This window comes from Plectropomus leopardus, chromosome 15, assembly GCF_008729295.1.
Source record: "Plectropomus leopardus isolate mb chromosome 15, YSFRI_Pleo_2.0, whole genome shotgun sequence".
Classification (NCBI taxonomy): domain Eukaryota; kingdom Metazoa; phylum Chordata; class Actinopteri; order Perciformes; family Serranidae; genus Plectropomus; species Plectropomus leopardus.
In genome coordinates this window covers 21,721,435-21,841,943 of record NC_056477.1, presented here as the reverse complement: position 1 = coordinate 21,841,943, position 120,509 = coordinate 21,721,435, and the positions used below count along the sequence as shown (strand labels likewise).

General features: G+C 40.8%; 4 protein-coding genes and 2 non-coding genes across 8 annotated transcripts; 5 read left to right on the top strand and 1 right to left on the bottom strand.

Annotated features, from left to right (window-relative positions):
• Window positions 1-871: 871 nt before the first annotated feature.
• b3galnt2 (beta-1,3-N-acetylgalactosaminyltransferase 2) lies at window positions 872-13,212 on the top strand. Its single transcript, XM_042502373.1, has 12 exons — window positions 872-1,109; window positions 2,584-2,710; window positions 3,085-3,185; window positions 5,917-6,116; window positions 6,363-6,458; window positions 7,921-8,031; window positions 8,128-8,206; window positions 8,752-8,935; window positions 9,273-9,398; window positions 9,589-9,748; window positions 9,841-9,897; window positions 12,169-13,212. Exons 1-12 carry the CDS (start codon window positions 1,001-1,003, stop codon window positions 12,304-12,306), a joined length of 1,488 nt encoding a protein of 495 aa, XP_042358307.1. The 5' UTR covers window positions 872-1,000; the 3' UTR covers window positions 12,307-13,212.
• Window positions 13,213-29,644: 16,432 nt separating this feature from the next.
• On the bottom strand, window positions 29,645-44,537 carry ggps1 (geranylgeranyl diphosphate synthase 1). Its single transcript, XM_042502080.1, has 4 exons — window positions 44,232-44,537; window positions 42,478-42,570; window positions 39,818-39,888; window positions 29,645-31,943 (listed from the first exon to the last, which is right to left on the bottom strand). The coding sequence occupies exons 2-4, from the start codon at window positions 42,548-42,550 to the stop codon at window positions 31,140-31,142; spliced, it is 948 nt and encodes a 315-aa protein (XP_042358014.1). The 5' UTR covers window positions 42,551-42,570; window positions 44,232-44,537; the 3' UTR covers window positions 29,645-31,139.
• A 489-nt stretch (window positions 44,538-45,026) lies between these two features.
• arid4b (AT-rich interaction domain 4B) lies at window positions 45,027-95,902 on the top strand. 3 transcript variants are annotated; one of them, XM_042501781.1, is made up of 24 exons: window positions 45,027-45,177; window positions 47,301-47,349; window positions 60,026-60,136; window positions 65,661-65,726; window positions 66,033-66,123; window positions 68,552-68,631; window positions 69,598-69,689; window positions 72,627-72,768; window positions 74,055-74,134; window positions 78,639-78,715; window positions 80,720-80,868; window positions 80,957-81,029; window positions 81,726-81,820; window positions 81,937-82,034; window positions 82,276-82,474; window positions 82,578-82,777; window positions 87,477-87,659; window positions 89,964-90,048; window positions 90,145-90,280; window positions 90,474-91,706; window positions 91,852-91,962; window positions 92,161-92,385; window positions 92,599-92,745; window positions 93,724-95,902. In XM_042501781.1, exons 2-24 carry the CDS (start codon window positions 47,344-47,346, stop codon window positions 93,873-93,875), a joined length of 3,831 nt encoding a protein of 1,276 aa, XP_042357715.1. In that variant the 5' UTR covers window positions 45,027-45,177; window positions 47,301-47,343; the 3' UTR covers window positions 93,876-95,902. The 3 variants fall into 3 exon arrangements, with proteins under 3 accessions (XP_042357715.1, XP_042357714.1, XP_042357716.1); XM_042501780.1 differs by having other exon boundaries at window positions 90,145-90,352; XM_042501782.1 differs by lacking the exon at window positions 87,477-87,659 and having other exon boundaries at window positions 90,145-90,352.
• Window positions 95,903-96,869: 967 nt separating this feature from the next.
• Window positions 96,870-99,659, top strand: tomm20a (translocase of outer mitochondrial membrane 20). The gene is made up of 6 exons (XM_042502277.1): window positions 96,870-97,053; window positions 97,383-97,429; window positions 97,524-97,605; window positions 98,242-98,384; window positions 98,710-98,780; window positions 99,083-99,659. The coding sequence occupies exons 1-5, from the start codon at window positions 96,930-96,932 to the stop codon at window positions 98,752-98,754; spliced, it is 441 nt and encodes a 146-aa protein (XP_042358211.1). The 5' UTR covers window positions 96,870-96,929; the 3' UTR covers window positions 98,755-98,780; window positions 99,083-99,659.
• On the top strand, window positions 98,437-98,571 carry LOC121955059. Its single transcript, XR_006106588.1, has one exon. It is a non-coding gene; the product is annotated as a small nucleolar RNA SNORA14 (small nucleolar RNA).
• LOC121955061 lies at window positions 98,834-98,968 on the top strand. The gene has a single exon (XR_006106589.1). It is a non-coding gene; the product is annotated as a small nucleolar RNA SNORA14 (small nucleolar RNA).
• Window positions 99,660-120,509: the final 20,850 nt, after the last annotated feature.

The following is a 120,509-nucleotide window of genomic DNA, read 5'->3' as shown; positions in this document are numbered from 1 at the left end:
AATTATAAATATTGCAAATACAAATAAAACTTTTTGTAGCCTACTAGAAGAATAAAATGAATTGGTTATTCCATTTATTAGATTTATTTTGCTGCAATAAAAACAATTGAAGTGAGATGAGCAGACTGAACATTTTATTTGCAGTTGAAAAATGGTAATAAATTGCTATACTTAGCAAGTCACTCCAATAATAATCATATCACAGCTTATGCTACCTTGTCATTCTCTAAAACAACAATAAGGTGATGATCTTTTTAATCAGTCATATGCTGGATTCAGACTCAGATAAAACAGAATTTTAGTAGTTTTAATTTTTCTAATTTTATCTTGATATTTTTGGATTTTTTCTTACCTGATGTGATACCCCAAAAAGTTAGTTCTGTCTTTCTTTCTTTGTTTTTTTTTCTTTTTTGAAGACTTTTTTGGGGGCTTTTAGCCTTTAATAGATAAGACAGTTTAAGCATGAGAGGGGGAGAGAGGGAACAACAGCAACAATGACAACAACAACAACAACAACAACAACAACAACAACAACAACAACAACAACCAACAACAATAACAACAATAATAATAATAATAATAATAATAATAATAATAATAATAATAATAATAATAATAATAATAATAATAATAATAATAAATAATAATAATAATAATAGTAACATGACAACAAATGACATCTAGGGTTCAATAACATATTAAATTATATTACATTATATTATTATATTATACAATAGGCTCTGCTGTTTTGATTGGCCAGAGAGCATCGAACTCCACCTCCCAGAGCGCACCGCGGCAGGACTCCTCGCCTCTCATTGGTCCGTCTCTCCCAGCAGCGGAGGCAGACATGAGGCAGTGGTGAGAGCCCGGCGGAGAGCTGCGGAGCTGAAATGAAGCGCGCACACGGAGCAGCTCACACCGTGCAGTGCCGTGCGGCTCAGGAAGAGGCTCCACGCCGCTAAAGCTGAAGGCTGCTCCGGCTGAATGAAGGGCTCCGTCCATGCGGAGGCTAGCGCTCATTCTGCTGCCCTGTGCTGTCGCCGTCCTGGTGCACTTGTGGTTGGCACAACGACCCTCCTCCACCCCGCTGGACAACAACACACACTCGGGTACTTTTTAAGCCACAACCCCGGGCTTCACCTCCTGGAAGCCTCGGAACTTTTCACATACGAGCGGCTGGCTAACTTTGCTTTCACCGCCCCGGTGTGTTTGTTGTTAGTTTGTGTGGGAACAGGTAGTTTATGCTTCGCTCGTGAGACTGTGCTCGCGCTACAGCGTGTGTGTTTTTTAGTATAAAATAATGTGAACGTAACAGTTCAGTAGTGCTGGGCGTTGCTGGGATAGTCTAACGTCTGGAAACAGATTGAAGCGAGCTGAGCATCTCTGTCTTTTTACAACTAATGATCTCTGTGCTGCTTTCATATGATCACCAGGACTATACTGCAGGGTGAAGTCGCTTTTTTAAATCAGGAGTGTAGTTTAACCACCTTTTGATGCATGAAGACAATTTTCGTGGTGTCAATTATGGGATGCCTCATTGTAAGTCAGTGCAAACTAAATATTAGAAGAACCAGCTGTCAGGATCAGGAATGGAGAGCATTAATCAAGCAGTGTGCTTTTTATTTTTAATCTCGAGTTGTTTTATTATTGTCACCGGGTCATATTATATCACTATACTCACTTTAAAGGGGCAGTTGAGATTTATTTGAAGTTGGGTTGTTTGGTGTACTTGTCCATAGATATTACATACAGTGCTACCAAGATGCACGCCCCCAGTTTGGATAAACAGGGTCTGAAGGGGGGGGGGAAAAGCAAAAATTTTGTTTTGGGAGCCTAGAAAAGGGTCAACCCAAAAGTAGTATCAATTTAAGAGAAATAATATTTTAACTGCTTTACCTTAATGTCAGATATGTATAATGTGAAAATCGAGCCCTTATGTCGCTCTCTTTAAAACCACACAGGAAAACCGTGATTGGTGAAGACAGGAGCTGCTGGTCTTCCGCTGCCTCAATCAGTTACTTTATTTGTGTTATTGTGTGACTTTGGCATCTAAAAGGATTCACCAAAGTCACACAAAAACACAAATGAAATAACTGATCAAAGTAGTGGTGGACCAGCATCTCCTGGGTTCAGCGAGCCAAAATACTGTTTTTGTCAACAGAGTCTGGTGGCTTTGACGAGGGTGTAGATGGGGAACTGAAGCAGTTAATGGCTTTACTGTCGGAACAGGCTGTCTGACTGAAAGGTAAAGCAGTGAAAATACTCTCTATATAGTGTACACTTGAACTGATATTGATTTTTTTCTTAGGTTTGACTTTCTTTAGGTGGCTAAAATACATGTGGTTGTTGACCCCCATCCTCAGCAGTAGATTGCTGCTGTGTTGGATTCCAACCTATTTCTCCAAAGTGGGGGACTGACATTTACTGTATATTACTCACTGACTATGGATAAGTACCCCCTACAACCCAATTTCAAAACAGTCTGCACTATCTCTTTAAGCACCTCATCACTGGATAAGAAATAATATCTTGTTGTTTTTTCATGTAAATATTTTAGCATAGCTTTATCTTTTTATGATACAGATGAATCATTACCTTTCCATGAAGTTTTGGTGGGAGTGTTGTCAGCGAGACACCATTATGAACTGCGACAAGCGATAAGGAACACCTGGCTGGGCTACCTCCGTGATCACCCTCACTTCCAGCACAGGTTTGTAGCAAGGTGGAGCTCCAACTTAACCACTTGTTTTTCCTTTTTTTTCTTTTCTGGTTTGTGCCAAGGCCTGATTCATACAGTGGAAATAAAGCCTGCAGCTGTCAGCAAATAACTGACTGCCCCACCAACCCTTTTATCTTTACCTTACCAGCGGCCAATATTGTTCTCCCTTTCATTCTTCCTTTTTGTCCATTTCCTTCTCATTCAGCGATGTGAGCGCAGATAAGGTGTGATGGCCTTTAAGCAACCCTCAGTAACCATGGCAACGGAGGGGTGGATAGATGGACATCTTTGGAAATCTTACAGCCTAATATTGCACGAAAAACCCAAAAAATGGAGGATGCAATAGTGTTTGTGCTTATTTTCAGAGTGGGGGTGAAGTTTATCGTGGGTGAACATGGGTGCCCCATTCCAGAGGAGGACAGAGAGGATCCGTACTCCTGCACCCTCCTGAACTTCACCGATCCAGGTAAGGAAGATAATAATCAGCTTCACACGCTAATGAGGGGGTATCTACAGCTGTGTGCAATCTGTTGCTTGCATACCCAGTCGTCAATAGTGGAGCCGAGGCAGAATAACAGGAGATGAGCTGAAAGAATGCATGTTCAGAAAAGAAGTAAAACACCTTTATTCGTGTACACCTACAGCTCAAGGACATTGTTCTTTTCTTTTCTTTACCCAAGGCCAAAGCAGAAGTCTCTCTTAGCTGCTGCAGACGTAACCAGAACTGCGTAGTAACACTGGAAAAGTAAAGCTATACGAAGTACTGGCACGCCATATAGGAAATAATTGAACAGACTCACAGTCAGATGGAACGTCTGCAGTAATTGTTATGTCTCTCACCTCCACAGAGTCGGTCCAATTCACTACTTTTCCCGGTCGGTTCAGTGTTTGCTGCCTTCATGAAAACATAATTACTGCTCATCAGAATAGGCTTTTTCAGACGGCGGCCTTTAGGGTCATGGTGATGTTTTATTTTTCCAGCCCATTCTCCGCTCTCCGCTGTGTTAATGGTTGTAAGTGTTGACGTGATTTGCTTCAGAATCGGAGACAGGCGGGCAGCTTTGGAGCGAGATGCCGGTTGTGATTGGAAGAGAAAGAGACAACGGCTGTTTTTAAACACAGTTGGGTACCTGACTCTGGATTCAGGTCAAAGCACACGTTAAGCGGACAATTAATTGTTGTTGAAATATGTTTTTGCTGCATTCATCACAGGGTATTTTCATAGGGAGTACAATAAGGTGAATGCTAATTAGCTGCCCAGTCTCTGTTTTAATAATTCTGCTGCCACACAAGTGTGTGTGTGTGTGTGTGAGTTTGGAAAAAAAGTCAAAATCTTAATGATACTGAGACTTTTTAAGAAGTAAAGGCTGATCTGCCGACCTTTTTTTTTAGGCGTTTAATTAATGGTTTCAGCTTGAGTCACAACATTTAAACAAATCAATTAGCTGATTAACAAGTAATTGAGATTTTTAACTATTTAAAGGTCCAGTGTGTAGAATTTGGGGGCATCTATTTGCAGAAATGGTGTATAATATTCATAACTATTAGCGTCTCCTACAGAATTGTCCCCTCTTTTAATTCTTATTTTTTTTGGGTCTGTGAATGCAGCACTGGCGGACCTCTTTGAGATCTGTCTTTTCCCACAGCAGCAGCTTGTGGAGTTTGAGTTGCGGGTGGATAATTGATCAGTTAATTCAATCACAGTAGGTTGATGGAGGCAAGGAGAGGTAGAGGCGAGGCGAGGGATTGCAAACTTTTAGATCCATCACAACCAGTAGTTAAGTTTCGATTTCACTGCGCCTGCTGCTCTACTGCTCCGTCTGTGCCCAGAGTCAGCTCTATCTGCTCCAAGAGAGTAGTGCAACATGTAACCGAACAGTATATATATATATCCTAATAGCACTGCTAATGATGGCCCAGCTCCAAAAATAGAAACTCAAAATGTGGCAGCAGATGATTTAATCATGGCGGGTCGCCACAAATAAATAATAAGTAAATGAATAAATAAATAAATGTGGTGGTTAACCCTGAGTATGTTTTCACCCAAAAGTAATCTGCAGCTTAAAGGTACATTTTACAAGATACTTTTTGTAAACACTCTGATCAGTGAAAATGAAAGTGAAAGTAAAAGCCAACCCCAGACTCACTCTTTTTCATGTTTGTCCTTGGTATATTTGCATTTTTCTGGCCCTGTGTTGATCTGGTACCTGGTTGCTACTTCTTTATAAAGCTCCAACCTCACCTGAGCACTGCGGGAGTACACACCCATCACGCCCCAAACACAGAAAAACAAACATGAGCTGAGTGCAGTGTCTGCAGAAATACACCACCACACACTTCTAGTGGGTCATAAGTAATGATTGAAAGGCATTACGTCTGTATGAGGCTATACATTGCTGTTGAAAATTCTGTACAGTATATCTTCAACCAATGATATAAATATTTGTGAGATGCAACCCTTGTTATGATGTGATTTGTACATTTCATAAATTACTGTTGAACTGTAAACAACCTAGAATATTATAGATCTTTACTTGTTGCCTGATATTGGAAAAATCCCCAATAAATAGTAAATAACTGAAAATTTGCTGTCTATTATTTATGATTTCTGCCAAGTTTTATTCATTTTTCCCCAGAATGAACTAGCAGTCTCATGCAGGCTTGTGCCAAGAGAAGCACTGCTATGATTTGTTTTGATAAGTGAGCACAAACTAATAATTTATATTTAGTGAGCATACGAATATTAAATATGTCCTTGCTCACTGGTAAAAATCCTGCAGCTCTGTTCCACTCTGTCAATGTGAGAAACATTTGGTTTGATAAAGTGCTGCTCTTTCTTTGACTTTGATTGCTGGCATCTAATTGTCTTTGTTTTTTGGAGTGAGCAGCAGAACTTGTGTAGAATGCATATAAAGTAAAAAGCCTGCTTCCCTTTAACAGCCTTGATCTTTTCATTGATCTCATGGGTAATAAACTGCTCTTTTGTAATTAAGAAACCACACTCACGAGCAGAGGTTCGCTTTGAAGACAGCAGTCCCAAGAACGGGCTCCTCAAAGTGCTGATGATGAAGCTTTACCAGAGTCTTCTCTGAGCGTTCTCCCTCACTCTGTCTTCATCAGTGAAAAGAGACGGTCAGCATGTTGGGGTTGTAATAAATTTCACGTGTACAGTAATCTCTGCCTTCCCTCTGTGCCAGTGGCAGGCCAGGATGCGGAGATCGAGATCGTGACGGTGTCTGACCCCTCGATGCTCACCCCCTCCGATGTGTCGGCCATCGCCCTGGATTTCAAGGTCCTCCACCCGGTGGTGATCACTAGACTGGGGGTGTTTCCCAGCGGCACGCAGCCTGAGCTGCAGAGCAATGTGACGGTGAAGCTTCACCAGCTGGATCAGGAGGTAACAGAGCCCTGACCTCTGAGCATAATGTATCCCGTATGCTGCGTTTCTGTGGAGGCTGATAGATACACAGCCCGGGGGCAGCTAGAGGACTCAGTACTGGTACCTCACTTTAAAAACACAAACTTTAATTTTTGTGGGGTTTCTTTAAGATAACAGTCTGTGGTGTAGTGTTTAGTTTAGATTTAGGTAAATTTTCATTTTTCATAAATTCTTGATGGATAAAAACTTGTGATTTTTTTTCAGGAGGCTGTGGTCACTGCTCGCTTCAGTGCCATCAGCACAGGAACCATGGAGAACGGCGTGTGGTACAAACCAGTGGAGCAGTTCATCTTGCCTAAGGTTAGGTTTTCACATACAGTGTACTCAGTATTTCTAAAGCCTTGGGTTATGCTCTGAGGTCATGAGCGAAAGTCCCCCAACTGACACCCACCCACCAAAGAAAGAAAAGTGTGGACATGTTTATATTATTTTGGGTTTTTTTCACAGTTTGTTGTTTTAATTTATTTTCTGCTGGTTCTGTTTAAATGGAGCAGTTCTTTCAAACAAAAATCCTCTGAAAATCCAAAACTGAGCACAACTAACCAAACTGTAACTGAAGCCTATTTCCCATTGACAAAAAAACCCCACTGTACCTGCTAACATCTGTCTTTTTTATTTACTGAAAAATTGTAAAGTCAGCACTCACTTCTGGGCCAAATGACTCTGCAGAAGTCACAGGTCCAGCTCAGTCCGGCAGTGATAGAAGTAAGACATTTGGGTGAAAGTTCTATATTTAGCCCCTATGCTGATGCAATCCAGTGACAGGGTGGCACAAAAAAATTGTCTGTCTCATTCAAGCAGCACTCGAACATCAACAAATCAAAAAATAAGTAACCACTGTAACATTTTCACTGGTCTCCATGCTGTTTCTGCTGTTTACTAACCTGTTTTCTGGCCAAACATCTAAAGTAATACACCAGAAAGGTGCTTGCGCTGATTTTGGTGGGAAAAGCTCAGAATGTGTCCCTTAATTTTTCCTGTTATGAATACCAGATTAACGTACATAGTTCTTTAAAGGAAGTGTCTCGAGAAATGATTTAAATATTTCCCAACAAAGAATAAATTGTTTAATGCGATTTCAAAGCCACCTTCAAGTGACATTAAAAAGTAAGTAAACACTAGGTTAAAAAGTAGTGATTTGCTGCCCTCTCTGGTTGAAATTTTTTAGCTTATTTAACCTCATGGCACACAGCATCAGAAATTTGCTTTTTTACACCCGAAACCGCACCCAGCGGTAACATCACAGTGTCCTGGAGTCAGGCTGTTCTCAGGCACTGTTTGTAAGTTTTCCTACAAAAAGTAATACGGCAAAATGTGTACAAATCCCACATAATGATGAGCCAGTGCTCATGCATGACCTGTTTTTTTTTGGAAGGCCATGATCAGGTGACGGATGCACCATCAGGAGTAAATAAGGAAGCAGTGTATGAGGTGTTTCATGAGGTTACGTTGCTTGAGTACATCTGTTTATCACTGCTGCAAAGTGAGACTTTACATCACAGCTAAAACAAACTATTTAAGTTAAGTTATTATTTGGTACAATTTTGGTGAAGAAATACTAGAATCAGCCTAAATAAAGTAAAAGTTTTTAACTGTAGAACATAAACTATTCCAAGGTTACTGAAATCAACACATTTTTAGAGACAATACAGAGGACATTATGTCAGTGTCCTTTAGCTGCTGCCCTGCATACAGTATAATGTTGCTCAGTTTAAATAGTTTTGGACAGGACAACACCATTTAATATCTGTTTCTTATCCAGGGTTTTGAGGGGACACTGGTTTGGGAGAATTTGGACTCTGCTGGATTGACCACAGTCAACTCCTCCTCTGTGCAGCTCAGCGATGGAGGAGGTGTCCTTAAGATCTCCTCTGTACGTACTGACAGGGTTTATAAAATAAATGCAAGAATATTCTCTCTCAAGTCATAAAGTGAAGGAAAGAAATTAAAAACTTTTCCTGAATTGCAGATCGCAGAGGGCATATTGCCTCATCGAAGTGCACTTGGATTTCCCGGTTTGGCTGGAGGCTTCACATTTACTATCTATGGTTGGTCCAGCGCCTGAATTAATTTTGAGCTTTTTATGAAAACAGTTGGATCAAAATCAATTGAGCGAACTGTTATAAAAGGAGTACCTATGTAAAAATTCAAAAAAACATTGTTCACTCTGGCAGGTTATGAGATTAGCTCCTTTTTTCGCCTCAGGGCTCTTGCATACGTGCCAAATGGAAACTGCATTTCTTTTTCCCCCCTCTGCCCTGTTGTGTTACATTATTGATCACACCTGCATGTTTTTGCATTTGAGTGTATCTGGAAATCGATTTGTAGTCATTTAAGGGAAAACAAAATTGAATTCACTATCCAATATCTCTGAAAACAGAGCTAATGCTCCATCCTGTAAAATGTTACAATTTTATTAGAGTGTTTTGCCAGCCAGTGATTTAAGTTATTATTCCTCAAAAGAGCCTTAATGTATTCATTCAAAAGTTAATTTGACTTTTTAAAATCTCATTCTGAACAAAACTCTTTCACCATTTCCCCCCAGTTTATCCGGTTTTGTCTCCCTATGCTCACCCCCTACCACCTGTTTCAGATGCTGATGGCCTGTCGGGGCTCCTGCGGGGACGCCCAGGCAGGATGGAGCACCATGCCTCCAGGCTGAGGCGGGAGGACGCCACTTTGCAGCAGGAGAGCCTCAGGCACGGCGACATGGTGTTCGTAGACGTGGTTGACACCTACAGGAACGTGCCTTCCAAACTGCTTCAGTTCTATAAATGGTATGGCAAGTGCTAATGACTCGATTCTCTGTCTCCAAATTGCCTGGGCCCTCTGAGGAAATCAGCAACCTGAAATGAAACTGTGTCGTCGCCTCAAAATGTCTCGGTGTTTGAATCAAGATTGCAATCACTCAGTCAGGGAAAAAGTACAGTTGTGAGTCACCAGGTAGCAAAATACAGTATCCAGAGTGGTCTTAAGCTTTAGGAAGTTTATTATTTCTTTGATAGACCTCCTGCCCTTGAATCTCAGTAGTGTTTGAGAATAAATCCACTCTGGGATATTGCCAAAAATCAGAAGGTGGACTTTAATTAAGGTTGCAAATTCCCTTTCTGGCAGGTCTGTGGGAAACGCTGACTTTAATCTGCTGCTGAAGACGGATGATGATTGTTACATCGACGTGGACTCAGTATTAATGAAGATTGACCATAAGGGTCTTAAGCGCAGCAATTTCTGGTGGGGAAAGTAAGTACAGTTTGGTGTTAACAGTCTATATTCTGCTGGTGATTGTAGTCCACTTGTGTTTGCAAGTTAACTTCAGTGCACAGTCAGCTGAACTCCAGATGAAAGAAGCAGGAATGCTCTGTCAAAATGATGATGGGTCAAGTGAAAAGAGACAGGAAATGATGAAAATGTATCTGCCGTCCTGACCCAGTTTCAGGCAGAGCTGGGCAGTGGACCGCATTGGGAAGTGGCAGGAGCTCGAGTACGCTAGTCCAGCCTACCCAGCGTTTGCCTGCGGCTCTGGCTATGTCGTCTCTCGTGACCTGGTCCAGTGGCTCGCCAGTAATGCAGATAAACTGAAGGCCTACCAGGTAGAGTACCCAAGAGCAAGTGATTGCAGGGGTATTGAGGCAGATAGTCATGAATTTAATGTGAGGAATCTGTTCTGGGTGTCTTGTTGCAGGGAGAAGATGTGAGCATGGGGATATGGATGGCAGCTGTTGGACCACAGAAATATCAGGTAAAACATATAATGAGATCCAGATTAAAGTACCACAAACGGAAATGATTTGATTAGGTATACATTTATATTTATAAAATACAATTTACTAGACTTTGTCAGGGGTAGAACGATGAAGTCTTACAATTACAGTCGTTGTCCCTGTTGTTTTTCACACGCCTACTAACATCTATCAAGATAAGATAGTCATTTAATGTCTGACATGAAAAAACAGAGGAATAAAAAGTAAAAATTGTAGAAAGTCAATGTATTTTATTTTTTTCCCAGGAAACAGACAAGATAAAAAAAATCATAGGCAAAAGAGTAACATATAAAAGAGCAGTTGTATGACATTGTTCAGGCTGCAAATATCAATTGAAAAACTCAGGATACCATGTTACTAAGAATTACAATATTATCCTCTTAACACAATTATTCAAGCAGCGTGGTTTTGGATTGTTTGATCTCAGCTTGAAAAAGCTGCTGAAGCTCGTACTGTGAGCAATGAAGATGAGCTGACTGGCTCAGTTTATTGTGGGTTATCAGTCTGTTTGTATTTCATCTTTTAAACAAGTTGGTGCTTTTCAAAGTGCTCTACAAGTAACTGACGCTAACAAGATTAGCAGCACAGAAGAAAGATGAACTGAAATGTAACAATGGCACACAAAAAAATATCTAAAATATTCACACAGTCGATCATGTGTTGAGACTTTGTTAACACTGTTTCTGTCCTTAGAGCTTTATTAAGTAAAACTCAACAGTACTTAACAACCGTGATACTCCGCTCAAGGCCCACAAGCCGAATCTGGCTCTTAATAGGGTGCCAGGTGGCCTGCTAATCATTTATAAATTTACGATGATACTAAACTGATTCACGCTGGGATTTTGTTGTCCTTTGAATCTAATGAGGTGTCAAAAAGCATCAAAATGGAGCTTGTTTAAAAAAAATAAATAAATAAAGTGACCTAAATGTCCTCAAATTCTATAAACAAAGCTATATTCGGTTGCTACAGGTGATTTGCTTGTTTTTAATTTTATCTGATAAATATTATTGTTTGTTTATTAACTTGCCCCTGACCTCTGGTCATTTTGCAAAAGTGTCCCCAAAGCAAAGCCAGTTGAGTATCCCTGCACTGCAATATTTGTAAGTTACTAACAGGCTGCCCCACTTAGCAGTTCTGGGGCATCGAAGCTTTGTTGTGAAATTTTCACAATTAGTCGATGCTTCAGGTTGTAGAAGTGATTTGCCAGAAGCTGGTTGTAGATTTGTGATGCCAGTTTCCTTTTGCATATCTGGCACTTGACTTTTTTGGGGTTCATCTTTGATGATATTGCACCTATCTTTGTTAATTTTATACCTATTCCAGGCGCTTGACTTTTTCAAAATGCTTCTGGCGTATCTGTAAGCCTGTTACAGGTGGTCAAACTGTCAGGGTCACAAAACTAGGCCTATCATTAAGTTCGATGTCCTTTTCTGAGAAAAGCTAATAATTAATGTTGATGCATAATAAACTGTGTTGAATAACTTTTTTGGTGCAGTGGTATAGGAGAAAGGAGCATTTAAATTCTGATTTGGACCTAAATCACCATGGCAGTGATCCAAGCTTCGAAGCATTCAGGTCAGCCCAAGTGACAGATATATAAAATAATACAGAATACAAATGTAGATTGCAGAATAATATTGGGGCGTCAGGTGGCTCAGTGGATAAAGCAGATGCCCCATATATGATTGCAGTGTCCTTGCCGCAGCAGCTATGTGTTTGATTCTGGCTTGTGGCCCTTTGCTGCATGTCACCCCCCTCCCCCATGCTAGCAATCTCCTGTCCTATCTAATAAAGGCAAAAATGCAAAAAAAAAAAAAAAAAATCTCAGAAAATTATACAGAATACAGAATACAAATGAAAACAATTGATGTAAGTGACTTACTCTTCTCACTCCTAAATCTTGCTGTTGGATGAAATGTGTACATTGAAATGTGTACATTTTGATCTGTGAAAAACCTGACGACAAGCAAGACCGAACATTAGGATTATTTTCTTTTTCTTGTTAGTTAACTATTAGACTTGATAATTATTGTGCTTTTTATTTTTTAGTTTAGCTCCCTCACAACAACAAATGTGTCAGCATGTGCTGTGTGAGTTTGTGGAAACCCTGCTGCAGATAATCATAGTTGTTTTGTTAACTGATTTAATTTAATTGGCAACGTGGAGTTCATTTACATTGAATCAGAGGTGCATATTTTAAAAAAAGAGAAAGAATTTGACCAGTGTCCTGTCCCTTTGGTATCACCAGGACCCCGGCTGGCTGTGTGAGAAGGAGTGCTACCTGGACATGCTGTCGTCTCCCCAACACACAGCCGAGGAGCTGCGCATCCTGTGGGAAAGAAAGAGGGCCTGTGGAGACCCCTGCGGTTGTCCCTGGGGCCATTAAATCTGGCTCACACCACACTCACCACGCGGCGCTGTGGGTAAAATGCACTCAGCACTGGTTGTCAGCTCAGTTTGTGTGGTTTGCTTAATACCCCCAACTGAGTCACTTCAGAGTTTTATCATTTAGTTCTTCTTATATGATAAAAACACTTGGAGTTTTGAAATATGGGGACTTCTGGTTGGAAAGTTATCTTGAAAACTTTGAGATTTCATTGCAGGTTCTTAATATTAACAAAATATTGTACCAACACGAACCATTAGCAGCTTCAGAATACGTTAAAAACTCACATGTAGCTGTAGCATACTGTCAGCATTTGTATCATAAACTCAGTTATTAAATTTGCGATTAAAGACGCACAAAACGTGGAAAAAGACTGGATTAAAAGATGTTTCAGTAATGTAATAACTGACAGGGATGGACCAGGAACCATGTGCAATACCAGCATGTGAGGGTCATCAGGTACAGAATCACTGCTGTAAGATTTGAGTACTTTTTAATATTAGAATTATTGGTACTCTGATACTTGGCAGACTTAAACTTTTAGGTTTTAAAAGGGATAGCTGATTGAATTTAAAGATGATTGCTTTACATTGCTATATTTTGTAAATTATTGTCTTAAGCTTTTCATCCTCTTCACTATTTGTAGATTTCTGACAAGCTTTCTCACAAACACACACAGTTTGTACTGTAACTGTCATTGTGCAAATAGTGATGTGGCCTTACTGTATTTGTTAGGCGTCATACTGTATGTACGTTAACACTTGTGATATCAGCACAGATTTGAATTAGTGTGTTTGCACCACAGTTTTTTGGAACTTGAACAAAAAGTGAATGAAATAGACTCACTAGTTTAACACTGGTTTTATGAAACCCTCCTCACGTGAAATAAAGAACACTTAAGAGAGATGAATGACCTCCTCGTTGTTTGTTTTGGGGGCCATGCACACGGTAAACTCATTGCTGCTACTGATTCTGTGTTGGATCCATATCAAGCCTGAGACTTCTTTCAAGGCATTAGTGCTTCTCAGTCTGCACCACAAGTGCAGTTACAGAAGTCTGTTTCTTTAACTTAAACATCCTGTGTGTAAGATTTACTGGGGTTCAGAGCCATCTAGTGGCGAAGATTGCATATTGCAGCCAGCTGAAACTTTCGGTGGGTAGAGTTCCTTCATAACCCTTCTTCACCAAATTATTGTTGGTTCTGGAACGGATTCCATTCAGGATTCTCGAAATGTTGGTGCTATCTTACACTGCACAACGGTATTGCACAATGCACAGAAGTAAACAGTCGTACACTGTGACAAATTGCTGTAAAAATATGGCCAAATTCTAACAGTTATTTACAGTTTCTCAAAACTACAGTAAAACACTGTAAATCTGCTTTTTGAGCCAAAAACAACCCTCGTCATAAACAGTAGTGTGCTGTATGATTTACAGTATATTGCAGTATTTTTCCTTTTACTAGAAGTTGGCCTAATGGAGGGAAAGAAGCCACATGTAACCATCATCCATCATCATATTACCTGCAGGTTAGTCACAGTATTATACTGTAAATGTCATAATTCACTGTATAATACTTTGATGGTAATATTCTGTTGAAGTAAATTATGGTAGTGGTACTGCAAAAAAAAAATGGTAGGATGTTGGCAACTACAGCTGCCAGGAGTTTACTGTAATTTTCTGGGAAAATATGTTAAAGTCAAAATCACAGATTATATTAATGTGCAAACTTTGTATTATTAGTTACTTATTTTATTAGAAATTAAAACACGAGCACGAATTAACTACTAATGAGACCAATTCATGCTCTTTTTTTGTGATTGTTCACTTTATTTATCCATCCTCTCTTTCCAGCCTGTAGAATATGAGAAGCCCGCTGATGTCAACACGGTTCGCACCTAAGGTCAAGTAAAATCTTTTGTTTTTTTGGTTCCATCTGAGAACAAGCTTTTCAGGTTCTGAACCAGTTTATTTTAGTTAAAATCTGAATGGTCTAAAATTAGGTGCGCAAATCAGAAAGGGGTATCAGTGTCCTTTGTTTAAGAGTTCTCCTCCACTCCAAAACAAGTGATCGAATCCAGTTTAAAAACACAGATTAAAAATTAACGTTACAATTTTTTTTTTCAACTCCTCTGGCCGACATAAAAAATGTGACAGGCTCTCTACAGAGCCACTTCTAGGTTTGTCCAATCTGCACTATTGTAAAAACATGGTGTTTCAAAATTGCGATCTTCGTAGATGAGGACCGGCTCTTTATGTAGATTTAAACAGCCCATTCCAAGGTAATAAAACTAGAGATTATAGACTAAACTAAACTAAACATACATATCATATTATATTCCATTTCTGCCAATATATATCCCCCTAAATCCCACACACTGGACCTTTAAAAGGAATATGAAATGACTTTGATCTCTGTTGTTCTCCTGAGACAGTGAGCCGCACACAGCTTGAATGATGAACAGGGAAACCTGTGGATTGTGTTGGCCCCAAATTGATCAGCGGCTTCATGTTGATCAATAGGACTGAACACATCCAGCCATCAGCTCGAACGCACTCAACCTTTTAAAATGTTGACATGGAGCAAATGGAGTTTTTATTTTTTATTTCTTATGATCCTTCTCTGAGCGTATGCTTTTAGTTGCTGCAGTGATTTGTTTGTTTAAGTATAGCCATGTGATTGATGCTGAGTCACTAGGATTAGATTGCCTTGCTGTATATTTTTGTAAATAATGAAAGATGATGCAGAATATTTTCCTAATGGGGGATAATAAAAGTCGTTTGTTTTGTTTAGGCCTGTCCTACCTGCCAAAAAATCTATTCCCGCAATTAACCTGACATTGGAGCACACATTCCTCTTCCTCCACTGACCCCCCCCCCCACTCTCCTCTCTATCCCCATCTTATCCTTTCACCTCCTCTCTTTCAGTGAGCTGCATGATAACAAAGCCATATCCGCATCTGTTCCACTCTCTCTACGTAGATAAGGAGGGCAGTTTTCACCCCATCAGCCTCTCTCACTGATTTGGCTCGAAGCCCTTCATTGTGAAGTCAGAGAGAAAGAGAGAGAGAGAGAAGCGTGGAAATAACACGCAGATGGAGAAAAAAGGAAGCTCACTCTCATCTCTGCTCTAGTGCTTCTGTAGAGGATGAAGTTATTGAATTTGTCTGCACTTCGATGAGTGCTGTGGGGATATTGTCACTCACCGATGTAAAATGTTTATATTATTAGCTTTTTTTTTTTAATTTTCAGAGATATGCCCCGAATCTTCTTTTGTTCTCAGTGTGTGTGTGAGCGCTGTTCTCTCATACATACCCATCCAAGCAGGCAATCAAATCAACCACATCATAATAACTTGAGACAATTTGTATAATGTTTACCTAAAAATTGCAGTTGTGTATTCTATCAGGAGGCTTGTAATTTAGCTGTTCACCAGTTTTTAATATTTATCTCACTTGTCTCCCTGAAAATACACATTGTTGGGGATTTACATACTGTGGAGAATGCTATTTTGTTGAAAACTGCCTCATGTCTTGAGGAATAGAGGTGCTTATAAGCAAGAATTAGATGGTGTGAAATAATATGTCAAACACTACTCAGGAATTCCTTTGTTCTCTGAGAGATCAATATTTGTGAACATGAAGTTGCTCCCAGAGCTGGGTGTTTAAAGAGTGAAGCAGAACTAGAGAACAAAAAAGTATGACAACAAAACATTGCGTAATGAAAAGATCTCAGCTCGTCTTAGTGAGCCAGAACATCTGATTCATCCATATGTTTGATATAAATAAACCTTCCTCGTTTTGAGTCGTCTCTGCCCTTAAGCGAGTGTGTAATCTTTTCTAAGCGACGACAAGAGTACAATTCCCTGAACCACTGACTTATTTTCACTCTATTAATATTTTGCCATGAAAGTGCAATCATCCGTTTAGCCTGTGACAACCACTGCTCTGAGAAAAGAGAAGAAACACAGGTGCTCAAGTTTAATTGTATTTATAAAATCCTTTTCATCTCGAGTCTCACCTCTTCTCAAAACTCATCTTCCTGCGCTGCAGAGCTAATACAAGAATATGTTGACATTACAAATTTGAGTCTTATTTTCTTCATGTCTGGCTTTGGCAGACACTTCATTTTACTTAAGTGGTTTTTATTTTTTCCTTGATGTTCCCCCGCAGCCCAGCAGATGAGTACTGCTTTATCAGGACCAATTGCTATGATCCAAATATGTTCTGATGTTTTTTTTCAACGATATACACTTTATACGAAAGTCTGTATATTGTTACAGTATTTTGGCAAACTATATAAACTTTATTAATTTAATTAGCTATTTTATTTATCCATTTATCCATTACCTCTAGCTTAGTTTCTTACTGTGGTCCATTACTTTTGAATATTTCAATATTACTTTCAGTCAAAGATTAAACCCTTTTAGATTAAGTCCATTATTTTTAACCATTTCAGCTATTTTACCAATACCTTTAGCTCACTATTTCAGCTCTTCATCCATTACTTTTAACTGTTCCAACTGCTTATCCATTACTTTTAGTTAACATTTTCAAATATCTATCCAATTTTGCTATTAAAACTGCTGATCCACTACTTTTAGCTAACTATAGGTGACCACCCCAAACAATTTCAGCAGTTTTTCTATTACTTTAACTATTTCAAGTGTTAAAACATTTCCTTAAACTCATAATTTCAACTGTTTTCCAATGACCTTTAGCTTACTATAACTGCTTAAATAGTACCCAATTATTTCTATAGTTTATCCATTAGTTTCAACAATTTCAATTGTAATTCATTCATTACACTCATTCATTACAAACTGTTTATCCATTACAATTTCAATTCTTTATACACTACGTTAAATTAACTATTGAAAATGTTTATCCATTATTTTCAGTTAACTGTTCATCCATTTTGTCACACGTATGACTGAGGAAAAAGAAGTGTACCGATAAAACAGTGGATAAGAACTCTCAAAACAAATGGGAAGGATGGTGAGGACACACACCTACCAGGTTAGGGTGATTTATTTTCTCAAAACCAAAAAGTGGCAATTTACAGCGGCAGTCGTTTGCCTTTAAAGCAGGCTTTAACTTGCTCCTCACAGCATTTCAGTGCATCAGCAGAGCAGAGTGGATCTGAGACAGACCTCACATTTATAACTTTAGCCCCTCCTATACTCCACCTACTTAGAATAAACCATAACAGTTGTTTTTTTTTTTTTTTTTAAACTTCATTTTATAACTTAAATTGGGGTTATTCCCCTTGTTTCAACATTTAACTTTGATATTTAACATTTGACATTCTTTTGGATTGGTAACAAAAACTCAGTGGTGATCATTACTGCCAGTTTTACCACAGTAGAAGTGAGTTTTCACTTGGTTTCGCCCACCTGAGTCTCTTTAGCGTAGGTGTGAGCAGCCAGTCTGTGATGGGAGTATTTAGCTAGGCTAAATCACAGCCTCTTTGGAAAACAGAGGGTGAGTATTGAATTGAACAAAGAAATGAAAATGAATGAGATGAGAGTGTGGACACTGAGTGTGCAACCCCAGTGAAGCCACACTAACATTAGTATTTGTTTGATCCTTTGTTCAGTTTTCCATGACCATGTGATCCCTCATGGTCACACATGCACCACCTTGCAGCTGCAAGGTAAAGTACCCCCTGGGTTAATCCTGGTAGAGATTTCAGACCATTCAGAATAACATAGTAACTACATAAATACACTTTATTGATTTCATGCCACCAGTGAGGGGGTTTGTGGTATCGATATTCCTAATACAGCACTGTGGAAACATACAGTTCATTATGGATTCGATTAAAATTTACCTGTGGTGTCAAAGTGAAGACGCCCCTGGTTCAGATCAGTCACAGCTGTCCCATATCTTTGAAAGAGGAGCTTTACAGTGTGCTGAGTGGCGTGCATCTGCATACTCATTCAAACAACTCCAGATTTTTAGACTCTCCTCACAGAGCATTACACATTGCTGTCAATCAGCCTCTTCTCCCGACACCCCCTCCTCTTCTGTTTGCACTAAAACGAGGAGGAAATCATTTATTCATGAAACCCGGCATCTTAAATCAGTATTTCTGACTGATTCTGATTCACAGGAATGAGGGGATATTATTAGACACATAACTATGCCCTAATGGGGCAACATTTTCATTCCAAATTTGAGATTGCACCCTCAGCTCTCGCTCTCATTTCCATAGCAGCTACAGTGCCTCAGCCTACTAAGGTTATAGCTGTCACTTTTTGCAAACATTTGCAGAACACAGCTGTGTGACATTGTGGATCGGGTAGATGGTACATTCGGTAGAAGGTTGGCTATTAGACAGTACACAAAATTACACGTCTCTGACAAAGTGATGGAAATACTGAGTGAATCATCGAGTTTCATAAACCCTCTTGAGCCCGGCTGCAGTAACATGGCAGATTTACTATGGCAGTGTTTGTGAGAGATAATTAGTCATTCAGTTATTACTGAACCATTACTGACACTCACTCTGTCTTAAGAGGATCATGAATTAGCTTGTCGGTCTGATGATGAGATTCCTGGAAACCACTAAATCATTTGATGTAACCTGATGCAACACCATATACAGAAGAAATATCATGATGTCAGCTAAGTGAATCCACTTGCCCGCAATTCAGCATTTTACTTCAGCCATTTAGTATTGCACAAGTTTGGGAGACAAATTTTTAAAAAGACTTGGTGCAATTGACGCAGCAGAGGTCAAGTTTTTCAAACGTATTCTCTCGTGTGGGTCACGCGCTGGATTTTCTGTCTCCCCTAATGCAATGCAATATCATCTTTCCTTAGACTTTCACCTGGTAAACGGCTGCATTTTTCAAACTCCATGCCCTATTTTTCAACCAAGGATTTGTTATTAATTTGTAATCTCCAAATCCAAGCAGAGATAACCCTGATGACATCATCAGGTTTTTGTTCTCAGTCTTCAGAAATAGTTCTCCCCATGATGGCTTAACTGAACTTAATGGGTAAAATCGCTAGAGTGCCCCTTTAATCAGTCATTTTTAAACTCAAAGCAGACTGTTTCATGCCAGCTACAATGATTGCAGGTGGAAACAAGTGAGTACTTTGTTATTCCTCTTTATCCCCAATAGGACATGAGGGCGCACTGAGGTTTTTACAAACAAGAGAGTGCTGGCAGAATTATGTATGAGAACGTGTTGTGCTGGGAGCAGTGACATGAATAAGATAACCACACTGGCATGAATATTGTGAACTGAAAAGAGCTTTTTTAAGCCCATGGATGGAATGATATTAAAGGACAATATTCTTCAGTCTGTATTTTTCTCATTGTTAACAAATGCCATGAACAGACCAAACCAACAATTAATTGAAGACTGGTTAGGGCCCGAGCACCTAGTGTTGAGAGGACCCTCTTGGAATACAAGGATTTAGGGCCCGAGCACTGACCGCAGTTCGTCGAGGACCCTCCCGGATTGCAAGGAATTATTATTTTTCTGCCAAATGAATCGCATTTTTGGTGGTCTAAATATGCTCAAAAACTCTGAAACTTGGTATACATGTCCAGCCTGCAGAAAAAAATTGTATTTTGGTGGTCAACAAAACAGGCACGGCAAAATGATTTCACAGCGCCCCCTAACGTGTAGTCCCAATGGCCAGTTTCACCTACAGTTTCGAAATTCGGCACACTTATGAATCATGCCCAGATGCACAAAAAGCCTCTTGGACCCACCCCACAAACCCTACAGGAAGTCAGCCATTTTCAATTTTGTGCCCACTTTTCACCTTCAAATTTGATGTGTCAAATCTTAACCCCTTGGTGATGACAAGTTATCAAAGGTCTGCGAAAAACTGTTAAGGTTTTCCCGTCGCGCTGTGTAGAATTTTAAGGTTTCACCATAAATCAGGAAATTGTTGTAACTTTAGGGTACATTGTCCGGTTTGCCTGAAACCTCATAGTTTTGATAAAGGCCCCGCCCTGAACACATCTGGATGATAATATTCACTATCCGTTGAGGAGAAAACATTGAAACATGCAAAGTGTCTGGAGGTTTGGCTCAGTGGGTAAATCAGGTGGTTAGTGTGTCTGAGATTGCTGGTTCAAGTCTAATGTGGAACAGGTGAAATTTGACTTTTATGGCATAAATAAAATGAAATATAGGTTAATATATTTGTCTGCTTTGCTGATATAAGTCATTGATGATGTACATTGCAACAAATGCTTAAAACAGTTAAAAAACACAATTGTCACCTTGTCTCCTGAATTTTCATATACCGAATACTGAATTTTCCCTGCCAAAAACTTAAGTTGATCATGGGCCTGAGTTTTCGATAGACATCACTTCCAATACTGAGCTAAAGGGAACGTTGAAAACATGTCATGTCAGGAAGTTTGGCTCAATGGGTAAGTCAGGTGGATTGTGTGCCTGAAGTTGCTGGTTCAAGTCTTATCTGAGACAGGTGACATTTGACTTATATGGCATTAAAAAAAATAAAATATGGACTGATATACCCGTATGCTCTGCTTATATGAGTCATCGATGACTTTCCTTGAAACAAACAATTAAAAAAAACACAATTGTTTCCTTGCCTCTTGTTTTCGATAGACGTCACTGCCAACACAGGGCTAAAGGGAATGTCGAAAGCATGTGAAGTATCAGGAGGTTTGGCTCAGTGGGTAAATCAGGTGGACCGTGTGCCTAAGGTTGCTGGTTCAACTCTTATCTGGGACAGGTGAATTTTGAAGACTGAGCTAAACCCAAAGCAAGCACAGAGCTAAAGGGTACGGGGTTATGAGACAGGATGGTTAGTGAAGTTACAACAAGTTAAGTAGAGACACAGGAAGTTTAGAGTATAGAATATAAATAAATATTGGCTGATATCTGTCTGCTCTGCTGATATAAGGGTCATATGTTGTTGAAACGCAAAATTCAGTATCAGCAGTGACGCATCTATTGATACCGGTTTTACTTGTTTCGGGACCACTTCGTCTGATTTATCAGCCAAAACAATATATTACTCAACTTTATGTTTCTTAATTTGTTCTGCAATATCACAATCAGTGTCTAAACTGTATGAATCTACAGCCAAATGATATATATATATCATTTTGGCTGATAAATCAGACAAAGTGGTCCTGAAACAGGTAAAACCAGTATCGGTAGATGTGTCTGTCGAAATCAGAAATATTGGCCTAACTCATGTATAAGTTGAGTTTCCGACAGACGTCACTGCCGATACAGAATTTTGCATCTCAACCCCATATGACCCTTATATGAACGAAGCAGACAGATAGATCAGCCGATATTTTATTTTGTTTATTCCATAAAATATCATTTGGCTGTAGATTCATAAAGTTTAGACACTGAGTGTGAAATTGCAGAACAAATTAAGGCACATACAGTTGAGTGATGTATCGTTTTGGCTGATAAATCAGATGAATTCGTCCCGAAACAGGTAAAACCAGTATCGGTAGATGCGTCACTGCCGATACTGAAATTATAACCCTTATATGAGCAGAGCAGACAGATATATCAGCCGATTTTTATTTATATTCTATACTCTAAATTTCCTCTGTCTCAACTTAACTTGTAACTTCACTAACCTTCCTGTTTCTTAACCTAACTCCTTGTCTTTCCCCCAACTTCCTGTCTCTTAACAGTCCTTCCTGTCTCACAACCCAACTGCATGTAACTTGACTGATTTTCTTGTCTCTTAACCTGACTTGTCTTTCCCCCAACTTCCTGTCTCTTAACCTAACTTCTTGTCTTTCCACCAACTTCCTGTCTATCCCAACTTCCTGTATTTGACGTTCCCTTTAGCTCTGTGCTTGCTTTGGGTTTAGCTCAGTCTTCAAAATTCACCTGTCCCAGATAAGACTTGAACCAGCAACCTCAGGCACTCTAACCACCTGATTTACCCACTGAGCCAAACCTCCTGATACTTCACATGCTTTCGACATTCCCTTTAGCTGAGTATTGGCAGTGACGTCTATCGAAAACAAGAGACAAGGAGACCATTGTGTTTTTTAAACTGTTTTGTTTGTTTCAAGGAACATCATCAATAACTTATAGAGCATACGGGTATATCAGCCCATATTTTATTTTTTTTATGCCACATAAGTCAAATGTCACCTGTCTTAGATAAGACTTGAACCAGCAATTTCAGGCACACAATCCACCTGACTTACCCACTGAGCCAAAGCTCCTGACATTTCATGTGTTTTCGACGTTCCCTTTAGCTGAGTATTGGCGGTGATGTCTATCAAAAATTCGGCTGACATGAGTCAGGCCCATGATCAACTTAAGTTTTTGGCAGGGAAAATTCAGTATTCAGTATATCAAAATTCAGGAGACAAGGTGACAATTGTGTTTTTTTGTTAACTGTTTTAAGTGTTTGTTGCAATGTACATCATCAATGACTTATATCAGCAGAGCAGACAAATATATTAACCTATATTTCATTTTATTTATGCCATAAAAGTCAAATGTCACCTGTCCCACATTAGACTTGAATTAGCAATCTCAGACACACTAACCACCTGATTTACCCACTGAGCCAAACCTCCAGACACTTTGCATGTTTTTGATGTTCCCTTTAGCTTTGTGCTAACACAGCACCTTTCCAAGATAAGATTTGAACCAGCAACCTCAGGCACACTTACCACCAGAATTAGCCACTGAACCAAACTCCCAGACATTTTTCATGTTTTCAATGTTCTGTTGAACTTAAACTTGCAATGTCATGGTTTATGTGTAAGTTTTTTAACAGATTGAGCCAATGCATCTGACACTTCACCTGTGTTTTACCTTGACTATAGCTCTTTGCTTTGAACAACTGAATTCACCTGTCCTGGGTAAGGTACGAACTGATCTCATAGTCTCATAGTGCAGGCAAGCCCTCTAACCACCTGAGCTAAACCTTTAGACATTGCAATTGTGTTTTAAGTTGCACTTCAGACTATTCTCTATAAAGTGGCCTGTAAAACTTACCTGCCCTGGATACTCAAACTAAATATTCCAAATATATATAAATATATGTATTTATATATATACATGTGTGTATATATATGTGTGTGTGTGTGTGTGTGTATGTGTGTGTGTGTGTGTGTGTGTATATATATGTATATATTTATACACACACAGAATTAAATAATCAGACAATAGAAAGAAGAAAATATAAACATGATGGGTATACACACCTACATACATATTCTGTATACTTATTCACATGTGTGCTACATGGTGCAGTATGGTGGGTGCAAAAAGAATGATGTGTTATGTACAATACAGCAGCAGAGACAGAGTTAATTGTGCAATAGTTTTAAGTGCAATTTTATGAGACAAAAAGTAACAGCATTACTTAAAGGTAATTGTTCTTTTGTGTTTTTGGCAAGGGCTGGGAGGGAGTTCAGACTCCAGAGTTTTTGGGGGAGGTGGAAGACAGGGGGGAGAGTTCAGCTTCCTGACAGCCTGATGGATGAAGCTGTTCATGAGTCTGGTGGAGCAGGCACGGAGGCTCCGGTACCTTCTCACAGGAGGCTGAAGAGGCTGTGTGAAGGGTGGCTGATGTTATAAGATGTCAAGGAGAGAGGGGAGTGAGGATGAGACACCAATTATCTTTCCAGCTGTGTTCACTATGCGCTACAGGGTTTTTCAATTGTGCTCAGTGCAGCTCTTGTACCAGACAGTGATGCAGCTGGTCAGGATGCTCTTAGTGGTGCTGCGATAGAAGGTGCACATGATGGGTGGGGGGCCTCTCACTCTCTTCAGTTAATGGAGGAAGTCGAGGCGCCGCTGTGTTTTCTTCGTCAGTGATGCAGTGTTGGTTATCCAGGAGAGATCCTCACTGATGTGCACCCCCAGGAATTTGGTGCTGCTCACTCTGCACCATATGACGTCGCATTTTGACATTTTTTGACATACTTTACTCGTTTTCCTTATTTTTTTTGTCATGCTATACTATCACGTCTCGACATGCTATACTATGTGGTTTTCAGCTGGTTTTTTTTTTCATCTTGACATTTTTTGACATACTATGTCATGTCGTTTTCTGTAGTTTTTTTTAACATGCTATATTTTAATATTTTTGGCTGATTTTTTGAAATGCTATACTATGATGCGTCTCAACATGCTATACTATGCGATTTTCAGCCTTTTTTTTGGACATGTAATATTTTGACAATTTTTGACATACAATGGTATACTATGACATTTTCCATAGATTTTCGACGTGCTTTATCATTACGTAGGCTGTTTTTTCATCATTCTATACTATGATGTGTATCGACATGTTATATTAAGTGTTTTGCAGCTATTTTTTAGACATGTCATATATTGACATTGTTTATAGTGATGATTTTGGTGGTTTCTTTCAACATGACACGTTTGAACAAGCTATCATATGTTGTTTTCAGCCATTTTGTTGACATGTCAAAATTGTAAATTTTTGCTGTAGGATACTATGCGATTTTTTGCCATTTTTTCAACATGCTGGCCTTTGATTCCACTTTGTACATTATGACACGTCTGAACAAGCTATTATATGTTGTTTTTAGCCATTTTTGGGACATATCAAAATTTAACATTTTGCGATATTTCGCCATTTTTTCAACATGCTAGATCCTGACATTTCTGGCCTTTTTTGGCCTATGTTTCCACTACGAAGCATCTCTACATGCTATAATATACTGTTTTTAGCCATTTTTATGACATATCAAATTTTGACATTTTTGCCATACTATAGTATGCGATTTTTCACCATTTTTTCAACATGCTAAATTTTGACGTTTCTGGCCTTTTTTGACCTTTGTTTCCACGTTGTACACTATGGCACGTCTAAACAAGCTATTATACGTTGTTTTTAACCATTTTTGGGACATGTCAAATTTTGACATTATTGCCATACTATAGCATGCAATTTTTCGCCATTTTTTCAACATGCTAATTTACAAAGTTTTGGGGCTTTTTTGACCTTGATTTCCACTTTGTATCCTATGAGGTGTCTTTATAAGCTATTAAATATTGGTTTTAGCTATTTTTGGGACATGCCCAAATTTGACATTTTTGCCATACTATAGCATGCGATTTTTAGCCATTTTTTTGACATGCTAAATTTTGAAGTTTCTGGCCTTTTTTGACCTTGCTTTCCACTTTGTACACTATGACGTGATTGAACAAGCTAATATATGTTGTTTTTAGCCATTTTTGGGACATGTCAAATTTTGACATTTTTGCCATACTATAGCATGCGATTTTTCGCCATTTTGTCATCATGCTAAATTTTGACATTTCTGGCCTTTTTTGACCTTTGTTTCCATTTGGTACACTATGACACAATTGAACAAGCTAATATATGTTGTTTTTAGCCATTTTTGGGAAATGTCACATTTGGACATTTTTGCCATACTATAGTATGCGATTTTTCGACATTTTATCAACATGCAAAATTATGACGTTTTTGGCCTCTTCAGACCTTAGTTTCCACTTTATATACTAAGAGGCATCTCTACAAGCTAATATATGTTGTTTTTAGCCATTTTTGGGACATGTCAAATTTTGACATTTTTGCCATACTATAGCATGTGACTTTTCGCCATTTTTTCATCATGCTAAATTTTGACGTTTCTGACCTTTTTTGATCTTTGTTTCCACTTTGTACACTATGGCACATCTGAACAAGCTATTATATGTTGTTTTTAGCCATTTTTGGGACATGTCAAATTTTGACATTTTTGCCATACTATAGCATGCAATTTTTCGCCATTTTTTCATCATCTGAACAAGCTATTATATGTTGTTTTTAGCCATTTTTGGGAAATGTCACATTTGGACATTTTTGCCATACTATAGTATGCGATTTTTCGCCATCTTTGTTTCCACTTTGTACACTATGGCACGTCTGAACAAGCTATTATGTGTTGTTTTTGGCAATTTTTTAATCATGCTAATTTACAAAGTTTTTGGCATTTGTTGACCTTGGTTTCCACTTTGTATCCTATGAGGCGTCTCTACAAGCTATTAAATGTTGTTTTTAACCACTTTTGCCATACTATAGCATGTGATTTTTGACCTTTTTTTGCAAGGCTCCTAATGGTCTTGGTCCTAGTTATTCTTCAGATCTGCCTTTATCATATGAGCCCTCTCCTATTCTTAGGTATTCTGGCAGTGGCCTTTTAAAAGTCCCAAAAGTTTGAACCAAAACTCAAGGTGAGGCATCTTTTCATAACTATGGACCATGTTTGTTAAACAGCCTGCCTGGGGACCTGAGGCAGCAGAGGGGGCTGATATTTTTGAGAGGAAATTCAAAATCTATTTTTTCAGTCCCTAAATATTAATTATTAAAAAAATAAAACATTTTTATTTATTAGTATTTGTTTTGTTATTTTTTCACTTACTACTTAAGAGTATTTTATTTAGTAATGTATTTATTTTACTTAATATTTATTTTTATCTTTCATCAATATGTTTTTCTCAAGCCTCTGGTGGTTCCTCAGTTATGGTAACTCTTTCCTCAAAAGAAGGAACAAACAAGTTGGGGGAGTACTAAGTGTTAATATTTGGTTGCAGTCAAATTATGAGAAAAGTATAGAATATCTCTGGCCTTGACCTTAAATGTAGCTGGGAGCAAATGAATGATTCAGTCATTTAAAAATATCCATCGTGGGTACCATCACATATTATCATTGGTTCAATATGTGAACCAGTTTAAGTCACTTTGAAAGCTCTCAGAGGTCATGTTCATGGTTTTCTCGAGAGGCTCTTGTAGTGGAATAAAATGTCAGTTCCTCCAGTGGAGCAGTTCAGCAGCCTCACAGAGAAAAACTGCAGTTGTTCTAGCATCCCCAGAGTAAAAAATTTGTGTGACTGTCAAGCAATTTGCAGCAATCTCAGAAAACTTTACCTTTGTAAGATTTTTTTAAAATGTGTAATTTAATAAAATATAAATGAAAACCAAATAAAAAATACGAATTCCAAAAGTAAGATTTCAATTCAGCTGAATCATCACAAAGACTGAAATCAATAAAGGCGCACAAACACAGCAGCATCTATTTTCAGTGAGGAGTAGGGCTGGGTGATATGGCCTAAAAATAAAATCTCCAATTTTTTTTACACCAAACCTGATTTATGATTTTAATCTTTTTTTTTTCTTTTCCTTCTTTAAAACAAACTACAAATGACAAAGAAATGACTCAAAACAAATGTTGCTTTTGATTTTAGCAGTAAAAATTAAAGGCAAACTGAATTTCCCATTTTGGGTTAAAGTAAACAAACTTGTCTTTAACACTAAAGGCTGCAGTAAATTCACAAAACATATTTACATGAATTCATTCGTATCATATCTTTGGAAATATGCAGCACAGCTGTATCAGTAACTGCTTTCGGTGTTTCTACATCACCTGCACTCGTCTATATTAGTTACGCTGAGGGTTTAGAGAACAGCAGAACTTCTTCTACAGCTGCCAACAGCCCGCCATCACTCCAACTTAGAGAATGAGTGAAATCAAAGCATGGAGTTGGGCTGAGGGCACCAGGCCCCCAAATCACTAAATCAGCCCCTGATAACAAGGAGGAGAGCAGCAGAGAGCAGCTGGGTGAGAGGTCTGTCAATGCGCTGCTGTCAGTCTGCTCTGATAGATTTATCGATCAGCTGTGTCATCAGCCAGGTGTGATTGATTTTATTAGGCACAAATAGTAAAATTAATCACTTGGGCTCAGTTACTTTGGTTCAGGCAGTAATGTGCGGCACGAGCTGCGCTCTAGTATCCAAATACGCGCACACGCACGGGGGGTCTCTAGTCTCGTTAACGCTGTTAGGAAACACTGCAGATTTTTAGCGGTGTCCTGTCATACGGGACACAGCGGGAAAACGCTTCCACTAATGTCGGCTGCTTTTTACCAGCTGTCTGTGGGCTGACGCGGTCTCGTGCATCTCAGAGTGAGACACATTGTCCCCCTGGACTGCTGCCTCTGTTTGAGATGTTGAAACAAAGTGTTTAGTTGCAACAGCCTTTAAATAAACTTTGCAGCGGACTGTGGTGTGTTCGAGATCTGACACCGCAAAACCGAAACCAGTTCCGAATGAATGACCAGACTGTCTTTTTTTGGGGAACGTATGGCGGAGGCGAAAATCGAGATTTTCATTCTTAAAAATCGCCCTGAACCCACAAATTCGAATTAATCGATAAAATCGATTTATCGCCCAGTCCAAGGGGAGGTTTTAAAAAAAATATAGCAATAAATAACATTAATGAAATATCTATTGGAGTGCTCACCCAGTGATAAATAATCCAAAGCTTGCAGAGGATGAGGGAGACAGTGAGTGAGCCATGTCGCTCCTCACACAAAAGCTATTCTGTTTAGCTCTCAAACAGAACTCAAATGCTGTGGGTGGAGACAATCAATCTCGTCAACCTAGAGAGAGAAAAAACCGTTAGAAGCTTTCATTATTGTGATGGACTTAAATCGGCTCTAGGAAAGCCACTTCATAGGTCTGTGCTGTTTATCAAATCAGAAAAGCATTTGCATCGCATTTTCCCTACACTTGTAGCTGTTTGGAAGGAAAATTAGTTGAGGCACCGGCTCGCCCTGGATTATCAAGAATTTGACATTTTTTGACGAATAGATGTATTTTCAGAAAAGCCCGCGATTCAATCCGAAAGTCACGTAATTAATTGAACTGCAGCTGTCAAGAGCAAGAGCTTCGGTAAGTCAAAAGAGCTGTCTGGGACAGATAGCCTCTGTCCACCACAGCAGCTGAGGAGAGACTCAACAGTATTAACACAAGCAGCAGATAATACAGGATTTAGGCTGGTGCCCTGTATTTCAAACCTAACTCACAATCAAACGCCAGCCACGTCCATAGCAACCAGCTAGCGTGAGTGCTCAGTCAAGGTTCCTTAAAAGAAACCACGTGGCAGCAATTGTGTAATACCTTGCATCAGCCGGTGCGCTTCACAGGCAGCACTATTCAGCACGGAGTTGCAAAAGTATCGCTTGCCTTGAAGAATAAACACATGGATCTGATGCAACAGGAGAAGGCTTAAGATAATATATACCGAGGATAATGATGGCTCAGTGTGTTGTAATGGTGTGTTAGGTGTGTGTGTGTGCATAGAGTAAATGTTTGGGATCCTAGATAAGACATTCAGTCCAGTGCAGAGCTTTTGTCATTCACATCTTGATTTTCAGTTACACTCATGTGCTCAATAGATGGTGCTGCTTATCTCTAGAGAAAAGTCCCTCTCTTCCCCCTTACATCAAACATGTTCAGTTAAAAAAAAAAAAAGATGCCACAGGGAGATGTCAATTTTTGTTTTAGAAGACAGACAAGTCTACAGGTTATCTTTTTTGTATTTAATAGATGCAAAGAAGTTCGCAACTGCAGCACAGTGTCTATGTATAAATATCATAACTGAATCACCCTAACACAATATAGATTTGAAGAGCTGTACTGAATCTGAACCAGATGGAAACGCAGTCTGGGATAAACCAAAACATCAACAGAGTATTCATATACAGCCGAGCATAAACAAGCATGAGCACTACTTTGCATATAATGCCGGCGTGTTACATAACAAGTAGACAATTGAGTTGCAGAGGTCTTTTCTACAGGATTGGCACTCTTGGCGGCTTAATGATCAAGGATCCCAAAATCACACATCATACACTCGAGAGAGATGTCTTATTTTAAACAGGGACTTTAGAAAAAAAGAAAACGCACAGGATTCAAGCGGCTTTAGATAAACAATTTTCATCTGGTGACAGAACATAAAAAAATACATTTATATGCAGTGTAGTACACATCAAAAGGAAGGCTTTTAAGCTTTGTTGCCGTCTTGCCATTTTTCATTTTCAAAAAGCAAACGAATGCAAGAAGTTTCTTTCTTAATGTATTTCTTCCACTGACTGCACTGCTACAGTTGGATACAAAAATTGGTGGTGTGTGTTTTGTCGAGCAACACTTGAAGGATGCCGTCAAGCACACAAAAGAGAAAGGCAACATTTGGGGGCTCCTTCTCTGTCTCATAGCTGCTGAATGCAGTTAACGCTGTCTACCAGAATTCAACAGTTGAGTTTGATTATTAATTGTGACTCATTAAATAGTTTGTGGATGTAACATATCAGAGTGTGTTGAGCTTTTTGGGAATATGTCTATCTGAATTAGTGAAGAGTCATTTCGTGGGCTGGTTTTGTGATTGTTGTGGCCTAAAATGCCTGATTACACAGCAGCTTATCTTAAAAAAATTGATACAATGTGTAATGTTCTTAGGCTTTTTTTCTATCATGACATAGGATGTCAGTCAGTCAGTCATTTTCTGCAACCGCTTGTCCACGTAAGAGTCGCGGGGGGGCTGGAGCCAATCCCAGCTGTCATTGGGCAGAAGGCGGGGTACACCCTGGACAGATCGCCAGACTATGACATAGGATGCACATCCTGAAATAATGCATTTTCAGAGCCAATTTTGACATAAAATAAGGGTACATGAGTTTGCGTTATGGTACTGTTCGCTCCCAACGCCCCAAATGGCTCGACGCAGTCATTAAGCCCGTTACTAAACATTATGTCAGCCATCTGATGACAACAGTTATCCCTGTCACTGTGTGTGACTGGTGTAACAGTAGTCTTCAGATAAACAGAGAGAGATCAGGCAAAGAGGGGGCTCAGTGATCAAATCACTGGAAATCAATGGATAAAATTGCAAGGTTGCAAAGAATTCACAAGAACGAGCTGAATTTGTGCTAATTGTTGCTACGCCACATTGCAAAATCCTGGAGGGACTGAGTGAATTAGCAAAGCTTCTGTGAGTTGTGTAGCATTGAAAAGTGGACGAGGTCAGTGGTTCTGGCTGGAGTGTGGCTCAGTGCTGGACTCTGCCGCAGCTTCAGCCTCACGATGCATGTGGCTGAGCTGTTTGATGAGGCTCTCTAGTTGAGGGTTTCCCCCAAGCTCCCTGATGAGGCGGTAGGCCTCTGCCTCCAGGTCCCGCAGAGTCTGACGGGTGTAGGCGAACGATCCTACCTTCTCCAGGTAGTCCACACAGTATCGTTTGACGTCCACGTTCTCTGTGCGCTGCCTCAGGATGTTCTGCACCTGCGTGCTTTCTGGATGCGACCATATAGCATGAATGGCAGGAAAGGAGAACTTGCCTTCGGTAAGGTCTTCACAGAAGCTCTTGTTCTCACTGTACTCACAAGAGCTCAGGTTGCCGTAGTCATCGCGGATCTGAAAGAAGAGGCCCAGTGTGTCCAGGAGAGGTTTCAGGTCCTGTTTCCAATCTGAGAAGAGCTGCATGAGGCCCACAGCCAGACCAAACAGTCCTCCAGTTTTCTGCAGCACCATGTTGCGGTACTCCTGCTCAGTGGGACAGGTGTAGGTGTCCCTCCAGTGGATGTCCAGGCCCTGACCTCTGTGCAGCTCCAGCAGCTGCCGAGTAAACACTCGGACAGCCTCAGGATGCTCCAAGGTCAGCACCTTCTCCAACCCCAGGAAGTAGACGTAGTTGGCTGAGTTGATGACGGAGGGGATGCCATAGATGCTATGAGCCACAGGGAATCCTCGCCGCAGCTTGGAGCTGTCCTCAATGTCATCTATGAGCAAACTGGCATTGTGCAGCATCTCAGTCACCTCGATGATCACCTGAACATGAAGCAAGCAAATTTCATTATACACAATAACATTATGCAGAAATTAACAATACATATCTTATCAATTTTTCCATTTCATATTAATTCATGTTTTTATGTTTAGTCACACTAACTTTCAGTAACTATTTTAATGATGCTTGTGCTGAGAAAACCTCCTTTCCCTACTCCTGACTGTCAACACAGATGGTAACAAGTTGTCAAGGGATCTGTGTAAATTATGTATTACAACTTGTATACAGCAGAGGGTGCCATGGTTACACTCTTGCCTGCACTGCTTTAGTAAGAGTCTTTGTCAGCAGACAAAATTGTTGTTGCTCAAACAAACCAGGCAGTCAGTCAGAGAGAATGAAGAGTTCAGCAAAGATAAACTCCAGACTGGAGTAGTTTCAGATCCACAAGGTTAAGAAATAACAGGTAACACTGCAGGGCTTAGAGCACTTTAACCTCCTCTAGAGAGAGAATAAAGTAGACAGAGAACTTATCCTTTGCCATAAACGACAAGTGTGACATGTTCCAAATAGAGTATGACCCCCAAGGGCTATGTAGACAATGGACAAATTAGCAAACAGCAATGTTTAACATCTTCTATCCATCAAGAGGATGTCATTTTTGATAACCTAAACTGTCTTTCTTTCATGTCCTTGTTTGACACAAAACAGCCTCGGTTGCCATCAGGTGTCTGCTGTCTTGAACTGGCCATGCAGCCTGCTGGAGTGCTCTGCTGATTTAAAAGACAAGTGGTGTGGCCTGGTAATGAAAGCTGTTTGTATGGGGCTGGGGAGCACAAAGAGAGGCTCAGTGGGTCAGGCAGATGGCCAAGGCTGGGCCAGTTGAGCAGTTTATCCGGCAAACACAACCTTTCCCTCGGCAGGGTCCCGACACTCGCTCACCCTGCAACCTCAGTGAGCCACTCACAAGAGAAGGGGGGAGTGTGGGTAAAGCTACAATGAATGCACACATGAAGGAGAAAATGGAATATTACGGAGCCAAAAACATACTCAAGGATTCAAAAGGTTTACTGCGAACAGACTGCCGTCTCTGTGAATTACAATTCCCTGTCAGGATAAAGGAACAAGGGCACAATCAAGAAGACACGATTTGAAGACGCAGATAACAACAGCAGTTATCAAAGCCAGACATAAGCACCAACAATTCAAGTTTTGGACTTTGAGTGTCTGCAAGGAAACAAATTAGTCAGACTGTCGCTGTGTAATTCTGCCGTTTAAGTGCCAAGTGCCTTCAGTGCTCCGCAAGACTTCATTGATTATCACCAGAGGTTACTGATGCAGGAACTCGCTCTGTTTGCCAAAGCAACAATCAGTGATCCATTAAGAATGCAGGGACTCCTTCACTACAAACACATGCACTCCAGTCCATATATTGTAGGGAAATAACTCTGAAACATACAAGTCAATGCACACATAAGCCTGGTGGTGGTTAGCACCTAAAGTAATCCCTCTGAGTCATCCTGCAGGACTGATGAAGTCTGGCCAAGGTTTTAACATGATCATCCCACATGATCACACACCACGCCTACTGCATTGTGTCATTCAAAAATGCTTCCTCATTCATCTGGAAAAGCAGTCTCAATGTGCAAATATGACTTGAATTGTTTTACCTTTGTAATGTGTCCTTGAGTGCTGAGAAAAGCGCTTATAAATAAAATGTATTATTATTAGTAAATATGGCAGATGTCCTTACAAATTTGTGTAAAATGCTCAGGAAGCCTCTGTATAATCTTAATCTGGGATTTATGCTTTGTGTGGTTTTTAAATATTGTTTGCTGATGCTGTGTCCCCACAGTTTGTCTTCATCAATTGTCTTGCATTTTGTTTGATGCAGTGTGGTGAAGTCAGAGACAATTTTAAACAATGTAGATAATGGAGTCTGTAAATTTTAAACTAACATTCAATGCAGGGTTTTTCTGCATTTTTTTTTTTTACATTATGTGGAGAGTCACTGCACCAGAGACAAACAGCACCTTCACAGTCATCATAAAACAACAACAATACAACAATAAAACACTATGCAGCCAGGTATACCTCAAACAACATATAGACTCATACAAAAGTAATCATAACTTATTACCCACTAGAAACGTGTAGCAGTGTATTTTTCAGCAGAGAATGTGCCATCTTTATTTTCTTCATATTATCTGTGTTTGGGATGTTTATGGTTGTGTACACCTACAGCTCTCAGGTGAGGTCGGGGCTTTTAAGAAGGTAGCAACCAGGTTCCAGACAATAAGCAGCTAGCATCAAAGAGAAACAAATGAAGTGAAACACAAAACTAGAGTGAAGCGACTGCCCCGAGAATGAGTTCTAAAACCTGGAAGTGAGTTGGCATTTAAGCACAGCCAATGGGATTTTTCCAATGGAAAATTCCCATTGGCTTTTTGATGAGTGAAGTAGGGCGATGCTAATTTCCATGGAAGCAACTACATTGTAGTCACTCTGCCTCACTCATGTTAACTACAGGAAGCTCTACACCGGAGGCATTTACAGAAAAACTTCATCCCTCGAGCACTCTCTCTGGGGTTGGCTTTTACTTTCACTTTCACTGGCGACCATGTTTACAAACAGTAATGACAATCCTGCATAGTATACCTTTAAATAAAACTAACATACAGGGAAAAGAGCAGAGGAGCCATTTTAGCAATGTCATATATTTAATGAGTGTGGCTATTGTTAAAGTTGTCATGAACTAATTAAATTTATCATGAGCTGAGTTATGTCTGGCAAATGACTGCAGTGAAACTAGTTCCTTGGAAAAACCCTACAAAAGTAAAACAAATATACTGTCTAACCTGATCCTGGCTTTACTGTTGTACAATCTGCTGCTGTCACAACTTATCTGCTCCATGTAACGATAACCCTCTAACACACTACAGGCTGTATCCAGACATCTGACCTGTCTATAACTTGTATTATCATCCAGAAGTTCTGAGTTGCTCCATATATCATGTTTGATATGCTAACCTGCAACCCACTGCCTTGTTATTTTCTCATGGAGGCAGCTACATTATAGTCACTTTGCATCACTCATATTAAAAACTACAAGAAGCTCTATGCCTGAGGCATTCCCCTGAATGACACATTTTCAAAGTAGAAGACAGAAGACAATATATAAAAGTTAACCTCTCTACACTGTCGCAGAGAGCAGAGCACAGTCAGCTAAAGGTCGTGAAGCAACTGATGTGTACAGAGGGAATTTCCCAAACCTCCACAACCTGTTATGTACTACAGCGTAGAGAAGCACATATGGGGGTTTGATAAAAAATTCATTGCGAAAATGAATGAGACAGTGTGCCACTGTCACTGCCTCCATCTATCTGAAGGCACGGTTGTTTCCATGGCGGCGACTTCTTGGCAGCAGTGTGCTAATGATGACGAGAGGAGTGCTCTCAGTCTGCATGATGGGTTCAGCAGGAGTTTACAGAGCTGCTACATGGAGCGAGCAAAGGGGAGACCAAGGGAGTCACAGGGGGAGAGAGTTCTTTGATATGCCAAACATGGAAATCCTGTCTAAAGTGGAATTATCAGGAGAACAAAAGGCGATTTGAGTACAATCTACATATGAATGTCGGCCATATGATCTGCCAGCCTGCCACACATCAAAATCAGATCAAACATAAAAACTCTACAGTAACGTGTCACTGTAGCCTCGAGGAGAGGATGTGCTTCTGAATTGGAAATGTCAGCAATTCAGTCAAGAAACGTAGCGAGATGTGATGTGAAAATATTAAAAAATGAATATTGAGTCGCTCCTTTGCAAATTGAATTAATTCATCTGAAGACATGCAACCCACTGTAATAGCAGCAGTGTGAAGGGTATGATTAAATAAATCTCTACTGATGCAAAATGTGAGATGGATGCTGTAGCAGGAGGAGGGCTGACATGACAGGATTGATTTATAATATTCAATAATTCCTCAGAAGATACTGACAACTTTATTACTCACAACATACACCTAGTTTTTTATACAGATGCCTAAAACCAGTCAGCACATCACATTGGGGGAGGACTTTAATTGTGCACTGGAAGATAAAAATGACCACAGGAGACATCAGCGCGACCTCTGAGCTTCGCAGCAGAACTAGGATTCCTCTGCTTGGGGAGGGGGTTATAAAACATTCAGGACAAAGGGAAACCTGTTGAACGGCAAACTTAATGAGACCTGACAGGCACAGCACTTAGCATTCTGCACTGCAAAAGGCATGTAGATTCAGAAAAGTACAGTCTCCACATTTTTATTACCTGACAAAGGGCCAGTATTCAGCCACTACAATGTTAATGCTGTCAGTATAATAAGGTCAACGGCCTGTTCTCTTCAAGTGAACAGTAGCGAGGGCCCTGCTCAATAAAACTAATAAATCCTAAATGGCTAATTAGAAAGTAATCTGACTGAAGAAAAGCAGGAATGCCAATCAGCCCGCGATCTGTGCACGCTCTTCAATATGTCTGTAGCAATCTAATCAGGCAGCATCCAAGAATGTGTTACAACAACACTGAAATGGATGAGTGGGGGCGTAGGTTTGTGACTTGAATCATGCTAATCCTTTGCTCACAGTGGTGATCGGGAACACATGAAGCTGAAAAAGCAGTCGTCTCACACAGTGGGTAGAGCCATATACACATATACAAATATTCCCATCTCACTACTATTTACTGCACCATCTGGAGTATACTGTAAAGTTAAACAATGACCTACACATTTTCATTCAAAAAGCAGAAACTACTATCATCATCCCACTTCCAAAATAATGTGTTAAAAGCATTTTATCATGCAATATTAGCACACAGTGAACTAAAAATTGTGGTGACTAGCCCCATTATGTTCCCTGAATACCCATGAATTACAAACAGCAGCTATTGCAACTGATGATCTTTCAAGATTATTTTTAACCAAATTTGAGACTGACTTTTGGACAAGCCACCTTCCAAGCTCTGCAGGTTAAGTATTAAATTAAGTAGTGTATATGTTGTCCCTTGCAGAGCTAGGCTTTATATACATATATGGGTATTACAGTGAGTTCGGTCAATCCACATTTTTCCAACACGTAGGTGCAAGTTTTAAGTTAAAAGACAGCATTAGGTTCAACAGCAGGTTTAACAATTTGTTACATTATGTGGATCTTTAACACACAAGAGCTTGCATCACTTGGACAAAAACAAAGTAAAGAAAGTATGGAAAATGATGAAAATGATGGAAAAAGTTTATGGCAATTAAGACCTCACAAATTCAAGTTTAAGACTGTTTAATGAGTTTTAAGGTCTCATATTTATAAAATTGAATTGAAGATTTTAAAACCTTTAATGGACCGGATAGACATCCTACAAAAAAATACACAGTATAATTTTGTTTGTAGTCATTACTATCAATTAGAGCTGCAACTAATGATTATTTTGATAATCGATTAATCGGTCGATTATTTTTTTGATTAAGCGGTGAATCGTATTTAAAACAATTAAAATAGAAATAATAATAAAATAAGCATTTTTTTCTCCCATCCCTTTGTTCAAAAACAGATTATCATTGACAACTGTACAAAAAGTGCAGTGAATAAACAGGCGGTTGCTTGAACATCCCTGAGCTGTCAAAATAATATTAAATTAGAAATAATAAATAACTACAATATCAAACATGAAACAAATCAAAAACTAAATGTTGACAGCTTTTACAACATACCGTTACGTTTTCTTACCTGCCATTGAGCTCTCCTCCTCCTCACTTTCGCTTTCGTTTTAGATGCTGCGTCATAATCGTCGTGCTTGCATGCCGTGTCGTGTAACTTTTGCATATTTTGCAGCTAACGCACTTCATTGTTTTGCATAACGTGAAGTGCTCCCAAACTTTTGTTTTCATATAAAACGTTGTCTCTGCCGCTGCCATGCCTCTTCAAAACACCGGTTTCTCCCATCGGTATTTGTGTAAACAGTCCCGCGACACAGCCAGTGACGTATTTTAGCGATTCGTTGTTGAAGCCCTATTATCAATATAGTGTTTTCCTTTTTAAGTCAACCTTAAAAGTGCAAATCTACTGTAACTCAAGGACACTGAACGCAAGTACCCGAACAGCAGATAGCAGCTGATATGAATGAAAATACTGTGATGTGAATTCAGTAAATTAGGCCGTACTCATTTTGGCAAAAGAACTTTTGCTAAATCTAAACTGATTAATTTTAAAACCATTTTACACATTATTTGCACTTGTCGCTTGGCACCTTCCCAACCCAAAACATAAAATTCTTTTAGGTATTGACATGTTAAACTGTCAAAAAACACCAATATTATAAAACACTCAAAACACAACAATCAGCATATTTTGAAAGCCTTTGATGACTGTGTTATGTTTCTGCTAAATTGTTACCAACAATGGCATTGTAAGCTTGCATTGTTTAACTTTTCTTTTAACTTCCTTTTAAACATAATTGTGAGAAGTGCTCTTTATGATATTGTTAAATAAAGGTGTTATTAATATGCCACCACTGAGCTACTTGAAAGGTCTGAGTCATGAGACACCTTGAAATGAAACAGTAGATGTAACAGCGACCCTGTCAGTGAGCACCTTTTCAGAAATGAAGAATAGAGAGCAAACAGTATTATGAATACATTCACAGAGGGAAAGACGTCATCAGTGTCAAAGCCTGAATGATACGTCATGATTTAGAAAAGAAAATACATCAATCGCCCAATCAGTGATTCTCTTTAAACAATACTAACTACAGGTATTTCCACATATTTCATTGGTTAAAGCCTGTATTTTTATGCAAATTGTACCTTCATCATTAAGTGCTGTTCTTGAAATGGGGTCTGAGTCATAAAAATGGTCTGGTGTAGAAATATGAACACAACAAAAGATATTGTTAGTCTCATCAGCTTAAGTATAAACCCACAAAGCCTGCGATGTGAGATGTGGGCGGCAATTCAGAGGTTTGAAAATGGGTAAATCTTCTGAGCCTTAAAGCAGTCAAACCTCACAATCAATCGCCTCTTAAAAACAGTTAATTGCCTGACAAAATGCAACACAAACAGGGTCACTGGTAAAAAGAAATCCACAACAAATAACTGTATGAAGAAGTCTGCAGGTCTACAGAACTTTTTTCCATATTTTAGCTTATTGTATTAATTTTGGACCCCACATCTTAACTGTGTGGTTCAGTCTTAAATGTGTTTGCAACAGCGAGTAACAATTTTCAGAAAAGAAAGAAATCAGACCACACTGTGCACAACCTGCTCTGCACCAAACCACAGACAAACTTGTCTACCAGGTAATGAGACATCAAGCAAACTTTAAATTCAGATATTTGTCTCAGCAGTTGATAAAGACCAAACCTAATCTAATGATAATTATGGTCCATGTCTGCTGGATGTTTAAATGAACATGTTAGCTGATCAACTTGTTTTAGAGTTCTTCTGTCCCCTTGGTTGAATGCAGCGTTAGTATTTGGCTATAATTATGGTGAGTTTCCACACCATTTATATGTGCAAACAAAATGCATCCACCTTCAACAATTCATGAAATTAGCAGTAAGAAAAAGCCTCAGATCATCAAACAAATATAGACAGGGGTAATTGTCCTGTTTTTGAAAGCATTGCCCACATTTTCCATTTTATTCCATTTGATCTTCAGCTGCATTAACGACCTCCTGTAATAAATCATGGATGCTCTAAGCTCCACATCCAAGCATTACATTTACATTCAGTTAGGAGCAACTCAGCTGACAGAACACTCTGGTTGCATTACAAAATAAATTGCCTACTCAGAATGAGCGCGGCATGATTTCACCTTCCTGGACCTGTCTACGACAATAAACATCAGATGACTCTGAATGTTAAGAGGCTTGAAATGGCCGATTACTCACCTGCAGTTTGTCCTCTGGGACATTGAGCCAGTGGTTAAAGGCTTGGGATAGTTTTGTCCTCACCTGTTTTCCTGAGAAAAGAGCAGACAAGAAAAGTTCAGGTTGTAATAGGCAAAGACATGCCGGCTGTAGTATGCAAAGGAAAAGACAGGATTTAAGCAAATCCTTCACAATGACTTCTGTTGCAAATCATTTGCTCATTCTACTTTACTTATATAGCATTTTTTCTTTGGGTCATTATGTCACTGATATTTGAGAATGGACAATAGGTTTACATTAACACAGCTGGTGGGTGGTAACCACATACATTAAACCAAGGTTTAAAGGAAAACTACATTGTTTCTCTGGAATTGTATTTTATAGGATTCCTTGTGAAAAATAAATTGTTTGAATAACTGATTTATTTTAGAGCCTTTGTTTTATTGTAATAATTCCAGCCAATATAGCAGGCAGAGGTGGGACGAGTCATTGTTCTGCAAGTCACAGGTAAGTCTCAAGTCTATGCAACTACAGCAAGTCCCAAGTCAAGACTGACAATTCCCAAGTCCTAAACTTTGAGTTTCAAGTCCCAAACAAGCCATAAGGCACTCTTCACTAAATCTAATGCCATTTTAACAACAAATGTATAATGTATTAAATTTACAGATATCCGGAATACATTTTCATTTGTATTAATTTGTTAAAACAAGTTTGCTGACTAATTTTTAACCTGCAAACTTTACATACCACAATTCATTTTTCTTTCACCGTAGTTTTTGTCAGTGAGTAAAATTATCTTTGGTATTTATTTATTTTATTTTTTTTACAACTGGCTCTCAGTAACATGATATCAGTTCTTCAAGGTTCTCTCTTGCTACTTGACTGGATGCTCTCAGACTGGATCTGGGTAAAAAGTGTCAACTTGTTGGGAACGATTATAAGTATTGTTAGTTGATTCTGGAAGTTTCTGGAAATAATTTTAAAAAACGGGGTATCAACTCTCAAGTCAAAAGGCTCAAGTCCAGGTGAAGTCACGAGTCATTGGTGCTAAAATCCAAGTCGAGCCTTTTTTGATTTTGTCAAATCAATAGTAAAATCAAAAACTTTGTGCCTGAAGTCTGACTTGATTCAAAGTCATATGACTGGAGTCCACACCTCTGATAACTAGAAAGCACAACACTGATATCACCCTCACTGTTGTGGACAGAGTTCTGCAAGAAACAATGAGAGTAAAAGAGCCTCGCACAAATTAAAATATTTCAATCCCACCTATCACAAGCAGCTATCTAAAGGTCTAAATAAAGATAAACTCTCTTTTTTTATACTTGCAGAGCCAATTCTCAGGTAAACTTGCAGGTCAGCCTTAGCACACAACTCTGTTTAGGCAACAGCAAAGGCAGGATGTGACTCAAGTAACTTTGAAATGGAAAGAAAAAGATGAGAAGAAATGTCCTTTGGCTGGTCTAAATTGAAGCACAGGAAGTTTTCTATTTGTTCAGCAGCAAGGTTTAAGGCTTGTTTTTCTTTGACCCCATTGGATTCTGTTGTAAAGCCGTTTCCAGCTGAGTGCTCACATCCACAATAGTAACAGGAGAGAGTACAATTTCAGGAGAGGGTACAATTTTATATAAACTTATATTCATGTCCACCAAATCTATGAGAAAACATCACATACTTCAAACACAGAAATTTTCCTTTAATGAGAATGTTTGCTGTAAGACCTTATAATGATCTCAACTTGAGGGCCTGAATGACAGTGACACTGCAAAAGAGGAAACATCCCGACTAACTGAGGCCCATAGGACTTGTCCTATTTACCAAAAATGAAATTCTGGTGTCAGGACAGTCCCTTCTCCACTGACAGAGAGTGACCAATCAAAGTTGAAGGAACAAAGTCTGTCGCCTCAAGAGCAGCTAAGGAAGTGCTTGGTCAAATTAGCCAAAAAAAAAAATTAAAAAAAAAAATACATGAACAGAACTATGCAAAGCTTGCTGATTTTTGGGTATTGAAATTCTATTTTCTTTTACCATTTTATTACCATTTGGAGTCATCAATGTGTGAATCACAGCCCCACATATAACCAATGTGACAAATTCTGCAGTGAAACATTAAAATGAAAAAAGAAAAAGGAAAAAAAAAGAAAAATGTAATTCAGGTCTGAATAACAGAACATTTTTAACATAGTGAGGCCATATGCTGCTGCCAAAATACAGATTTGTAGCTTGAATATTATATAAGTCAGTCATTTTGTTTCAAATGCACCATGTCAAACAAATAGTTTGCTTAAAAACTAACTGTATATGTCACAGTGGATGAATTTAAAGCCATTTCAGTTTAAGTCTACTTTGCCACTGCAGTAACATACCCATACACAAATGAATTAAGGAGCAACTCCTAATAATACAAAGCTAGGTGTTAACGTTGACCGACAAGATGAACTCTCATCCAATGCCACATGCAGTTTATGTCTGCTGTGTGTACACTACAGCCTTTCATCATGTTCATCATTTTAGGCATTTTGCTGATGCTATGATCCAGTGTGACGAACAGAAAATGAACAGGTCAGGGCTCAGTGTCGCTCTACAATGCATCAGCAGTCTATGCTTTAGCTGCATGTCCGCATGCATCCATACATGTCTCTTCCACCACTCTGCAGTCACTGACATGTAGAAACACTCACCTGGTAGCTGCAACAAGTACTTGTATGGTTCAAGCAGAATTCTCTCAGAAGGGGCTTCTGAGTCACCATCCATTGCTCCAAGTTTACACAAATCTATGATGGAGGACAAGAAACAAAATAAGTAAAATAATAATGGTGATATTATTGAGCTCTAAAAGTTAAATAGCTAAGTGCAAGTCCACAATTACACACGATTAAACATAAATATTGAAGTGGTGTCTGTGCTGTGTTCATGATGGGCTACTTGTTATTTTTCAGTACCAAACATAAAGTTGGCTCTAAACTGACAGAGCAGGAAGTGTTGAGTAGACAGAAATGTAGTTTACGAAATTGCAGAAAGAAGTGTGTTGACGTGACAGGAACAACATCAGACTTGAAGGACATCTTAGTGTAACTGACATAAGAAACATGACTGCAACATGCTGCAACACATTTAACAGCAGAATACACAGAAACTGTGGGTATGAGCAACAATTTTACTCTTTAGCAGTACTTTTTATTAAATAAGCACATAACTGAGACACAAATGCAATAAGAAAACAATGCAGAGCTGTTGTTTGAATCACTTTACTCATCTAAACCAAAGAAGAAAATTAGAACAGAGCCTGTCAGAACCTTTACAGCCAAAAAAGGCTCAGAGAAATCAAAATAAAGATTTTCATGATGTGTCAGACGCATGTACAGAGCCAGTAAATCCCCTGGTGTATGGTGACACACTGATCACATGACTGGGTTTAAGTTAAAACAATTACAGTACTGTTGAATCACACAAACTAGTGATGTAGCAATAAAAATAGAAAAGGTTGGGTTGTCTGTGACAGCTAGGAATCATCATCAGAAAAATCCCTTACAATTCACAAAAGATGACAGTTTAGACTTAATTTCCCAAAAGGCCCAAGCTAGATCATTTACATCTGGTCACATCATTAACACTAAAATAATCTCAACCTAAAATAAAAAAGTGTGAAAACAATTTAAGGGCACTAAAAAAATGACTTAAAAAATGACAATTCACTGCAAGTCAGCTTGTGATTGCATACTGATGGCAAGGTTCACATTATAACCAAATTATCAGACTGCCAAAACATTTTCTTAAAGTGACTCATTGCTGGATTTCAGTTCCACCAAGTGACAATGCAACATCACATTAAGAAGAGCGGATCTCTCCCCACGTAATATCATTTACTGAGTCATCATTGCTTTTAAAAAGCTGACATCCTAAGATGTAGAGAATTGCTAGTGTAATAGGAACTGTACTATCTTACATATCCCTGCAACTGGTAATGGAGTATACAACACTTTGCGTTATTGATGTAAAGTCTTAAACAAATATGACATAAAAAGACATTTTTATCCCCATGTTGTCTACAATAAGTGCCTAAATGGAATTAACATAAGTTTCATTTCAGAGTAAAGTTTCATTTCAGAGTAAAACCATTACTCCGTTCAATTATTCAATACTTGTTCTTTGAAATGTTATCATATTGGGTTAGAAGCAAAAAACCAATGTAAAATATTGAAACTTATGTTGTTGTTTTTTTTAGGAATAAGTTTGTGAAAAGTTACGTTTTAGCAACAACTTTCCCTTCATATTGACAATGCCCTTCCCTTACGATGGCACTTAAACAACATTAATTAATGTTTAATTAAACAGTGACAAATTACTCATACACTGGGGAGCTTTAAAACTAAAATGCTGCTGTTACATTTATAAAATCTCCTTTTTTTTTTACAGTGTTCTCGACTCCACCCACCTTGGCTGCCTCCTGTCAGTCTGCTGACTTGCCTCCTGTATTCCCGTTAGCCACACTGCTAGATAGCTAGCATTAGCATGCTAACATAAACGCGCCAGTAAACCACCGTTGGGCATTTCTTTCTTTCTTTTTCGAAAGAAAGGCGTCCACTCAAACGCTGGTCGACTAAGGCACACGATATGACAGTTACATCCACACTCTCATTTCATTTTTGGTCCGCGTGTTACTGGCTAACACACCACATGCTATGCTAGGCTAGTGCCGCTTTTGCTACGCATTGTACAGACAGTTTTCGAGACAGGCTGGTGATGATGAGCTACATATATATGCTTCGGAGTCGTTACAGAGCACGCGCAGAGTAGGTGGGGAATGTAACATGGGTGCCTCGCGCATTGTGTGTTGCAGTTACATTTCTACATTGCCCGGTGAAAGCTTCCGGCGTGTGAAGAAATGAGAATAACATACATACGCTAATATCGGGATAGTCTGTGGTGCATATCGAACACACTCGCGCTGTAAAATTGGGAGTTGTAGTTCTTAGCAGATTTTTTTCCATCCCTGTATTGTGAGAACAACCCAGTAGGATTACCTCGTATACTTCACCATGGATATTTTTCTCCCTGATCAGCCAATTGTGTGCTACTAAGGCGGGTCCCTTCGCTGTGCCATCCAATGGGCTAGCGTATTTTTGAGGGAGGCGGGACTAATATGCTTGTCAATCATTCTCAGAAGGCGGGGCGAGGGATCACAGAAAGAGCTAGGCTAGAGGAGCTACTCAACAAACAGCAGCGCTCTGCGAAAACGACTTTTACCCATCCGCATCCAACATCAACCAGGGGCCAACGGACGACGTTAAAACCTGTCAGATTTCTCACATAAATGTTCCTATGGATTACTAATACACTTTCGTCGAAAAACAGAGGTGTTTCTCAACTTGACAGCATAGGTAAGCCTGCTTTTGTTCCGCAAAGCCATCGCTATTTTGAACATATTCACTAGCTCGCTTCCCTGCTGCTACCAAGCCAACCTTGACGCTAGCTAACTTGTTAACTAATGATGTGTTTAGGGGGGATTTTAGGGAATGAATGAATTAAGCGATCGGACAGCAAACGGCCAAGATTCGAGAAAAAAAAAACTTGGTTAGCTCGATAACAAAGTTATGCTGTAGCCAGCCAAATTAAGCTGATGAGCACAGTGAAAGGTTATGCTACGTTACTCCGGGGTTGAATAGTTTCGAGGCTGCTGGACAAGCACCCGAGTGTTGTGTTGTTGAGCGGAGGAATCCTCCGAGAGGTTGTCGTCGAGCAGCGCCTGTCATGGTGTTCCCTAATAGCCATCAAAAGTGATATTAAATGAAATTCATCGGCGTACCGTGAAAGCTTGACATCGCTGCAGGATGTGATTTGTCGAGTCGCGGTTAAACGGTGTACTTTAACAGGTAAAATGCATAGTCAGGCTTTTCTTTTGTGCCGCCAGTCTCATTAGCTTCTCGCGATTGACTTGTCCAGTGTAGGCTGGTCCAGATATATTGTATCAACCAACTCGTTTGATCAGTTATGTGACCAGATGCGATGTGGACTATTTTCCCTCTGCCAGAGAGGACTTATTCTCAATGCTGTGTGTGCGTGACCAGTATTCTGCACATTTCCGTAACTGGCAACATCACTGCTGACAAACTGTCTGGGCAGGAGAGGTTTAAATGGGCTTTAGTTAACCAGGTTTTAGGACGAGGGGAGGCTCGAGACTGTGTATTATTTTCGGTGATGGTCAATCACTCACTCGCAGCGGCTGGTCTAGCAGATTGTCTGGGGCGGATGACATTGTATCCTCCGCGATCATTCACCGCGACCGAGAGCCACAAATGAGGGCTGCGACCTTGGCTCCTGTTATAACAATAAAATGTTGTAGGTATTAATGCGGTGTCGCTGCGTTACAAGTCTTCCTCGAGCTTGACCTTGTTGCGAACCGTTTCGTCGACTTGTTTCTTTGTCAGAGGCAACCTCACTCAACAGTGAACAGTCAGCGAAAAGCCAGACCAGTCGATAAAGAGAACATTTTGTGAAGAAAGAAAGTGACTTTTAATAGGGCTGCACGGCTCACGCTCACTTTGTTTAACTTAACGCCGCTGTTAGGACACAGCTTTTAATGTGACATTTCTATCAAGGTTTGGTGCCTGCCCGTGAGCAGTGTTATTATTGCTCTATTTTTGCTGTCGAGTGTACTCTCCGCAGAGAGCAGCAGCGCACCGAGACAAGGGAGAGAAGCGAAAATGAAAAAGAAACGGTCTCGGGGAGGTTTTTCTGTTAAAAGCAAGAGCTTCGTCTCCGACAGAGAAATGGCTCCGACAGGAGCAGGTGAATGGCGACCACCGTCCCCGCAATTTCCACTGTTTGTGCGCTGAAGTGTTCTCCTTTTTAGCCGACTGTCAGCTACAGAAATGGCGTCATCCTCTGCTGTAGTGTTGGTAGAGTCAGTGCAGTGCAGACACCACGCTGCCGTACTCAAAGAACCGAGCACCGAGCGGCGTTTGCTGTATCACTTTATCCTAAACTACTTCATAAACCGTGCATTTGTGCAGACGGAAAGGAACCCGGCGACTAGTTACTAGTTGTGTTTGCTCGCCCTTCGTTGCCACAAGCCAAGTCTGGCTGCTGACTGGCTGACTACGGCACACTAGGCATTACATAAACGGCTTTAAGGGCTCTGCGAATGAGAGTGATCAGCCTGCCACGGTTTACTTTGCAACACAGATATTTTTGGGAATGTGGCTCGAAAGCCCGAGCGCACATACCATTAGCCTAAGTCAGGATTATTTAAGCAAACGATCTTTAAACTTCTTCTTAAATCAATTACTGAATTCAGAGCGAAAACAGCAATCCCTAAAATGAGATTTAGTGTGCAGATGATGTGTTTTTCTAAGCAATGTAAAGTCTGCCGCCCAGCTTTTTTCATGGCATCCAGCAGTGTAGCAGAAGTGATGTCATCATAACATAACCCTGTCTTGTTGTGGCAGAATGAAGTTGGCACTGTCTGTAATGTGTAACAGCTTCTTCAACCTCTGTTTTCCAGCCTCAGATTCGTTACACTGGTCACCTAGAGGACTCATAGAGAGATGAAGGTATGTTCATTCATTTTCTTTGCATGTGTGTAATGCCACTGGGAACTCAATTAGAGCACTGCTTCTGCATTTCCAGCCTTAGCTCAATTTCATTTAACTCCCGTATAAACACGCCATATGCAGGCAAATCAAACACTGAATGTTAAATGTAATATCAATATTTTATATGCATGGCCTCAGCCTTTTATTCTCATGAATAAGGCCAGTGTGAACTTTTACTAAATGTCACTTTTGGTCTTGTTCAAACACAGTGAGGCAAGTGTCTTGGATACATGCCAAAGTAATACATTTGTTTTATAAGCATGATATTGGGTTTCCAGTGGCTCCAGCTGTATTTGCAAACACAAATTTGAAATTGTAATTTTGATGTTATGCTTTGTTCTGCAATGTTTGTGAATTACATGCTGAGATAGGGTGTGGTAGTGATATATTTGAATTTGATTTTAAAGGCTGAGTCTCTGGAAAAAAAAATCAAGCTAAATGTATAATGTGTAATAATATATAAATGTAGGAATAACTAAGCTGTGAAATTCTTAAAATATTCCAAAGCCATGGCATTGTTTTCTCCAGCCCTATTCAATTTGGAAAAGTCCCAGCTGTCATTGTTTGGGAAATAGGCTGTGATGCAAGCTATTTAATCTTTTCTTATAGTTTCAGTGGATCATAGTTGTGGCTGCTGTTATGACTGCAGGCTGTTTTGTCTTAACTTGTCATTTGTTGGCATGTGAGCCATATGTAGAGTCATAACCCGCAGGGCTGTTTTACTTTTAAAATAAAATGTATGCCATGCATAGTCAAGGGCGGCTGCACTATGGCAACCAGCTGTGCAATACATAGGGATGTGCAATATATGTTTATGTATTTATTGACTTCAGTTGTTGTCTCATTGTTCTGTTTTAACAGTGTTTACATTATGTTTATTGTTTTCTGTGCTGTACCACAAATTACCTCTTTCCAGATAGTAAACTCTTAAAAGTGTAAGAAACTTTGACAAGTCTGTATTTGTAGTTTATGTTTTCTTGGCACACAGGAGGATCATGGGCAAAGAATAAAGCAGAAAAGACAATGTGAGCACTTTGTGATTAGAGAGTAAGTGCTGGGCAAATTAAAAGGTCTAGTAATGATTTGTAGTCTGTCTCTTTGGTTCTAATGATGTTCTGCTTATTGTGGTTAATCAAACTATACCACCACCCCGTACTAGCAGACAAAAGTGGTATTCAATTAAAATTCTTTCAAAAGCACCATGGGATGTGAACATGGCTGCCAATACATTCTTTTGTTGCATTATACATTAAATTTAGATATAACTCTATTGGAGAAACGTGGAAAACAGTTTTGATCTGGTGCCTTTTCTCTACTTCACAACCATTTCTATTGTCTGCATTCATACTCGTCCTAGTAGTGCTGACTTGAACTGCATGATGATTTGTGGTTATGTAATAAATTGTTTGTGTCACAGGAAGACAACGGAGTTGTGATTGTCATGACCAGGAATGCATTCCAGTGAAGAGAGAGCATCCAGGCACAGATTATATAGAAACCAGTGGGCTTAGCAGAGCCTCACTCACCCTTTAGGCTAACTTTGCTGCTTTATCTCCTACAAGCCACTTAATTTAAGTTAGAATGTGAAAAAAATCATTAAACTGTTGCTGTTAGTGCCCATGACCATTCTGCAGTTATTATTCTCTCCAGCTGGATAGCACTAGGCTGTTATTAGATGATTATTATGCTCAGACTACGCGCTTATTTTCCTCACTGCTGACAGGAGCGATGTCTTCACATTGACATTTCTGGTTTAATGTTGTCGCATTTGTTGTTTTCATAGTGCTCTGAGTCATCTGGATGGCTCTATTGATGCTTGCTTACTTCTTTTACTGCTCTGTATATTAGCAGCATCTGCTCAGTGCCTAAACTGTAAATTGCTCTGTAACTATGACAACTTTTCATTATGTTCACTTTGCATTTTGTGTCACTCTGGCTTATGGTCCACAGCCTATCTCAATCAATTGCACACACTGCTTAAAAATGTGTGCCGCTCAATGACACACTTTAAAAGATCAGACATCCTTAAAGTGGACTAATGTGTTGGATAATTGTTTGAAATCTTAATTATCTTATTATTATTATTATTATTATTATTATTATTATTATTATTATTATTATTATTATTATTCCAAAATAATTGTTTGAGTTCTTAATAAACTTAATCTGCAATATCAAATAAATACTTTTGCTTTAACGGGAATAAAGCTAGTTCTTGCTCAAGCACAAGTAATCTGGTACTCAGTACTTTGCACTTTGTCCATGACCCTTGTAACACAGACAAGATTTAATAAAAATGTTGGCAACATCAATTGCAGCAGTCCAAGCCCATACTAAATATTTTACCATGTCATATTTAAGCTCTGTCTGAAATGTCTGTGTCATCCATCCACTCCATCAGTTATCTATTAATAACATAATAGAGTCTACATGCATGTAACAGTTAGCTTAGACATCTAAAACTTATCTGCCTGTCTGTGCAGTATAAAGATACAAATACTTTTGAAATTGGTGCTACATGACCAGAGAAAACAGAGAAAAAAGACCGTCATGTTTGCTTTTGCTCAAGAGGTTGAAAACCTACAACTACCAGAATGCACAGCACTGCAGTGGACCAATAAATGCTCCTGCTGGTAGATGACATAATGTGAACTCAACTGTCTGACACATGGTGACCAGCTGGTAATAAACAATCTGGTACAAGCTAAAACACTTTTCTAAAAAAAAAAAAACACCATTTGAGGCAAGAAATATGCACCGCAGTAACAGAATCTTGGTTTATATTTGATCAGTATTGGGTGTTTGTCTCTTGATCCACTTCTATACTATTTGTGTCTGTAGTGGCGGGTAATACAAAATGTGGATGTGCAGCCTGAAGTTAGCGCAACAGCCTGAGAGCAAGCAGAGTTTTGCAGGGAGAGTAACAGGGAGATCTAGGTGCTTTTGCTATGAAACAAACCTGGTTGAAAATTGGAAAAATATCCCTTTAATCGCAACAACCAAATTGTTTATTTACCGCATATATGTATATGGCTGTCTACTAGAGTGCTTGAGTGAAAGGGCCACTCTACCTTTTTTTTTGACAGAAAGTTTAGTGTTATGGTCACGAGGAGAACTACTCAGTCTGTAAAAACAGTTGTGTAATGTCCTCTGTGGCTCTGGGGGAAAAATAATCCTCATTATGTCATCAGCTTGCTCTTCTTGAGATATAAAACATAACACAAAGTGTGCGTTCCAAATTAGATGGGTGTTGTCTGCAAGAAGTGGGCATTTTGGAGGCATGGGACATCTGCTGAAAGCTATTGAGTTGCATTATAAGAAATGTTGGATTCAGCCTTAATGACTGTATGTCATGTCATATCTGCCTCCTAAATGCATCTCTTCTGAGCCTCCTAACTTTATGGAAGCACAGTACAAAATTGCTGGATTTTCTCTGTTGTGTCAAAGCAGTAACTGTTCAGACAGCTTTTGATCAAAGCTGTTTGTAAGAAATATGCTGTGTTGTGGGAGTGAAATGTGTTCAGTCAAGTTATTACTGCATTCAGAGGAGTTAACAGCATGTGGTGCTGTGGTGATGTAGTGCATACTTAAGCATTCGGAGAGAGACCCCACCAGGTCAGGTGCAGCAGGCTGCATGTAGTTGGTGTCCCCGCCTGAGGAACTTAAGTTACTGAACTTAAGTTAAATAACTTAAGTTCAGTAAACTGTTGATATGATCTGATTTGTAAGTATTTAAGCGTAATAATATGATTGTAGGGTTGTAAAATTATTTCTTGTTGAGGACTCACATCTGAACTGTATGTATTGCATAGGTGATTAGGCTACATTGCAAATAAAAGACTGCTACAAATCATGCAGAGGGCATATGCAAAATCTGCATTTTGGAGTTTTCCAAAATATAATTCCACTTGTTGGTAACTTGTCAGGTAAAGGATTTGTGTTGAGATTACAGGCATCTGTGATTTACTAGCAGAATTTAATTGAATTTTTTTTAAAGTTCTGTGCTTGGTTTGAATTATTTGTGATGCTGCAGGAGGAGGGAATTTGTTGGATAGAGCTAATATTCGAAAAAAAAAGTGCAAAAACAAAAGGTATCGAGATTGTTATTTTTTTCCAGTATAAAGCTGCCATGGCATTGCCAAGGCAACTCCTACTGAAGCACCAGTCACTGGAATTGTGGTGACTCTGGTTTGGACAAAGAGGTGATTCACAGCCGGATTATTGTACGTGTGAGCCAGGCCGGGAGGGAGCTTAATTCTTTCCTGCATGCCTCTTGCATGTTCCTTTGTTTGGCCTACAAGCCTATTCATTATAGCACAATATAATGGGTCACAAACTATTGTTTATAATATTTCAGTAACACTGATTAGTGCCTGAATTGTATATTTAAAAAGGTGCAGCTTTGTATGCTTATGCAGACATCAATACATTGTATTTCTCAGAATGAGTGTAATTGAAATCTAGTCCACTAGATTTGATTTAGACATTTAACTGCTATGTCATCCTGTTTCCACCACCCTAACCTGCTACAACAGCTGAATATAAACCACTTCATGTTCCTAACATCATCTTGTGCAACTGAAACTCTGCTCTAAATTACACATGGTAATTAAATTGGATCTCCAATTCCTTAAAAGGAGATTCACTAGAAACATTTTAATGATGTATTCATACAAACTGTTACTGTTTTGGTGTATGAGTGATGATGGGAAATGGGCAGAAAATGTTAGCAGCAAAGTGTAGATAGTTGAAATATATATATATAATCTGAGCGGAGTACTAGTTGACATCCCCACAACATTTCCAAAAGGCTTGTATTGAAAATAAGAGTCCACCAAACAGTTTCAGTCTAGCAAAATGTAACCAGTAACTACAGAAAAAGGAAGTGTAAGGATTGGACCAGTCTCAGAAAACTCCGGGAATGATGGGAGCCAAGAGGATGGATGGCCATAGAGAACAGAAACACAGCACTTAAATATAAATATTGTTTGCATATATTGAATGCTATTCACAGATTCACTTGGAAAATAACAAACAAAAAAATACATAAATAAATAAACTATGCGTGCACATAACAGAATGTGTATATATATATATATATATATATATACATATATAGACCTGGTTATATGGTTAAATGTTTCTGTAAGAATCACAGTTCTTGATCCAACTCAAAGGGAGGTATGTATGTTCTCTTTCCTCTGAGCTGCATATGTGTGTACAGTTCAATCCTACGTTGCTTGATATAGGTGTCCAATTTTACTCATATCCAAACTAAAGGACTAGTTTGGAGAGCTATTTTTTGTAGTAAATACTCTAATGCAGTTGAGGTGCATAATATAAAACACAAACAGCTTACATTTTGTAATTTCAACTTCATTCACATTTAAAATATTCATATTAGGTAGTAAACAAAAATACACATGCTAATGGTAAAATTCACTAGCAAAGTACATCTTAACCAGCAGCCTGGTTAACCTGCAGCAATTAACTGAGAGTACATAAAAATGTGCATGAAAACAAAATAAATAGCAGTATTCTTTATACACAACAAAACAGTACATACCGCTCATTGGCAGTGTGTTTTTACATCTCTGTATTAAATGTCAAGCTTTCCAGTCGCCAACAGCTCTGGCATGATCAACTGTGATTTTAGTCAGCACTACTTTAGCAGTGAAGCTAGCAGACATTAGATGCTAAGGTTCTTAGCTCATGTAAACGGAGTTTAACATAGAAAAAAATTAGCATTGCAGCTAGCAGTTGATCCAACTCACCTGTGAGCAAATTCGCTTTGGACAAGGCGTCAGGTCTCGTGCATGCGCTGCGACAGGCGGCTTACTCTCTTTTTTTATCCACACTGTGCTTTGTAATTCATAAATAAAACACAAATTATTACATGGAAACACAACATTGACTTTAACAAAATTTCTATTGTTTTTTGGCTTTATTTCTTTCCACTTTAATGACCAGGTTTTTCTCTCTGATTCAACCAAGACTGATTCTCTGCCCTTTCCCCTCAGCAACGTAATCTAACCTGATATGTGGGGGGCGGGATAAACAATCTCATTGGACAAAGAGAACGATACCAGATAACAATTAGTTGCTCATCAAAATCAGTGTTTTTTATCTATTACACTTTAAGTATTTAATCAAATATTATCATTACTATGGTTAAATTATGAAGGCTTCATTTATTGATCTATTAACTTTTTAATCCCCTTTTCTACTTTGGGGTAAAAAAACATCCCACACTTCACAGCAAAAGGGATATTTATGCAACAGGTCCGGTGGAGATTTTCTGGAAATGATGATCTTAGCAATTATTGGCCGAAATAATCTATGCTAGTTGTCTATGATAGTGGAGAAAACCGGGAAGACTCCTCCACTAATACACTCCCAAAACACAGGACTTATTACAATATTGTTTTTAGTGGGTGACAATGCAAAAAGGTAGATAAAGGTTTAGAAAAGTTGAACTTTGACTTGTGAATGTGTACCATATCTAAATCAGAAACACAGTTTTGAATCTGACATTTACATTGGCTTTAATGGCAGTGATTGAGAGGCATGAGGAGTATTTGTGGAGAGTGGTGCAAGTGTGTTTCAGTGCATTATTAGCAATGGGTATTTACTTGGGACAGCCTCTTGGAAATAGCCTGTGGTCTGTTGAGCAAATGACCAGGGATTCCTTGAGCCTCTCCCTGATGGCTGATATAAAATGAGGCTGTACACCAAAGTGAATTACAATCCACAGTTTTTTCTGAAGCTTTTACCTTCTGAGTGTCTTTTTACTGAGTTGTAGAATGAAAATGCTATAGTCACTAAGGCTCTCCAAGAAATGCACTATAAGCAGCAGCAGCAGCTTATTTTCAACTAGCGCTCTGTGGAGTTGGCTGTTAAATTTTTCATGACCTAAGAGTCTTTATTGAGCAGAAACTGATCTCATTCTGCTGTTGTCGGTGTCACCTCAGTATATTTTGTTTTGAATTATTTCAAAACTGTGACTTCATCTAGCAGCGTTGCCTGTTTAGTTTTTTGGACTGCAAAGACAAAAATGTAAATTAACATTTTGAAACATCCTGTTGTAAACGTGTTTGAGGACGTGATTCGTTGTCTCGTGCCGTTTCCCATTCAGGAGCTCAAACATGCAAGGTTGGATGGTTGCATTTACTGATGGGTTTTAACAGTATACAGTAGGCTACAATCTGTTACTGGTTGGCTAAAAAATAAATGTGTGGGGAATCCTTTAACTGTTTTGGGAGTATTTCAAATGTATATCTATGTATTTGTTTGTAACATTACATTTTACAGAGTTTGGAAAGCTATGTGAAAGTCAAGCCTGATGTTGCCTTACACCTAAAAGAATGATCCCAGTCACTCTGATAGCTTGTTAATGAACGCTGGTACTGGTTAGGTTCCTGGTGTCAGCTCATACCTAAATCCCAGGTATCAGGACTGTAAAAAATTGAATGGGCACATCCCCACTTTAACTACTGAGTAAGCTTTGAATCAGTAATCAGTGAGGTGCAAGTACTCTTTTTAAACTGCCTGTGTGTTCAACAGCCAGGACAGAAGTACTCTGCGGCCAACAACACTGGTGAACCATCAGCTCTGGGATTTGTTTGAGATTTGTCCTTTGTGGAGGGGAAAAAAGAATTTATGGCATGAGTAAATTTAAGCTGTTATCTAATGTGGTATCTGTGCATGACTTACTGATATCCAAGTAGATCATCCTTCAGTCGCGCTGCAGCTTTTCAAACAATTTAGGTTTGTTTCTTTCCCTGCCAGCCGCAGGTGCGTTTTGGCACCTCACTCCAAGTCACATTTGTGTGTGTTTAATCAAGCACGTGTGCCTGGAGAGTGTTTTCCACATCAGTGGCACTAGGTGAATAGCCACAGAGCGGGTTTTGATTGTGCCACTGTTTTCACCATTACATTTACTTTTGCATGCAGAAGCTGAAGTAGTTGCTTGAGGCTTATGGTTTTTTTGTGGCAGAATCGTACATGAGAGCAGCTCTCAGTGAGGTGCGTGGCGTTTTGGTGAGAGACCGTTACACCTCCCAGAGGCACACAGGAATTCTGCCTCTGAGCGGGGTGGATGTTGTCTGTCGTCTTGTACTGTCAGGAGTTATGAAAAAAGGATTCACTGTTTTTCTGCAGACAGCTGTAGGCTAAATGGCAATCTAATCCAAGGAATAGAATTTGTTTCTTTCATACTTTTAGTGTAACGAAGGGAACATGTGCAAACGACAAACTGCTCTCTATTTATGTTTTCATGTGAGCATGACAAATGTAAATCTGGCCTCGGTAGTGTGTTATCACCCCTGCCTTGTTAAGTTGGGGAGGTTTGGCAGCCACAGCTGTCAACATAACCCAAGCTGCCCTCTCTGACTCAGGACTATGACTCCTCCCCAGAGGAGGAAAGGCAGCATGGGAAGCAAAAGGAGGCAAGTATTCGTATGAAAGAGGAGGATCAGCGGTGTATACAGTAGCATACCAGCTCTGTGTTGAGAGAGTTGGTTAGCCCGTGGAAACGGCGTCTGCGTCATGTAAGCCCGGTGTTGGCTAGGGCAGCTGGTGCTGAGGCCAGACTGCACTAAAGACTAATGAGGTGTTTATCTGAGAGGTGGGAAGGCTGAAGTGCACTGGACTCTGCCCCTGAATCCCATCTGTCAGAATCCAAGAGGCACCGGAGAAGAGCAGAGCTGTCCTGGTTTGACTGAGACTTAACACAGAAGATACAATTTGTCCGTCTGTTAACAAACTAAGGTTGTCAATACCACGTGTTTAAAAATTTTATGATCTCTGTTAATTATACATACCATTGCATCAAAGTACTGAAGCTACGAAAAGGAAAAAATAGACCCACAATCAGAATTGCAACCTAAGGCTGCAGAGATGAAAATTAACTGGTCCTCAACCTGTGGCTGTTGTCTCAAGCAACGAACCCAACACGTAACTAGAGACACAAGCAGGGAGCACTAAACGAGTGCATGTCAGAGCAGCTAAATGACCTGTCACTGACTACGTTTACACGACAAAATATTAGACATTTGTCCTACTAAGCTGTTGAAAATGAATTTCACACTCATACTCCTGTTTACATGCATTTATGCATACTCTGATTAATGTTCCCCAACATGTCCTTTATCACATCAAAATTCATTTCATTCTGTCAACCACCTTTTTGGAAAGGTCAGCATCCCAATATTAGCCCTTATCAAAAAATCTGTTGATATCAAAGTCTGTTCTAATTTTTGAAAGGAAGTGTGTTTTTCCTTTCAACCAGAAATGTTGACTTTTCTATTGAGCATGCATCTCTACTCCAGCCTTCATACTGCTGACTGATACATTTGTGTACAAAGCAGAGATCGCATGTCACACACTGCAGTAGAAACTCCAACTGAGACGCATATTCCAAATGTGCTTTATACATGTCCAAAGTATCCTGCTAAAACCCAAATAAGACAGGCATATCCCACATTGGAAAATGCTTCATTTGGAAAAAGGCCTAATAACATCCAAATCCAAAATCTAAATGGTATATGTTGTTTACACGAACCATATCAAATTCAGAATATTGTTGTAATTTAAAATAAAATGGGAATATTAGTGTTATTCTGTGACTTTTTTTGTACCTTCACCATGTGCGGGTTATTGATTTTTTAAAAATCAAAACAAATTAAGCTGTTTTGTGTGGAGGACCTTTTTACTTGTTGTTGTGGTATTGAAAGAGGTATCAAGTATCATTTTTTAAATATTGTATCAATGTTCATAATTCTAATATTTGTGGCACCATTATAACAAACGCTTTTCTGTTTTGTTTTGTTTTTTTTGTATTTGCAGCCAGTTTGAGTGTTGTGTGTTTGATTTATTATAATAGTTCTTTTCCACGTTACATCTCAAAATTATTTGTCTATTTGTTGTGCTTTTGTATCTTACACAAAGGGCCGCATCAGTAGGAGTTTCGTGTCTCCTCGTAGTACAAGATTTTTTTTTAAAAGTGAAACACTACTTTTAAATAGACAATTATTTTTAACAAAGCTGGGATGGATTGTTGCAGTTGGCAAGCAACCATGCTTATCCTTAGTATGCAGAACTGTATCCACTTCTGCCCTTTTGATATCAATCTGAGCATCATATTTGCAAGCCAGCCAAACTGTGGTTGCTCTGCATGATAACTTGGCTGAGAGTTAAATGTAACACCTGTTTGATTAATGGGAAGTGTGTCTATCCAGAGATTATCTTCACCTCTGTTGGTGTCTCATAAATCAGATTATTTTTGGGTGTTGTGGTTTGAGTGTGTGGCCCTACATTGCTACATGTTTTAGTTGTCTGTCAGTTAAGATAATGTAGAATTTAGCCTCAGGTAACAAATAAATTAAAGAGGGATATGAAACCCTTATGTGCATTTGGATAATTGGATGGTGGATATTTTTAACCATATTTCTGTTTCACCTGTTATTCTCTTATCAGAAGGGCATCATTTTGCTCATGCATATTCAGTTTCACTTAGCATTGTTAACAGTTCGGCGATGACACAGATTAGGGGTGTACTGATCATGTGTATGTGACCCTGATACCGATCTGAGTCACTTAATACTGAATATCTGCCAATCCTGATTGAATTCTTAAATTTTCTAAAATAATACAGCCTTGCCTTATGTAGAGCTACATAAATAAATGCATTTATTGTCCTTAATGTTTCAGTCTCCATGCAGAGATGAGTGTCTTTGTGTAATGCTTGTAGTGGGGAGGTATGAGCAGCGTTTAGATTGCCTCTATCCCCAGCTTTAACAAAATCTACAAGTTCAAAAGCAGTATCCAATCAATGCGAGCACTTAAAAGGCGGTGGTGCACCTGCAAAACATTGCTGAAATAAAGGCAAAGCAGCTGTTTTTTCTTTGTTGTTTCCCAAAGCTGCTGTGCTCACTTCTGCTGATGTACTCGCTCAATGTGGAGCTCCTCTGTAACACTGTTGGCTGCTGTTTTTTTTTTTTCATGCCACTCAAGGGTTTGCTCGCGTGCCACACGTTAGGAACACGTTGGGAGTTCTTACACGAAAGCAGCACTGCTGGTCTTTTTTTTTTTTACTGCTGGTGTACCCAGAAAGCCCAGAGGGTTTACAATAGACAAAGGATCAGGCTTTATACAGAGTTTTTGTTAAAAAATTACAAAATACTTGATAGGTGCAGATCAGTTTGGGAAAAAATGTTTACCTGCACATAGTTAAAACATGTCACTAGTCTCAAATTCACAGATGTGGCCATTTACACTTTCAGTCCTAAAAGTGGTTCAGTCATGACAAAAGCATGAGCCACGGAGGCTTGCAGCGCCTGGTGTCAGTGAGTAGTTCCTACATCGCCGGTGTACTTTTTAGTTTGTAATTTCAGTTTCAGTTTCTTTGTCATTTCAGTCTCACCTTGCAGTGTAGTAATGCAGGATAAAAACAGCAGCAAGAATGTAGTGCAGATAAAAACAGCAAGTGTTTACATAAAATGCAAACATAAATAGGTGACACAAGAAACCATAGCAATTAACAGCTGTTATGAACTTAAAAATAGGTAAGATGTAGGTCTTTTATTTTTATCTCAAAGTGTGGTTATAAGGAAAGTAACTAAGTTGTTTGTTTTTTTTAGTCATTGGGGGGAAAAAAACAAATAACCCATTAGTATATTGTAATTTAATCGATCTGAGAGAACACAAGACTCTTTTTGCCCTTTCCTGAGAACTTTCTAACCCAGCTTTAATATGCATAACCTGTTTGGAGACATTGTTTCCTTTTTACAGAGTACTAAAAGAAAGGAACTGTCTTTTAGTAGTGGGTTTTGTAGCTAACTTGATGTTAATTTGTTAGGGAGCTTGCTCATTCCACTGGGCATTTGTAAACTTAATTCATCCATTTAGAAAATAAGATGTGTTTTGTGCTACATGCTGCTTTACAAAAAGGTGCATCAGTAGTTTTGCACATCAGAGGAGGAGCTGATGTTTTCCTCAAGTAACACACAGAAGTATTTGCCAAGTGCTCATACTGTATAACATGCTGCTGTTGGTCTTGATGCCTCCTGACAGCCGGATGTGTGCTGCACTTAAGGTCTTCTTCCACGAAGATGTCCATATATATATATATAAATATGTATATGTATGTGAGGTTAGGTGTTTTTTGGAGTGTCAGTGAAACATCCTCAGTAAATCCATCTTTACACTACATGAACCACAAACATCAGCTGCCCTCATCCACACACAGAAAAGTCTGTTCTCCCTGTGTACCCGACCCTCTGCAAATCTGTTCTTGAAGGGGGGAAAAAGGTTTGACAAACATCCAATGATGACACAAGATGGTGCTATGTGTTTCGGATAGCTTCTTCTTTGTAGTCATCAAAGCAGTAGTGAAGTGGCCTTTTTGTTTGCTCCCTCGGAGGCTTGTTTTCCAATACCCAGAGCAGATGGTATGTGTTTTCCATGGATGAATCACTGAGCCGGGTGGGTTTTGCATAGCTGGCCTACACTATGTGAAGCTTGTATGTGTGTCCTCCTGCCTTAGCTGTGAGAATACACCTGTGTCAGGGAGCTAAATATAGAAAAAGAACACTTTGAAATTTACTGCTTTCTTGTTTTATTTTTATTTCCTCAGACTCTGGAGGAGCCCCCCTACTTGACAGTAGGGACAGATGTGAGTGCCAAGTACCGAGGGGCTTTCTGTGAGGCCAAGATTAAGACTGCCAAGAGGCTAGTCAAGGCCAAGGTAAGTCACATTTCAAAGCGCTCATGATCCAAAATTAAAGATTTATTGTCTGTGTGTGTTGTGTGTGAAGTGGATTGCAGCGGGGCGAGGGGGCTCTTGTCTTTGTGCGAAGGGGCTACAGTCATGATCACACAGCTTACCTTAAACGCACATCCAGCGGTTAGATAGAAGATTCCAAAATTCCTTTGTAGACCGGGTTGCTGTTCGATTTTTAGACTGTGCATTTAAATTATTTTCTTGTCTCCAGTGTTGCCAAAAATCCAGCTGCGTTGCTTACATGCTGGAGCTCTACCACCTGGTTTAGATTGTTAGTACTGCTCATAGAGCTGAAACACTGATCAGGGCCCCAGCTGCGACAGACGCTGGGTCTGGCTTAGCCCACCAGGTAGCCATCACGTCCTCAGGCGTCCCTCTCGCCCACTGCTTTCACGTTTTGTCACGGGGGCGATGTGACTGCTGTCTCCCCATTGGTTTTCTGCCTCGCTGATGAAGGCATTGCATGATGCGCGTAGTACAGTATCTCATTTCCCCAGTGGGGCTGGAGCATCTGGATAATACAATAGAGACAGATCGCTTGTCTCTGGTTCTGCTGCGAGTGTGTGGGAGAAACAAAGATTGGATGCTGGCTTTTTCACTGTGTCAATGCACTGTAGTTCTCCCTGTTGAGACAAAAGAGCAGCGATGTTCTGTCATTCTGGCGCACCAGCTGAAATCATCAGATGACGTGCCTTTTTGTCTCACAGACAGAGACAAATAACACGACAAAGTAGACCATGTGATGCTCTTAGTTTAAATATTTTTGGGCTAAAGTGAAGCTAATAAGACAGTCTCAGCTCATAAATTAATTACCATACTAATTGGCCGAGTGTGGGGTTTGTTTTTGGGTAGCTGTAATAATGTGAATGTGAGCTCTGTTACACAAACGCAGAACATGGCAATTATTCAGTGGTTGTTGTGATTCTGAATATTCCACCGTAATGAATTCCTCTTTAGCTCTTTGGTTCATTAATCTCTGTCTGCTTGTTTAACAAAGTCGATGGTGGCAGCATATGGCGCCGGCGTCTTTTGAGTGATTTTAAAACCCAGCGAAAGATATGTGTGACATTCATATTTATGATGATGATCAGTACTAGAGGACCTGTAAAAGTTCAATTAACACCATGTCACTATCACTCACTGTGACACGTTCAGCGCATGTGTGATCAGTCAGGACGAACCCTATGGCACAGTAACAAGCGCTGTGTTAACAAAGCGAGTGCTGCATGACAGATTCACTCTTCACAGTGCATTTTTTAGTAGATTATTTTTTAATAAATTTGACTGCAGAGTACAAATAAAAGAATCTCTTAAATGAAAAAAAACACATCACTTTTCACTCTCAGAGCATTTGCAGATCAATCAAGGCAGTTATACACTGAATTTTGAATTTTAATATTTAAGATTTTTGCCCATGTACTGTGGTTCCACACTTTGAATAAAAAATAATGGCCTTCCACTGTTTGCTTTAAATAAATTAAGTGAATTTTTCCCATAGAGCCCTCTGATTTGCGGCAGTTTTAGTGCAGTCACAGTCAGTTGAAAGACATGTTGGAGATAAAGTGATGCAGATTTACAATATTGAAGTTTGTATTTATTTTATTTACAAGAACAAGGCACAGGGAGTGTGAGAAGACATCATTACATCTGAGTATGGTGATATTATGATTTGTAATGCTGTATGGAATCTCAAACACTGATTTTTGATTAAGTTTTTTTTGCATATTAATCATGGCAGTGATTCATTCTGTGTTGTGTTCAAACTCCTGGCCGCTAGATCCTTTAATGCTGTAATCTAACTTCAGCCATTTGATTTTTCCATTCCGATGTAAAAACATATCACTTGCGTCATTGCACTGTATATAAAGCTGAATGATGCATCTTCATTTCCTTCCACTGTGCAAAAACGAAAGTAAAATATCCTTGATATGGCCACAGTCATCTTGCCCTGTTGACATCACACGGAGACAAAGTAGTGATCTCTGTGGTATCGAGTTCTTACCCATATACACCCATCCAACCAGCAAATAACAAATTAAAAACAAACTTAAAGGAACATCACGTGCAAGAGCTACCAAAAATGACAAACGTGTCCTCTGATCTTTTAGCTTTGCTCATGTCCCATTCACTAACATGGAGGGGGCGGAGTTAATGACATGTACTGCAAGCAGCCACCAGGGGGTGTTAGAGGTGTTGGGAGTTGTCATGTCGTCCATCTTTATCACACAGTCCATGGCTAGTGTAAACAGAAAGTACACAGTACACAGTAATTAGATTTTTTTTTTGAAATCGCAACATATCGCTTTGCTTACAGTATTGCAATATATTGAATCATAACCCCTTTATCATGGGTGTAAATCACAAGTTTCTTCACAAAACAATATCATATCGATTCTGTGGACAATGAAACAATATTTGCTGATATCACAAAGTCTGTGTACAATTTTGATTCAATTTAATTCAATTTGATCGATGATATTAGTAAACATAAAGTATCGTCATTGTCTCTTTTCTGGGCTGCTAGCATCATTTAAGTGTTAACAAAGGTGTTAGCTTAGATGTAGATGACTTTGCATCTCTTTTAACCGGTGCCCCCTGAGCCAAGTGTTAAATTATCCATTTTGGTAACAATGAAGTTATCAACATGTAAAATCAGAACAGGAAAGGTTGACGAGAAAAGAGCAGAAAGGCTCCTCTTGGAGTGATGGTGACGGTGTGGAGGAAAAAACAAGTGAAACAACTTCAGCTGCTGTCATGTTTTATTTGAGCTTTCAGCAGCAGTCGGGGCCTGTTGTGAGCAGGGGATCATGTCCTTTTGCTGTTTGCATTTTCAAATTGTAAAAATGCTCTTTCCTAACCATTTTGATTTTAGTTCAGAGAAACATCCCGCAGCTCAGTAATATTTTCATGCTCATTGGAAAAAAAAGAAATACAGCCTTTGAGCTCCCCACAAAAACTATTCACATAAATTTGCCAGTGGCCCTTTTTTTTTTTTTTATCAGAAATATGGTTTCATATCTTATTCCAATATTTGTTGTTGAGTCTAAGTGGTTGTACAGTTTGTGTGTACAGTTACAAACTTCTGCTGAACAGTGCTGCAGGAAGCAAGCTCACACTTAGGAGGCTGCCGGGATGGCCAGATGTTATTAACGCTCTCTGGCTGAAGTTTTGGACAGCGAGAGTCATCCTCCCTCTGTCTGTGGCGAGCACAGCCTCCTGCTCATTCCTGTAAAGAAAGGGAGTCCTTTATTCCAGCGGGCAGGAATGTTATTATCTCCATAACTGGTGAAATGCTGCCTCGGGAAGCCTTTTATTCCTTTCTCTTCCATCCCTATTTTATGACCTGACAATTTAACAGCATCTTACAGTATGTATTCCTGTCATTCATTGTCTTGACGCAGCCTTCACAGCGAGGCTTTGATTGCTGTTTCTGCTGTTGTTATGTTTGAAAACCGACTCAAGAGAGCATTGTCTGAATTTGCTACCTGCAGGCTTGTTTTTAAGAGGCCGGGTGCTTAACATCTTTCTCTGCCCTCGTGTGGCGGCTGATTCGAAACTAAATCACAGTCAATAAAAGTGAGGCCAGTTTTCCATGATAATTATGTTACTATTTTACAAGCCTGTGCTCTCAAAAATTACTTTAATTTCCCTTAGGAAACGGAGACGAAGCACATAAGAGTATTGATATATCAACTAGGGAGGGGCATTTGTAATACTAAACAGATTCTGTGCCTCTGGCTGCTTCGACACTTTTCACACATGCTCTTTGGAAAATATGACAGTAAATGGCTCTGTGTGTGTGTGTGTGTGTGTGTGTGTGTGTGTGCACGCGCCCTGTGGTTGTTTCTGTCACTCAGTGTTGCCAGGTCGCCATGCAGATGCAAGATTACCACAGCATGATCAGATTATGATCTACCGTGGCTCACTTACGGGTGGCTGCAGTGGCAGACAAGTGGGGGATGGTCGGTTAATGGAGCCCTAACTATCGTAACAAAAATGCAGGCGCCAACAGATGCAGTGCTTTTGCCAACTGGGGGGTCAGTCACTCAACGATGCCAGCAATGAGCCATAAGCCCTTTTTACACACTGCTATGCAGTCCCTTCTGTGTGCCGCCTTTGCATGTTTACACAGAACCAAACAACAGTTGCATTGTGATACTCCAGTGTGTGTTTATAGATAGCACGCTGGCATCGTGGAAGCAAAAAAGGCGTGACATTTAACACAACAGCATCAACCTCTAGCCTGACATATAACATATGCATCGGCAGCACTTTATAAACAATAACAATTGCACAACATGGTAACAACAATCATTTGCAATCTGTTATACGGTGGCTGATCTCGTCCTCTGCTCAGAGGGAAAGGAGCTTCCTCACCCTTATTATTTTATTTTCAATGTGTTTACAACAGCATGAGAATCTGTGTGTTGCAGTAACTGTTGCTGGGGATTCGTCAGCTAATTCCTGTTTTTTAAAAAAAAATCTTGTACATTTGTGTGTGTGTCCCTTTTGTATCATTCTGTGCCCCTTTTAAAAATGTGGACGTTTTTGCTGGGGGTCCATGAATGCAGCGCAGTTGGAACTCTTTATGAGTCTTTTCCTCAGCAGCAGTTTGAGGAGTTCCAGCAGCCGGGTGGTTAACTGGTCTGTCGACCTGATCGGAGCTGTTAAAGTCAATGGATGAGAGGAGCAGCTGCTGCAGAAAGACAAGTGAAAGCAAACTTTTAGACCCAGCACAGTGAAGGGTTAAATTTCGCTTTCAAGGCACTCTGCTGCTCCTCCTGTGTCCCATGTGAGGTGTGCTCTGTAATAAATAAGAGAATGGTATACCGTGCCCCTAATGAACAGTCTAGCTGACGGCAGATGTTTTGATCGTGGCAGGCCGCCACAAATACAGGAATTCATTTGAAACCCTGTCTTCCCAATGTGCAGAAATTTTCGGCTGCATTTAAACCCCCTGCGTTGGGTTGCACACATAACAAGTTGTCAATATATCACACCAGTCCCCCCTGTAGTCCTGTCCTGCCAGCTGTTTTACATAGACATCATTTTGGTAATGTTATTACCTCCGCTCCTAAGATGAGACAACTCTGTCCCCCCATTCTGCTATTGTACCTTTATCACAGAACGGCTAGGCAGCATAATGGCACATGTTACACATCACATTCACTGAGCCAGTTTGTGACAGCAAAATATTTCCCGGCTTGAGCAGGCAGTGTAGAAGGGGCTATGGCTTCCCTAATGTCACCAGGAAGTTTCCACTTATCTCAAACCACAGTGATTCAAAGCAACAAACCTGCCTCACTGCCAAGTACTGTGTGAAAGTCTATCATTGTAATCAGTGCACCGCAGTTATAAAGTCCAGCAGCGTTAGCAGGGACGTGCTGGCTCTGAAGTGGAGGATTGATGTGGCCTGGTCAGGCCTCTGGGGAATTGTTTGTTTATCACTGTTACTGATTCTCCCCCCCTGTTGCCCCTCCTCCCACAGGTGACCTTTAAACCAGATCTGTCCACAGCGGAGGTTCATGATGAAAACATCAAAGGACCTCTAAAGGTAAGGCAGGAAAGATGGAGAAGCCCCACAGTCAGCTGGAACATCGTGGTAACACACATATTGTCGTTAATTACCCTTAAGCACTTCAGTTTTGCCTCTTTGGCTCAGACTGTGAAACCACAGTGAATGCAGAAAGAAAAGCACAAGAGAATCGGTCAATGAAGCATTCACTTTGCAATTTAATGTCAGTCGAATTTGATTCTTGTACCAGCGTCACAGTTCTCTCATTACTTCAGAGCGCATCATTAGATTTATCATTAGAAGCACATTAAAACGCCAAATAACAGCTGTGTGTCCGTCCCACAGGTGGGTGCTGTTGTAGAGGTGAAGAATCAGGATGGAGTTTACCAGGAGGCCACAATCAATAAGCTGACTGATGCTAGTATATATACTGTTGGTAAGTCAATAACAAACTGTTCACCTCTTCTTTTTCTCTCCCTACAGCTTCCTTTCAAAAAACATGTTCGTGTACAATCAGATTCCAAAGGGTTTCCTTAGTTTGTATTTACCTTTGCCCGAGTACTGTAATGAAAGTTGTTGCAAGACGCATCTTCAATCGATTCCTCGGCAAAGGCAATGAACCGAGTGTTTTAACACACAGTGCAGCAGGAGAAGATGCTATAGCTTACATAAAATAACTCAAATCTCCATTACAATCTCAAGCATTACTGTTTGTGAGATTCTGAAAATGTCTAGTGAAACTAAAACAAACTGGGGAGCCAAACTGCACATATTATTTATTGCATTAAGATAATATTCCAAAATATTGGCCAGTCTGAAGCAATTAATGTAGCAAAAAAAATCATGGAGAAGATAAACTTGTGAAATTTGTAAAGAAAAAGAACAAATGATGAGGTGGACAAATAACAAATTTTTTTGAGAAGTTTTCTTTTTCTTTGATAGCTTTCGAGGCAGATTGAGCCAAACTGTACTATGATGACTCAACATTGAGATATTTTAAAGAGTTATTGGCCGCACATCAGTATCAGCTGATATTTGCCTCGTTGACTACAATCGGCCTATCGGTAAATAAGATGCCATTTATTGGTGGCAGTTGCAGATGTTTTTCCAGTGTGACGCATCGATTCTTGATGGCTTAAAAGCAAAGCTAGATAATAACAATGTCTCATAGTCCCGCGTACAATGGAAAACTTGTTAGGGAAAAACAAAGATCTTTCTTAGGATGCTTTCGGGATAAAAGTAACAGTAAACTCACTGTTGTCGTGTTAACGAATGAACCGCATTTTTTCCCTGATGATGCTACGTTGTGATCAGCAAACTGACAGGAGGAGAGTGAGTTAACATTAGCTGTCAGCAGCGGCAATCTGGACCAAACAGCTCACAGAGGTTGCATTGAGTTACATTATGATGCGTTCAAGCTCTGTTCGGTAAAAGTGAGTATTGCGCGAAGGTAAATTACATTATCACCGTTTATTCAAGTTAGTTTATGGTGAGAATCTTAAATTAATACAGTTGTTTGAGGAAGACATTTTGGATTTCACAGCACTATAAAATACATATTCGCGAGGGGATTATAATAAAATTGCTTTTCTAGCAGCAGATTTTCATGTGAAAAGGCGTTATTTTAAAAGTTGATTCATAAATGTGTGTGATTGAATTTGCGCTAATTCAAAGGTAGTGTAACAGAGGGCTTTTTACTTTAAAAAGGTTTAGGTATTTCTTTTCTTAAATTAAGATTTCTTTGTTTCCTTGGCATAAGACGGGAAAAAATACCAACACAGAAGAAATAAACAACAAGAAAAAAGCATCTGAATCAATATCTGCCCAGAGTTCACAACTGGTGCATCCCTGTTCAACAACATAATGTAACAAGTAAGAAGTTCTGGTGAATGCTGCATGTAGGGCTGCAATTACAGTTAACTTTTTTATTTATTAATATGCCAGCTTTATTTTTCAAATAATCAATCATTTGGTCTATAAAATACAAAATATGGTGTCACAATTTTGCAGAGCCCAACATGACATCCTCAATTTTTGTTTTATTTTAAGCAGTAGTCCAAAACCAAATTTAATAATGAATAAAACAGAGCAGATTGTCATATTTGAGAGACTGGACCCAGAAAATCTTTTGGAATTTTTTTTACAATGTGTAATTGCGTGTCTGCGAAGAGTACACAGCGACAGTGTTGGATAATCCAAAATATACAGAGTATAGACTGCTGCTCAGATCTGGAGTCTCTCGGCAGCTGCTCGTCACTTGAGAGTGCCCGTGGGGGTTTTCCCTATCTCGAAACACTCGCCTTGGCACATTTTTATTCTTTTCATTCATCAACAAAAACATGAGTCACTGTTGAAGTTACCTCGAGTGTTTTTCCCTCATTGTTGTCGCCAAGTACATTTCAAAGAGCGATGAATAATGGAATTTGATGATTTACACATCTGGGTTTATCTTTGGGAGCGACGGGGCTGAAAGGAAGGTTCCTTGAGTTCTTTAATAAGATATATATTATGCATGCTTATTGTAAAAGTCAGTCCGTGGAGATTTGGTATCAGTTAATGCATAAATAAAATCAATAAATCCTCAGACACTTCCCCACGTCTCTTTTATTTCAGTATTTACTCCACTCAGTCTAGCAGAGGGTCCTTGAAGCTGTAATAAAGCTGCGAGCTGAAAGCGACCGACTGCTGCAGGAATCTATACAAGCCTGAAAACACAAGCATCATTTGTTTTTAACATATCATAAATCAAGCAGACATTTTGTAACCGACACAGGGGTTTATTTGTGTTTAAGTGTGTGTTTGTGCGGGTTTTGGACTCTCTGCCCACATGCAGCAGCCTAATAGTTTGTGTCTCATCCTTGCAGTGTTTGACGACGGCGACGAGAAGACCCTGAGGCGTTCCTCTCTCTGCCTGAAAGGAGCGCGTCACTTTGCAGAGAGCGAGGCAAGTATTGTGCTGTCCTGCAGCTCTGAAACCAGCCGCATTTCTCAAGTTTTCTAGGGAAGCAAAGATTATTTTATAGTTTTCTTTTAGTGTTATTTACACTATAAAATCTGACAAGTTGGTCTTACTTAAAAAAGAAGTCTAGGAAATCGATTGCCTTGGAAAATTTGAGTAAATATAACTATGGATCTTAATTTATATTTACTTTATATCTGTTTGTTACTTTTAGTTAAAATTAGCTTACATTTAATTAATTTTGTGAAGTTCGTGCAACTTAAAAATGACAAATTTCAATAAATCAGTGTTTTTAAGTTTTAGCAACTTCAGTGAATCAAGTAGACTTTGCTATATATCTCTATTATGCTGGATGCAAGCTAGTCAATTACATTTGTATTTTCATGAACTTGTTAACAAAACAGAACTGGCAGATCTCCAAACTTCAGCATTGGCAAAATCCTCTTTGTGATTATCAAGTTAAATCAGACTGTTTTGGTTTACTGACATTGTTGTCACTTAGAAAGAGCACATTCATTTCACTTGTCATTTTTAGGTTGTAACAACTTGACAAAATTAAGTAAAAACAGCTAAATTTGAAGTAGAAGTAGATATCAATAGTTATATATACTTCCCTTTTTATAAGGCAATCAGTTTTCAGAATGATTTGAAGTAAAATCAGCTTGTCAGATTTTATAGTGCAGTCACCAGCAGTCCCAAATCTATACTCATTCAAATTAAAGCGCTGCTTATGAATGATTCCCACACTGGCATTTAGAAGTTTAGCTGCAAGATATTTCCAGGAAACTGATATCACAGCAGAGCTGCCATATGTAAATCCCTCCGTTTCTAGCTGATGAAATCCCATGAAGAGAATTTCTTCCAGGTATACAAGATGAATCTTTTGTCTCCCAATTGAATGCCTGACAAGGTGGCGCTGAGACTCTTTTCTGTTGTTTGTCTCCCCTGCAGACACTCGACAGACTCCCTCTCACCAACCCTGAGCACTTCGGCACACCTGTCATCGGCAAGAAGGGCAACCGCGGCAGACGATCGAACCCGATGTGAGTATCGCCCTCCGTCTCTGTACATCCTGGAGGGCTCATATCAAACTTCATATATCAGAGTTGTGTGATGCTGCTGGGGAGGGATGCTCTGTAGCAATCCACCGTCATCATTAACAGGCTCCCTCGTTCTTAATACTCTGACAGCAGTTGAAATGAAAGATTTACTCTCATCTCCATCCCCTCATAAACAGTGCCTAGGGCCTTGGAGTAAGAGAGCCTACTCGCCTTCTCCAGCTCCTTAATCACGCCGGGCTCCTGTGTGCACGTGCATGCGGGACAGGCAGAGTTATAACGGCAAGGTCCTGCTGTATTTTACTGTTTTCCCTCCTCCTTTGACTCAAACGTTCCAGTGGGTGTTTTATGCTCTGATGTGCCTACTCCTGTGAGACTGCAGAGTTTTCATCTGGGAGTAGGAACTGCTGAGGGCTTTTTGGCACTGGGTATAATTGTGGCTCCTCTCTGTTATGAAGAGGACACTCTGCTACATAATCTCATTCTCTGACACCCCTCGCTAATGGCACTCAGAGAAAGTCAATATTGCTCTAAACATTGATGCAATATTGACTTGGAACTGTCCCAGCTGCACATTAGCACCTTGGACCTGTTGTCTTCCTGTGCAGTAAAAGTGTCTTAATTCTTGAATTACAAGGCTTGACATTGTGGTAGAGAGTGAGATTAAAAAGAGGATTTCTACATTGCGTGTTTTATGAGATAATTTCTTCCTCTGTTAATGGATGAGTTCAACAGAAAAAAAAGAGCTAGCTTGGCTCAAAAGTAGAAGAATCCGCAGGCTATCACGTCTAAATGTCACCAGTTAGCGCGTTATATCTTGTTTGTTTAACTGAGGTTTCCAGGGAAGCAGCAGAAAGTTACTCCAGGAAGTAACTGCTCCCAGCCAGGAAATAGTCTGGTGGATAACCCCCAGTAGAACCACAATATGCTGTTCTGACACTGCAGCACATGAGATTTAATGTGCTGGTGAGCTCTAGAGGCACTGGTTGTATCATTTAGCTGCTGTTGGACAGAGCTAGGCTAGATGTTTGCTCTGTTTCTGTTGTCTGTGTTAAGCTAAGTGGCTGCTGGCTCTAGCTTCATGTTTAGCGTATACATGGGCATGGTTTCTAGCTAGTCTGCACCAGAAATAATAATTGTTTAAACTTATTGTTTGGATAGAAGAGGAAAATGGAAGAAGTTTGGATCGGCATGCTAGACTAAAGTGCAGTTCTGAAAATCTCTCTCTCTCTCTCTCTCTCTCTCGAGATGAGCTGTGATGTTAAATTTCTCATTTATTAAGTGAGATGTAGAGTTGTAGAGATGCCCAATAATAATCATCGATGTCGGCAGATATCGGTAATAAAATGAAATATTGGAGTTGGCCAACATGCTGATTTCTGCTGATGTCTCGAGCTGATAATTTTTTTTAATTGACAAAGTGAACTTGTAAATAACATCAACCCTAAGTTGAAGTATTTTTCTTATTTTGCACAGTGAATGAATATTACATACACTAAAAAGCATTGTATTTTATGTCTCCATCTGCCGGGTGGCCATAACGATAATAGTCTGCAGAATATGATGTTGATTCCACTACAGAGGAGATCTGATGATCACTAAAATTAGGCGAGGAAAAAAGTGTATATATTAATATCAATCGTCGGCTAAATTAGTTGTTATATATCAGCATATCAGATATCATCAAAAAATCCAATATCGTGAATCCCTAGTGAGTTGTTGTCAGATACAATTATGTGCAGTGTTCATAATGCACGGTGCAGCCACACGTTACAGCAGCATTTAAAATGCAACTTGATTGTAAAAAAATGTAGTTAATGATTTCCAATGGCTGTTATATGGCAAAAAAAAACTGGACAAATCATGCTTAATTTTGACAGTTTTCTGAGACTTTTCTTACTTTTAGACTAGTCCAAGTTTAAACTTAGATGCAACATCGGGGAAATTAGTCTTTAAGAACATCACTAGGCTACAAAGTGGTAAGAGTGGTTTTGATCTCATCTAACTTCCAGCAAGAATGCAAATGATTGCATTTTCAAAAAATGTTGCACTATCCCTTTAAATTACAGTCTCAGCAGTAAGGGGAACTGGCAGACATTCCCCACAACATTAGTCGTTATATGTGGATCAAAATCTTCCCCACATGAATGGTCTTTCCTTCATTGAGCAGCTAAAGTGCTTTGTTTATGACTTTGATTCACAGCTTAGTTGTTGTTGTAGTAGTAGTAGCAGACCGGCTGATTTACTGCTCTTGAGTCGTGCCAAACAGTGTGCGTGTGTGCGTTTGTTTGTGTGTGTGTGTATATGTACATAGAGTTGTGCTCAGAGCAGACCCAGTGAGGCATAAAAAGAGGACGAAGGATCTGTTTGCCTGCTGGTGCTGCTTGCACAATCACTCAGAGACACTGCTGCCTGTCTGCCGGCCACAGCCGGAGCGTCAGGATGACTGTCAGACAGCAGAGAATGAGCCGGCTCGTCAATACACTGATCCTAATGAGTGGGCTCATCAGTGGAGCTGGCCTTATGTTGCGCCGTACTACATAATGATAAGACCGGACAGGTTTTGTTGTGCTGTTGGGAGACTTTTTAATGTTAAATGAGAAGATGGTTAGCAGAACTCCTGTGCCTGCCTGTACTGACAGAGACCAGTGCACGCAATGTTATTTTCCCTAATATGTTTATACATATAGCATGGATTTAATATGAAATGCCAATATCTTTGCAGCTTTATGAACTGCCATAATATGTTTTACACAGTCGTGCTACACTTGTTGATAGAAGCAGAGATAAGGTGATAGCTTTTATCTAGATCAAATTTACCAGATGACATGAATGTCAAATAATGTATTTATGAACATCCACATGCTCACTTTACCTTTCTAAATCACAGTCCTCCGAGTAAACCATCCCTTTCTCCCACAGTCAAGAAGAAGAATTGTCTTCGTCCTCCAGCGAAGAAGAGGAGAGCGACCAGCGGCAGAATGAGGATCTGTTCGGCAAAGTGGTCTGTGTGGAGGGGGTTATCACCGGGGACAAAAAGAAGACCACGTGGTATCCTGCTCTGGTGAGCTCATGGTCTCCCTTACTTCTCTGTTCTCTGCTTCATCTCTGTGAGGAAACAGGGACCGCTGCTGTTGCTGCTGCTGCTGCTGCTGCTGGTCCTCCATCACACTCACAGCATTGTGCCAGTTCATCTGCTTATGTAACCTCAGCCCTCAGCAGGATGACTTTATTGCATTATAACTCACCCACTATGATATTACGGATGCGTCTTATTAGCATATTTTTAATAAGACTAACTTTTTTCTGTCCGTCTTCTGTAGTATCAAGAAATTTCAGAAAGCAAGACTCTTATTTTGAAGGAAAAAGACTTGTTCTCGCTGCAGCGTGAAACATAAACACTAGTTTGATGTCTTCACTCTTTTACAATCCATTTGTTCCCACCCACCCTTCATTCTCAGCCACAGTTAGCGTGCTATGAAATGGTGACAGGCGTTGTTTGTTTATGTAAGTGTTACAAGTAGAGCTGGGAGAATGGGTGAGGGTGGGGAAAGCTATCCCTTTAACTCTGTAGTCAGCAGGGCCCCGCCTCCAGGGTTTGTTGTTCTTGGCTTGCTGTTGACTGAGCTCCACGCCGCCTCCCTGTGACAGCCCAGAGAAGTGCAACACACAGTGGCTTATCATTGTTTACGCTGGGACGGTACAGCAGAGGGGTGGAGTAGTACACTGGTAGATATCTCATGCAACAGATGATAAATGGTATTACAAACAGTGAGCTCTCATGTGGCCCGGTTAAATAAAATTTAAAAGAAATGGGTCTCCGTGCTTCTGGGGACTTTCATTTTTGCAGCATAAGTGCCTCTGAGGGAAATGGCATCACAGGGCGAACGTGAGTCATTCAAGTAAAAGCATCCACCCTGGAGGAGTGTGTGTGTGCTGTACATACAGAGCGAGCAGCAGCAAGCAGGCAGAGTCCTGCCGGAAATCAAATCTCCATAATGGCACTGCTGCCTCCTGTGGGTTAGACCCTGGCACTGGAACAACTCCCACTGTTGTGCTCCTCAACTCCAGCAAACAACGGTGGGCAACAGGCTACGAGTGGGCGCGCACGCCTTACACATCGCTCTTCATCCCACTCGCTTGTTTGTCTTTGTTTCGTAGACAGCATATTTTGTAATCCATCAGCGTGGCCTTTTACTGAAACGACTTTAGTCATTGACTCATATGCTGACACCCCCCCCCTTGTTTCCTCCACTCTACTCTACACACACACACACACACACACACAAACTCAAACTCGGTACCACCTCATCTGACCTTGTGACTGTCTCTTGTCTCTTGTGCAACAAGGTCATCTCCCCAGACTGCCATGAAGACGTGACTGTGAAGAAGGACAACATCTTCGTCCGCTCTTTCAAGGATGGAAAATTGTGAGTCATCAGTAATGAAAATTCAAAACCATATTTGCACCATGTGTGGAGGAGAGCTACAGCAGTGATTACCAGCAGGTTATTTGACAGCATCATCATCAATTAAATGTCCAGTGTATAGGATTTAGGGGGACATTTTGGCAAAAATGTATATATTTAGTATATATATTAAGTGTTTTCTTCAGTGTGTAATCACTTAAAAAATAGAATGAGCCCTTCAAATAGATAAAGGGAGCAGGCGCTCATCCACAAAGTCTGCCCTGTTGCACTGCGATGTTTCTTCAGTGTCCCAGAAGACGGACCAAACTCTAGCTCTAGATAGGGCCAATCATGTTTTTTGCACCACTGTAGTTAACATTTCCTTTCACAATGAGGAACACAGGAAAAACACAGATTTTCCAAGTGAAACTACTTTATTCAGTGTTTTTCCCAGTTGATATCATTGGGTCCTGGAGAGGAAAATACCTCTGAGGATAATTCGGCTCCTGGTAAAAACATCATCAGAACAGCCTTGGAGAAACTCTCTTTTGTAATGTGAAGCAACTTTATTTGTTGTTTCAACTGGTTTAAAAAAACCTCCTGAACAATGAACACTGAGGGAATCCTAACCGGGCGTTCACACTTGGCACATGGGAAAAGTTTCACTTGGTTGCAATCTGCAATTATCATCACTAGATGCCACCAAATCCTTTCAATCGTACACACTGCTCTTTTAATATGCTTTGATCTACTTATGCAGTCAATAAAAAGTCAACATTGCACAAAGTAAGGCCTTAGTATTGTGGAGTAATTGTTAACCAAAATACTATTAAATTCATGTTGAACAAAATAGTTTTATTGAGAAGCTGCGACAAGTAAATGTTTGTCACTTGATAAATGATCTAAGTAGCTCTTGATTCATTTTCTGTAAGTCATTTAACCAACTATTTATCCAGAACTAGTGTAAAACATCCCCAACAGGAGTCTGAGTGTTTTAATTGGAAATCTGTGCAGTGAACCCTTACAAAAAGAAGCGCATGCACTGCTCTGTAACAAAGCTCTTGTTAGAAGTGCACTTTGTGACATGTGGCTGCACAATAGAAGCAAATATTTTAGATAATTGTGCTGCTTTTTTCCTCTTTTTCGTGTCTTTTGTGCATTTATTGTAATGTAGCTCAAACCTCCCTGTCATGACAGATCTCCATTATTATTATTTAACGGAGTTTTACCAGATCACATTTCCACATCTTGACTAATTAAATATGCATGTTGAAATGATGCGCTTGTTTGTAGCTTTAGAAAAATATCACCTCAGATGCTCCAATAAGACTTCAGATACTGTGTGTCTTCCCTGGATCTGTTATATTGTTTGTCCTGAGGCTGTGAGTTACCGGTGAGCTCAGGCAGTGTAGCTTCCCTGCAGCCTGCCCTTGGCGTGGAACCACACAGCCAGATTGTTTTGTCTGTGGCAAAGAGAGGAAGAAGACCTGTCAGGAGTCTGCACTCAGCTGGTGGTTTGTAACAGCAGCCTCTGTATGTGGGTAGAAACATAGCCCACACTCGACAGAAATTAATCTGGCGTTTGCTCACTGTTGCAAACTCTAGTTTTCTGTCCTCTTGAATTCCATTGATGACAGAGCGGCCTTGAGTCTGCTTTCCTTAACAGATACTCTGCGTAACTCATCAGCACGACCCTTAATCTGCAGCTAAAGACAATTTGCCGTGTGAAAAGTGCCTTTTATCGCTTGTATTTTGGCTAATAGTGAGGTGAAGGGTAGAGCAGATGAGAAGGATAAGATAAGAGATGATAAATCGGAGAAGAACTAGGAGTCATATACCTGTGAAGTATTTCCTCTCTGAACATGGGCTCCCTGTGATGGCTTTTGCTGCAAATTAAATCGCACTGTAGCGGTTTTCCTTTCTGCTCTGTAGCCATCTGATTTCACTCGGTGAAGTCAGCACGGTGTGTCCGCAGGAAAACGCAACAAATAATAATGTGAGAAGTCGGAAAATCTATATCACTGTTAATGAGATTTTCCCTCCAATCCTTTTGCTTTTGTGTGGACGGAATAACAAAGATGAGAAGCGCATATCATTGCCGTTACTCATCATGTGTGATGTGATGCACCTGTCTGATCCTGCCTCTTTGTGTCTCGTTATAGTCGATTTAGCACAGGTTTTGCAAGTTTATACATTTTCTGAGAGAGAGCAAGGCTTGCAGCGGCATTGTCATGTAATCATTGACCAGATCTGGCAGTGTAATGATCTGTGATAATGTTCACGTGCATCAACACCAGCTTCAGACTGTCTCTACCCTCTTTTTTGCCACAATTTGTACAATGCGACACTATTTCCCGTAGCCCTTTTTGTGCTTATGCACCACTCGTCTTGGTTTATTATTCCACATTTTATCATTTATGTCAGCCTCTTTTGTCTATTATTACCCAGTTATTCTAACATGCTGCTCCCTGTGTGATTTGTTTTTTGAAGAGGGGTCACATCCCTAAGCCATGTGACCTTTTCCCGCACAGCACCGAGGTCAGCGTGTTCGTGTCCCTCTGGAGACCTTGGTATTGTTAGTGATAACCATTCAACGTTGCCTTTCAAAAACAATGGCTTTGGAAAACAGTTTTTTTTAGGGAAAGTGAGGTCACATCCACAGGGGAGACTGGAGTTTTCAGGAAGCGGTTGCTCTTATATAGTTAGATATGATCACCATAGTAACAATGGAAACACAAGCTGCTTCTATTTTTCTCATTTGCTCGGCTTGCAAACTCGTGTGTGCTATAGCTGCACACACAGTTTGATTACTGTGAGCAGGTTTTTCAATAAGACTCTCACTAGCAGTTAAACAAAAATGAGATATACTATGTGATATACACTATATTCTGAAGTAAACGACTCCTCTTTCATATCCTGTAAAATATTATTCAGTATGTACACTCATGTCTTTCTTGAAAATGAGATCCCAATCTAAATGGAATTTATGTAATTTCTTTAAGGTTATACAAATATGTATAAACTGGGCTTAGAGGTGTAAATTGTAAATATTGTGAACAGCAGCATATATTTGGAAACTAAAGCTCATTTAGTTTAGCAGTTCAATAATTTGCTTGCTTCACCTTCACCAGCTAGCAGTGATGTGGAGCCAGTGAAGAACACCAGATTTTGAATAAAACATAAATTAAAAGATAAAGTTTCTTCAGGAGTTTCTGCAGCATTTTATTTTGGGTGTTATTTTGGGTGGCAAGGTGTCTGCAGGTCCTAAAAAGTCTCATTCAATTTTAGAAACTCATTGTAGAGTCTTAAACTTGAATTTGTGAGGACTTAATTACCGCAAACATTTTATCTAATTTCACTTATCGATCTTTTAATTGTTTTTTATATCACAGTGAGCTTTGTGAAAGTCCACGTTTGATGTTTAAAAAAACCTTAAACCTGCTGTGGAACCCAAATATCTTTTTACTTTACACTTGCACTCACCTGTTGGCAAAATCTAAACAAGCCTAACTCACTCTAATCATATTCCTACATAAAAACCTACCTCTGCATGGGGACTACACATGTATTTACCTTTATACTTTTGTGCAATGCATGAATAATAAAACTAAAAATATGTCTTAAATTTGGTGTAAAATCGGTTTAAGAATGGTCTTAAAGCATTAAATTTGATGATACCTATAGACACCGTCTCTAGAGATTGCAATGCTGGTCAGTTGGTCAGTCCACCACTTTGGTCCAGACTGAAATCTAAAATATTTTGTATGAATATTCATCACCCAGCGGTTGAATCTTACTGACTTTGGGTGGATGGCAACACGCAAAACTAAGAGAGTGAACATGGTAAACATCACACCTGCTTAACATTAGCATTTTGCATTAGCATGTAGCACAAAGCACAGCCTCTCAGAGCTGTCACGGCTGTAGACTCTTAATCTTGTTTATCTTTTTGCTCGTCTCAATGAAATATCATCTTTGCACATTTATATACAGACAAGCACGTGGGTGAGCCGGTGCATTTTTAATAATGTACCAATACTTTTTTTTTTAAAGAAAATATCATTTATAGGAAATGTCACTGAACCAAGGTGTCTGTTTTCTGTGAGCTCTTTAAGCTGCAATATACTTGCTTTTTAAAAATTGACTCCATGACAAATCTAGTCATTAGATCAGCTCAGCTGCATACAGATACCACAGCAAATCGTCTCTCTGGCACACTCGCCAAACCTCTGACTGCTTTCAGCTTACAAGCTCCACTGATCCATCTATCTGCCAGATCACCAACACGCTGCCCAGCTGCTGTAAGGATGCTGTAAGGAAGTAGGCTGTGAGTGCAGTCATGTCTGCCCAGGTCTTATGATTGTAATTGTTGCTGTAAGATGAAATAAACTCCACTTGCCAGTGTTTTAATTAACAAGGGTCGTTTTATACTCATGCACGTACTTTGTTGGCATTGCACCATTGAGCACTCAGCACTGTACATCACCTCTGTGCACATATTAATCAGAGTTGCTTTGTTTTGCAGTTACACAGTGCTGCGGAAGGACGTCCGCGAGATGAACGCCGACTGTCCTCCAAAAGCTGACGCAGGACTCAAACCAGGTGAGTTAAAACGCACGCTTCAAGATGGTTTATAGCAAATACTTTGTCCCTGACATCTGTGGGCCGGTCTGTGTTGACACACTTGGCAGAAGACGCTCAGAGAGTGAGTCGCAGCGAGTCAGACTGAGGAAGAGAGGAGAAGTTTTGTTTTTGTTCTGGGGAATGCAGCGGCTGAGAGCTCCTGTCACTGTCGAGTCTATTTTTATTTGAAGTCCTCACTCGGCTTTTTATATATTGCCCCCGTTTTTCTGCTGCAGAGCTCTCACTCTTTTATAATTACAGTTAGGAAGCAGCTTTGTATTATCTCAGCCTTCACAGGTGGTTGACTCACAACTGTGATATTTTTCCGCATTACAGACACGTAAGACAAGCATCTGCCAAGGTGGTTAGATGCTACTTAAAGCCACCTGTGACACTGTGGCTAAACGCGCCTGCTGCTCTGCGTCACTGCAAACACTCCTGACAGATTTTCATGCTGCTTTCTTCCACGGCTGCTTTTCTCTCATGTTTATGTCGAGATGTATTCCTATTCTGTCCTAGTTTTGTGTATGGCTCTATTATTTTACAATGGCAGTAGCATTTTTATAAACTTTTTCTTTTGCAAAGTAGTTTTTGTAAACCTATATCGACTGCCAGTTATAGACTTCTGCCTAACGATGCTCTGGTTTCCTTCAGCATAAGTCACTCAGTAACTTTGCAGGCACAAATATTCCCGTTCTTGGCCTTATTTTAGAAAAGACAATACTCCTAATAAACTATCTACGTGGCTGTTGAAACAAAATAATCCACTGATATTCTGCTTTACCTGCAGCCATGCATACTTCAAATAAGGTGCCCTTACATTTCATTTATCACAAAATATGGAAAAGTGGAATGCCTGGAGCAGCTTGTGCCATTTTTCTGCTTTGCATCAAAATAGGATGGAAAAAAAAGAAAAAAATTAAGTGCTCCCCCTTGGTGGTGGACTTGTTCAACCGTGCAAACACAGCCTTCCTCTTTCATTCATTCAACCACCTTCTTTAAAAAGCTCAGACATGCAATATTTGCGCAAATAAAAATCAAATATGGTAATATTTTTTATCAAATACCTCCATCAACAGAACAGCTCGAACAGTTTGATAAGTTCAGAAAATTACAACACTTCATTGTAATGCTGCCTTTAAAACCAAAAAAATACGACACTTACAATATTATTATATCATGATATACTGATACAATATCATTATATAATACCCAGGTATTGATTTGTGCATGTCAGAAAACCTGTAGATATCCAACTGTTTAACTGAGTTTAAAGCAGGTGTGTTTCTCCTTTTGACCAAAAATGTGGGCTTTTATTTTGGGCAAGCATCTGTACCACTTTTGGCCAGTTTGTTCATGTGCAATACACAAAGCTGACCGTAAACTGGCCAGAGGCCATGCGTTGCAAATGGCAGTAAAAATCCCAAATGAGATGCACATTCTGAATGTGCCATATACATGTCCAAAGAATGCTCCTAAAACCTTGTTTGGCACAAACCCCAGCAAAGCCAATCACCATTTTTATATATATGTTTGTCTAACTACCATTTCTACCAAAATCACAACTGCAATATTTGTCAAAAATAATTGTATTTTTATTTACTTATTTAGCTCTAGTTTGATTACTTCAGTACCGGGCTTACACATGTACATGAACACCCAGCATCCTCACCCTTTTTAACACCCAGTGACAAATGTTATCAGGTTTAAATCAAAAACGGCTCATTATAAATTTAGGATATCTGCCGTGTTTTCTGTTGATTCATAATATTTTGTCACTTCAAGCATCATATTGTTTGTATTACATGTGTAAGATGTAAAGAGCAATCTGACTGAAACATCTGGTGTTTGTTTATTTAGCATGAAAATGGTCCTCTCTGCAGATTTATTCCTCCTGCGTTTTTCGTGCATTTTTGATGATAGGCAGCTCCTATTGTGTGTGGTCAATATGTAATATAATTCCTATGTGTGTGTTTTTGACAGCACTGGACGCAGCCTTGGAGTTCCTGCAGCAGTTTGTGGTGCCCAGCACCTGGAAAACAGAAGTAAAAGAAGAAAGTTCCAGCAGCGAGGATGAGGAGGAGGAGGAAGAGGGCGAGCAGGAGGAAGACGCCAGCGGTGAAGAGGAGGAGGTAGAGGCTGAAACCCCGCTCATGCTCTTATCCGCACAACTTCTCAAGTAAAACAAACCCCTCAAACTGTCTTGTTTACTGTCTGCAGGAGGAAGTGGAGCCGTTCCCAGAGGAGCGGGAGAACTTTCTACAGCAGCTCTACAAGTTCATGGAAGACAGAGGTGAGCCCAGAGTGCACACACAATCAGTGTTTCTTCAAAACAGGCATTTGTTTTTATTTTTAAGGTTTAAGGTGCAGCTTTCGAGTTTAGCACCTGTTGCTAGTTTCTCTGAAACTGCAGATACTTCACAGGAGTTCTATACTTTTACTCAGAAGATCAGATTTAGAGGCTGCTGCACTAAATTGCTTCGCTGCTCCAAATAAAATCTCCACTCCACTAACCACCACTATCCATGATAGGATATTGATATTGTCGTGTCACCGCAGTGAAGATGATAGTATAAAATCAGGAATTACATGTTTTCTTTATAAATGTTAATTGGTCTTGTTTATTTAAAAATCAATTTGTTTTTTAAGCATTCAAAACATGCTGTATGTAAATAGCAATTGTAAAATATTTTTCCCACTTAAAGATTTTTTTTTTTGCAAAATATGAAAGAAAGTAGTTCATTAACTGCTTCTAAAATGTTTAAAAAGTTGGCACATAAATTATTCAATAAAGGGGAAAGTGTTCAGTTTATACCCTAAATGGGCGATGTATCTTGGATGATACAAACTGTAATTTAGAAAAAAAAAGTCATATTTTAGAAAAAAAAAAGCCCATTTAAGGGTTGCAAAACCATTTTCAGCAGATCTCTAATTTAAACTGTATCTTTGTGTCTACCATCTCAACCCGTGACGTGTTCCTCCTCCTCAGGAACCCCCATCAACAAACGGCCTGTCCTGGGCTACAGGAACCTGAACCTGTTCAAGCTCTACAGGCTGGTGCACAAACTGGGAGGCTTTGACAACGTGAGTGCCGCTTTGACAGCGCCTCCTCGCATCGTAGCACGTCTTTGGTCACACTTGTCTCGTTTGATGTTTACTGACTCTGGATCTGTCTTCCGCTGTTGTCCATGTTTGAGCAGATTGAAAGCGGCTCCGTTTGGAAACAAGTTTATCAGGATCTGGGAATCCCTGTGCTCAACTCCGCCGCTGGCTACAATGTCAAATGTGCTTACCGCAAGTACGTACGAGCGCTGCCCTCACAGCTCCTCAAAGCTTTCACCGTTGTGCAGATTTTGTTTTTGTAGTCTTTTGTGCTCTTTGAATGCTCATCTGGATGAATTTTGTATTCTTTTGTTTTTTAGCAAATACTTAAAGTATAAATGCAGCTTTTATCTTTGCAAGCTTAACTTTAACGTACATCTTTGAGAGGAGCAGTGAAATTAGACTTTTCTGTTGATGGGGAATGCTTTATCGCACAGGTACTTGTATGGATTTGAGGAATATTGCACCTCCACTGCCATCACCTTCAGGATGGACCTCCCTTTGAAGCAGCCTCCGAAGGCGGAGGTGAAGTCTGAGGGGGAGGCTGGAGGAGCACCTGCGACCTCTTCGGGCTCAGAAGAGCAGAAAGCTCAGGTGGATGGAGAGCCTTGTAGCGCACAGCCTGTAGTCTGCAAGGTGCATAAATACCACTCAATTCAAATCTTTTTTTATATTTATATTAGATCAATTTCTCCAGAATTCGCTTGTTTACGATAACGAAATCATCCTCCTCTCACAGGACGAGAAACCTGATTCGACCCGTAACAAAATGGAGCTGGAGCCGTCGAAAACAGACGGAAAGGACAGCGGAGAGGAGGATGACGACGATGATGTTCCCCTAAAGGGAGACGCGGATGAGGGCTCTTCAACGGCTCGCCTCGGAGCGGAGAACGTGAAGGAGGAGCGCGACGACGAGCAGGAGAGCAAAGACAACTCTGGGTAGGTGGTCTGAAAGGATGGTCCCTCCACCACGGTGGTAAAGAAAAATCCTCATGGCACAAACACAAGCTCCATGCAGAGCTCCTGCAGGAACTGTGTTAATTTTTCAATCTGACCTTCAGTTAATCAAAAGTTTTGCCAAACTTAAGGACCTGAGGCATTGGCTTTCCTTGGTGGCAGTAAAAATCTAAAAGACCATTAGCAGATGAGGAGCAGCGTCCCCTCTCACCTTAATGACACTAATACCCAGTATACCCACAATCCACCTCTACCTGCTAACCAGAGAGAGGAGAGCTCTCCCCTCTCTCTCTCTAACTAAGCTCTTACCCACTGCCCTCTGTGCTATTATTATTTCTCGTGGCTTAGTCGGCATCAGCTGGCAGAGACATCTCAGAGCACCAAAGCCTGACTGCTACCTTTCACCTGGCATGTCATGCTGTGCTCTCTCTCTCTCTCTGTCTCTCTCTCCCTCTCTCTCTCTCTCTCTCTCTCTCTCTCTCTCTCTCTGTCTCTCTCTCTCTGTCTCTCTCTGTCTCTCTCTCTCTGTCTCTCTCTCCCTCTCCCTCTGTCTCTCTCTCTCTCTCTCTCTCTGTCTCTCTCTCTCTGTCTCTCTCTCTCTCTCTCTCTCTCTCTGTCTCTCTCTCTCTGTCTCTCTCTCCCTCTCCCTCTGTCTCTCTCTCTCTCTCTCTCTCTGTCTCTCTCTCTCTGTCTCTCTCTCTGTCTCTCTCTCTCTCTGTCTCTCTCTTCTCTGTGTCTCTCTCTCTCTCTCTCTCTGTCTCCTCTCTCTCTCTCTCTCTCTCTCTCTCTCTCTCTGTCTCTCTCTCCCTCTCCCTCTGTCTCTCTCTCTCTCTCTGTGTCTCTCTCTCTCTCTCTCTGTCTCTCTCTCTCTCTCTCTCTGTCTCTCTCTCTCTGTCTCTCTCTCTCTGTCTCTCTCTCTCTCTGTCTCTGTCTCTCTGTCTCTCTCTCTCTCTCTGTCTCTCTCTTTCTCTCTGTCTCTCTGTGTCTCTCTCTCTCTCTCTCTGTGTCTCTCTGTCTCTCTCTCTCTGTCTCTCTCTCTGTCTCTCTGTCTCTCTCTCTCTCTCTCTCTGTCTCTCTGTGTCTCTCTGTCTCTCTCTCTCTCTCTCTCTCTGTCTCTCTCTCTCTCTGTCTCTCTCTCTCTCTCTCTCTCTCTGTCTCTGTCTCTCTCTCTCTCTCTCTCTGTCTCTCTCTCTGTCTCTCTCTCTCTCTGTCTCTCTCTCTCTCTCTCTCTCTCTCTCTCTCTCTCTCTCTCTCTCTGTGTCTCTCTGTCTCTCTCTCTCTCTGTCTCTCTCACTCGGTGCACACAACATGGCTGTGCTCCTCTCTCTCTGTCTCTCTCTCTCTCTCTCTTTCTCTCTCTCTGTCTCTCTCTCTCTCTCTCTCTCTCTGTCTCTCTCTCTCTCTCTGTCTCTCTCTCTCTCTCTCTCTCTCTGTGTCTCTCTGTCTCTCTGTCTCTCTGTCTCTGGCTGGGATTGTCTGACCGTCTCACTCGGTGCACACAACATGGCTGTGCTCTTCTTGATTTCTGCTCTTTCCTGATCTCTCTTTCTCTGTCTGTCTCCTCTCTCATTTTTTGGCTTTTCGATGTTCAGCTTTATTAAATGTTCCATGTGTGTGAGTGTTGTCACTGATGCATTAGCACGTTAGACGCAAGATAGAGCTTCAGAGGCAGTAACCTTTAACAGGAGAAAAGTGACTTTCGGCGTTGAAAAATGAAATCAAAGTTGTGGGAGGTTGAGTTGTTTGGTCTCAGTTTGCCTGCTGAAACCTGAGCAAATTGGCTTGATTTCTTTCAAAAACACGGGAAGACAGCGACAAGCAACTTAACAAAATATGGCCCAGAAATTCACAAGAAATTTGCAAAAAACCTACAAGAAAATTAACAGAAAATACATTTAAAATAAGAAAGAAAGATAATTAAAAAAAAAACAAACAAGAATATATATACATAATGAAGCGAATAATAAGTATGGTTTTCTGGACATTTTTCCCTTGTTTTTTTGTTTGTTGTTTCCTGATCTAATAATCACCCCCAACAAATGCTCAGATAATTTCCTTGTCATCTTTTACTTTTTTTTTCAGTTTGTGGGGCATTTCTTGCCAAGTTGCTCTATATGTTTTTGCCCGTGTTTTTGAAAGAAAAAATAAATAAAACCAATTCTCTCAAGTTTTAGAGGTTTAAATTGTAGAAGGTGTTTCAGTGCGGCACAAGAAAACTGATGTTGATCCAGGTGTTAATAGGTTAGCTTGTGTGATTTCTGCCTATTTTCAGCTGTTTGTTCATTCTCCTGTTTGACACTTGTGTTTGAGGTTGTTTTGGTTACTGGGGCCCGGCTGGAGAAAACATCAACAGTTTCTTATGTGCAACTTGATGTTCTTATCAGACTCTGTTGCTCCTAGTATCCCCAACTCTGTAGTTTTTATCACCTGTGGCTTTGGGTTCGCGACAGTATGATCACGGCGATTACCATCTCACACGGATTTCTGAGGTTCCCTGATCCTCTGGCTTTGTCAGGATCGGCGGTCCTCACAGACGATGCAGCTGTGTGAGGGTTTATGGATTCACACAGCAGACAACCTGCAGGCTGATCTGATCTTTCCTGATGATATCAGACCTGTTCAATGTTTACAGCCTGTAATCTGGACCTGCGGTGTTTGTGCATCACGTTTTCATTCCAGCAGCACAGGCTGCGTGTAGCCAATGAGAGCTGCTTTATAAGAACTTAAATGGGAAAATTGTGTTTTTAATTTATATTAATGAGAATAATTAATTACACAGAAAGAAACTCCTGTTTGACAGTAATTGTTAGTAAGTGCTATTTAGCTTTCACCTTTGTTTTTTTCTTGATGAGGCCTAATCAGCTGCTCACTCCCACTCGGAGTGACTCTCTGGCTTTTTCTTTGTGGGTGTTTCAGTGCATAATAATGCAGATTGACTGAAGTCGTGCAGGTTCTGAGGAAGTCCAGATGCAAGAGAGGCTTTGTTTAGGGCTGCAACTAATTATGCTTTCATTATTGGTTGGTCTGCTGTCAGCTTTTTGATTAATCGTTTTCTCTTGAAAATATCAGAACACAGTGAAGATGAAGAAGTGAAGATGTCCATCACAAGCTGCTAGAGCTCGAGATGATGTCATCACGTCTTGTTTTGCCAATCAACCAAACTAGCGTTGCAGCGGTACACCAGTTTGCTTCGAAAATTGATAGTTATACCGTGTACATTTGTTTACCTACAGTACTGAAAAAATTGCAACCAGATGTGGGGCGAGCTTTAGCTCACCTGGTCGAGTGGCTAAGGCCTTTGCAGCGGCGAGGTTCGATTGCAACCTGCAGATCTATGCTGCATGTCACCCCCTTCTCCTTACTATACATCCTGTTATTATCTTATGATGTACAATCATTAAAGGCATAAAAAATTATAATAATAATATTTAAAAACGAACTTTAAAAAAATAGATTTAATGAAGAATCTCACCTTTGATACTGTGGAGCTGTGATATTTTCTGAGAAGGTAATCATACCATGAAAAATCTAATACCGTTGCAACCCTAGTCCAAACCGCCCCAAAATATTCAATTTACCAATCTTCAATTTAAAATTTACTGGAATGTAAGCGCAGCACATTTTCCCATATGAGAACCTGGAGCCAACAAATCTAATCAAAAAAAATACTTAAATGATAAATCACTTAATAAAACACTTGCAAATGATTTTCTGTGGCTTCGCTGACTGATTATTCGACTCATTGTTGCAGCTCTAAAGGCGCTGTATCTCAGTGGTTGATACCCTGCCTGTGCTTGTTTGTGTTTTCTGTGTGATTTATCACGGAGGGGTGGAAAAGGTCTGTAGAATTGATTATGTGCGGTGTGCTTTTTAAAATCAGTTGGCATTTTGAAGAGTAGTGTGTCCCCCAGTCTTAGGGTGGTAACAGCTGCTTCAGCTGTCACACTCTGACTGCTGCACAAAGAAGTGCATCTCCTTCACTGTGGTGTGTTGAAATCGAGCTGCCAGCAGAAGGCACACGCTCCGAGCAGTTAGGTACGAGAGGGCTTGTGAGGAGCACTGTGCTCTTCTGTGGCAGCAGACCAAATTGGTGCTTCCTCTCAGCGCTGTAGCCTCGCTTTAAGTTGCTGCGCCGCCTGCCAAGTTATGCTTTTGCCGTGCTAACCTGCCCCTGTGGCCCCCTGCGCCTAAACCACTTACTGGCACCCCTGCACCGCCCATATACCCTCCAGCTTTGACATCTCCTGTTTCCCACTAGCTCCTCCCTGTGGCTGCTTTCGTTTCGTACAGCGTGTGTGTGTGAGTGAGAATCCCAGAGTATGTGTGTGGATTTAGGGTTAGACAGTCTTAACAGTAGTGTTATTCCCCATGTAAGATGTTTGATTTTTTGCCATGAAAGAATGTTTTATTCACTGTTCTGTTCTTTGACTGGTTTACTGTAAATGAACAGTTGTTTTTACTGCAGTTTGCTGTAGGTTACACTGGAGGAGAGCTAAGACAGGACTAAATGGGAAGTTTCTTTATAGGAGAAGGCCTAGTGTTGTAATGGGAAGGCAAGGCAAGTTAGTCAGAACAGCAGGAGCAGCAGGTAGTGAGTCGGGTGGGCGGCTGTGGGTGGGGCTCTGTGGTGCTCACTGGGGCCAGCCTAGGGTCAGGAAGTGCTGAACTGTTTTTCTTGCAGGGATGACAGCAGTCAGGAGGGGGAGGAAGGGGAGGAGTTTGAGTGTTACCCCCCGGGGATGAAGGTGCAGGTGAGGTATGGGCGAGGCCGCAATCTGAAGACGTACGAGGCCACTGTGAAAGAGGCAGACGTGGAGGGGGGAGAGGTGCTCTACCTGGTGCACTACTGTGGCTGGAACGTCAGGTAAGACAGGACCTAGGGAGAAATCACCTAACGTCTATATTCACCCAAAAAAAGACATCTTTTAACCTTTAAGGGGATCACCGCTCAGAGGTGTGGACTTGAGTCACAAGACTTGGACTCGAGTCAGACGCAATTTTCACGACTTTAGATGTGACTTGACCAAATCAAAAAAGACTCGCGCCTCAACTCAGACTTTGACTGGTTGCCAAGGCCAAAGATTTTTTTTTTTTAAAGGATGCTATTTGCCACAAATGAATACATTTCCTGAATAATCAAACAGGTGTTATTCATTCCCAGCATGTCAGCTTGTTCTCATTCCCAAGTTGTCAAATACTGCCTCTTGGTCATTGATTTCCACATCAGACAGAAGCAAAAAGGCACCTTTTGTGGCGGTATGATACGTTGCCTTGCAGTGTCAGTTTATAATGCAGCTGGTAACAATAACGGGCTGGAAAGTCCTTATAGGGTGGGTGAGAGCGAAGATGTATGCATCCAACAAACCCAGGACTTTCACCCAGGAGCCTACTGTTCCCTAACCGTATGAATGTCGAGCCAAACCATAATGTTTTACTGTAAACCTAACCACATGCTTGTGTTACCTAAACCAAGCTATGTGCTTGTATTGCACAACAAAATAAATGTAAATATAAGGAGTTTTACCAAAGTTGTAAGTCTAACTAATGTTACATTACTGAATTATTTTTGTACAAAAACTATGCAATAGTCAACAAACAACATATTGCAGAATGCAAAGCATGCGGGTCAAAAATTACAGGCAGAAATGCAACAACTTCCAACAAACTTAGTTGTAACAAGTAAGTTTAAAATTTTAAAAGTGTTTTTTATTGTTTCTATACAAGGTTCCCACGGTCCCACAGTCATGGAAAATCTAGAAAAGACATGTAATTTTGCAATCTCATTTTCCAGGCCTGGAAAGGTCATGGAATTAGTAAAAATCACAGAAAGCCTTAATAGTCATGGAATTTTGTTGTGTGAAAGGAAATTATGATTGTAAACTTTCTTTAAATAACTTTTTACGTTATGTTACAAAAATAACCAACTATTAGAGATTGAAAAAGGTAGCTGTTTTATACCATAGTTTATACCATAGTTGACATTTAGAATTAAGTATACGATAGGCTACAGTTCTGTTTGTGTTTTACTTTGTGAATGGTCATTAAATCTTATGATGGGTCCTTGAAATGCCATGGAAAAGATTTGAAATTTTGTACATGAAAATGTGTGGGAACCCTGTCTATATTATTATCCCGTTGTTAAAATGGCAACACATTTTGTGAAGAGTCCCTTATGACTTGTTTAGGACTTGTAACTCAGTTTTAGGACTTGGGGCTTGAGTGCAGAGACTGACTTGTGACTCACAAAACAATGACTCGGTCCCACCTCTGTCACCGCTACATGGGTGTCCCCTCAGCAGTAACTGATACATCCCTTCCTCACAATTCTGCTTCACCTGATCCAGTCCCATGGTCAGTACTCTGATTATGGAGGCCATCTAGTGGCAGAAACAGAATTGAGTATTGGGTTGATGTGGATCATTCCTCAGCTACCCTCACTCAGTTTTGACTGAATCCCCTGTCTGTCTGTCCCCCAGCTGTCTGTCTCAGAACTAAACCTACAGACAGACTGATTTTTTGAACCAATTTGACTCTTGGAAGTAACTCATCAGTTTTTCAAAAAAAAAAAAAAAAGCTACTAGATGATATGTGAATGTGAGCTACCCCTTGAAAGGCCAACCAAAATGCTTCTACACTCACCTCTACCTCTCAACCCTCTCCCCCCTCCCCAGCGGGTCAGGGTTAACGCAGTGTTAAGTAGAGTGTTAGGGTACCATGACACAGAGGTTAACTAGTGCAAATAGCATTTTCATCGTCTCAATGTTGTTGTGTGGTCCTCTAGCACTCTATAAAAGACAGTGGGATGTTCTCTCTGCATTGTGTCTGTCGTGTGCGATGTCGTGAAACTTCCATTTCCCTCATACGACCCCCCCACCCCCCACCCCCAAGTAGCACCCTTGGTACTGTCGGAACTCTGTTGAATATGATTTGTGTGGTGGTTGGTGTAAATATTGTTTCTTTCTTCATTGTAAAGGTCTGTCTTTTTTCCACATAACACCATGGGATTTCTTCCTTTTTTTTTTTTTTTGCTGTTGAGGCTTTACTGTGTCACAGCAACATGTCGGGGTCAGACAGTAGAGGTGTCTGTGTGGTGGGTGGTGTGAGAGGATGTTTCTTCGCTTTTCTCAAAGATCTGAATGATGAAACTGTCTCTTGTCTTTGTACTTAGATATGATGAGTGGATCAAAGCAGACAAGATTGTGCGCCCCGCCAATAAGAATGTACCAAAAATAAAGCACCGCAAAAAGATAAAGGTACGAGTCCCGAGGGGGGGGGGGGGGTAACTTTTTCAACTTAAATGTGGTTTGATGTGATGAAGGGAATCACTGACTGTGTTAAAATCCTGACAGAACAAAGCGGAGAGGGAGCGAGACAGGTTGGAGAGGCTCAATGACAGAGACGTCCTCGGCCCTTCGCCCAACGCTAACCGCCTCCCACGCTCCAAATGTGGCCTGAGTCAGGATGTCTTTTCCAAGATGGACGAGGGTGAGGACAAAGGGACTCAGCAGTCTCCAGTCAAGTCTATAGAAATTACTTCTATCCTCAATGGCCTGCAAGGTAGCAACACTCATTAGCCTGTAGTCCTCATGCACACTTAGCAGTTTGGGATTGTGTCTCTCTGAAGTGGTTTATTTATGCATGTGTGCCGAAACTTAAAGTTGTGTCTCATTTGTCTCAGCCTCTGAGATGTCCACAGACGAGAGCGAGCACGAGGATGAGGAGGGAGAGCATAATGAAGAAGATCGCCCAGGTTGCAGAGGCAGCCTCAGAAAAGCCCCACCGGAGCCACCGCAAGGGTCAGAGTGCTGGGAGAGCGGGACCCCTCCTGAAGCATCCAAACCTCCTCCAGTCTCAGGAAAGAACCAGGATTTAGTGAGTGCAGAGAGTGCAGACGCCGGGAAACGCAGAAGCCAACCGGAGTTAGAGGGCGAGGCGAGCAACAGGAAGAGGAAATCTGACGGTGCAGCAGAGAGGACCCCAAAAGCTCAATCCAAAGCTAAAACCAGGAGCACCAGGAGCGCCGACTGGTTGCCTGGAGGGTCTCCGAGGAAGCTGGAGGAGAGAGCGGCTGGTCCCGGGGAGGAGAGAGGAGCCTTGTCTAGTAGCAGTTCAGATGACGAGGGAGCACCGCTGGCAGAGACCCAGGCTGAGGAGAGTGAGCGAAGCCGGCCAAAAACCAAAGGTTCCCCTTCCAAGAAGTACAACGGGATGAAGGAGAAGACCAAAGGTGGCAGACAAGCCGGCTTCTGGGAGATTCCAGAAAAGAGGGCCAAGATGTCTGGGAATGCAGAGGAAAGGCCAGCCGTCCGCTCTAAAGGCCAGAAGGATGTTTGGTCCAGCATCCAGGCGCAGTGGCCGAAGAAGACTCTCAAAGAGTTGTTCTCCGACTCGGACACAGAAGCCGCCAACTCTCCTCCTCCACCTGTACCTCCATGTCTGGAGGAGCCGAGTGTTGAGCAGGATGTCGGACCGGAGGACGAAGCTTCAGAGGAGCAGATGGAGAACGACAAGCTACAGGAGTTTCCGAGCAGTGGGAGCAACTCTGTGCTCAACACGCCACCAACCACACCCGAGTCGCCGTCAGGAGGCGGCAGCGCTGTGGAAGACTCCGGTCCAGTGCAGCCTTCCTCGCCACCACCGTCCATACCCGCCGCCTTGCCTTCAGAGCCGGTTTCTGACGCTCTTCCCCCCGGACCCATACAGGAGGAAGTGGCAGGGGGACGCAGTGAGACAGACAGCAGCACGGTGGAAGTGGAGAGTCTGGGTGGGGAGCTGCAGGAACTCCCTCAGGACGAGGGGGCAGGTTCCCCCTCCAAGGTGTTTGACGTCAGCCTCTCCTGCAACAGCAGCAGCAGCTGCAGCCTCGAGCTGAGCAGCAGCAGCCAACAGGAGAGTGAGCAGAAGTCCAAAGGTAAAGTAATACCCGATCTACTGTGGTCTTGTGACTTCTTCCATTGACAGAATTCATTATTTTTCTTTTAGATGGAATACTAAAGAAATACACGCTGACAACTCATTTCACAGTCCGCCTGTTCCCTCTTGCATTTTCTTTGTAGCGTCTGTGAGTCAGAAGCGGCAGAAAGAGCCACAGACAGGTGGAGCCGCAAAGAAACACAAGCCAAACCGCAAGAGCCTCGGTGTGCCTCCAAAAAAGAATAGGAAAACAGGTAAGAGATCTATAGATAGAATTGCTGACAACCTGCTTGTCTTTTCATTTTAAAAGCAAGCGGTACATTTATCAGTCGTAGAATTTCTTTTGCTGAATTATATTGTTTCCTGACATTAAATTACAGATTTCAGGGAATGACAATTTGCTTGATCAGTGTCCTTTTTTTTTTTTACCTCTGCTATTCTCTCTCCTCCAGCCAACAGCAGTGACAGTGAGGACCAGTCGGTTGTTGAGGGCACTGCCAAATCAACTGCCTCTAAGAACAACGCACCAGAGGTGAAGGCTGCCACTTCTCCCAAGTGTCACGGACGATCTCCCCCTTCGAGCCATAAGTACCACAAGCAGGGTGACGCTGACCACAGCCAGCACCGAGACAGCCATGGAAGATCGCCACGCGTGTACAAGTGGAGCTTTCAGATGTGTAAGTGTCACACGTTGAACTGATTGGCTTTGGTAATTTATGTGGCCAACGTCAGCTTATTAACAATTTCTGTTAAAAAAAAGTTACATTTTTTATGATTTGGATGAACGGATTTATTAATATAGCAGCATTTTTTTCACTGAGTAAGTTGTGTTCCAAATATTGTGTTTATGCCCTAGTAATCCTAAAAGGCATTATTTACGTTCCACTTAGCTGATCTGGAAAAGATGAGCAGTCTGGAGAGGATTTCGTTTCTTCAGGAGAAACTGCAGGACATCAGGAACCACTACCTCTCCCTCAAGTCTGAGGTGGCCTCCATCGACAGGCGAAGAAAACGCATGAAGAAGAAGGAACGGGAAAGTGAGTCCGCTCTTTGTGATATCAACACCACTATGACAAGACTAACTATTCTTAAGGGGAAACTTAGGTACTTTTAAACCTGTATCCTATTTTTTCCATGTTTTTGTATCTAAATGACTAATGGGAACAGTTTTTGAAACTGGTTCTGTATCGAGTGAGAGCACTGCAGTCAGCAAACACAGCGTCAATTTACGTCATTTAAAGTGCTTGTTTTTGCCACTGAAATGCTCAGAATATTATTTATTCATATAATTTAATTTATATTTATTATGTAAGTGTTTGACATTGTTATGGAAAGGATTCCTATGGAGATAAATCTTTGTTAACTTTACGTTTTTTGTTTAACTAGAAACAGACCTAAAATTGCTATTGCCAATACACCGGACTACATATAAATAAACTGTCATTATATAAAATGATATAAAATGACCGGAAAACACACTTCATTCAAAGTTGATAGAAATGAAATAACACCCAAAAAAATCACCCAGTTAGATGGATTCATAGATCTATACAGGCTAAAATGATGTTTATTTAAGTGGAGTCTACTGGGTTTGGCGAAAATGGTTTTGGGGACTTTTTCTGGTTAAAGAAATGGATCTTACTTTTAAGAAAAAGCGTCCATCTCTGTGCGGATCCTTTCCATAATGTTGTCTGAAATTTGTATTAATAGATCTGAGCCTGTCAGTGGCAAAAACAACAACACTTTGACTGGACGTAAATTGGCATTGCACAAATGCCCCAGGTGGTTACACTGCAGCCTGTTTTTGCAGCTGCAGCCTTCTTGTTCAATACTGGACCAATTTCAAAACCTGCTTTTCCTATTAGTCACTTAGACTCAACATGATGGGAAAATAGGATCAAGGTTGAAAAATACAGAAGTTACCCTTTAAGTTTGTGTAAAGATCTGGTTGCACCGTTAAACCACACACACTCACCTCCAAACTGCACATAATCAAATCTGTTTCTGATCCGCAGGCACTGTGGCTGCTTCCTCTTCATCCTCCTCCTCCTCCTCCCCGTCCTCCAGCTCACTGACTGCAGCAGTCATGCTGACACTGGCTGACCCCCCAGTGTCATCCTCATCCTCCTCATCTCAGAACTCCGGGGTATCAGTGGAGTGCAGGTGACAGGACGAACCAGCAAAAAGCCACCGCACTAAGCACTTAACCAGCACCCCGGGGTAGACGCCCCCATTCCCCTCCAACAGGACGGACAAGTCAACCTACATACTGTAACAACTGGGGCACAAAATCCAGACCAGAGACAAAAGAAAAGCAAGAAACAAGCACTATTTTCTAACGACAACTGTTTCCTTGGCAAGCTAACGGCACTTAAGTGCACTTTTATGAAGATTGTGTAGGGGGATGAAATTTGTCAAAAAAATACAAAATTGTCTTTTGCGCTCTCTTTAATTGAACATTTATAAGAATTGTTTTTGCAAGCAATAATTGTTTCCATTTGATAACGTTGTATTGGTAAGGGATGGTTTCCAGTGAAGAGCCCTCTGACCTCACAGCTCCACACGGCGCCGCCTGTGCTCGCCGTGTTATTGTGGGGAATTCAGAGGAACACTGCCACATTGGCATTAAGAGCGTACGAAATGTAACTTTGCCACGTTTCTCTGTCCACCCTCATTCAAAAAGGCCTTCATGTGACTGATGATGCTCTTCTGCAAAAGTGTGGTCCTGTACATGTCTGTAGGTGTTGATGGGTAGCGTTTCAGACCATTGTAGGTCCGCTGACGGCCTCAGTGGATGAATATGGAATGATACTGTAGTGCCTTTTTGTTCTTTTCCGTGGGGCACTTTGAGAAAGGACAGCACTTTTTTCCTGATCCTCTTCTCAAACCAGAGTCAGCTGGAATCATGTGTCCCTTAAAGACTGAAGAGTGCCGTATGAGTGAGCAGGCAGTGAAGGGCTGACAGATAATAATGGTTTTTATCAGCGTATGGTAATATTTAAAAAGTATAATTGCAAAAGCAGAACTCCTATACTGGATCACATGTAATCTACTACTGAATACTCATCCAGCTTGGGTGTAACTGTTGAGTTTGGCAGTATAAAATGTGCAATGATGGAGGTGGTCTCATTACTCCAGTTCATCAGCCTTTTTAAAGCCCATCTGCTTTATTTGATGATGTTTTTTTTTTTCTCCATTGTTTTCACTGAACATTTGCAACTGGATCAAGTTGATGTCATGCATGTACTCAGTACTGCTGGACGCATCGGTGAAGCTGAATGCCACATTCTGCAGTGTTTCAAACAAACATGAAGTTATTTAATTAAGTATATTTTTGCTTCATCTTATAAAGCAACCCCTTTTGGCATCTTTCTAATTTCACATACTATCAAAACCGTCGCGCCAGCCTCCTCTCATACTCATCCCTACCAAAAACTGTTTGGTTTTGTTTCCTGTACTATGACCAGATAAAAGGTAAAGATATTGTAAATGTGCATTTATATCATTAAGTGACGTATGTGTATACATTTCTGAAGACATCTCCAGTGTTTCCTTTGTATAGACCCCCGACTGTACGATAACCTGAAGTTACATTTTGTTTGGCACTTGTAAGTAATTGTATGCTTTTGTTATACATTTGTATATTGAGAAGTGTTTTGAGTCAAGCTATTTAATATCTTGCACTGTTAATAACATGTACCTTTCTGTACAGACAGTTTTACGGTTTTAACTGTAGTTTGAGTGTAAATACTGAGGGTTACAGCATGTTCGTTCTCCCCTTCGTCCTCATTCTAGTTCTTTCGTAGGATTTATTTGAGTTCACTTATGTTGTTTTGTTCTGCCTCTTTTCCTGAGTTTACTCTTTTTTCTTTCTTCCTTTTTTTAATTTCTTGTTTTGCTTTAGTTTGTATTCTGTTTTGTTTTTCTATAGCTTGTGCTTGTAAGAGAAAAATGGTGGTTTTGGATGAGGCGGAACTATTTTCCAACCTGTACATGGCCTGAAGCTTCAGCTGTATGAACCTGTATATGGAAAATACTCTGGATCATAGATTAAGAGAAAGTAATGGGGCTTATTGAAAAATGCTCGATAGTATTTATTAGGCTCATCTGATGATGGTCATTGTGTAATTTATTGTAAAAATGTAAGCAAAGCAGAAGCCTCTGTTTGAAATAAATGCCATAGTTTGTGAAGTATTCAGCGTGTCCTTTGCTGTCAGTGGTGGAAAGTTACTCTTACTCAAGTAGCGTTCTTATGAGGTACACTTCAAACTCAACTATGGTTGGATTTTTTTTTCTTTTTACCCTCCTTTACTCTAGAAAAACACGATTTACTCCACTATATTTATTTGACTGATAAAGTTCTTAACCTAAATAAAGTAAAATGAAGTAGTTATTTTTGCAGGTGGTTTCTACATATGACAAAAGGATGCTTTGCACATTTATATGAAAACAAGTATGAGCAGGACACAACTTCAAGATAAACTCCTGCACATTGTCTAACTTGCAAAAATAATTAAAAACGACATTTAGATAATTAGACTTTCATCAGGCAAACAGTGACAGTGTCAGCGGGAGTTTGTCTTCAAGGTTTCTACAAATAGAATATAAACATAGAAAATAGGATACAGTGTCAAAATTGACTATCCAATAGTAAATACTATATAAACCAAAAACGTAAAGTACGTAAAACTTGATGCCTTAAAACTACTTTTGATACTTAAAGTGCATATTGATTGATAATACTTTTGTTGTATTTTATCTTTCTATAAATGAAGTACTTGAACTTGTATCAGAGCATTTAACACTTTTTTCTTTTCTTTTTTTTTTTCCTTAAGGCATGGCTGGTTAAGTTGCTAAATGTTCCTGGGGCAAACTTTTTAAATAATATTCACTGAAGAAAAAAAAACATAACATGTACACACAAAATTATCCATACCATAGGTTTATATATAGACTGAAAAATATATATTTAAAAAAAGACGAAAAAATATAGAAAAATAAGGCGAATATAGAATAGCGTATCATTAGTTTATCTGATTTTTTTTTCAAATATATTATTACTTTTAATTCCTTTTTTATTTTTTAATATAATATGGCCTTGAAGCAAGCTGGAACTTTTTCGGCGTCATGATGACGTACTTCCTCTCCGCACTTCCTTAGCAGTCTGCTAGCTGCTAGCCAGCTAGTCCGCTGCGTGCGGTGCCTATGAATAGTCTCAGATATGATGAACGGTCGTACAGGCGCGATAGTTGCCGGGGTGTGTGGAGCCGTTTTCATAGCATATTGTATTTATTTCGACAGAAAGCGGCGGAGTGACCCTCTCTTCAAGCAAAAGCTACGTGAACGTGAGTGTTTGAGCGAGCAGAGGAAGTTAGCTCAGCGGATAACTATTAGCACGTTAGCTTCCATGTGGCGAATAAGCCGCAAGGACACTGTATCGGAAATTGATAGAAAAAGCGATATGTTCTCCGTCATCCTCAATAAACCCTACCGTAGAGAGTATAATTTTTTACTCCAACTTAATTTCTTCGGTAGTGTCCCAGTAAGTCGTGCAAGAAACACGCGTTAGGAGTTAGCTAACAGCCTAACTTGTACCCACGTGTGTCTTGATTTGTAACTTTTCAACAGTAAACTTAACATGCCAGTACAATCTAAAGCCACTGTTGTCTCGCAGGTAGAAGAAAGAAAAATGTTGCTAGTGACAAGTCTGGACTGGCAAGGGTGAGACAAATGGAGATCTAACAATTTCAGATATTTTTTGCGTCTCACTGGGGCCTGAATGTGCATTTTGACAACGTGTTCATTGAATTTGAAGCTGCCTGACTTGAAGGATGCAGAAGCCGTTCAGAAATTCTTTTTGGAGGAGATCCAGTTGGGAGAGGAGCTCCTGTCACAAGGTTAGCCACGTGTTTATTCATACACCAAGTATGTCCACTCATGTGCATAATACACACGTACAAGACACATCCCAGGAAGCCTAGAGAGCACCTCTTACAAAATGTAAATAATTCATTGACACAACCTGTGCTGCACTTAATACTTTACCACTTTGGCTTAAGGACTTAATTATTTAGTTTTACAAAGTTTTCAACAGGCAGGTCAGTTATTTCCTGCTGATATCTGTGGTATTCACATGCCCACTGTGGGGGCCTGCAGAGCAGACCATTGTAGCATTATAAGAAAATAATTTACAGACATTTTGTGTCAGTATCTAATAGATTTCCCACAGTTACAGTTAAAATGAGGACCACAGTGTAAATTGTTTACCAGTAGCCTCCTGAGTTACACTATGAACTTCTTTCCAACAAAATCAAGTGTGTTTGACAGTTAATACAGAGATTTGGAAATATTTTCTGGAGTTGAATAGGTGTAAAACAAGTCTTTTTTTTTTTTTAATGTTAGATTTAGGTTATTGTTGTCGTACATTTTGGAAAGCTTCCACTGTAAACCTTGCTCTAATGCGCAAAATTGAATGTAACACTCAGATCACATTGCCAGAAAGATTTCTAAATCCTTTCTAATCCTAATTCCAGGTGACTTTGAGAAAGGTGTGGATCACCTGACCAATGCCATTGCAGTATGCGGCCAACCTCAGCAGCTGCTTCAGGTGCTCCAGCAGACGCTGCCACCTCCAGTCTTCCAGATGCTGCTCACCAAACTGCCCACCATCAGCCAGGTGAGGATCCCCTGCACCATTAAAATTTCAGATTTTTTCTGATTATGTTGAGTAGCATCCTCAGTAAACCCCCCAGTTGCATTTTGTGGTCTCTGGGACAAGAGAGGGTGCAAGATCAACCTTAGAATCATCCAAAGCTGAGAGCTGTGTTTCAGTAGCTCTTGGTTATTTCACCTCTAAGACAGAAATGCTGAAATTGAAACAACTGTTTGTTAATGTCCTTTGTGGTTATAGAGAGACTTTTTCACACAAGTGTAGCTGTGCTATAAGCAGTGCTATTCACTTTTGCCAAAAACTCACAAAGATATTATTTTCTGTTTTTCAGCGAATCATCAGCTCTCAATCTTTGAGCGAAGATGACGTCGAATGAACTTTTGTCAGAAGGAAGTGTGCTCGGTGAGAATTTTCTGCATTCCCCATTATTTGTTGTTGTTGTTGTTGTTGTTGTTGAGCATCCTTAGTAAACCCCCCAGTTGCTATTTGTGGTCTCTGGGACAAGAAAGGGTGCAAGATCAATCTTAGAATCATCCAAAGCTGAGAGCCATGTGTCAGTAGCTCTTGGTTATTTCACCTCTAAGACAGTAATGCTAACATTACAAAAAAAACTGGATAGTAATAATAGTTTAACACAAGTTCAGCTATTCTACAACTGGTGATTTTGGCATAATGTCTAAAAGATGTAATTTTCTGTTTTTCAGTGAATCATCAGTTCTCAGTCTTTGACAGAAGATGAATGAATGTGTGCGAGATGGAAATCTGCTTTTACTGTTCTGTAAAGGGATTTCAGACTCTTATATTTGTGCACTGTGTGGTGCGACTGCAGTTGTGAGCCTGATTATATCAGAGTTCGACCTTTGGACATCAGAAGACGATGATCCCCTCTATCACAGCACTCCGAGGTGAAAGAACTTCCTCAAGGTTACGTTTCTGGGAAATGTTAAACACATTCCATCTTTCTAATCTCTTTCCCACCAGATCTCATATGTCCTAGTCATCTCTATCTTCTAATAGTTTCCAAAAGTGATCATGTGCTATAGATTGGAGGCTTTGCTGGTATGATATGCACTAAATAAACAGTTATGTAAACAGTTTGTTACATATGTGAAGTGTGTGTGTGTGTAAGAGTGCCTACACTAAGCAGAAGATGTTTGTGGAATATTTGTCAAGTAAAAAATTGTTGTTGCAATACCAGGTTAATGTTATTTGTATATTCCAGTCTTTGGCATCTGGACATATTTTTGTGTTTAAAATCCTGCAATAAAACATGAAAACACACTTTTTAGTCTCTGGGTTTCTGTTCGCCAGTAGATGGCAGTAGCAATGCACAAGAAAATTTAAAGCTTTAACAGCTCTGAAATGAGCTGTGTGTGTGTGTGTGTGTGTGTGTGTGAGGGGGGGGGGTTATCTGTCCAGGAAGCTGGAGAGTCAATGATGAATGGAAAGTGTTATGAGTGGAAATCAAGGACAAATACTTGACACATTTTAAAAAAAGAGTTGTATCATGAAGTTGTTGAGCCATGTAATGTCATGCAACTTGATTGTAAGGGTCCACACATTTGGGTATTTCAAATGCAATTGCAAAACAGTGTATTTTTAATGTGTCCAGCGATGCGTGGGTAAGTAAAATGAAGTGAAATATCTATTTTTATTGACAACCTGCCTAACTTTGTGTTGCATGGCCTGCCTGTGTTTTAGTGCATATGAACACATTGTGCTTCTGTATTGCTATTTCTTGTTGCTGTTGCCGCTCTGCATGTTATGCTTAGTGTGTGTCATTGCTTCCTACATGCTGCATACATAACTATTTGTGCTAAAAAGCTACATATTGTTGATTCCTGTAACATGCATTGCTGTGTTGTGCTTCTTGACACTTTGCATGGCTTGTGTTCTGTCGTGGGAGTTCCTGTTTCTTGCAGCTGTTGCTGTCTTTATAGCGTCTTGCTGCTGGTGCTATGTAAATTTGATCATTTTACAGGTTTCAAAACATTTTGCCATAGGACTACGGTTGAAAATTAGCCCGATGGTTAACACTGGCACATTTACAGAAATGTTAATTAATGTGGGTTCTCCTTATAAATGAGAGAAATGTAATGTTAATGAAGCCTTGACACTGCCAGAACAAAGTTGAATTGCCATCTTGAGCCAACTGTTTCTCTGCTTCCAGCCAGCATGGTGAAACATATGAGCCTGTGTGTGAGCACATTGAGCCACGGTGTCTTTATTGTGAATGGCTTTATTGTGTGTTCAGGAGAGCGAAAGTGGAGCAGCTCGTAAGGGAAGGGAGTGGGTCTGCCTCAAAGTGTGTCTCTTGGAAGACAAATAGAGCTGTAATTATTTTTATCCCTGTCTGCAGCTGTTTTTCTAAGGGCTCTGGCCAGTGCAGCCCGGGCCTCGGAGGTTGCCAGGAAACGAGAGCAGGGGGGGAAAATAGTTTTTCTACATTAGGAATGAAAAATGAAAATTGAACGGCGGCCCAGAAATGTCGAGCAAAGACTAAATGGTAGACAGTGTTCCATTTTCCATGAACTCATGTGCTCACTCTGCAGTCTTTTCTTCAGCACTCCTGCTATTTTGCCATTTGGTGGAAAAGGAGAAGCCTGTCGAGAGGCCTGCGGAGTCGTCTGGCACTGAGTGTGTGTGCAGAAGAAGAAGTGACTCGTTGTTAATCTGTCCTTTGGGGAGGCAGAGGAGAAAAATTACAGGCGATGTGTTGGAGGTCAAGCTGGATCTGTGGTCTGCTGCCGGAGCTGGGGGGTAGGAACAGGTTTAGACCCCTCCACACACACACACAAAATCACACACACACACAAACACACACTGGTCTGCTTCTACTGCAAATAAACAGCCAGCTGCTGGGCTCTGTCCCCTGCAGACTGGACAGGTCACTGAAGGATACCACAGCTTTCATAAAGTGAAACGGGCCTTGACATAAAGCCATGGCACTTTGATTTCAGGATGACACAGCAAATCTTTCATCCGTGTCCTCAATCCTGAGCACAAAATGTAATCAGTGATGTGTTTATTCTTTTAATATAATGTCATTATTTTAATTGCTTCCCTGCTCCGTGTGAGTTAATGGATTATGAGTCAGCTCTTCATATCTGATGAAGCAGGCTGGGGAGGTGAAGAAACTCCCTCTCCTCGTGCAGTAGGGGGAACTGTTGCTCCAGGCAGCGCGTGCACGCTCCTCTGTTGCTCCACTGAAGGACAACTGAATGGAGAGAGCATAACAGCTCCAGTTGACAGCAATAACAATGGCTGTGCCTGCAGCACAGAGACCATGTGCTCGGGAGGGCTGATTTTTAACAGTTTGTAATCCTTTCTTCTAATGTGCTCACGATGACAGATGCAGCCTGTTCCTTCATTACAGGAAATAACCTGTTATTGAACATTAAAATCCCAGGATAAGGCATCAGGAGCAGACCGACCTGCCATTGTAATTTGTTTGCGATCGTATGTCAAATGTTGTTTTGGGAATATTATAATCGCTTGAGCTCCACAACTCATTACTGGAAATCCCGTCAACAAATTATCCGCAGCAGTAATTACCTTTGCTGTGTTATTCCAGTTTGTGAGTTTGAATGTCAAAGCTTGGCTCTGTAAACAGAGTGCCATACATACACAGATTGGGAATCTGGCCGGTGGAGACGCTTGGTTATGTAGGAGCAGCTGTGTTTGGGAGTTTAAAGCAGCCAGAAATAACTCTGTTGTATGCAGTTGCTATGGCAGCTTCGTGTAGCTCTGCAAAGCGGCGCACTATACGCTGCACCGGAGAGTGTTAGCAACCTCCCAGGGAGCTTTTCGCTGCCCGCAGCCGCGCTGATCACCGACTGTTAGGTGGAGGCGTCCGCAGAGGCCTGGATGTCCTCCTGCGTCTGTGTTTTGGAGCATGTTTTCCCAGCGGCCTTGTGATGCTCACAGTCACACTGTCTGTGCCCCGCTGCTGATGTCATGGCTGTGGTGCCAGAGTCTGCAGCCTACTGTACGTCGTCATGGAGAGGGCAGGCCGGGGAGAAATATGAGACATGTCCAGGCCGTGCCAGCAGCTATAATAAAGACTGCTGCACTGCCACTTGTGTGCACGGCAGCAACACGGTATATTAATTACCCCGCGCCATCTCTGTGTCATTCAGCAGTGAGGGAAAGAAGAAGAAAAATTTCCGAGGCACGTCCTTAAAATAAAGCAGCACTGTACGTGCTCGGAGTATTAACTTCCACACAGATGACCCATTTTTCCATCTCAAAGGGTCTGAGGATGGGTGGAAAAAAGGAGAGGGGGGGTGAAGCGGGAGGGGAGGCAGCAGTGGAGCCAATCACGTGAATCTAAAGCAGGCTACAAATCCTGGCGGATTTCTCTTCCTCTGCGGGGCAATGTCTTACTGTCAACAGTTTTTCCATTTCTCTGCCGCTCTCCCCGTGGTAATTTAACTTCTGCTGCTGCCCTTCCTCCATGCAGGTTTCTCCTCCTCCATGTGTCTGTCTATTCAGCCCTGTTGTTTACATTCCCTGTGAGTGTGAGCTGCAGGGTGTGGACAGCCGACCCCTGCTAACAACTCTCTTAAATGCAGTGATTCCCAACTGATCCGGCCACTGGGTCCACACTTCTCCGAGTCCTTAGTTCAAGGCCTACACATAAGAAAAATGACCACATATTCAATTTTATTTCACAAACAGTGAATAACAAGTGGGCTTAAAATGGAATAAAATAAAACATATTACAAGAATGGAATGCAATTAGATTTTTTTTTTTCTAAATAGTGATTTTTTGCCTTTTTTTTTTTCAAACTTTTTGGCAACTTTTTTTTTCTTTAAAAGAATTGTAGTAAATTAAAAATCATTGGCAATTGTTTTTCTCTCTTTAAGCTTTGGGGAAGGTTAAAAAAACAGCCCAAAAAAAAAAAGCTGGTCACATAATACCAAGAACATGGCAATGAAATAGTTAATGTTCACAAAAAACAACCTCATTCTACAGCAGGAAACCACTCCTCAAAATGAAAGCTCTGTGCTGCAAATTTACTGTACTTCAAAATAAAGTGTGTTTTCCCATAAACATCGTTGTGAGTCACCTGCAGTCCATTCAGAATGTACCTGTGGCCCACTTATGGACCGCGACCCACCAGTTGGGAACCACTGCTCTTAATCCTGCCTCTAGTTTCCACCTAGCTCCTCATAACTAGATCCCTGATAAGGCGGAAATTCAATAGCACTGCTTCGCCTGAGAGAAGTAAGAGCGTCATGTGACTAGTGAATTCCTGTTTTTCACATTTTGGTCTGTCTTGAAGGTGAATTTGTCACGGTGGAAAACAAAGAGGAAAACAGCTGCATGGCCGAATGGGTTTAAAAAAAAAAAAAAAGTATCGCTCAGCATCATCCTGTCATGTGTCATCAACATTATCTGTGCAATCTTGGCTAGGAGTGAAACTAGAAGAAGGAAGTGACACGTATACTGAGCAGGAGAGTGAGGAAAGGGTTAACTCAGCAGACTGTGAGCACAGTTATTTTTTCTCCCCCTCTCTCTCTCTCTCTCTCTCTCTCTGATCTGTCTTCCTGTCTCACAGGCAGTGCAGTGCAGTGGCTTTGAAAATCATGAGAGAGTCAGACAGGCTTGTTTTGCATACTGTAGGTCTCCTGCATTGACTTGTAGCAAATCCCTGCCCTCGGGAGGCATGTCAGGAGGGATTAATGGGAGGGCTGGGGCCTCACAGAGTTTCCCATTGTCGCAGCCCAGTCCTGCACTGTATTTCCATCCTGCAGAGTGAGAAAAGAGCGAGCAGGTGGGGTGGTGCTGGTGGAGGGAGGGTTGAGCTTGTGTGTGCAATGTGTGTGTCAGTGCACGGAGAAGAGAGAGAGGGGGGGGAGGTTATACAGTGGTGTTATTTCCCTCTGCCCTGATTCTTTTGAGCTGAGTTGCAGGGAGGGGAGGAGGGTGTAAATAATGTATTTGGAGCGGCGGGGTACAGGGAGCTGGAGCTTGACCGAGCTCAGTGCAGGGAAGGAAAGGGAAGGGTTGAGCGGCCATGCTGCTGCAGAGGAAACTGGATGCCGGAGGGGAGGTGGTGGGGGAGCAGAGGAGGAACTCTACCAACTACAACAGCTCTGCTGTGGTGCTCTGGGGAATGTGGGGCCTCCGCAAGAATGTAGCAATCCTTTACTTCCGCTTAGTGTTTTTTGTTACTATGCAACTAATGCTGTTTTCACGTGCTCCCCCGAAGGCCCCATTTTCCAAGTCAGGAAGGCGTTCTTCCTACTTTGGTGTGTTCATGTGGAAACAACATGGGTGCCACAAAGAAGAAGTGTTGTGTTTTATTGCTTAGAGCATTTAAATTAAACAACATGTTGATAACAGTCACAAGGTTAATATTACAAAGTGATTTTGTCCCAGGCTTGTTGCACCACTACATCCCCTCAAACTAATAAAATATTGCTTAACCTGACTAATGCTAATAAATAACTTTTCTGAGTACAAAAATTTTCACCGGCATTACCAGTTGTTCAGACTTGAGGGGGCGTTCATGTAATTTTTCCAGTTGGGAACTTAGTTTTTTTTAGGTAATTCCAACACCACATGAATGCATGGTAACTGTTTTTGTATATGCATACATAGCTTAGCATAAAGACTGGAAACATGTCTTTGTTTAGCATAAAGACTGGAAACATGTCTTTGTTTAGCATAAAGACTGGAAACATGTCTTCGTTCAGCGCAAAGATTAAAAACAGCGAGTATGTCTCTGTCCAAAGATAAAGCTTTGGACAGAGCTCGGTTTGCTTTTTCCAGTATTTATTCTAAGCTAAGCTAAGTGGTGCTAGCCTTGGCTTTATGTTTGGGGTACAGACATGAGAGTGGTATTGATCTTCTCATCTAATTCTGGCCAAGAAGCGAATGATTGTATTTCCCAAAAGGATGAACTTTTCCTTTAAGGCTTCCCTCCCTCGGCACACCTCTCTTTGAGTGTGATGAAACCGTTCACTTGCACTATTATACCATCAGCTCTTTATTTCTCTCCTTATCTCTCCGCGTCGTTCTCTTCTCACTCTCCCTTGGCACTCCTGCTCTTCTGTTTTCTCCCACACCTGCTATGTTTTATGGCAGTGATAAAGGGGAGCTTAACCTTGAAACATGATAGAGCAGCCCCAACTCCCACAACTACAATCATCTAAAAAAGACAAAAAAAAAAAAAGATCGCTTCTGCTCTCCTTTACACGCGATGTAACCTTGGTGTAACTTTTGTATTTTATCATCTTTTCTTGGGCTTGCAGAACTCTTGTTGCCGTATCACCCTGTGCAGCTCGGCAAGCTACAACCCACTCGTTCACCCGAGAACTACAAAGTGGGTTTGACGCCTTGCATCTTGTGTAACCACGGTCTTTGAAGACTTTGGCTTTGAGCTCTGTGTCTCATCAATTCCCTACGCAAAGCTAAATTTGAATCTGAGGCGAGCACATAAGGGGGTAGCTTATCTGCCCCACTCGTTTAATGTTATTCATTCATGCACACTATTTTTATGACAGCCTGTGCATGCAGAACTATTTTACATTTCCCGTTGTTTATGTAACCATCTCCAGTCTGCATATAGATGTGTGTGCATGCTTAGAGATGACAGTACAGTAAGTTCTTAACTTGAGGGACAGGAAGCACTGGTTGCTTTTGTGGGATGCATGTAAAGTGCACTGTACAATCTGACGAGTGGATTTTACTCTTTTTATGTCTAGGGAACCGATTGCCTTGAAAAATATAAGTAAATATAACCATAACTCTAATTGATGTTTACTGTACATCTAATTAAGTTTATTTAAAATGTTGTTATATTAACTTAATTTTTTGAAGTTGTTGCAACTTAAAAATGACAAGTTTAATTGAATCAATGTTTCAAAGTCTTAGTAACTTCAGTAAACCAAGTTTACTGTGCTATATATCTGTATTCTGTCGGTTGCAAACTTGTGTATATTCTTAAGCATGTTAAGAAAACTGAACTTGCAGAGTTCTTGCATTGGCTAAATCCTCTTTGTGATGATCAAGTTGAGTCAGACTAATTTGATTTACTGAAGTTGCGAACACGTAAGAAGAACAAGGTGATTCCACTTGTTATTTGTAAGTGGCAACAACTTCACAAAAATGAAGTAAATACAGCTAAATTCTGGGTTAACTTAACACGTAGATATGAGTAAACATAATTTAAGATGTATAGTTATATTAACTGTAGTTAATCATGGCAACCCATTTCTAAGATTCTTCTGAGTAAGATCAACTTGTCAGATTTGACAGTGTGACGGGCATCTTCATGCACTGAAAACAAATTTTCTGATGTTCTGCGTAATGCTGGGAAGAAATAAATCAATCTGATCATGAGTCTGGCCAGTTGTGGGTCTTTGATGGGTCATGCTTTGACATTAATGCACGTTTCAACACAAGAGAGAGCAGAATGCAGAAAATAGAGTGAAATGGATATCCCCCCATTTCCAGTGTATAAGGGAGCCGCACCACAAAGTGAGTGGTACTTATCACAGCAAATTCCTGACTTATTTGTCATCTGGGGCCCTGGATTTGTCACATCAAATCTGCTTTTCTCAATGAACTGGGGAGGGAGATTACAGGCTCATAGTCAGTGAGATAATGACGGCGAGTCATGGCTTTGACTCTCAAATGAAAGTCCTAAAGAGGGTGACAAGAACAGAGCCACGTCGACTCGTACACACCATCTGATTCTCACGCCGGCTCCTTTTGTGTCCCTCTGGAAATACGATTTCTCTCTGCCCCCAATCCATTTGAAATGCCGGTCAGCCTTCCCAATTGTTCAGTGAACCTAAGCTTTCTTTCCTATCATTCAGCTTCTCTCACCGCCAAATCCTCATCAAGGCAGAGATGATCCACCATGCAGCTGAATTCACCATCGATATACAAGCTGAAATAACCAGTCGTTATTCTCTCTCTGATCACCTTACATGGAATTGATTGGACTGTTTTCTCCCCCATTTCATCTCTTACATTGCAGCCCTCCCTGCACGCTGCTGATTTATGACAGCGCGGCGCCATGTGAGCTCACACTAACACATCCCCAGTTTGCTTTGAGACTCATCTGAGCTACATCAATATCCCGCTTCTGACCTATTTTACACTAAAGCCTTGATCTCCCTCCATGTTTGTTTAGAGTCTATTTGCAGCTACTGTGATGATTTGATATTATTGCCTGAAATATGAGCAACTTGTTATGTTTGTTTTCAAACCACCATACTACTTTCATTAGCATATAAAAGGCCTTTTTTTGATATCCGCATTGAATTTGAGGTGTTTATCGCTATAAATTATAACAGGGGTAGAGGGAGTCAATCAGACAGAGAAGTTCTTTACCATCCAGTTAGACCCAGAGAGCCCACATTTGTGGACTTGATTTAAATTTAATGGACTTGTAGATGATTAATGAATCAATTATTGGATACAGCATCTGATCTCTGGGCGGCGGCCACTGACAGCTTCGCAAATTGAAAGAAGCACAATCGTTTGTGAAGACCCGCACGCTGCCAACTCAATGTGCTCTTTAATTATAAATGCATGAAATAATTAACAAACAACTCCAGTGCGAGGTTGTTACACGCGGGGTCATTTAGGGTCATCAGCAACGGGGCTGCTGGAGAATGGAGCTCGCAGATGATTGCACTTTGTCCGATAAGGGCGGCAGATTGAGTTAATCTTGTGGCGAGAAATGCACTGTAGGCTTTTAGTGCGGATGACGCTTGGTGTTAGGCCTCTCTGTCATATAGCTCAGTGAGAAGCTCAGTGAAAGCACCCCCCTCCTCCCACACTGTAAAACCTGACAAGTTGATCATACTTAAAATAATCTTGGAAACCAATTGCCTTGAAAAAGGAAAGTAAATACTATACTAAAACTATATCTTCATTCATGTTTACTTCATATCTAGTTGTTTAGTTTACTGAAGATTTAGTTGTATTTACTTAATTTTGGGAAGTAGCTGCAACTTAAAAATGACAAGTGGAAATATCTTGATCTTTCGAAGTGTTAGCAACTTCAGTAAACCAAGTTAGTCTGACTTCACTTGATCATGACAGAGGATTTTGCCAATGAGTTCTGATTTCTTAACACGTTTAGGAATATACAAATGTGGCAGGAACGGTGGTGGTGTTGGTGTCTCCTGGTGGCGCTATCCCCTTATGTGTTTTTTATACTTAATTTTTTGCCATGACATTGTATGTTCTGCCACGTTTAACTGTATTTCAAACAGTTGGTCACCTTTGTATTTATACAAGCAATTGCACTGATGATATATAAGTCAGTTCATGTGGTAATTATTCAGTGATCATCTTGTGAGGTCACATACACAATCCATCTTTCCCACTACTGCAGAAATGTATCAGTCTGTAAATTTGATTTTAAAAAATTATTCTTTTCATCCCTTGAATAGTAACGATATCCATCCAGTCTACCTGCCCTCTTTTATTAGCCCACCTATCCACTGGTAAGCCTACGTTCAATTCATTTCCCTGCCCAATGTTTTATTGTGTGTAAATTGGCCCTTTTAATAGTATTTTGACGTTTTTTTTGTAATTGATCATTTTAAATGTGAAACATTTTTTTTATGAATGGAACCATATCTCCTGCCTCTACAGTAAGTTATTGTTCTGAGGTAATATGACTCTTTAGGTGAATTTCCGAAGGTGGCATTGTCAGCTATTTTCATTATTATTACTTTCATTATTATAATTTGCCTTCAGTTTCACTATAAAGGGTATGCCCCAAGAACATAAAAACATAAAGTAAAAACAACAGCAATAATGTCCACGTAAAAAGCATAAAAATAAGCCTCAGTGATACACATTCAAGCAATATAATTTACAATTTATTCATGTAGAATTATCATGCTGTTCAAAAACCTGCAGCAAAGTCTGAGGAGCACCATCCTATAACCCCAGGTTACGAGTCCCTGTATCATTTATCACACCACATTACGCTGGTTAGTGCTCTTTAACTTTGACATACCTTAACACACACACACACACACACACACACAAATAGGACTGACTAGTTTGCAAGCAGCAGAATACAGATATCTAGTGAGGTTAACTTTGTTTACAGAAGTTTCTCAAACTTTTTTTTTAAAAAAGGTGATTTAATTAGACTTGTGATTTGTATCAGCAATGTCACGTAAATGTAACAATTAGACAAAAAGTAAAGATAAATAAGGGCTTATAGTTATATTTACTTTACAAGTTTCTATCTAATCGGTTTCTAAGATTTGTTTCAGTAAGATCAACTTGTCAGATTTTACAGTGCACCACCACCATTACCACCATCCACACCCGCTCCATTCTTCCAGAGGGAAGGCTTGTTGACATCCATTAGGAGGTTTCCCAGCATTGAGCCAGGCCAGGAAAGAGGGCTAATGATGTAATTCCCTCAGAGATGACATTAAAATGTCAAAGTGCCGCAGCTGACATCATCCATTTAGCGCACATTTTCCAATAATATACATTTGTCTTCCCCCCCTTTTTTTTCCTTCCCTCAGCTTTTCCTTCCTTCAAACTGGAGCTCCCCACCCATCCCAGTGCCTCCAGGCTCTACTTAGGTGTGCAGCCACACGACAGAGGACAGACCGGAATAAGAGGGGGATATCATCAAAGCGTGTCTTCCCCCGCAGCTATAAATGCCCTGCTCCAGAAAGCACTGTTTTGAACAGGCTATGTGTGTCGCGTTACATTTATCCAGAGCTTTTTTCTTTTTTTTTTAAAGCTTCAGCTGATGCTAATTCATCTTGTCTGTGCAACAAAGACCCTCACGCCCTCATTCCTCCACCTCTTTTGCAATCCCTACCACATGTTGGTGTGGATGATTTGAGGTTAGCTATCTGTATTTATCCTCTTTAAAAAGTGCTATTTCAGTTGTGTTAAGATGTGTAACAGAATGAAAGAGAACATCTTGTGCAAAGTACATTTTCCACCTGCCTCATGCCACGGCCCTGCAGGTCAACACACACACTGTTTTTCAACGAAATTGTAGAATCTGAATTATATTTGTATGTGAGAGACCTGACAGCTCTCTGTTCTTTAGCCCGGTGAGTGGGCAGGCTTGGACGTCAATAATGGATGCTTGAAGGCAGTAAGCAGACGTGAACTGGAAGCAGAGAAGGAGGGCTGCGCCTCACTTAATAATGAATCAATTGATCCCCCCGCAGATGATGGATCAGGTTGCTATGACGACAGATGCAGTGTTACCCGGAGCGTAGAGAGGAGGTTTGTTTCCCAGATCCATACACTCGAGGCTGTGAGTGGATCTTGGCTGTAAATGTGCGGTGACGCAAGACGTGACTAATAAAGGAGGTGAAAACAGAAAATATTAAGAGGTGTTTTAATGCAGCCAGATGGATACACTCCAACAAAGAATCGTTGTGCAGAATCAGCAATCCATCACATCACGATGCACAATTCAAAATCTATTTTCCTTTTTTCTTTTTTACCCTGAACGCAGGTGTAAAGATGTTGCAGGTGCATGAGATTTTACTGGCAATCAGCCCCATATTGATCAAATAGGGTGTTGCTGCTTTAAAGGGTGTTTTAACACCAAGTCAGAGCTGAACACACATGTGGGTTTGCATGTAAAAGCGCCGGCTTCCCAAAAAAACCAACATGTTTACCGTGTCTGCATGTGTGCGTTCTGTTGCCACGGCAACGCGACTGATGCTGGTTCCAGCTGGGACCACGTTGCCAAGTAACAGCTGAGTTATGAGAGTGGAGGACAGGAGCGTGGGCGTTGGGAGGGGGGAGTGGGTGGAGGGAGCGCCGAGGATACGAGGACTTCTACAAAGGCGGCGAGCAACAAAGACTGCAAGCATGAGGGGGAAAATATCTCTGAGGATTTTAAAAAAGAGGCATTTATTTAGGTTAGAAAAGTAAGATGTTTTTCATCTCTCTCTCTCTCTCTCTCTCTCTTTCTGCACACTCCTGCCAGAGAATATTAATACTTGGGTACATAACAAAGCAGTCTTTGGAAAAATGCACACAAACAAAATAAGCCATGCCAGCAACATAAGTGATGTGCTCCATACTAAACAGCAGCAGCTCTTATACTATAAGAACAGAAAATTGGAGGGGTGTGTGTGTGTGTGTGTGTGTGTGCGTGCAGAGGCCTGGTTGCACTGACCCTGTCTCTAACATGACAACACAGAGGGCACACAGCCTGTAATGACTCACAAGCGGGCAGAAATATCGGAAACAGTCCAGCTCCGAAGCCTTCAGCTGTAAACGATCGCGTGTCCTTGTGGTTCAGGGGGCTCAGAGCTGCAGGAGCTGCAGCGACTGGCCGGTTGTTGAGTCAGCACTGGTTTAGCATACAGACAGGAAAGGTTATACTGGGCTCAGTTTCAGGGTTGTATTGTAGAAAAGTGGCCTGTAACCCATGGTGTTGTGTGAGGTAGTAACAAGGGGGGGGTGGGGGGGGGGGGGGGGGGGGGGGGTAATTTGAGGTAGACATTACCATCTTTGTCCATTTAAAAACGGACCTCCCACGGTCGTTGTTTGCATGATTGTGTTTAAATAGATCTAAAATGAGAATCATAATAGCTAAAGCATTTATTCCTTATACAGCTGATAGCTAGACGCCTGTTACCTCACCATATGTGCAGTGAAAACGATTATGATCAATCAAAAATAAAAAACATAATTGCAAAAATAAAAAACATTATCGCATTCCTTAGCAGAAAGCTAAGGCTCTGTCTACTGTTTCATCATATTGTACACTCGTAATGACGTGATATTTTACGTTGCCTGTGCTGCCAGAGGAATGAATGATGACTCCATCAGAACACCTTTGCACTCTGCTCTTAAAAATGAGAATCTCAAAAAACAAATATCTGACAGACTAGTTCAAATAACCAATGGTGCTGAGAAATATTTACTTTATGATTAAACATTTAAAAAAAACTCTTTTGCATCACCTTTTCATGTTTTTATTTTGTAAAATTGGATGCCAAAACCTTTGATGTTTGTATATTTTTTGACACAATAGCAATACTTTAATCAATTATTATCAATTGTTGCCTTACATAGCCTTTTCACTTAGTTTGTGCAGATTTTAATATAAAGCATTTCAAGATACTTGCAAAATAAGTAAAAATACCACTGAAAGCACTGGAGGACCATTTTTAATGCAGAGTTTAAAGGGTTAGGAGGCTGAGGAAGGTTTATTTTTAAGCCAGTGTGACATGAGTAGTGATAGCTGGTAAAACTAGACAACCTAAGGCATCCACTGATACCAACAATGTCAGCATAGCTTGCCAGGGAGGAGGGGGTTAAAAATGCTCTTAAGTTAAGCTAAATTTTTGCAAGGGAACAGCTAGCATGGCACTTAGCATTTGAAGGAAAAGGATAACTCATATTGACAGTTTTTAACTAGTTTATAGACTTCAGTAGCATAATCCAATTCCTGATCTTCAAGTTATTCAAGGCATTTGGCTTTGGTGTGACACCCCCAAATTTTCATCTGGCCGCTCCTACAAAAATTTCTAGGGGCACCACTGGTTAATCATGTTTTTGCTGCTATTAGGGTCCTCTCAGACTCCACCCACAAAGGAGGAAGATATGTTTTCACCATCCACCTCCTCCTCTGACCTGCTTGACCCATCCTTAAATCTCCTACCTCATACTCACATGATTATGTAGTTTTACAGTCATATCAGTATTGTGTCAGGCTTTTGGCTGAAACGCTCTTGTTCGTGCTCATTAAGAACACATTTTTTCTGTCCTCCACCGGCTGAGCAAGCTGATTTGTTGCCATGGAAACTGATCATGAAGTGTCTTGGTGCTTCGTTTGGGAATAATTGTCATCCCCAAATAAACATGCGTGCTCTTAGACTCACACTCGCCACTGAAAATCACAGCATTTGTCGCTCTCTTTGTTATAATGTTCTCATGCTCCAGTACTTCGTAACAATAAACCATCCAACACAAAGCCCCCTGAAATCCAAGAGTGAGTGAAAATAGCTGAAGACAACAAACTCCACAAAAACAAAACAGCTATTGAAGCTCCTGGAGCCGTTCCCAAGCTGCCTGATCCAAAATATGCTTGATGAATTTTCAGCCTGGGAAATGTGAAATTTGATGCTGGGGCTGACACACTCAGTCCTCAGCTAAAGGTTGCATCAAAGATCAGAGGACAGCGTGTCCGTCCAGATTTTGCGCAGCTCAGGAATTACAGGTGGAGACAGGGTGAACCAGAAAAACAAAAACAAAGGAGCCAACGTGGCCCCATCTTTATATAACAGTGCTTGCCTGTGGCGATTGTGCAATGCGGTGCAGTTGTCTGGGCTGATGTAAACAGAGCCTTAGTGCCTCTGGAGGCTCAGCCATGTGCCTTGATGCAGCAGTTATGGGCACATGCCCTACTTTCATAAATCAGAGCTGGAAAAAAAGGAAACAGCGTGAAGGGAAAGGAGGAGGAGGGGAGAGTGGTGAGAGGGGATGCCGAGTGAGCCGGAGAGGGAGGGAGAAAGAGAGTTTTAGAGGGAGGGGGAGGGGGGGGGGTGAACAAGGCTCATATTGATGTTCCAAACACAGCTGCAGGCGTCAGCTGACTAGCTGGCCTGGAAGCAGCCCCAAGCTCTGCCTCCTGCCTTTATCAGCTTACACTGTGACCTTTCTCTCTCTACTGGAATAGATCCCCCCTCTGAACCTAACCCCCCCTACATATCTGGCCCTTTACCACGCACTGTCCACACAGCCCCAGTGAGTCCGGACCCGGTCTGTCCTCTCTGACATCTGACTTCTGCCGGGGGTTTTTGTATCTGCATGCCTCCAGAAACACTGGCTCTCTTTTCGGCACATCAGCACTTTCGTTTGTCTCACATGGCTCAGTTTTCAAGCCTCTCCCCACGCTCTTACACAACTCACCATGAGGTCACTGTTACTCCTCACGTCCGCACCCGGCGGCAGAGGATAAAGAGAGAGTGATGATGAAGGGCTCGGTTACTTTGCAAATACATGTCAGTTCAGCAGGATTGTTAGGCAACCTGTGGTGCTCTCGTGTCAGGTTTTTGGTTCCTCGAAACAAAGATGTGGAGATGGATTTGGATGCCGTTTTTAAGCTGAAGACTTGGGTTTGGACATATTTAGTGAACCTGAAGTTAGCAATAGTTCAGGGTGAGTTTGAAGCAGCAGCTGTCGTTACGAGGCTGTCCCTGAGGGGCAGTAATCAGCAGAGGTAACTGTCAATCACAGGTCCGCAGGCCTCATGAGCTTTTTCTCAGAAAGACGCCCCCTCCATGCACACACACGCGCAAACACACACACACACACACACACACACACACACACACACACACACAGACACAGACACACACACCTCCCCTTGATGATGCTCTTCAAGTGTTACTGGATAGTGTTTCTATGGGAGCTGTCCACCCTCACACACACAGCAGCGCCTCCCTCCCCTCCCAACTGTTTGCAGGAAACACTCATCCTTCTCTGGAGATGTCGCTCGCGGCGGCTCATGCACTCATAAATCCTGGGCTCCTTTCTGGGAAATGAAGGTCTTGAAAGATACATACATACACACACTGTGAGTGAGGAAAGCGGGGGGAGGGTGGGACGCAAAACACAGCTTGCCAAGTATATCTCCAACGCCTTTTTGACAGTGAAGAGGTTGGATTGAGTGTCTGCCTCCTGTGGGAGGCAAATAAGGAGCATATTCTGTGCTTCCCTGGTTACTGTGTGAGAATACGAGACACTGCGGTGTCTAGGCAGACCTCAGCAATACCAAAAACATCACAGGAATGACAAGTGTTTGGTGGCGGAGGACAAAGGGGGTCGGATGGAGGGAGCGAATACAAGGGAAGGCGAGAGAAAGAATAGAAGCGTTTAGAGGCAGCCATCGCCGGCTTCAAATGTCAGTCAGCTCCCGGTTAGACAATGGAACACAGCTGTTGCTAAGCTTTGAACTGCAGCTGTCCGTCTCTCATTGGCATTACTTGCGTGTACATGTGGTCACGGGTTGTGTTTGAACATGGGGTTGCTATAAAGTATTATAGGAAGATTAGTGCGTACAATATTTCGCTGTAAGAGGGTGGATCGAGGTCACAGGGAGTTGCAGAGAGACATAAGAGTAGGTGGCAAGCATGTCAGATGTTCCCGATTTAGAAACCCTCAAGCAAGAGGAAGAGCGAGGGGTGGGGTGGCAGAGAGGCTGTGGTGCTCAGACTTGAGTGGGCTGTAATGGTTTGGGGTTGAGGGTCAAAGAGGGGGAGGGAGAAGGACAGGGCCGCCAAGGACGTTTTGCTAACAAAAAAATCATCCGATTGAAGGTTAAGAGACGAATCTGGAGATGAAATTCGATTGCTTTCCTTGGTGGGTTCGTGACTGAAATGGCCGCAGTGTCCGTCATGCCTGAAAACTCCTTCAAGTGCCTCATTATCGGTGTCATCTGCGGATCATCGGAGAACATCTCATCCTCGTCTCGGCTGCTTTTTGATCATCCTCCAGACAATGCGCCATTAGGCCCGGGCTGATTTTCTAAAGCACAGCTCAATTACTCAAGGGGAGACTCATTTGCATATCAGAAAGCACAGGCGTGACTCTGCAAATAAAAGAACACATTAGATCCCCCCCACAATATGTTTCAATTAATCATATAATGTAAAAGCGAGCAGATAGAACCGAGTCACACCTTGATTTGCATTCAGCTGAGGAAATTAACATTTGGTGAGCTCAAACTCTCACACCAGCTCTTATTTTGGAAGTTTTACTTGTGTATGTGTGTGTGTGTGTGTGTGTCCCCGCCTACTTTGTTGCACACAGGCAATTAAGTACCCTGACAATACGCCTTAGCGTCAATATGCCTTAAATGTCACTTTTCACGCTACACCATTTTGTCACAGTAGTTAAGAGTGCCACCCTGGGTGCCGAGTCAGCGCCTGCTCAACCACACAAGGCAGGGCTCCTCAATTATTCATAAGAGGGAAAACACACACATGTGGTCTCACTTTGCGTGTGTGTGTGGAGACGGATGATAGCATTCCCCCACAAATGATGCGTCTTGTTCAGGCATTTTAGCGAAATGGGAGTGATGAAATAGCACACAGCTCAACAATGAAAATGTCAGTCAGCGCCATTCATCCTGAAAACGCCATCAGCCGCCATCACCATCAACCCTGATGATAAATACAGGCACCTCTCCGCCTGTGTGGATCTGATGAGTCAGCAGTATGTTGCAGGAATTTGGATAAAGGAAAGTAGCCAGAATATTAGCACTCCTGTTTTTGAGCGTTGCGTGCAGCGAGGTTCGTAAATTCCAGCCGGAGCAGAGAGGGAGTTTCCCTGAATAATATATCAGCCCTTTGATTCATCCTCCGTCTTACTATTTTTCTGCATGCATGAGTAAATTCCTATGCGTGCTTGTCTGTGCTGCAGTGCGGGGCTCTGCGTCGCTGCTGTTGTCGTACATAAAGTATGTGTGGATATGTGTGTGTGTGTGTGTCAGCCGCTGACTTTGTGTTCATTCCACAGTAAATTGATCTGGCTGCTCACTAGACTGGATGGAAAAGGGCCCGGGGCGAGAAGTGCACACTGCATCAGCAGATGGGAGAGCCCACTGTGTTGCCATCACATGGCATTCCTCCTCACTGGGCATGCTCAGTGGGCCACGCCCCACACACACACACCACCACCCCCCGTCCTCCCAGGGCCTGTTTGAACCAGTCAGTCGGAGGTGGCGGTGGTGCTCTCTCTTGTTTCTCATCTGACCTTCAAAGCCAGGCATGGGGACAGTAGGTTGACAGGGGAGGAAGGGGAGGAAAGGGAGGAGGGGGTGTTTTTCTAAAAGCTCTTTGGCTGATATGTCACTCATTATTTCCACTCGGTGCCTTTGCCCTGTCATAGCCCTCTGAGAAGCATGCAACAACACAGTGTCATGCAAGCAGAGCTAACGGAGGCTTCACAATAGTGAACACTATAGTGAACTCTATAACTGAGTTTCAGTGGTGGAATGTAACTTGTTATGATGACACAAGTACAATTTTGAGATTCTCATCCTTTACCAGAGTATTTCAGTTTTATGCTACTTTATACTTGTACTTCACTACATGCTGGGGGCAAATATTAGACTTTTTTCACCACTACATTTATTTTAAAGCTTAAGTTACTTTGCAGATTCAGATTATAAATACAAAATATAAATCAACAAATAAAATTCTGATGTTTATTATAAATTAACAACTCATTCCCACAAAGAGTCACCCGGAAGTCCATTCATACCCGTGTAAACCTCTGTGATCTAAAATGTGTTCATCCCTCTGTTTTCTTCAAGTTCTGAATTTGCCTCAAACAATGAAAATTTGATGTGTCGGACAAATGGTATGCACTTGTCAAGAGTGGCTGGCATAAAAACTAGCTTTGCTGGCTAACACTGGTAGCATGCTAGCTGCGTGTCATATAGAGTGCATTCATAGTAGATCAGACCTTTCGTCTTCTAATAAAATATGGCTTCACACCTGACAGGCTCACCTCAGTTATTTTTTTCATGATGCATTATTGGCTCTGTTTTGGGCATTGCACTGCTCCATGGGCACATTCCACATGACTGGACGACAAAAAACACTCAAAATTAATTTTTCTTTCATTTCTGCAGTGGCGTTTCGATCATACCGTAAAGAGATGCATTATCTTGCATTAAATTGGGATCTGCTATGTATACTGTACAGAAATTCGGACACAAAGCATTGACTTCAAAGAAGTTGTATGCAATATTCAGAGATTAATAAAGTTGCAAACCACTATTTGTTGGGTAATGATATAGTGGAGTAATGGCATCCTCAGCAGAGAATGAAGGCATACTTGCTCTGTGTGTCGTAATCTGACTTTCTTTGTGTTTTGCTGTGGTAAGCTGGTGTGACCATGTGTGTATGTCAGCACAAGTGTGTATCCCACTGGCTAGCTTATCACTGCAGCTTTGCTCTGTGTAATGATGTTAGCACCATTAGCTGCTAGCTGCCATCTCAGTCACCTTGATGTCAAGAAACTTTTTTTCCTTTCATTTAAGTTAGACTTTGATTGCAGAATTATAAATTGTAACAAATTATCTATTTTTTACTGTAGTTTTGCTATTTTTACTTAAGTTAAAAGCTTGGGTTAGCTGACTTCTTCCATCTCAATCACGACCATCTTATACTATTACTCCTGGCCACCCAATGGAGTCTCTTAAATGTGTGTATCTTCTTGAAATTATCCAAAAAAATACACAAATTATTAGCAGATGTAAAAAGGGGAACTTGTGCAGTGTTTACCCAAAAAGGGTAAGGTACAGAGAAGAGAGATCATTTTAGTCACTGTATGCTTCACTTGTGTAATACAGATCTTGTGCAACCTGATAGAAATAAAAACAGGAAATAATTGAATTACTTAAACTGAAATCTTACATCTTCTGACCGAAATAGAAGTGTACAATTTAAAGGTGCAATCCCTTTCTGAGAGGGTGTAGAGTTTGGTTTCTGTATTCACAGCAGCAGCAGTCTGATATTTTTCAAGTTACTTCATGATCTCAGATTTAAAAGTTTATGTTTTACCAAAGTATATGTAAACATATACTGCAGTTACATAGTTAATTTGATATGATTATAGTTGTACTATTTTGTGGTCTCCTGCTTGACTGTTTCCAAAACACCTCATCGCCATTATCACAGCACACTGCCTGCTGACAATGCAGAGAACTGAATCACAGGCTGAATTCCTCCATGAGTCACATGGCACAAACAGAAAGACCGTTTTTTTTCTCTCCACCCCTCAAATCTAAATCCCTCCGGCTTTTACACATTCTCTCTTTGTCTTGCCACCACATTCTGCTCGTCTCTGGTCCTTCCGTCTTTGTTCAGCTCCCCTCTCTGACTCGCACGGCCGGCTTCCTGTTTATGTCAGGGGAGCATCAAGCCAATCAGCTGTGAAGGCTGTGATCCTCCTCGTAGCTATTTACTACCCTGTGGTCTGTTTAAAAAAAGACTGAAAGCGAGCTAAGCTTGGTGCAGGCTGCTGAGTAAGCAGACACGCAAAGCTCCAATCAGAGTCCACAACTGACCTATATACATCTCTGCCCCTCTGCTTATGAAAGTGTGTGTGTGTGTGTGTGTGTTTTTTTTTTTTTTATCTTTCTGAAATGTGCTGCTGCTCACTCAGTGAAGAATTCATTTATTTGCTTATCGTGTTTCTCGCAGCGCAGCGGGATCTGACATTTTTTTTGTTGCCGCTGAGGGCTGGAATGTGCTGGTTTGCAAGTTTTGAAGATAACAAAGCAGCATGAGGCGACTGCGTGTAAACTTTGGATGAGGTCACGGTCCGCCAACACAGCACGCTATGACATGAGAGGGGATTTTGTTCTGGATTCTCCCTTGGTGGTGTCATACCTTTTTTGCTTTGTGTTTGCTCTGTGTTTGCTCTGTGCACAGTTTAGATCACAATTGTAGGTTATCAAACCGGCAAGCCTTAGCTAACGTCTGTTATTATATGGTTGGAGGAAAGTGCAGGCTGCATTTGAAAACAACAGGAATAGATTATGTAGAGTGTGCAGAGGCCTGTTCTTGAGTCTGGAGAGTGCCAGCTTTCTCTTGCAGTTCACTATAAATCTGTTAGACAGGGAGAAAATATAATCAAGGCTTTGCCGGGGCATTTGAGTTCACTCTGAGGTATTACATGGGCCTGATTCAACACTGGCTCTGGCAAACATGCCTGACATTCACTGTTTACACCCCTCAATGAAAGCTGCTAGTCAGACAGTCTGATAGCTCGGCCTGGAATTAGATTCAGGAAGTCATGAGATTTCCAGGTGGCTTGGCTTTCCTAGAATTGTTAAGCAGGGATTTTTCAAAGCGTTGCCAACACACCGAAGACACGCTTCTGTAAAGAATTACACCGTTACGTTTCCTTTGCTTATCGCGCATGGCAACGTGCAAACCCGAGAAACAAACACTTTTTTAAAAACCAGCCCCAATGAACGCATAAATGCATAAACCTCCTCTCGAATTCTGTTACTCCACATTTGAAAAGAAAAAAAGTGGAAGAACATTCAAGCACTTGGACCTTTTCAGAGAGACGAGGCTCCCTGGTGCTATCGTTTGGTGTACAGAAATGCATGAATAATGAAA

Coding starts and splice junctions, on each gene's coding strand:
- b3galnt2 (XM_042502373.1), top strand. CDS start 1,001: ATGCGGAGGCTAGCGCTCATTCTGCTGCCCTGTGCTGTCGCCGTCCTG. Junction 1,110..2,583: donor GGACAACAACACACACTCGG/GTACTTTTTAAG, acceptor TTTATGATACAG/ATGAATCATTACCTTTCCAT. Junction 9,749..9,840: donor ATAAACTGAAGGCCTACCAG/GTAGAGTACCCA, acceptor GTCTTGTTGCAG/GGAGAAGATGTGAGCATGGG.
- ggps1 (XM_042502080.1), bottom strand. CDS start 42,550: ATGGATGGTGACTCAGAAGCCCCTTCTGAGAGAATTCTGCTTGAACCA. Junction 39,889..42,477: donor GTACTTGTTGCAGCTACCAG/GTGAGTGTTTCT, acceptor CTCTTTTCTCAG/GAAAACAGGTGAGGACAAAA. Junction 31,944..39,817: donor TCCCAGAGGACAAACTGCAG/GTGAGTAATCGG, acceptor CTTCATGTTCAG/GTGATCATCGAGGTGACTGA.
- arid4b (XM_042501780.1), top strand. Junction 60,137..65,660: donor AGAGGCTAGTCAAGGCCAAG/GTAAGTCACATT, acceptor CTCCTCCCACAG/GTGACCTTTAAACCAGATCT. Junction 91,963..92,160: donor AAAAAAGAATAGGAAAACAG/GTAAGAGATCTA, acceptor TCTCTCCTCCAG/CCAACAGCAGTGACAGTGAG.
- tomm20a (XM_042502277.1), top strand. CDS start 96,930: ATGATGAACGGTCGTACAGGCGCGATAGTTGCCGGGGTGTGTGGAGCC. Junction 97,054..97,382: donor CAAGCAAAAGCTACGTGAAC/GTGAGTGTTTGA, acceptor GTTGTCTCGCAG/GTAGAAGAAAGAAAAATGTT. Junction 98,385..98,709: donor AACTGCCCACCATCAGCCAG/GTGAGGATCCCC, acceptor TCTGTTTTTCAG/CGAATCATCAGCTCTCAATC.